Genomic DNA, 102,395 nt, shown 5'->3' with positions numbered 1-102,395 from the left:
TTTCCAACAAGTCAGTTCGTCAAATTCCTGCCCTGCTAGAGATGCCCCTGTCAACTGTAAGTGCTATTATTGTGAAGTGGTAGGCCACACAAGCTCCCAGAATGGGAATGCCGAGTGCTGAACCACGTAAAAATGGTCTGTCCTCGGTTGCAGCACTCACTGCCAAGTTCCAACGTCAGCACAAGAACTGTTCGTCAGGAGCTTCATGAAATGGGTTTCCATGGCTGAGTAGCCGCACACAAGCCTAAGATCCCCATTCGCGATGCCAAACATCGGCTGGAGTGGTGCAAAGCTCACCGCCATTGAACTCTGGAGAAATGGAAACACATTCTCTGGAGTGATGAATTACACTCACCATCTGGCAGTCCAAAAGAAAAATCTGGGTTTAGCGGATGCCAGGAGAATGCTACTTGTCTGAATGCATAGTGCCAACTGTAAATTTTGGTGGAGGAGGAATAATGCTCTTTAACTCATTTTCATAGTTCGGGTTAGGCCCCTTAATTCCAGTGAAGGGAAATCTTAACGCTACAGCTTACAATGACATTCTAGATGATTCTGTACTTCCAGCTTTGTGTCAACAGTTTGAGGAAGGCCCTTTTCAGCATAACAATTCACGAAGTGAGGTGCATACAGAAATAGTTTGTCGAGATTGGTGTGGAAGAAATTGACTGGCCTGCACAGAGTCCTGACCTCAACCCCATCGAACACCTTTGGGATCAATTGGAACGCAGACTGTGAGCCAGGCCTAATTGCCCAGATCAGTGCCCTACCTCCACTAGTGCTCTTGTGGCTGAATGGAAGCAAGTCCCCACAGAAATGTTACGACATTTAGTGGAAAGCCTTACCAGAAGAGTGGAGGCTGTTATAGCAGCAAAGGGGGGACCAACTCCATATTAATGCCCATGCTTTTGGAATGAGATGTTTGACGAGCAGGTGTCCACATACTTTTGGTCATGTAGTGTATATACTGACCAGATCATATGCATTATGTCAAACGTTGATTGCAGCCTAATGGGTAGCAGGTAGCCTACTGGGCGGCAGGTAGCCTACTGGGCGGCAGGTAGCCTACTGGGCGGCAGGTAGCCTACTGGGCGGCAGGTAGCCTACTGGGCGGCAGGTAGCCTACTGGGCGGCAGGTAGCCTACTGGGCGGCAGGTAGCCTACTGGGCGGCAGGTAGCCTACTGGGCGGCAGGTAGCCTACTGGTTTGAGCTTTGCGCCAGCAACCAAAAGGTTGCAAAATCAAATCCCTGAGCTGACAAGGTAAACATCTGTTGTTCTGCCCCTGAACAAGGCAATTAACCCACTGTTTCTAGGCCATCATTGTAAATAAGAATTTGACTTGCCTAGTTAAATAAAAAATAAATATACTGTAAAAACAGTGATTGGGTAAACTGTGCCTGTACTTTGCACTCCAGAACACCTGGTGGCGCCGTGGCGATGACAATTTGGTTGTTGTCGACTGTCAGACACCACAGTAAGAGGTTCTGCTTTCAGGAAGTTGCAGCAGAAACAATTATGTGGCTAACGTTGTCTTTGTCTAAATACTTATTGTGATGGATTAACTCAATTATTTACTTTGTGGGCAATGCATGAACATTCCCACATTTTAAAATATGGCTAATATTGCAAGGACCGGAGACATTATCCATTTAAACGTTGGAGGAAAAAGGTGAGGACTGGGATTACTTTGAATAGCTAGCTAAATTACCGCCAGCAAGCTATTGTTGGTGGGTGGATGCTAACTAACGTTATCTATCTAAAAGTTGCTGGCTGGCTAGCTAGCTAACTAGATAGCCAGCATGTAACATTGTCCTAAGTTAGCAAACTAACTATTCATAGTTAAATATTTTTCCAGCTTAACGATCTCTCTGACAGTAACGTTAGCTACTGACTTCACAGTGCGGCTGGAACGTGCAACTCTAGCTAGCTAAGGTAATGTTCGCTTGCTAACTTCTTAATGGTTTTGAACATGATCAAACTATGCTCATTTGAGTGTTCGTGTTGTTTCAGGTTCAGCACCTCCAAACAGACATTGGCATGGGTCCCAGACTCCTTTTTCTCAAGGTAGGTAGCTATTTATTTTGAGACATAGGCCAATTACTTTATTAAAGTCACAAGTGTCTTCATAATGACTCACTCCAACTCATTCATTACCTGGACATAGTAATGGCATATGGTCATTTGCTGTAGACCTTACTTAAGTGATGCTAACTAGTGAGTTGTGTTGTCTCTGCCAGTCTTTTAAGTGGGAGGATCTCAACCTTGAAGGATGAAACTGGAGCGGTAAGTTGTCATAGATGGGCTATGTGTATATATAAAACTATTTGATAGTGGCAACCACTTAGGCCTACATATAACACATTTGTAATGTACTGCTGAACTGTATCTCCCACAGATCTTCATAGATCGGGACCCATCTCTCTTTACTCCCATACTGAACTTCCTGCGCACCAAAGAGTTGTTTCCCAGGTGCTGATTCCTCTGGTTACATTCCTTTACATTTAATAAGTCAAATATATAGTCAGCCTTGATGGTAAGTTGTTTTCCCAAGTTAGATTTCTTAACCTTTCTTTTTAGGTCCATAAATGTGCACCTGCTCATGCATGAAGCGGAGTTCTATGGAATCACGCCATTGGGTAAGAAAATGGCCAGCAGCTAGTCAAATACAGCTGTGAATGAGAGGCTGTCTTTCTTTCTTTGTGTGGGTGTGTCAGTGTCTCCACCTTGGTTACTTTTTTTCTCTTCCTCAGTGCGTAAGCTGCAGCTTTGTGACGAGCTGGACCGATCCTCCTGTGGAAACGTGCTCTTCAATGGCTATCTCCCACCTCCAGGTAGGCTGATCTACTCTAGATTTGACTTCACTTCAAGGGCAGGCAAAGTGTGTGTGTTAGGTTTGATTTCCTGATCATCTCCTCCTCTGGACCAGTGTACCCGGCGAAGCGGCGGAACCGTCATAGTGTGGCGGGGTCTCAGTATATGGGTGGGCGTGCCTTGCCCATGGAGAGCGCTCCAGTGAGACGCAGCAACACTATGCCACCCAACCTGGGCAACGCGGGCATACTGGGTAAAGCAACGGTGGAGGAGAGGATAAGTGGTGGTAAGGCCTCGGACTCACATACACATTTAACATGCCCATTTTTAACATACACATTTAACATGCCCATTTTTAACATGCCCATTTAACATACTCATTTAACATACTCATTTAACATACTCATTTAACATGCTCATTTCACATGCTCATTTCACATGCCCATTTCACATGCCCATTTCACATGCCCATTTAACATACTCATTTAACATACTCATTTAACATGCCCATTTAACATGCCCATTTAACATACTCATTTAACATGCCCATTTAACATACTCATTTAACATGCCCATTTAACATACTCATTTAACATGCCCATTTAACATACTCATTTAACATGCCCATTTAACATACTCATTTAACATGCACATTTAACATACTCATTTAACATGCACATTTAACATACTCATTTAACATGCACATTTTTACAAGCCTTTTGCTACACGCCGCAATAACATCTGTTAAATATGTGTGTGACTTGTAAAATTTGATGTTGAAAATGTGCAGCAAAATGCTTATGTGGTAGTTCCCTCGACAGTGCAGTACAACCAATATCAATAATAACAATGAAAGAGTCAAGTAAAAAATAACAAGTAATAGAAGAGGTAGATTCCATTTGTCACATGCATTCTATCGCTTTTCCGTTAAAACGCTAAGAAAAAATCATACAATTCCACGTAAATTCACAATGCAGAATAATGGTCCTATTACGTATTTATCACCGCTAGAGCAAGGCAATGTAGTTTTATCTACCGCAGTCATATACCCTTGAAAGCGCCTCGGCTACGGCATGTTTGTTTGTCTGGGTACACTACGACTTTTTAAATGCCGACACGAAACGTTCTCTGGAGATAGTTTTCGAAGCACCGCTGAATGGGTATTTTACTTGTCTGTAAAGGAATGCCGCTTCTGAAGCGGGACTAACGTCCATCACTCGACAGCTGTCAATCAAATAATCTCGAGCTGCCTGCGCACACACCACTCTCTTAAAAAAAATAACTTTAAAGTTGGTTAAATACCGTGACTTACCAAGCCATTTAGTAAAAAGAAAACCCATCTTCCTGTAGGAATCTGCTCCTAAGATTCAGTATTTTTGGAATGGAGGAGATAATTATTAGGCTACATTAATTCAGGCTATCGTTCATTTAGACCGTATGCAGGCCATATAAAGTTTAAATCTGCAGCTGGTAAAAGTTTGAGTAGCCAATAGCCTACTAAATGAATACAAGCAATTTTTGCAGCCTATTCAATTCTGGGAAATGTTTATTTAAGTTTCAATTAAACTAGTTGGTTATCTAACCCATATTGAATGTCAGGGTATTTTGTTATGTTGGCTATAGGCTTTAATTTGGAAATTGGAAGTCTCTTTTTCAAAGCAATTTGAGTTGTCAAGTGTTGCTTTGAAAATAAGAAGATAGGACTGTCATTCTTAATTCATGGCATGGTTTCATTTTATCCAAATGTTGAATAGAGATGCAGACAAACTCATTCATGCAGGGAATGGGGAATGGCCTAATTGTCGATTACTCTGGAGTTATAAAAACAATCAAATAAATTGATCGAGTCAAGGATCAGCTCTCTTAATAATTCTATGTGGGTGAAAAATCTGTCCTGATGTGTAAGGGGTTGGATGTGTGGGGAGTCGGTGCAAACCAACGCAGATAGTCTCAAGGTGCAGGTCTGTGCACGGAGACAGCTAGGGTTTAGAGTGAACCGTCGGTGGTCCCTGTAATGAAAAGTAAACGCTCTAACCTGGTGCCATTTTATTTGTTAAGGGAATATTATCAAAAAAGGAGGGTTCACATTCCTCCACACCTGTTCCTCTTTCCCTTCCGACACAGCTCAGCTTGCAGACCCAGGCATGGTCCGCATCATCTGTGGCCACCACAACTGGATCGCTGTGGCTTATGCCCAGTTTGTTGTTTGTTACCGGTAAGGACACGGGACTTCCGTGTACGATATCACAGTGTCCTATGAATCAGTCATTTTTGGGGGGGGTAAGGACAGTCGAGGGTGTTAAACTGCGCCGTCCTCGTCCATCAGAGTGAAGGAGTCTACGGGCTGGCAGCAGGTGTTCACCAGCCCCCGCCTGGACTGGGTGATTGACGGGGTGGCGCTCAACGCCAAGGTGATGGGCGGCTCCCTGGGAGACAACGACAAGATGGTGGCCGTTGCCTCGGGCACAGAGATCATCCTCTGGACTATCTGTCCCGACGGCAACGGCAACGAGATAGGTCAGTCTGCAAACGGATGAACTCGCAACTCTAAAAGTAAAGCGCCGGTGTTTAAAACCAATATTATAGCTATGATGTAGTTTTTAACTCACTCAGGATGTTTGTTGACTTTAGTATTTTAAGAGACCACTTTTCTAGGTAGTTGTGGGTAATGCTAATAGGTCTCCATTGTACCTGCTTCCCTCCAGGTGTGTTCAGTCTGAATGTCCCCGTGGAGGCTCTCTTCTTCGTGGCGAACCAGCTGATTGCCACCAGCCACACAGGGAAAGTGGGAGTATGGAATGCGGTGACCAAACATTGGCAGGTGAAGTTGTGTCCAAACATTCTGTAAGAATGTCACGTTACCAGAACACATCACATTATGTGTAGTAATAATGTATGTGGTCCTTGCAACGCCAGGATTGTGGGTTCGATTCCCGGGGCCACCCATGTGTAAAATGTTGCGTTGGCTAAATGCGTTATATTATATGTGTATTGTACATCAGTTGTTCATGTTTTCCTTTTGTCTTTCCGTTCTCAGAATCAAGATGTGGTTCCCATTAATAGCTATGATACTGCCGGTTCCTTCCTAATTCTTGGCTGTAACAATGGGTCCATATATTATATAGGTAAGGGAAGTCATCTTTTTTACCTATGATGCAATAATGGAAAACTATTCAAATAGTTTTTCCGTATAGAAGAATGCAGTCACAAGTTGTGTTTGTAGTATATGAATACACTTGTAAAGTATAGACTTCTCATTGACGTGATCTTGGCAACAGATGTTCAGAAGTTTCCATTGAGAATGAAGGACAATGACCTCCTAGTGACAGAGTTGTACCGCGACCCCACGGAGGACGCCATCACTGCTCTCAGTGTCTACCTCACGCCCAAAACAAGTATGTCTGCCTGTTTTCGATTTTGAACTTTTGAAATTAATAGATTTTCCTGTGTTTTAATTATTATTTTTAAGGATTAACAAGTATCAATTAGTCAATCGTGGTTATTGGAAATTCAATCTTAATAGATGCATGGTGCTAAACAATCATTTTCTGAAAAACTTGTTTGCCAGTTATGGTCAGCAATGGTCATTTTATAGGCAGTATAATTGTATAGACAGCTGGCAGATTTTGAATGATTCCTGGTGGCATTTCGCTAACTCTTTGCCTGACCTTTAAACTGATCTTTAACCTAACCTCACTTCCCTAACATGAACCCTAACTTAAATCAATTTCGATCCTAATGCCTCACCTTAACCTTTTTGGGTCTGTCGGCTGACTATCCACTTCCATTTCTTGATATGCACGGTACATAACACAGCATGCGTTGAGGCTAAAATGGTGTATGGGATAAAAGTCCCCAATGTGTCGTCAGGCGACAGCGGCAACTGGATCGAGATCGCCTATGGGACCAGCTCGGGCACGGTGCGGGTCATAGTGCAGCACCCGGAGACCGTGGGCTCTGGGCCCCAGCTCTTCCAGACCTTCTCAGTCCACCGCAGCCCCGTCACCAAGATCATGCTCTCTGAGAAACACCTCATATCAGGTGAGAATGGTTGGCCGGGAGCCTCCACCTTCTAGGGTTGATTGTTCATTTTTCGGCGTATTCTACCGTCTCCGCTAATGAAGCACATTCATTAATTTAGCTACATTTCTCATTAGGATCGATCGATTGATGTTTGGATGTCGGCTGACACAGCAATTACGTTAAACATTGACGCTGCTGACAAAGCAGCAAGATGGGCCCGTCATGCAGATGTTTGGCCTAACCCTGTTGTGTCGTGTTGTCAGTGTGTGCAGACAACAACCACGTGCGGACCTGGACGGTGACTCGCTTCAGGGGCATGATCTCCACCCAGCCAGGCTCCACCCCCCTCACCTCCTTCAAGATCCTCTCCCTGGAGGAAATCGACGGCCACGGGGGCTGTGCTGCCGGCACTGAGATAGGTGAGCAGACAGGTGTCAAAAGTGGACAGTGGTTTTAAATGTTAAATAAGAAGTGAACATTTCAGAGATGCAATGGGGAAAGGACTGCAATGGTCCGTACCGAGCGTCGCTCCTCTCTAACAGGTCCGTATGGCGAGCGAGACGACCAGCAGGTGTTTATCCAGAGGGTCGTCCCCGACACAGACAGACTCTACGTGCGCCTCTCGTCCAACGGGAAGAGGGTGTGCGAGGTGCGCTCTGTGGACGGCACCTCCATCACCTCCTTCATGGTGCACGAGTGCGAGGGGTCCAGTCGCATCGGCTCACGTCCCCGCCGCTACCTCTTCAGTGGCCACGCCAACGGTAGCATCCAGATGTGGGACCTGACCACCGCCATGGAGATCGCAGGGAAAGTGGACATCAGGGGTAAAGACGACCCGCGTGGCTTTTTGTGTTATTGTTGCTTTTTGTTAAGTGATGTGTCATAGACATTGGGTTCTCTGTCTGGTTGTCCCTCAGCGCTGGGCGGCCCCACAGAGGAGGAGCTCCTGGAGCTGTTGGACCAGTGTGACCTGGCTCTGACCCGTACGCCCGACATGAGTCCTGCTGCCTCCTTCACCCACTCCTCCACCCCCCGAGCCTCCACCTCCAGGTACACCAGCCACCATTGGCACCTGCTACATGTCCCCATACAGCTTCATATGTTAACTCACTTTTTGCAAGATTACATCATATTCGGGGCATAAAATGAACACCCGCCACCCACCAAATGCGGGTGGATTTCGGTATTGGCAGATAAGAACGTCTACTTCACCAGCCATGTTGGGGGGTGGTCAGTTGGCATGGCTCTACAATGTGAGAATTACATTTGCGTCTGTGAATAAAAAAATAGTCAAGTATGAGCATGTGTGTGCGAGTTGCGATTTGTAGCAGGAAAAAGTTGCTGTTTTCAAAGTACAGTATTTCTGCTGTTTAGTTTCATGGCTATTAATCGCACAAAGAAATAGGAATCCTACACTCCACCTCACGCAGCAACAGCTTCACGCACTGTGAGTGAATCGCTGATAGATTAATTCTTGGAGGCGCTGGCACAAGCATAAAAGTTGGTCTAATTTACTCAAGTTAGCAAAGTGAGACTGTCCTCGTGTTCACATTGTTTTCTTCACAAGCGCAGTTGTTTTTCAGTGTTAGCTAAAATCTGCTGCTTCAACTGATAGTGAAGAGACGCTGTCGTCGCTCTGTCCTACTAGTCACATCCCAAAACTTACAGACACACGTGACATGACTCCAGTAGCCCGTTACCATGGTAACCTTCCACCCTTAAAGGGGCAGCTGAACATTTTGTCTCATCTGATATTTTGGTTCAAATAAAAAATGAAATGAAATTGAGCAATATACCACATTAGTTCTTACTAATACATTACAAAGCATATTTCTTTTGTTTTAATTATTGGCAAAAAATAATTTTGGCTGGTAAAAGAAATTCTGTGGGCTGGTAGATTTTTTTCTTTTCATTTACATGCCAATGATCTTCTCTCTGCAGTTTGCAGTCCCAGCTGAGTGAGAGCTCCAGGGAGCGTGGGACCAGAGGAGGTGTGAGCAACTCGGGACCCTTCTCTGGTAGCCTGCCCCGTCAGGCTCCTCCGGTGCCCCTCACCAAACCCCGGGATATGAATCTCTCCATGGTGGGGTTGGGCCTCCAGCCCCACCATTCGGGTCTGAGCCAGGCTTCTCTCGGCAGCAGTGGCAGCCCCCGGCCCAGCCGCACCGCCCTCCAGGACAGAGACCGGGATGGTGGCATGGGGTCTCTGCGCAGGGGCAGCTTCGTGGAACGTTGTCAGGAGCTTGCCAAGGTCTCGGACTCTGCAGGAGGGGCTGAGGTGGGCACGCGGCGCAGCCTGGCCGCATGCTCAGAGTTGGAGGCTAGACTGGGCCTACGGACCCCCGCCTCTTTCTCCATCCCCCCTGCAGCCTCTCCCGCCTCGTCTTTATCTTCATCACTGCGTCGGCCACAGCCCACCTCACCCAGCCCTGCCCCTGCTACAATCGTTAGTCCAACCCGCTCCCAGACCCCCGTGTCACCTCGTCGAGCTGACACCTCCCCTACTACAGAAGCCCCGCCCCCTGAGGCTGCAGCAGCCACCCCAGAGAGCTCCTCCCCTGTGCCCCCCACCAGTCCTAAACCCCCTATGAATGAGACCAGCTTCTGACTGGCTCTGTGATGTATGAGTGAGTGGACTAACAAAGGATGCGTTTTGTGTTCCTGAGCATGTGCGCTTTAGTGACGACACACATTGTAATATATATGGACTTTTCCTTGTTTAGCATCAAGGATCCATATCAAATGTCATTCCTCTGTTTTCAAAAAGGCCAGCTGTGATTCGTATACAATATATCCAAATGGTCAATGTATTGGTGATACAAATTATAACTCCAACCATGTATGAATGTGTTCTGTTGCATTTGGTAGAGCAGTGCATTTTATTCAAATACGCTGAACAAAAATATTAATGCTACATGTAACAATTTCAGAGATTTTACTGAGTTACAGTTCATATAAGGAAATCAGTCATTTAAAATAAATTCATTAGGCCCTAATCTATAGATTTTACATGGGAATACAGATATGCATCTGTTGGTTACAGATACCTTAAAAGAAAGGTAGGGTTGTGGATCAGAAAACCAGTCAGTATCTGGTGTGACCAACATTTTTCTTGTGCAGCACAACTTCGCATAGTTGATCAGGCTGTTGATTGTGGCCTGTGGACTGTTGTTCCACTCCTCTTCAATGGCTGTGGGGAGGAGTTGGTGTTTGCTGGGAACCTGCATCTGGACCAGGCCCAGTGCAGAGCGGCCGGACTCTCTGACCTCTACACCACCCTGAGACAGCTGACCACCAAGTACCAGCAGATTGGCAGGAACTGGAACACGCTGTCGTACACATCGATCCAGAGCATCCCAAACATGCTCAATGAGTGACATGTCTGGTGAGTATGCAGGCCATGGAAGAACTGGGACATTTTCAGCTTCCAGGAATTGTGTACAGATCCTTGCGACGTGAGGCTGTGTATTATCATGCTGAAACATGAGATGTCAGAATAGCACGACAATGGGCCTCAGGTTCTCGTCACTGTATCGTTGTGCATCAGTGTAGGCTGGTGGGAGGAAGACAGGCTCATTGTAATGGCTGGAATGGAATAAATCGGACCGTATCAAATATATGGAAACACATGTTTGACTCATTTCTATTCATTCCATTTGAGCCATTACAATGAGCCTGTCCTCCTATAGCTCCTCCCACTGTGCATTCGAATTGCCATCGATAAAATGCAGTTGTGTTCGTTGTCTGTAGCTTCTGCCTGCCCATACCATAACCCCACCTCCACCATGGGGCACAACGTTGACATCAGCAAACTACTCGCCCACACGACACCATATATGCTGTCAGCCATAGTTGAGACCGGGATTAATCTGTGAAGAGCACACTTCTCCATAGTTCCAGTGGTCATCAAAGGTGAGCATTTTCTCACTGAAGTCGGTTACGATGCCAAACTGCAGTCAGGTCAAGACCCTGGTGAGGATGATGAGCACGCAGATGAGCTTCCATTAGACGGTTTCTGATAGTTTATGCGGAAATGTAATTATTTGGCTGTGCAAACCATAAACCGCCTCCAACGTCGTTTCAGAGAATTTGGCAGTACGTCTAACTGGCCTCACAACGTGTAACCATGCTAGCCCATGCCTCCACATCTTGGTCCTTCAACTGCGGGATTGTCTGGGACCAGCCACCCGGACAGCTGATGAAACTGGATTTGCACAACCAAATAATAATTCCACACAAACTATCAACCGTCTCAGGGAAGCTCATCTGTGTGCTCTTCGTCCTCACCGGGGTCTTGACCTGACTGCAGTTCGGCATTGTAACCGACTTCAGTGAGAAAATGCTCACCTCTGGTAGAGAAATGAGCGTTCAATTCTCTGGTGGACGTTCCTGCTGTCAGCATGACGATTGCACGCTCCATTAAAATTCGAGACGTCTGTGGCATTGTGTTGTGACACATCTGCACATTGTAAAGTGGCCTTTTCTATTCCCCAGCACAAGGTGCACCTGTGTAATGATCATGCTGTTTAATCAGCTTGTTGATACACCTGTCAGGTGGCAGGAATGTCATGGATATTTGAATTAAAAGGGAATTTTTCAACCTCATTCTTCAGCACCAAACCAGAGTCTACGTATGTATCTATGGTTAAAAATATTTTTAAAATGCTTCTGACATGACAGTGTAGGATTAAAGGGAAAAAACCTGCGATTTTCAAAACTTGCAGCGAGTTTCTAGCCCAAGGGAGAGTATTTCCTTGCTCCCCACAGTGAACCTCAGTGTTTGAAAATCACTGTTTTTAAAATGTTTAAACTTTTGATGATTTGGTTGAAAAGTGGGGAAGTTGCCCTTTAAGAGAAATGTAAAGACCTGTACTAGTCTTTACCCAACACTGGGTTGCACCATCACGGGCTTGGAGGCTGAAGTGATGTATAGGCCCACACCTTCTAAACTTTTCTGATATCCTCTACAGATTTCTTTCAGTCTTCTTGTTTTGCACTACTGTTGGCTCTCTGTAGCTTAAATGAATCAACAAGCCTACTGTACACGCAGTATCAACAGTGGTGACTGTTGAAGAGGAAACGATGGAGAATCTATAGATCAATGGTAACTTTTATCGTTCATGTTTCGTTACATCTGACCGACTGACCATTCTTTTTCAAGTCGTCTTCCAGATCACGACCCAGTGCCTCACGTACCTGTGTTTTTCTATCTTCCCCAATGGGTTAGGAATTGTACGAAACCAAAGGTAGTCATTTAACCCAATATCCCATGTTTTTGTACATTTCATTTAGATCCTATTTTCTGACTATATAAAAAAAGAAACCATATTGAATGGAAATGTAAAACATTCAATGTTATGTCTCTGTACAAAGTATATCTGTCTGTCCATTAACTAACAATAAAAGTAATAATTTTGTTCAAAAGTGGGATTGCTTTATCAGCAGCAAAATGTTACCCAAGGATGCTGAGTGCATTTCATATACAGTATCCTCCAGTTAGTCACACCTCTAGCTTTTATGGCTGTACTTTTCTAATCTGGTCTTCATTAATCGAATACAACTAACTAATTACAGTGAGCCTACTTTTTGGCTCAACATGAAACGCAATGTTCACACTGCAATGTCTGTCACACTCTATAAACGCATTTAATTCCAAAAGCATTTTATTCAAAAGCATACGTGCTAGTATGAAAGCAGTTCATGTCTTTGTACAGCGATCATGTAATAAATAAATACATAAATAAAATACAAAATGTCGTCGCACCTTCTTAGTACAGTATGGTAAGGCAGGGAAGTCAGAAGAATGTGCTGTTTGTAATGATAGCAGTACTAATAGTTTGGTTCAGCCTGGCTAACTGCCTGGAGGCATTTGGCTATGTGGTCTCTAGCTACCAGAATGCATCGTCAATAACCGTAGAGCTATTATGTTTTCACATGAGTAACGTCCTTTCATATTGACTGAATATCATGGCTTGAAAATCGCCATGATATAAGAAAACATTTGTACATACTCTCCTCTGAAAAAGTACCTAAAAAAATATGCTATACTTGGGACTATTCAGTCTTTATTGCTGAAGCGTTATAGATTGCACGATAGCAAGTTTACAGTGAATGCAGTCGCCGCTAATGCGGGAACATTGCCTTTAAATTTCAATCACACTTTAACGTTGAACTTCCGCGACACGGATTGAATAGAGCCCTTGACTTATAAGTCAGTCTTGTTCCATGACACCATGGCTTGTCATAAAACTGCGAACCACCAAGCCCTGAACTTCTGACCCCTCAACAATGGGGCACCTGGTTAAGGTTTGTGGGGGCCAATGGGAGGTTAGGTGTAGTAGAACAGTCATATTTTGGCATCCAGCATCTCCAGGAAGAGTTTGTGCATGGGCACGCGGCCCTCCAGGTGGAGTCTACAGAAGGTGTCCACGGCACGGTTGGCAGTCTGCCGGAGCAGGGGAAGGGTCATGAGAAGCTTGCCTGCCCGGTGGAGCTCTGCTGTGTGCTGGGAGCTCTCGTACTCCTGCAGGGCCTCATGGAGTCCGTCCTGGAACCGCTGCACTGCCTCCACACTCTCCAGGTTCTCTGCATCTGAGCGGGGAGAGACAAGGTCAAGCGAGGCCTGTGGGTGTTTGGGTGTGGGTGGAATCGGGTGTTAAACCTCCCCTTGTTTCGGCATGACAGCATGTCAGATCCCATTGTCCACCTCATTTGTTTCTCCATCGAGGGCTAATGGACGGGCCAAGGTTAAGTTGCATGCGGCCAACCCTCATTTTTCCTGAAAGGACTGTAAATGTAAAAACAAATGCTCCCTCCTCTGATCCTTCTAGCCACCTCAGGCGGTGTGACTGCCCCGGTGTGTCTGGCTAACGCAGCCAGACTCGCCAAATGGATTTCTGAATTCCTGTGATAATTTGCGGGGCAGATGGATTTATTGATTAGGGCTGAGGGCAGAAGCAGCCTTCTCACTGTCGGATATTGATCAGTTTTCACTTGCTGGGGTCTGGGGAACAACAGCGGGGAGGGGAGGGGTGAGAGAAGTGGGTGTTGGAGAACAGATTTGGCAGAGACCTTAGACCTCCCCTCTCTCTGTCATGGGGGTCTGAAGAGTGCCAGTTTATACAGAAGTGATTGAATAACTATTATTCAACTAAAATGCATAGATAGTTGTCGCCACAAAAGTATGTAGTATAACATGAGTTCACAGAATGACCCCTAACAAACAAAATACAACGTTAGTCATATCAAATGTATTAATAGTAGTTAAAAATTGGAATTTAAGTGGAGGGCTGATACTGACTTGGGTAATGCTGTGAGAATGTCGTTGCTAAAATACGGGACCTGTGAGGGACGTTTGCCAATATGGGGGGCTAGCCACTCATTTATTCCCTGACAGCTAGCGGCTTTTCAAGTCATAGACCATCATTTAACAGGCTTGCCCTGCTAGGGGACCCTGAACCTGGAGAAAAAGTGTGTTCAAGGACACACCCCGAGGGACAGGCACTGTGGATCACACTTAGGGGCTTTATTCAGTCAATATCGCCGAAGCGTTAAAGATTGTGTGATAGAAATGTGAAGGTAATTGAGCCGACATATGCAGCGCTTACCGTGAATACAGTCTCAGCTAACGCGGGAACATTACCTTTACATTTCAATCACGCTGCAACGCTGAACTTCCACGATATGGATTGAATAGAGCCCTAACTCTCCCCACAGTCCTGAAGGAGTGGCTGTATGTCGGGCTGCCTGAGGACGGTGTAGTAGATTTAAAGCTGAATTTAACACAATTAATTATTGTACGCATTAGCCAGGCAGATTAGATAGTAGCATATATTGTTGGTAGTTCTGCCACTCTTATAATGCTTTCTAAGAGGGATTGTACAGTGGCTTGCAAAAGTATTCACCCCCCTTGGCACTTTTCTTATTTTGTTGCCTTACAACCTGGAATTCAAATAGATTTTTGGGGGAGTCTTGGAATCCCACAAACCCAACCTAATTGAGATGGTTTGGGATGAGTTGGACCGCAGAGTGAAGGAAAAGTAGCCAACAAGTGCTCAGCATATGTGGGAACTCCTTCAAGACAGTTGGAAAAGCATTCCAGGTGAAGCGGGTTGAGAGAATGCCAAGAGTGTGCAAAGCTGTCATCAGGGCAAAGGGTGGCTATTTGAAGAATCTCAAATATAAAATATATTTTGATTTGTTTAACACTTTTTTGGTTACTACATGATTCCATATGTGTTATTTCATAGTTTTGATGTCATCACTATTATTCTACAATGTAGAAAATAGTACAAATAATGAAAAACCCTTGAATGAGTAGGTGTTCTAAAACTTTTGTCTGGTAGTGTATGTCTCTTGAGTCTGCTCTGTCACAGCTGACAACACCAAACTACTGATAACAGATATCCAGTGCATGCCATGTAGTTAGTACCGGAGTTGGCGAGGGCCATAGCCTTGAGAGTGACCACCTCCTCTTGGCTCAGGTTCATCTGCTGGTACTTGGTGGTCAGCTGTCTCAGGGCGGTGTAGAGGTCAGAGAGTCCTGCCGCTCTGCACTGGGCCTGGTCCAGACGCAGGTTCCCAGCAAACACCAGCTCCTCCCCATAGCCCAAAGACTGAAACACCACTGACAAGACCAGTGTCTCCATCCAACCACTCTGCAGCAGGGCCATCTGGTCCACCAATGAAAGGGCAGAGAAGCCTGGAAGGGCAAATATGGATATGTAACACTCCATAGGTTCTCACAGTATAAAAAGTTTACCTTGTCCATTTGTACCAGTGTAAAATGGCATTGCATAGTATTTTTTATTTAACCTTTATTTAAGGGACTCATGCTTATTTAACAAGACATACAAGAGCAACAGAAGTGGGTACCTGGGATATGCTTTGCCCAGCCAATCATGACCAGGAGTTCCCTGTTTAGGAGGTCACACAGCGTCAGCAGGGCTTTAAGGTTGTCATCATTGGTTGAGTTGTCAGGCGTGGCACACAGGGGGGCTGGCTCTGTCAAGAGGAGCTGGGAGATCACTTTGTTTCCTGAAAGAGGTCAAACAGATATATAAGTAAAGTACTCTTATGTACTCCCGTTTGTGACTGACACGGCTCTTATTGGAGTGTGTGAGTGTTGCACGACAAAGGGTACACACCGTTGGACTTGACAGCGTGTGTGTCTGGGGCCTTTGTATAAAGAGAGAGGCCAGAGTCCCCCCTTCTCTTGTACTTCTGACGTCCTCCTCTGACTCGGTCCATGCGAACACCTGTAGTGACACAAACACGATTATCAGTGATCATCATGTTTCCTCATTGATTGATCCTCAATCCCCAAGTCAAGAACAGACAATGGAAGGTGCACAGTGATAATAGATAGAGGACCTCTATTCCACATCAGGTAACTGATGCAAATACACCTTATGGAACAGCGGGGACTGTGCAGAGAGAGAGAGAGAGAGAGAGAGAGAGAGAGAGAGAGAGAGAGAGAGAGAGAGAGAGAGAGAGAGAGAGAGAGAGAGAGAGAGAGAGAGAGAGAGAGAGAGAGAGAGAGAGAGAGAGAGAGAGAGAGAGAGAGAGAGAGAGAGAGAGAGAGAGAGAGAGAGAGAGAGAGAGAGAGAGAGAGAGAGAGAGAGAGAGAGAGAGAGAGAGAGAGAGAGAGAGAGAGAGAGAGAGAGAGAGAGAGAGAGAGAGAGAGAGAGAGAGAGAGAGAGAGAGAGAGAGAGAGAGAGAGAGAGAGAGAGAGAGAGAGAGAGAGAGAGAGAGAGAGAGAGAGAGAGAGAGAGAGAGAGAGAGAGAGAGAGAGAGAGAGAGAGAGACGCACGCACGCTAATGTTGCTGGACCCCAGGAAGAGTACAGTATCAGCTAATTGGGATCCTTAATAAATACAAATACAAAAAGAGGTTGAGTAATTTGAAACTCTACTTCAGGCTGTACGTGCTCTGTGGGCCTGTACGCTTAAGCATGTCCATTTATTGAGCCGAGTGATTCCATTGAGATGAGTTGGTCATCAAGTCTCACCTTCCTTCATCATGCCGGCACGCAGGCACTTCTGGAAGCGGCACGCTTGGCACGACTTCCTGCGACGCTTGGTGATCTCACACTCGTTCATCACAGGGCAGCTGTAGTCAATGTTACCTGGAAACACAGAAAGCACAGCTCTGTTTACACCCCCTGGATACTTGAGGTTACCAGTCAGCAAGGCCAATGTCGCAATAATGTCATCCAAAAGGTGATACTGCATTTTACAGTATCTTTCTTACAGTGCATTCTTGATGCTTAACTTTTCAGTCAGCCTAAAGGTGAAATTGTCATGCTGTAAAACAAAGTGTGTGTTTAGGGGGTGTGCCACCATGGCTTATCCTTGCCATCTGGTGGTTAACTGAGTTTCACTGTCTGTGGCACCATGAAAAAAGTCAATTGCCTCTGTGTTCGCTGGCACCCTGAGCTTTCACACAGCAATCAATAGAAGCCCAGACAAAATACAGATATTGATTGGTTATTTCACACTGAGCCTAACTCCCACCACAAGTGTTATAACGTTTGGCCTCACACAAGACAAAAAGGGATTTAATAGAGTATTGACTAATTTCTCCCACCCATCTATACCCAGACAAGCGGGTCTGGATCTGGGGGTGATCTAGGGGCCAAGGGCCCTCAATCAATGAGCTTCCCCCTAAACCCTCCCCTGTCCCAAGAGGCTCTGAGATTATTTTTTAACAGGAGAATTTTTAACAGGAGATTGGCACCTCTTCAGATTGCCTTTCACAAGAAATGTAAATATGTTGTGTGGTGTTTTTAGGCACAATAACACTTTATCTGCATGTTCACACTTTGACGGCCACTATTGCTAAAAGAAGCATTATGAAAATCCACTTTTGATAAATGAGAATAAAATAATTAGATAAAGTAATTTTCATTCAACTGTAAGCATACTTGAAATTAGGCACATAGTAAAATATTGTTGAAAATCCATTAATGCATCAGGCGTCACTAGATCAATATCATGCGTCAGTTATTTTGGAACACATGAGCAGAGAATAATCCTCTCTAGTTTCAGAGAGCAAAAATCCAATATTTCGGATTCTATTTAGAAATCAGATATCTATAGCAAGACGCATCATTCACCCACGTTTCGTCAAAATCGGACCAGTGCTGTCTGAGATAGGCCTGTCGCGTGTGACGAACGTACGAACGGACGGAGACAGATCCACAGATTTCATCGTGGGGGACAATAAATCATTTCTGGGGCCATCAACCAATATGGAGCACATTGAGTCTTCACACAAAAATCAATCCCATAGCTGAGTCTGCGGCTGACATAACTATTGGAAATCTGTGTATGCCGCAATCAGCCTCATTTGCGCTTCCCCCTCTAATAGATTATTGATTATTTTATTAATTAAAATCTAGCCAAGAACTTCGTCATGTCCTAAATGTATCACACGTGCACGCTCGCACACAGTGCACGCAACACACACCATCACAGACGGCTTGATTTGATGTTCTATCCGTTTTTTTGCAAAAACGTATACACTTTTGTTTACCTTGAATTGTCCTCTTGAAGAAAGCCTTGCATGCCTCACACGACGCTACTCCGTAGTGATATCCTGATGCAAAGTCGCCACAAACTAGGCACAGCCTTTTAGGTCCAGGGCGCAGAGACGATAGGTAGTCACATTTGAGGATGGAGTCAACGTGCGCCGAGAGCGCCAAACTGCGCTCCGACCAAAACTTAGCTGCGCCGCTAGTGTCCGGTGCTGCGCTGACAACGCTGCCGCTGCTGCTCGAACTCGGGGATTCCGGGTCCATCGAGTGACCCTGTGAAAATAAACTGTACCCACTGCTGTCCGAGCTTGGACTGAATGGCGTGGTGCTGTCCAGGGCGAAGGTAGGGCTGGGGGGATCCGTCTTGTTACATGTATCATCTGGTGAAGGAGCGTCGTCGGTGTTTGAGGAGACCAACAGGCTGATGGCACAATTGAAATGATCATGACAAAAATATAATCTCACTGAAATAATACCCCATTGTGGATTCTGTGAGCTGCTACAATAACAGTGTGGCATGCAGACCCCAGGATTGTCTGCCACCTCAAGGACCACCACCTCTATTCATGTTCCCAATGGAGAAAATCAACTTTTGCACTTATTCTACAGACACATAATAATAACTTTTTAAAAAACAACTAAATTAAGCCTTATCTAATGCTTTAATTAAAACAAACACAAATGAACAGCACACAAATGATGGCAATCAGATGAATGACCAATAAAAACGTATCTATGATAGGAATGGCAAAAAAATAACATAAATCTCAATGACTCTTACTGGTTGTGCTGGCTGAGAAAATGGACGTTTTCACTCAGGCAAAAACCCTTTAGATCCATATCAAGGAAGAACGTCTCAAGGAGATGTGTCAAGGTAGTAATAGTATTCTAGTATCCTGGTTTGGGAGCCAACGGTATAGAGATAGTGACAGAGGGAGGACTCTTGAGACAAGAGCCAAAGTTATTGCGGCAGGTTTATTTAGCTGAAGACCTGTGTCATTAGAAAGGGGCGGGGCCTGGCGGACTAATCATGGACAAGCACTGAACGTTTGTTGATGGTTTCATTCTCTTCTCACTTATGTTGTGTTTAGCATACATATTTACATATTACACACAAGCTAACGTTTATACATGATACACTCGTCAACGTATGAACAAGATTTGTTAAAATAGGATTTTCACTGTTCCCTCTTTGTGACAAAGTGTTATCAAAGTGAGGTGATAAGATGACACGTTATTGCTTATAACAGAACACCATGCACTATGTCTGTTGGTTTTGCTCAGTTGTCATTAAATGCATTTTACTAGTCATTTTTTCCATTGCTCGTCTGTGTTCCAGACTCCTCTCTCCCTCACCTCTGTCATTGTGGGACCAGCATTTCCCTCTTATGCTGTTTGGTGTAAACAGAGAAAGCACTCGGACCAGACTCACGGACACAGCATCCTCTTTGCTTCCAGGTATTTGTTGTTCCTCGCAGCAAAGTCTCACTTTTGAAAGTGAGAAATTGCATATTGGTAACAGTAGTATTCTAGTTCCTGAATCAAAAATGCATCACTATTACTGAAGTATGCTAATTAAGATTTCCCAGTCTCACATAGCCCCACATAGGCCTCTCTCTTTGAAGTGAGTTTGCATGGTTAACCTGTGAAAGTCAGGTAAAGTGAGCTAGAGCGAAAGTGAGAGGCAGGCAGGGGGAATTAGAACAGACTGGAAAACAAAGGGATAGAATTAGACTAGATAAAGGGAGTGGAGGGAGGGAGTGGAAAGAGAGAGGGGACTCTTACTTGGAACTTGTCAGTAGGTCAGGTACATGTACAGGACAGGGCTTACAGCTGGTGAGAGGGGAGGGGGTGATTAGGTAGGAGGGTTAGGGTGGCTGGAGGGTGAGGATTAGGAGCCATCCATTGCCAGTGCGTTGGCAGGGGTGCTGAAGCAGCACTTTTGGACAACCCGGATGTGTGAAAACCCTGTGAGGAGCTAGAATATCCAAATCTAGTCATCAGACACCCAAGCCCCGTTTATACCTGGTGTTAACATGGGTCCTTTGTCCGGATCTTGGCTGCATTCTGATTGTGCGCACATTTCCAGAAATGTGTCTACCCATGGTATTAATATGTTTCTGTTATCCTTCTACTGTGTCTGCATTGTGACCACATTTCCTGGTCCCTTTTATGCAAACTATTTCACAGCTATTCTTTCCAAATAATACGTATTTATTTATTGTAAGAAACATATTGATGTAATTATTCAATGGGCAAAATAATTATGATTTAAAATGTTTGTATGTCCAGATCTCTACACTTGTAAGATATTCAGACACACTGTGTGTCTGACTACCTCCGGAGGTGGGCAGGATGATCTGATCACAATCAGATCACAATGAGTCTTTTGATGGTCTACACCTGTCCAAAAATGTGGGCACAATCAGAATGTGGAAAAGATCAGGACAAAGAACTCAAGTTAGAGCGAGGCTTGGCTCAAGATACCCTCTTCACCTGAATTACAGGTATTAGCTGGATCCCAATAAGTGAGCCATTGCGGTCATCATCACTTTGAATTGTGTACACTGTTCCAAAATAGATGATCAAAAAAGAAAAATAATGGAACTTATAGAAAAAGACGAAGCAATATATTTGCATATTATTTAACCAATACACGATGAAATCATGTTTTTGTGGCTCTTCCAAACAAATATGATTTTGGCCAGTTTCCTGATATATTTACACATGTTAATCCACCATCTCCAAATGATTTGGGATGAAAGGTTCCCACAGTGGACTACTGATGCATTTTCTCTTTTGGCACACATTCCCTGCCCTCGTCATCCCCCAGCTGTGAAATGTATTACAGCGCAGCAGCTCACTGACCCGGTTCTGACCACATTAGGCCCCCAGTACAGGGAGATAGGATTACTGTCTAGTCTGACACTTCTCTTATTCCTCCTCAGCCCTAATCCAACAACGGCTGCATCAGCAAGATTCCCCCACCCCTCTCCCCACACGGACACACACAGAGAGAGAGACTCAGTTGACCCTGTTAACACAAACAGCACCATCAGTGCTCGTGGGTGAAATCAAATGATACTGTAGCTCCCTGGGAGTGTACTGAGGCCTGGGACCAGTTTTCATGCTCTGTCACAGTACAGGTCAATGGTACAGACAGGACTAAACTCTCTCTCCTTTTCTCTCTCTCTCTGTGTGATGGAGCCAGCGGAACAGGAGCCTACTGTTATCTCATCTGATCCCTGATTCCATATCATTACATTGTAACAGGCTTACATTGTAACACAACTGTAATACTACTAATGCCTGTTTATAAGGTACTCTTACTGCTTTAATGGTCATTTAATAGAGGCTCCATAGTGACTACGTGTTTTAAGGCTGAGTGAAATACACTGAGTGTACAAAACATTAAGAACACCTATTTCCATGACATAGATTGACCAGGTGAATCCAGTTGAACGCTATGATCCCTTATTGATGTCACTTGTTAAATCTCCATCAGTAAGAGTAGATGAAGGGGAGGAGACAGGTTAAATAAGGACTTTTAAGCCTCGAGACAATTGAGACATGGATCGTGTATGTGTGCCATTCAGAGGGTGAATGGGCAAGACAACACATTTAAGTGCCTTGAACGGGGTATGGTAGTAGGGGCCAGGGGCACCGGTTTGTGTCAAGAACTGCAACGCTGCTGGGTTTCCCCCCACTCAACAGTTTCCCGTGTGTATCAAGGATGGTCCACCACCCAAAGGACATCCAGCCAACTTCACACAACTGTGGGCATTGGAGTCAACATGGGCCAGCATCCCTGTGGAACGCTTTTGACACCTTGTAGAGTCCATGGTCCGACTAATTGAGGCTGAAGGGGGGTTCCTAATGTTTGGTATACTCAGTGTAATTGCAGTATACTCAGTGTAAATGTGGGCTATATTTGTAATAAACAACGGATAAACAACAAAATAACAGCAAATTTGGTTGTGGCTGGTCTTCCAGTCATTTGGGCCAGATTCAGGGTAGGTGATAAGGGGAGAGAGCAGACAGAAAAAGCAGATATTCCACTAGCACTTGCAATCCGCAAGATATAATTAAGTACGAAGTGAACCTCTTTAATCAGCTTTGTAGTGTGTGGTGGAGAAGGATTGGCCTATAAAATAGATTAGACATGGGATCCTTATAAACACTACTGGGAATTAGGGTTCGAGTAGCAGGTAAATGGATTAGAGGCCTAGCCACAGACCATGAGTGAGAGAGGTGGAAACTGCTGTTATGACAGTGCAAGATAGGGACAGTGATAATGATGCTAATCCAAATTAGCCTGGCTACCCACACTCCGGCTAAACGCTACTTCTCCGCAATGAGTCTGGATCTGAGTACCTCTGCGACCCTTCACCAAATGGGAACACATTCTGATTGGTCCAAAAACCAATAGGTTGAGACAAAGCTAGAACACATGCGGCGGTTTGAAAATGTGTCATTGGCATTTGATACTCTGATTGGTTAGAGACGATCCAATCGCTGATTGCTTTGTTTTCTACAACGCCCCTTGTGCCCCTCGTCACCACAAGGTATGTAGCGAACGACAAAACAGCGGAATAATTTAGTTTAAATCGTCAGGCTAAATCAAAATACTGTGTTATACCTACACCACTGAACCAGCTTCCAATATGTTACTACTTTATAACAACTACCTTGTAAAGTAAAAGTGTATATGATTCTGTCACAATGAATGAGATCCAAAAGCCACTTGGAATGGAAAGTGTGCAAATATATTTTCAAATCATTTTCATAGCAATAATGATACAAAAATCACTGACAAAACAATGAACAAATTCCAGAAACAAATTTTAAAAATGTACAAAGTTGTGAGTAAAAAGTACACAAGAGCTGCGTCATCCACAAATACAGTGCATAGTGTTATACATCTTTAGGTGCTGAAAGGTGGAAATGCTTTCGGGTTTGTTTCAGCTTGTAAACTACATCAGGAAGTAGGAACATTTACAGAGAAGGTTCTACTCACTGAAACAGATACCATTTGGTAAAAAAGTTCTCAATTGTAAATATGTACATGGTATTTTATCACGGATTGTGTTTTGATCACACAAACAACATTTCAAATTGTGAATACAAAGTCAACTATCTTATATCAGTTTTCAGGTACATTCGATTCTCATGAAAAAAAAAAAAAAAAATCCAATTTGGCTACAAAAGTCTAAAGAGATAAAATGTACAGACACGTCAGTGATGTGTAGCTTCCTCGTCCGCATATACATTTCTGTAAAATAATACAAGTTATCATTACATAAAGAGCTACTTAACTTTAAACAGCATAAATTAATACAAGAAGCAATCACAAAACCAAACACCGGCGGGGTTGTAAAATCAACAAATGGAGAGAATTACAAGTCACTGACATTTTAGAGTGACAGACATTTGGTTCAGCGATGTCGTGATGTTGCTGTGTTTTCTGTACATTCCAGCTAAAGAGAGTGTTCGTTAACAAAACATCCACAGACAGGGATTCTGTCTTAGACAAAGGCTCTGCTCGTCTGTAGCAGTAGCTTGTCATCTTTGTCTTAAGAGACTACACTGGCCCCATTCAATGGTTCCCGTCTGCCTCAGGGTCGAGGCACAGAACACGGTGTGTTGATCACGATTGAGCTCAAAGTGAGCCATCTCAATGGGCCGGATCCTACCTTTAGATACGTGTTCGTATCGTTAGGATTCTGCACAATGTACGTTAACCTCTTTTTCACCACTACGCATTTCAACATCAAAGGAAAGGTTTGGCGAATGGACATATTTATTTACCTGCTTTATAATAGCAGTCTCGAGTGTATGTGCTTGGTTGAGCTCATGTGTATATATAATGAGTTGTGTGTGCTTGTATAGAACTCAAACCGTATTAATATCAGAGTTCTTTGGACTCAAATCTCTCTCAGACACTGTGCGTCAGTTACGTCGGCGTTTTCTTCAGAGAACAACCCTCTTAGCTTTTCTCTCGGGTCAGAAAATGGACAGGTACTTTCGTGAGCCCCTGACCCGAGCCTGTGGAGGCCAGAGGGAACACTTCCCCAGTAGCAGATAGGACTGATGAGTGGGGGAAGACAATGTTCAAAGTAGTAGCTGTGTTATGCTGCCACACAGTGGTTGGGCCGGCGGGACATGACGTAGCCCTGGTGGCACACACAGCGATAGGAGCCGTCTGTGTCGATGCATCGGCCGTTCGCACACGCGTTGTCAGGATCCACACATTCATTGATGTCTGGGCATAAGAAGCAGAACAAAGACACAATTGAAAACACAAGCATGTGAATCAGTGAACGTCCAAATGTGTATACAGTGCATTCGGTAATTATTCAGACCCCTTCACTTTTCCAAATTTTGTTTTGTTACATACAGCCTTATTCTAAAATGGATTACATATATTTTTTTCTCCCCCTTGTCAATCTACACAAAATACCCCATAATGACAAAGCAAACACATTTATTATTATTTTTTTATTACATTTTTGCTTAAAAAATAGATAAATAAGGAAATATCACATTTACATAAGTATTCAGACCCTTTACTCAGTACTTGGTTGAAGCATCTTTGGCAGCGATGACAGCCTCGAGTCTACTTGGGTATGACGCTACAAGCTTGGCACACCTGTATTTTCAGAGTTTCTCCCATTCTTCTCTGCAGATCCTCTCAAGCTCTGTTAGGTTGGATGTTTGATTGGGTTCAAGTCCAGGCTCTGGCTGGGCCACTCAACATTCAGAGACTTGTCCCGTTGTCTTGGCTGTGTGCTTAGGGTCGTTGTCCTGTTGGAAGGTGAACCTTCGCCCCAGTCTGAGGTCCTGAGCACTCTGGAACATGTTTTCATCAAGCTTCTCTCTGTACTTTGCTCCGTTCATCTTTCCCTCGATCCTGACTAGTCGCACAGTTGCTGCCACTAAAAAACATCCCCACAGCATGATGCTGCATACACCATGCTTCACTGTAGGGATGGTATTGGCCAGGTGATGAGCGGTGCCTAGTTTCCTCCAGAAGTGACGCTTGGCATTCAGGTCAATGAGTTAAATCTCGGTTTCATCTGACCAGAGAATCTTATTTCTCATGTTCAGAGTCCTTTAGGTGCCTTTTGGCAAACTCCAAGCGGGCTGTCATGTGCCTTTAACTGAAGAGTGTCTTCCGTCTGGCCAGGCTACCATAAAGGCCTGATTGGTGGAGTGCTGCAGAGACGGTTGTCCTTCAGGAAAGGTCTTCCATCTCCACAGAGGAACTCTGGAGCTCTGTCAGTGACCATCGGTTTCTTGGTCACCTCTCTGCCCAAGGCCCTTCTCCCCTGATTGCTCAGTTTGGACGGGCGGCCAGCTCTAGGAAAAGTCTTAGTGGTTCCAAACTTCTTCCATTTAATAATAATGGAAGCTACTGTGTTCTTGGGGACCTTCAATGCAGCAGACATTTGTTGGTACCCTTCCCCAGATCTGTGCCTCACTCAATCCTGTCTCTTAGCTCTATAGACAATTCCTTCGACCTCAAGGCTTGGTTTTTGCTCTGACATGCAATGTCAACTGTGGGATCTTATATAGACAGGTGTGTGCCTTTCCAAATGATGTCCAATCAATTGAATTTACCACAGGTGGACTACAATCAAGTTGTAGAAACATCCCAAGGACAATGAATGGAAACAGGATGCACCTGAGCTCAATTTCAAGTCTCATAGTAAAGGGTCTGAATACTTATGTAAATAAGGTATTTCTGTTTTTCTTTTTAATAAATGTGGAAAAATGTCTAAAAACCTGTTTTTTTGCTTTGTCATTATGGGGTGTTGTGTGTAGATTGATGAGGAAAACATATAAATTAATCCATTTTACAATAAGGCTGTGATGTAACAAAATGTGGGAAAAGTGAAGGGGTCTGAATACTTTCTGAATGCACCGTATGTTCTGGTAGATGTGTAAAACGGTAAATATATACAAAATCTATGACATGTCTAGGTTCTCCATTGCACTGGTAAATCTAAAGATTTTACTGTAACATAAATGTCAATCTGAGAATAAGAGAATAGATTTAAAGGCATAAGGTTCGAAGGACAAGAGAAAGGCAGGGAGTTTTGCATATAGACAATTGCGAATAGTTGAAGGGTTTGTCTTGTGGATTGTGTGAGGAGGGATACCTACCTATGCAGGCCATGGAGGTCATGTCCAGCTCGTAGCCCTCGTAGCAGTCACACGTGTATCCCTCCGCCACCCGGATACACCTGCCATTCTCACAGCCGTGCAGTATCCCACAGTCCTCTGTGCTCAGGCCTGCATACGGCTCATATCGTCCTGGAGCGGGGAGAGGAGGAGGTGGTCAGAACTATGAACAGATAGCTAATCAAACACTCATTCTTTACAGGGCCTAGGTTAAGTTCACATCTTAAAATGAATTTGAAATATTTTGGGTAATGCAGTAGCATCGGCAAAATGACAGTAATGTCTTCCAGCAAGACTACTAATTTGACCTATTGAAAGCCCTAGGGGCTACAGTTACAACAGTAAATCCAGTAATGCACACTAAGAGAGGGCTTACTCTCATAGACTCTCCGTGGGCCACCACCACCACCTGGCCCCTGTCTGTCAGGGAACGGAGGGAAAGGGGGTCCCACACGCCAGGGTTCTGGCCCCTCCTCCTCCTCCTCACTGTAGGGGTCACTGTCCGAGAGGGGGGCCAGACTCAGAGGGAGGCCCTCTCGGATGGGGGGAGGGGGTCGCGCCCCAAAGGCAAGCTCAGAACGAGGGTCTGGGAGGGTCCGGAAATGGGGTCTCGGAGGAGCGTCAGGCGGGCCGTAGTCGTCCTCGTCATAGTACCGCTCAGGACTGGGAGGGAGAAATCCAACATGTTTGACGAGAACCTATGTTGCGTCTTACATGATGTATGTGAATGAGTGAGTGTGGTGAATAGGGCAGTGTGTTACATGTATCCTGAGGGCCGTCTGTATGGGCTCTCTGGGACGCTGAAGGTGCTGGGCGTTCTGCTTCTGAAGCCAGACCTGGTGCCTCCCGCTGGTGTGTAGTCGTCATAGTCAGGCTGGGGGTACTCAGGCCTGCGGGGGATGGGGTCTGGGAAGGAGTCCGGTCCATAGGGCACGCGATACCCCACTCCTCCTCCTCCCTCTCCTCCTCTGCCGGGTCCTGGCCCTGGGTCCGGCCCGTAGGGGTCAGGGAAGGGGGGAGGAAACTCTGGGGGCCCCAGGAAGACGTTACATCGAGCCTCATAGTCCTCTGACAGAGGGAGAGAAGGAAAAGAGGCGTAGACCAAAAATGACACTTTCCCCAAACTTTAAACATGCCCATAAACACTGTTTCGAAACACAGGGCACCATTTTGCTTCTACCTTATGACAAAAATGCTAACACAACAGATTGTTCAATGTAAATACTGATCCACATTCAGCGTGGCCGTAGTAGCGCATCAGTGAGTGTATGGTCAGTCCAGTAGTACCTGAGTCTCTGGCAGGACACAGAGCACAATGCAGTCCCCAGCCCTCTCCATACAGACAGCAGCACTCAGTGAAGGTGACCTGTCCACCCAGCAGGGGGCTCTGACACACCAGGTCTGCTGTGACAAACTGCCAGCAGAACGATAGGTTCTCATCTGGAGGCACGAGGGAGAGGACAGGAATGAAGGGGGAGATGGAAAAGAGAGACAGATAGATGAATAAAAAAGGAAGATGGAGAAAGAGAGGCAAAGGAAGATAGAGAAAAATGAGGGAACGATAGATGGGGAAAGGCAGAGAGAGAGAGAGATTAAAAACAGAGACAGTGAGAGAGACTTCACAGCTTGAGCTAATATGTGACATTTGAGTATTGTGGTCTCATGAGGTGAGAGTGATTGTGGACTCATGAGGTGAGAGTGATTGTGGACTCATGAGGTGAGAGTGATTGTGGACTCATGAGGTGAGAGTGATTGTGGACTCATGAGGTGAGAGTGATTGTGGACTCATGAGGTGAGAGTGATTGTGGACTCATGAGGTGAGAGTGATTGTGGTCTCATGAGGTGAGAGTGATTGTGGACTCATGAGGTGAGAGTGATTGTGGACTCATGAGGTGAGAGTGATTGTGGACTCATGAGGTGAGTGTGGGGACTCATGAGGTGGTGATTGGGGACTTGAGGGGACTCATGAGGTGAGAGTGATTGTGGACTCATGAGGTGAGAGTGATTGTGGACTCATGAGGTGAGAGTGATTGTGGACTCATGAGGTGAGAGTGATTGTGGACTCATGATTGTGGACTCATGAGGTGAGAGTGATTGTGGACTCATGAGGTGAGAGTGATTGTGGACTCATGAGGTGAGAGTGATTGTGGACTCATGAGGTGAGAGTGATTGTGGTCTCATGAGGTGAGAGTGATTGTGGTCTCATGAGGTGAGAGTGATTGTGGACTCATGAGGTGAGAGTGATTGTGGACTCATGAGGTGAGAGTGATTGTGGTCTCATGAGGTGAGAGTGATTGTGGTCTCATGAGGTGAGAGTGATTGTGGACTCATGAGGTGAGAGTGATTGTGGACTCATGAGGTGAGAGTGATTGGGGACTCCCATCTCCCAGTGTGTGTGGTCGTACCTACGGCGAGGTCAGTGGAATTGACACAGCTGCGCTGAGTGTCGTCCAACACAAGAGGAGGCTCGCAGGTACAGAAGTGTGAGCCTAATATGTTGACGCAGATTCCCCCTGGACAGCTGTCCTCCCCTGCCTCACACTCATCAACATCTATCAGGAGAGAGAGAGCGAGATTAGATTTTTAGGAACCTACTCATTATGTACATCCATTAAGTTCAATCACATGATTAAAGTCTAAGTCAAAACAGCCCAATATCACTGATAAAGAAAGGCCGCTAACCGATGCACTCCAGAAACACCTCGTCGTAGTAGTAGCCAATGGTGCAGTAGCAGGAGTAGCCAGGGATGTTGTTGACACATACACCACTCTTACACACCTCAGGGTGGAACAGCTTACACTCATCCACATCTGTGAGAGGAGAGAAAGGCCTGGATTATAGGTACAGGTCAAACATGAATACAAATCATGTGTGGCAAAATCAGCCATTATTGACAGCAACTCTGGAGAAATAAGAGTTTAAGTGCCTCGCTCAAGATATTTCAATTAGTCGGCTCAGGGACTTGAACTAGTAACCTTTCGGGTTACCGGTCCAATGCTCTAACCGCTAGGCTACCTGCCATGTGTGTATGTGAGACCGTCGTTACCTTTGTAGCTAAATGCACCTGGCCCGGTAACATATCCTCGTCCGCTGGGGCACAACGCCTGGTGCTCGGCTGAACAGCACCCACAGGAAACAACAACAAGACATATCAGAGAGGAACACTTCACGACATCAGGGATAGCTTTTTCTGAGTGGGTTGTCAGGTGGATGTGACTCCAGGAGTCTACCATAGACATACATATTGACTTTAGTCTTATACATAGACATACAGTATATACCCTAGAGGCCACAGGAGGCTGCGGAAATGCGCACATGAAAACCATGTGTTTGATGTATTTAATACCATTCCACTTGTTCCGCTCCAGCCATTACCACGAGACTGTTCTCCCCATTTACGGTGCCACCAACCTCCTGTGCTAGAGACATAGTCATACCATAGACATACTGTTGACATCAGTGTTGATCACTGGTCCCTACCTGTGCCTAGCGGAGGACAGGGGTTGTACTGGCAGCCCATGCCCCAGCCCTGGCCCACGGTGCAGCAGCACTCCTGCTGGGTGGTGTTGTGGGCCAGGACGCTGCACGAGCTCTGCTCCCCGGTGCTGTAGTAACACTCCCTGAACTCGCCAGGCCGGGCAGGGGGCAGCTGGGACGCATCGGGCCGACGCTGGGGACCGAGACCGGTGGTGGAGGAAGACGAAGAAGAGGAGGAGCCGCCAGGGTACGCCGGACGACCTGTGAGACACGTGGATGTGATGTTTGAGGTGTGTGTGGTTATGGCTGCGCTGCTGACCACCAAGACAGTACAGCGTTCCCTCATGAACAACAGGGGGCAGCAACGCCAAGGTGTTTGAATGGGCACTTGTTGCACAAACTGATGTTAAATGCCAATAAAACTGTGATGGCATTTGAAGCAGGGAAAGTGTTATTCCCATCAGGGAGTAGAAATGTATATTTTCGTACGGTAAAAAACAAGCGTATCTAGATAATCCTCGAAAAGCACAACAGTGTTGGACAGTGTACAGTACCTGGTCGGGGCGTGCTGAGGCACTGTCCTGAGCGCGTATCAAACTCTTCCCCCTCTCCTGGACACTCACACATGAAGGAGCCATCCACATTCTCACAGCGCGCCGTGCCACACACGCCCTGCATCGTCTCACACTCGTTTTCATCTAGAGAGAGATCGAGAGAAAGAGAGAGAGAGAGAAATATAGGGCGAAGACGTATAACCATGTAGACTAAATCAAGCAAAGACAATGACAGATGATAGGACAGCAGAATGGCAACGTTTGTACACTTATCAGAGACTCGTGCATCTGTGTTGAGACGTACCCACACATCCCTTCCCATCGCTGGTGGCTGTGTAGCCCTGGTCACACATGCACTGGTATGTTCCAATTAGGTTCTGGCAGAACGCATGCTCCCCGCATACGGTCTCATTGGCACACTCGTTGATATCTGTGAGCGAGAAGAAGAAACAGAAGTAGAGAGAGAGATGACATCCCTCCTATGTGAATCAGAAATATGGTCTCTAGCATGGTCACTGTCTTCATTACAGTTAGGACAAACTTGACTCAATTATTTAAAGGTATAAAGCAACAGCTTGGTGAAAACAACACAATGAGATACATCCCTAGATCTTTTTCATAATGTGTGTGTCGGTCTGTGTGTGTGTCGTAGATGCATATCTGGGCAAGGAAAGGCGAACGGCAGTCTTGTGACCGAGCATCTGCGCGGCGAAAGCCTCCAACCCAGACACATCAATCAATCAAACACAGCTGCCATGACGACCAACCCCTTACGGCCCGCCCTCAGCCTGGATCCCACATCTGTGTGCAACCTGCCAACCATTCCTACACAAACTATCATGGCTAAACTGTATGACAGTATAGCGAGGACGGCATTCAATCTCTACTGACTGAGTTCCTCTGGTCCTCTCAGTAGCATAATAAATCAAGTGGATTCAGAAATAAGAGAAATAAGAAATAATCAAACAAATACATTCTTATATGTGGACCAGACTTAGTGAAGGATGAAGTCGATGAGGATGATGAAGAGATGGAACTGACCAACGCACTCTCCGGTGCGGGTGACCCGGTAGCCCGGCTCACAGGAGGTGATACAGCGGTAGGAGCCAACGGTGTTCTCACAACGTTGTGACCGACACACTGCTCCCTCTGAGCACTCATCTACATCTGGGGGAGAGAGAGAGGGGGGATAACACACACACACACACTTCAGCATCCCCATAGGCTCGAAAGCTGTGCGTGTTACATAAAGGGACACGTAGTTGAGGTGTTGAGTTACCCAGACAGGCTGTCTTCTCTGGGTTGGTGGTGAATCCCACTTGGCACTGGCACTGGTAGGAGCCCTCTGTGTTGACACAGCGGCCATCCTGGCACGCCCCCGGGCCTGACCTGGCACACTCATCCACATCTGGACCCGCAATGACAACACGGCATTACATCACCACAGGCAACCCCGCTGTGCCTACCGCCAAGCTAAGCAATCCTTTATCATGACGTTGTGCCCATGTCGTTTCATTTGATGTCATTCACTGTGTGAGAGGCTATGAGCAATATCATCTGTGTAAAGTAGCCGATAACTGATTATAATTACGAGTGATTACCAGTATAGCCCTGCCAAGAGTTGTCAAAGTTAATGGGCAGTTTAAATTGCAGAGTAAACAACCATGTCGTGTCTATGTCATGAGTAGAGACATCTCCATTCTGCAGGTTTAAGAGTAGCCTACAGCAATGCCCGTGGTGTGTGCGAGATGGCGTAGAGGCCTCACCCAGGCAGGAGCCGCCGTCGCTGCTGGTGGTGTATCCCTGGGAGCACACGCAGCGGTAGGAGCCCTCTGTGTTCACACACTCTCCCCTGGGGAAGCAGTACTCCCCCTCTAGACACTCGTTGACATCTGTGAAGAGGCAAGACAAACAGCGTGACACAGAAAAGAGGCAGCGACCCGCAGCGTGGTATATACACATCATCACAGCACGTCACCGACATCACCGTCGTCGGTACTGACCTCGACACTGGCGTCCGAGGCCAGCGGTTCTGTAGCCTGGCTGACAGTCACAGCGGTAGGAGCCGTCCGTGTTCACGCACAGCCTCGCTGCACCACAGGTGTCAGGGCTCTGGCATTCATCCACATCTGAGGATGGGAGAGAGGGGGGGGGGGTGCTCATTGGTACTGGCACGCACACACACCACTGCTTCATGTATAGGTCTTTCTGTCCCCCCTAAAAAGGGGTTAAACAGCATTCAAGTGGTTTCTCTTAAATCAACACAGCACCAATTGATTCTGTCCCTTATGGATATAACCTTTTGACAGTGAGACCTTGCCAACGAGACATCCATCCATTCCCAAGTGTTACATCCATACCTAAGGTGTTTCTGATTTACACGCTATCCCCTTTGAAGTCTAAACATCTGTTGCAGACTCTACTGGTTCACGTCGACCCAGTCCAACAGACGTCTATTGAATACCTCTGAGTGATTCTCATATCACAGCAGAAACGGTACATTCATATGCATTTTTAATGTGGTCCCGTTTTTAATTTTAAATTTTAGGTAGAGGCAATGCACTCTGGTGGGATGGAGCACAGTGTCCTGAAATGATACTAAAGCTGATGATTTGTGTGTCCCACGGGACAAAAAAACTGCTTGGAAGTGAGTAAGAGGAGTAACCGAAGCCAGCAAGGGTGAAGTGAGGAGAGAAGACGAGAGGAATGCAGAGGAGAGTGCTGACTGCAGTGTGGAACTGGGCCTAGAGGGCCAACGGGTGGCCAACCCCCTTTGCTCACTCATTACCTACTGTCGGATGATGAAAAATTGCCCGGTCACATTTGCTCTGTGCAGTTTATATAAACAGCTGTTGAAACAGCTCGATTCTGCAGCAAACTTTACCATGGTGACTGTCTTAGTCAAGCTGCGTCACCGATAACGCCAACAGTGTTAGTGACGTGATTGTCTGATTCCACGAAGCAGTATGAATGGAACGCAATCTCAAGTGGAAGGCGTGTGTGACGTGTTTCCTTATTAGGCAGAAATCTGCCGCCGTTTACAAATCACCTCCTCCCCTTGGCTGTAAAAGAGCCACGGCCTTCCCTCCCAGAAACAAATGCAGCAGGCAAGTGTGAGAGCAGCAAAACACAGTGAAAAAAACCCACGTCGACTACATGGACAGAATGCCTCGATTTGACTTGACATACTGCCTAACAGGCAGCTAGTCTTACCTGTGCATAACCCATCTCGCATGCCGTGGCCCGCTTTGCAGGCGATACACTTGTAGGAGCCTTCAGAATTCACACACCGTTGCCCAGGACACTGTGAGGCGTCTTCACATTCATCCAGGTCTAAAATGAAGCAGGTGGAGGTCACACATCTAGCAGAGTGATATGGAGCACGAGTCATCATGTAAAAGTCAGACACATGCAGCCTCACCAATACAGATGCTGCCCTGCGGTTTGAACCCGGTGCGACAAACACACCGGTAGCTACCCGGAGTGTTTTCACAGCGACCGTTGGCACATAGGTTGGAGGTCTGGCGACACTCATCAATATCTGCGTGAAGGTGTTAACATCAGTATTGATACAATTATCAATATGGAATACACATGTGTGTGTTTGTCTCTCTGTGTGTGTGTGTGTGTGTGTGTGTGTGTGTGTGTGTGTGTGTGTGGTTGAGAAGGTTGTTCACCTGTACACTGTCCGTTTCCAGCCTCAAAGCCTGGGCTACAGGCCACACATATGAAGGAGCCCTCAGAGTTGATACACTCCCGACCAGGACACTGCAGAGCGTTCTCACACTCGTCAACATCTGAAACAACAATAACAAAAAATAACAAAATATATTTTTTTTAAAGACCTACGCTTACGGCTTATTGTGTAAGTGATCGGATCTACATGATTGAGTGTTGACAAAGGCCATGTTGTGTCCTACCTGTGCAGTGTCTGTTGACCAGCTCAAAGCCGGGCTTGCAGGACACACACTTGTATGAGCCCAGGGAGTTGACACACTCCTGGCCAGGGCACTGGGACGGGTCTGCACATTCATCCACGTCTGTACAGGTATCACCGTGTAGTCTGTAGCCAGTGAGACACGCACAGCTGTAGCTACCCTGGGTGTTCTCGCAGTGACCGGTGGTGCATGGGCTGGGGGTCTGACGACACTCATCTATATCTGTAGGAATGGAGAGGAGATTGCTGAAAAAGGTAATTGCCCATTTCAAATACACTCTAAATGGATGTACTAATGGATGGATGGATGGATGGATGAATAAAATAAAAAAATCACAGGCACACAGGTATACCTCAGAACACACAGAGGCAATGGGATTTTACCTGAGCAATGTCCATTGATCATTCTGAAGCCTGGCTTGCAGGACACACAGTTGTAAGAACCCTGAGAGTTGACACAGGCCTGACCAGGACACCTCAAAGGGTCCTCACACTCATCCACATCTGAAACAGATAAGAGCCAGAACATGAATAGACGGGCAGATTTTTATTTTCCGAAGATCGAAAGTTAATTTCGCTGACATGTTCAAAAAGAGGGAATGTAGGTAAATACACTGGGTGGAGTCGTCGCTGGTACCTGTGCAGGTCTTGCCTTGTAGTTTGTATCCTGTGTGGCAAACACACCTGTAGCTCCCAGGAGTGTTCTCACAATGACCATTGGTGCAAAGGCTGGGGGTCTGATGGCACTCGTCAACGTCTACAACAGGGGGCGACACAGACCGTTAGTGAAAGGTTATTATTTGGTGTTGTGTATGACTGCTTCAGGACAAGGGGTGTTACCTGAGCATTGTTCGTTGAGCAGGCCAAAGCCTGGCGGGCAAGACACACACTTGTATGATCCTGGAGAGTTGGCACAGGCCTGAACAGGACACCTCAAGGGGTCCTCACACTCATCCACATCTGGGGAAAGGGAGAACGATAGACTGGAAGTTTAATATGTCCAACTGACCAATAGTATAATTTCACAAACATCACACAATCGTTGGTGAGTGAAGATGGCAACATATACAGGACAGTACCTTCAGTAGTGAAATAATGTTGAATAGATGCAGAGATAGCTTCTTTACCTTTACATGCGTTTCCCTCTAGCGTGTACCCAGTGCGGCAGACACATTTGAAGCTACCAGGGCTATTCTCACAGCGGCCGTTGTTACAGGGGTTCGTAACCTGACGACAGTCATCAATATCTGTGCCACCCAAAACATGTTTGTCCGTTACTCAAAGACTTGACAGTTAACAGTTGTCTATTTTCCTCTAGAAGGACTACTGTACAGCTATCACAATCGACATACCATTCCTTATAACAATCCCAGTCATGAACATAATACTTATTGACTGCAGATGTTGAGGACGCGTCCCCTCAAACCTTGACACTTTGTCTGTTGGAAGTTGGCTCTGAAGCCCGCAGAACACACACACCTGTAGCCGCCTGGCTACACGAGGGACTCTCAGAGAACACTGACCAGAGTACCAGACCCCATTTCCTAACCCTTGACCTCCAAGTCAGGGGGATGCCAGAAGGTCTCTCTCTATACCTAACAATACAGAGTAGCTGTTGTCTGAATAAACGTCCAGCGCACAGCTGCCGTGGCCAGCGACTGTGTGTGTGTGTGTGTGTGTGTGTGTGTGAGTGGTGTGTACAGTGGGGCGGGGCTGTACCTATACAGCTGGTGCCCCGGGGTCCCGGCTGGTATCCAGAGGGGCAGCTGCACCTGTAGCCCCCGTCTGTGTTCTGGCAGCGGCCGCTGCCGCAGGGCGGGAGAGACGCCCTGCACTCGTCTATGTCTGAAAGGAAGGGGGAGTGAGTGGGGTTAGAGAGGTCAAGAGGAGCCTGACCAACCCTACAGGTTGTAATCCAGCAGCCCCTCAGGGGAGGGGATTGCAGTGAGATGCTTGTGGTACTGTAACCAGCCTGAAACGGACTCATCCATAATGACTAGCACATGTTCAATGACCGCACACTATAAATACAGCTGAGGCCCAGTGCAGCATCAGGAATAGCCAACATTGGGATGTGTATGTGTGTTTGATGCTTCCCAATAGTAGGTAAATAGTTCAACGAGCAACAGTGCCCTAAACAAAACGACATTCACCTTGACACTGATTCTGCTGAGCATTGAGTTGGTATCCCTCGTTACAGATGCAGGTATGTCTCCCTCCGGGCTGGTTCACACAACGGCCCTGTCCACACACCTGGGGCATGGTCTCACACACACCCCGCACTGGATGCCCAATCAGATGCACGTAGACACACACACACACACACACACACACACACACAGTTAGCTTGTCTGTCACTGTTTCAAAAACGACTCCAAAGTGTGATCTTAGTTGTCATCTCATCCGCCTGAGGTTGTGAGAGGGAAGAGGGGATGACACAGCCACAGCAAATGGTGTGAGGAGCTTCTGATTTCATCTGGCTGCCTGATCTCTGTTTACATTGGAGAGCTGAACAACGAAGCTCTGACAAACACTCATCCCATTCCACACTCTTTGGAAAAAAAGGGTTCCAAAAGGGTTCTTCGGCTGTCCCCATATGAGAACCCTTTTTAGTTCCCTCTATGGAAAGGGTTCTACATGGAACTCAAAAGAGTTTTACCCAGAACCAAAAAAAGGTCCTTTAAAAAGTTATCTTATGGGGACAACCCTTTAAAGTTCGAAATGGCACTTATTTCTTTCTAAGAGCGCAGCTCACATATTTCTCAGGGACCATTATGAGGATTTATAGTCTCAGAACTCAGTTGTTATGGGGCAGATTCAAGGCTGTGGGCATAACAGTGTTCAATTCCAGGTTACAGCACAAAACGGGCACCTCTCTCACAAGACAAATAGTTAGCAGCTCTTTGACGGCCCCTTCCTAGAGATTCAAACCTGCCAACATGTGATAAACTAACAGTCCGGTGGTGAGCAGTTGGCTAACATCAGGCAAACATTTTGCGGCACAAACAGAGCATTGTACCCATTAGTTTACTGCTTATCTCTTGAGCCAGAGTTCCTGTGTGAGGGTACTCCCTCTTTGAATCTCTCTTTGTATTGCAAAGAAGTGCATTAAAGAATGTAAAACGCTTTTTATCGACTGAGGTTTTGAAGTTGAGGTGTGTGTGTGTCAAATCAAATCCAAATCAAATTTGTATTGGTCACATACAATTGGTTAGCAGATGATACTGCGAGCGTAGTGAAATGCTTGTGCTTCTAGTTCCGACAGGGCAGCAATATCTAACATGTACTCTAACAATTACACAACAACTACCTAATACACACAAATCTAAGTAAAGGAATAAGAATATTTACATATAAATATATGGATGAGCAATGACAGAGCAGCATAGACAAGATGCAATAGATGTTATAAAATACAGTATATACATATGAGATGACTACCACCATGTAGCACTCACTTCCGTCATCATGAAGTGCTTTGAGAGACTAGTCAAGGACCATATCACCTCCACCCTACCTGACACCCTAGACCCACTCCAATTTGCTTACCGCCCAAATAGGTCCACAGACGATGCAATCTCAACCACACTGCACACTGCCCTAACCCATCTGGACAAGAGGAATACCTATGTGAGAATGCTGTTCATCGACTACAGCTCAGCATTCAACACCATAGTACCCTCCAAACTCGTCATCAAGCTCGAGACCCTGAGTCTCGACCCCGCCCTGTGCAACTGGGTACTGGACTTCCTGACGGGCCGCCCCAGGTGGTGAGGGTAGGCAACAACATCTCCTCCCCGCTGATCCTCAACACTGGGGCCCCACAAGGGTACGTTCTGAGCCCTCTCCTGTACTCCCTGTTCACCCCCTGTTCACCCACGCCTCCAACTCAATCATCAAGTTTGCGGACGACACAACAGTGGTAGGCTTGATTACCAATAACGACGAGACGGCCTACAGGGAGGAGGTGAGGGCCCTCGGAGTGTGGTGTCAGGAAAATAACCTCACACTCAACGTCAACAAAACTAAGGAGATGATTGTGGACTTCAGGAAACAGCAGAGGGAACACCCCCCTATCCACATCGATGGAACAGTAGTGGAGAGGGTAGCAAGTTTTAAGTTCCTCGGCATACACATCACAGACAAACTGAATTGGTCCATTCACACAGACAGCATTGTGAAGAAGGCGCAGCAGCGCCTCTTCAACCTCAGGAGGCTGAAGAAATTCGGCTTGTCACCAAAAGCACTCACAAACTTCTACATATGCACAATCGAGAGCATCCTGGCGGGCTGTATCACCGCCTGGTACGGCAACTGCTCCGCCCTCAACCGTAAGGCTCTCCAGAGGGTAGTGAGGTCTGCACAACGCATCACCGGGGGCAAACTACCTGCCCTCCAGGACACCTACATCACCCGATGTTACAGGAAGGCCATAAAGATCATCAAGGACATCAACCACCCGAGCCACTGCCTGTTCACCCCGCTATCATCCAGAAGGCGAGGTCAGTACAGGTGCATCAAAGCTGGGACTGAGAGACTGAAAAACAGCTTCTATCTCAAGGCCATCAGACTGTTAAACAGCCACCACTAACATTGAGTGGCCATTTCAGTTTGTCCGTAATATGTACGCTGAGGAACTTAAAACTTTCCACCTTCTCCAAAGCTGTCCCATCAATGTGGATAGGGGGGTGTTCCCTCTGCTGTCTCCTGAAATCCACGATCATCTCCTTTGTTTTGTTGACGTTGAAGTGGAGGTGTGTGTGAGCATGCGTGTGTGGGACAGCGTCGGCTAAGTACTCTAGTGGAGCCAGAAAAGGCCAGAGCCAGAAACACATCTGATGTCTTTGAAGGTGTATAAAACCGCCAGTAAAAATCGACGCTACCAGAGAATTCAACTCCATCTACCCATGATTCTTAAGCACTCATTATTCTGTTCCATTCTAAATGTGAACTCATGCTTTCAAGTGCTGTCACATAAAATGAGAGCAGAACAGACACAGGAAGACCAGTTGTCGACTTCAATGGAGAACTTTGGAGTCTGTACTGTGGAGTGAGAAAAGCTCAAACTATATGCTTCTTTGTTCTTGAGTCAGGTGTGGAGTACCATAGTTAAGAGTTCTAACAGGGAATGACATGGAGTTGGCAGTGTGAGAGGCCAGAAAGTTGAACCAGCGTTTATCTGCAGTTGACCTAGTCTTGGAGCCATTACTGTATCAAGAAAAAACACTTTGTGGCTGTGGTGTTGTGGTGTACGATTTACGGTACCTGGCCTGGGGATGGGTGGGCGGGGCGTGACCAGAGGTGGGAGGGGCTGGGCAGGTCTCACTGGAGATACTGGCCGTCGGTCAACTGGAAGCCATTGGGTCTGAGTGAGGGGCCGAGCTGGAGAAACCAAAACCGGACCTAAACATTTACTGAGAATGTCTAGACACATTAGAGCTTCCACTTGTTGAGAAAAGGCAGCTTGATAAGAATGGTTTTTCTCACAGCCTTCTGGACACAAACATCAAACTTTAAACGTTCTAATTCTGTCTCAATAGTTGATGTTGCTATGTGGAAATGACAAGAGTATATGAAGGGTTTGATTCCAAACCGCAATTTTTTTCTATGTGTATGAATTATGTCAGTGCTCATACTTTAAAAACATTTACTTTAAATGTGCTTTAGAATGTTTGTTTTTTTGGTTGCAAAATGCAAAATATCCGTATCGTTTCATACCAAAATGTGCTATATCCAGAGACGTGTTTAGAGAGTTAGATCCAGCGACGAGGAAACAATAATAGACTACAGGCTTCAAACATACGGAGGCCGCAAACAGCGCGCCTTGCAAATGAATCGAACGTCTTTCCTTGATTTATCCGAATGAAAAAAACCTGTAAAACCACCATACAATTGTTCCAAAAGTTGCTTAACATGTCCAAAAAGAAAACTCACATAGTACACACGACACTGTTCACCCTCTGAATACAAATGGACTATGATATTTGCACAATTTAGTTGAAACAAATAGATCATTTGTATATTTATTTATTTACGTATCAATACTTTATTACATGCAACTGTTTAAAACCCAATCTGGACACTTTGTCTATTGACGTTCTGTTGGTTGGGGCGGATATATAGCGCTTTGCCACAAAGCATGATCATTTGTCTCTCGAAAATAAAATGACCTTACAATGTATATATTTCTATATACTCTTTCATAAGATGTGGTTTTAATGAATGGCATTTTACAAACATTTCTGAATATTGATATATTGCGTTCTGGAATGAAACTCTTCATAATCACTGTACATTGAGGAATCTCCTTGAGGTTGCTAGGGGCTACTGTCTACTCACCGGTCACCACCCGGGTGGGTCCTGCTGTAACAGAGCTGGCTGGAATATGTGGTCTGCCCTGGGAGGACAGGGAGCCTCCACTGCTCCACTGCTCCACTGATGGCTGCTGGGGTCTGGTCTGAAGCGTGAGAGCGCCACCACCTGGCTGTTGGGGTCTGGTCGGAGTGGTGAGCAGAGTAGTGATACCTGGTTGTTGAGGCCTGGTTTGGGGAGTGAGAGAGCCTGAAGATTGTTGGTGACTATTTTGGGGAGTCTGTGCACCACCTCTGGCTGGTTGTTGTGGCCTGGTCTGTCCCGTGCTCTGGGATATGACAGGGGGACCTCCAGTCCCGTGCTGCTCCAGCAACCTCTGGTTGAACTGGATGACAGAGGCAGAGTAGTGGTAGCCAGGCCCTGCTGGGCAGATCTCCTTGAAAGCAACTTTCAGGAGCAAACAGAGAACGCCACAAGCAGGATTGAATTAGTTAGTATGTTTCATACCCATACATATACACACACACACACACACACACACACACACATTTTATATAGGAAAAAAAGAAACGTCCCTTTTCAGGACCCTGTCTTTCAAAGACAATTCGTAAGAATCCAAATAACTTCACAGATCTTCCTTGTAAAGGGTTTAAACACTGTTTCCCATGCTTTTTCAATTAACCATAAACAATTAATGAACATGCACCTGTGGAACGGTCACTAAGACACTAACAGCTTACAGACAGTCGACAATTAAGGTCACAGTTATGAAAACTTAGGACACTAAAGAGGCCTTTCTACTGACTCTGAAAAACACCAAAAGAAAGATGCCCAGCATGCTGCAAGGAGGCATGAGGACTGCAGATGTGTCCAGGGCAATAAATTGCAATGTCCGTACTGTGAGACGCCGAAGACAGTGCTACAGGGAGACAGGACGGACAGCTGATCGTCCTCGCAGTGGCAGACCACGTGTAACAACATCTGCACTGGATCAGTACATCCAAACATCACACCTGCGAGACAGGTGCAGGATGGCAACAACAACGGCTTGAGTTACACCAGAAACTCACAATCCCTCCATAAGTGCTCAGACTGTCCCCAATAGGCTGAGAGAGGCTGGACTGAGGGCTTGTAGGCCTGTTGTAAGGTAGGTCCTCACCAGACATCACCAGAAACAACATTGCCTATGGGCACAAACCTACCGTCGCTGGACCAGACAGGACTGGCAAAAAGTGCTCTTCACTGACGAGTTGCGGTTTTCTCTCACCAGGGGTGATGGTCAGATTCGCGTTTATCATCGATGGAATGAGCGTTACACTGAGGCCTGTACTCTGGAGCCGGATCGATTTGGGGGTGGAGGGTCCTTCATGGTCTGGGGCGGTGTGTCACAGCATCATCGGACTGAGCTTGTTGTCATTGCAGGCAATCTCAACGCTGTGCGTTACAGGAAAGACATCCTCCTCCCTCATGTGGTACCCTTCCTGCAGGCTCATCCTGACATGACCCTCCAGCATGGCAATGCCACCAGCCATACTGCTCCTTCTGTGTGTGATTTCCTGCAAGACTTGAATGTCAGTGCTCTGCCATGGCCAGCGAAGAGCCCGGATCTCAATCCCATTGAGCACGTCTGGGACCTGCTGGATCGGAGGGTGAGGGCTAAGGCCATTCCCCCCCAGAAATGTCCGGGAACTTGCAGGTACCTTGGTGGAAGAGTGGGGTAACATCTCACAGCAAGAACTGGCAAATCTGGTGCAGTCCATGAGGAGGAGATGCACTGCAGTTCTTTTTGCACCTGGTGGCCACACCAGAAACTGACTGCTACTTTTGATTTTGACCCATATACACTACCGTTCAAAAGTTTGGGGTCACTTAAACATTTCCTTGTTTTTGAAAGAAAAGCACATTTTTTGTCCATTAAAATAACATAAAATTGATCAGAAACACAGTGTAGACATTGTTAATATTGTAAATGACTATTGTAGCTATTGTCTGCCATTTGCAGATTTCAGAGGCCCATTATCAGCAACCATCACTCCTGTTGTTCCAATGGCACGTTGTGTTAGCTAATCCAAGTTTATCATTTTAAAAGGCCAATTGATCATTAGAAAACCCTTTTGCAATTATGTTAGCACAGCTGAAAACTGTTCTAATTAAAGAAGCAATAAAACTGGCCTTCTTTACACTAGTTGAGTATCTGGAGCATCAGCATTTGTGGGTTCGATTACAGGCTCAAAATGGCCAGAAACAAAGAACTTTCTTCTGAAACTCGTCAGTCTTGTCTTGTTCTGAGAAATGAAGGCTATTCTATGCGAGGAATTGCAAAGAAACTGAAGATCCTGTACAACGCTGTGTACGACTCCCTTCACAGAACAGCACTAACTGTCTCTAACCAGAATAGAAAGAGGAGTGGGAGGACCTAGTGCACAACTGAGCGAGAGGAGAAGTACATTAGTGTCTAGTTTGAGAAACCGACGCCTCACAAGTCCTCAACTGGAAGCTTCATTAAATAGTACCCGTAAAACACCAGTCTCAACGTCAACAGTGAAGAGGAGACTCCGGAATGCTGGCCTTCAAGGCAGAGTTGCAAAGAAAAAGCCACATCCCAGACTGGCCAATAAAAATAAAATATTAAGATGGGCAAAAAAACACAGACACTGGACAGAGAAAACCAGTCAGTATCTGGTGTGACCACCATTTGCCTCATACAGTGTGACACATCTCCTTTGCATAGAACTGTGGCCTGTGGAATGTTGTCCCACTCCTCTTCAATGGCTGTGTGAAATTGCTGTATATTGGAACACGCTGTCGTACACAACAATCCAGAGCATACCAATCATGCTCAATGGGTGACATGTCTGGTGAGTATGCAGGTCATGGAAGAACTGGGACATTTTCAGCTTCCAGCAACATGGGGCCGTGTATTATCATGCTGAAACATGAGGTGATGACAGCAGATGAATGGCACGACAATGGGCCTCAGGATCTCATCACGGTATCTCTCTGTATTTAAATTGCCATCGATAAAATGCAATTGTGTTTGTCATCCGTAGCTTATGCTTGCCCATACCATAACCCCACCGCCACCATGGGGCACTCTGTTCACAACGTTGACATCAGAAAACCGCTCGCCCACATGACACCATACACGTGGTCTGCAGTTGTGAGGCCTGTTGGACGTACTGACAAATTCCCTCGATCAACGTTGGAGGCGGCTTATGGTAAAGAAATGAACATTATATTATCTGGCAACACCTCTAGTGCACATTCCTGCAGTCAGCATACCAATTACACATCCCCTCAAAACTTGAGACATCTGTTGCATTGTGTTGTGTGAACTGCACATTTTAGAGAGGCCTTTTATAGCCCCCAAACACAAGGTGCACCTGTGTAATGATCATGCTATTTAATCAGCTTCTTGATATATCATACTGATAGGTGAGAATTGTCTGTTAATTGAATGATTAGAATATTCCGCCCTGAAACATATAATTGTATGGAATTGATTAGAATGTATGAAATCATAATCAATAAATGTGTAGTCCTAGTCAGAATTAGGGTAAAACAATATGTCTTTATGGTATTTTAAACACAGACTGTCTGAGCTTGGTGCCGACCTGACTAGCGATTTGGGAGAGAACAGGGAGTACGTCTCAAGGACAAAGTCACTATCTCTGTCGGCTGGGAAGTGAGACAGACAGTGTGTGCTTAGCAGGACATGTGTGTGCGTATGTTTGTGTGTACGTGTGTACGTATGTTTGTGTGTATGTGTGTGCGTATGTTTGTGTGTACGTGTGTATGTATGTGACTACGTGTGTGCGTATGTTTGTGTGTATGTGTGTGCGTATGTTTGTGTGTATGTGTGGGCGTGAGAAGCCAGTATAAAATTTATTGATTTGTATTCTTGACTTCAGAACGTTCCCGTGAATAAACATTTAACTGTGGTAGACTGGGCCTCTGTCTGTTTTCATTCGACCAGGATCTTACAAATTCTGGTTTGCAGACTGAGAGTAATATAATTCAATTGAGTGATGTACCTGGAGAACACAATTCTCCTATCACACACCTGTCAGGTAGATGGATTATCTTGGCAAAGGAGAGAACAGGTATGTAAACACATTTGTGCACAACATTTGAGAGAAATAAGCTTTTTGTGAGTATGGACATTTTCTGGCATGGGACGAACACTTTACATGTTGCGTTTGTATTTTTTGATCAATCTACATACTGTGACATAAGGCAGATGTTAACACTGGTCATTAGCTGCATTCTGATTATCCAATGCCGGTCCAGTATGATCTGGAGATTTGAATCAGAATAGGGACGCTCACCTGATCCAAAGTAAGGACACCTCTCACAGTTCTCGCCCCAGGCCTTGCCCACGCGGCTGCAGCAGCAGATCTGCTTGGTGATGTTCCTGAGGATGGGCACGGAGCAGCTACCACGGCCAGAGCCAGAGTTCAGGATACGATAGCACTGGTCCTTATCCTCCGAGATCACCCTATGGGCTGCAAGGAGGAAGACAGGGTGAGGACATGCCAATGGGAGAATGGTAGAGAGAAGATAGCGTTTATTATAGCCATACAGAAACAGCTTCATTTCCAAAAAGGCCTCAAGCAAAAGAATACACAAAACCCAACATGCAGGCTCAACACATGCTGATTGTTGATTGGCAATTTGTCTTGAAATATAACGATGGTGTACTCTTCGTCTATGCTTTTTGTGTCACAATTCTCTGGTGCTTGATCTTAGCTTAGAAAGCAGTAGGCATTCTGTTGCTTTAGTCGGGTTAAGAAACGCAGAACTATTCAACTGAAGACAGACAATGAGTTGCAGAAGTAACTGAAGTCAGAAGAAAATAAGAAATGTCGGAAATAAATCGCTGTTAAACCATCGATCCAGAGTGCAAGAAAACAGAAAAGCTCAAAGCATTCCCATGAACGGTTTGGCAACACATTATTTAAAGATGACCGCTCAGAGTCAACGACGCACACAAAACAGACAGCTTCCAGCAGTTAGAGCCAGGAGTTGGGGCGGACTGGATAGAGAGAGCCCACAGACAAGCAGATCCAAACTGCGTCAGATCCAAAGGCAACACACAGGGGTCACAGGGCCAACCAGCATTTCAGAAGCACTGACCATCGTAAAATGCGGGTTAGAATAAGCAGGCCAAGTGTCACAGAACTTCAGGCGCTGTAATGTCATGTTTATGATGTGCGTATAAATGTGTAATGTATGTTTTATGTATGACATAATACAGCACAGTTAATGTAAAGTATTACTGAATATTGTTCAATCTAAAAGCGTGTGTAATTTGAACTCATTTTTGGGATGAATAAAGATAATGGAAATATTTATTGCATGAGGTAGTCTACTATCCTACAGAGTGTTTCCACTATATTCATTTAGCTGCTAAATAGTTTCCGCCACTCCAAAAGATTGAAAATGATTTTCGGAACGACAACATTTTCAGTGTAAACTTAAAAAGTATGTAGAAATGATAATGGAGCTATATATAGTACCAGTCCAAAGTTTTTTTTGTTATTTTTAATATTTTCTACATCGTAGAATAATAGTGAAGACATCAAAACTATGAAATAACACATATGGAATCATGCAGTAACCAAAAAAGTGTTAAACAAATCAAAATATATTTGATATTTTTGTGATTCTTGCAAGTAGCCACCCTTTGCCTTGATGACAGCTTTGAACACTCTTGGCATTCTCTCAACCGGCTTCATGAGGTAGTCACCTGGAATGCATTTCAATTAACAGGTGCGTCTTGTTAAAATTTCCTTCTTAATGCGTTTGAGCCAATCAGTTGTGTTATGACAAGGAAGGGTTGGTATACAGAAGATAGCCCTATCTGGTAAAAGACCAAGTCCATAATATGTCAAGAACAGCTCAAATAAGCAAAGAGAAATTACAGTCTATCATTACTTTAAGTCAGGAAGGTCAGTCAATCCAGAATATTTCAAGAACTTTAAAAAAGTTTCTTCAAGTGCGGTCGCAAAATCCATGAAGCGCTATGGTGAAACTGGCTCTCATGAGGACCGCCAGAGGAAAGGAAGACCCACAGTTTCCTCTGCTGCAGAGGATAAGTTCATTCGTTACCAGCCTCAGAAATTGCAGCCCAAATAAATGCTTCACAGAGTTCAAGTAACAGACACATCTCAACATCAACTGTTCAGAGGAGACTGCGTGAGTCAGGCCTTCATGGTCAAATTGCTGCAAAGAAACCACTACTAAAGGTCACCAATTAGAAGAAGAAGAGACTTGCTTGGGCCAAGAAACACGAGCAATGGACATTAGACTGGTGGAAATCTGTCCTTTGATCTGATGAGTCCAAATTTGAGATTTTTGGTTCCAACCGTCTCGTCTTTGTGAGACGCAGAGTAGGTGAACGGATGATCTCTGCATGTGTGGTTCCCACCGTGAAGCATGAAGGAGGAGGTGTGGTGGTGCTTTGCTGGTGACACTGTCTGTGATTTATTTAGAATTCAGGGCACACTTAACCAGCATGGCTACCACAGCATTCTGCAGTGATACGCCATCCCATCTGCTTTGCACTTAGTGGGACTATCATTTGTTTTCAACAGGACAATGACCCAACACACCTCCAGGCTGTGTAAGGGCTATTTGACCAAGAAGGAGAGGGATGAGTGCTACATCAGATGACCTGGCCTCCAGAATCACAGAGTAAAGGTAAAACAGCCAACAAGTGCTCAGCATATGTGGGAACTCCTTCAAGACTGTTGGAAAAGCATTCCTCATGAAGCTGGTTGAGAGAACGCCAAGTGTGTGCAAAGCTGTCATCAAGGCAAAGGGCGGCTACTTTGAATAATCTAAAATATATTTCTTGAACACTTTTCTGGTTACTACATGATTCCATATGTGTCATTTCATAGTTTTGATGTCTTCACTATTATTCTACAATATAGAAAATAGTAAAAATAAAGAATAACTCCTGAATGAGTAGGTGTGTCCAAACGTCTGACTGGTACTGTATATATTTTTTTATAATATCATCTTTGAGAGGTAACAATCACCAAAATTAAAACTAGACGGCCGGGGAGGATCTAAAATACCCCAAAAATGTGAAGACATGGGGCCCCCATTGATTTTGTTTTAATGCTTGAGTCACTCAGATAGCATAAAACACGGCATAAGCCATGGCAAAATGTGTAGAATTGCAGGAAATTATCTTTAAAAACAGATTTTTTTTGTTTTACCTGGTCTCTTTACTCAACATGTTTTTGTATGTGAAGTTGTGTCTATAGTGTTTTGTACAGTTCACCTCCATAGCACCTCAGCCATGCGTTATTCCTGCTCATTCCAGACCCCGCGGCACAGCGAGCACAGTATTCCCTTCCTCTCCTTCAAGCGGAGCGCCCTGTAGGCTACTTACAGATACAGATCCCGTGAGAGGCGTCCAGTATGTATCCTTGCCTGCAGACACAACTGTAGCTCCCTCGAGTGTTCACACAGTTGCCGTTCTCACAGAAGCCTGGCTGCAAACACTCATTAACATCTAGGAAGGGAAACACCAGGGTCACATCCCTATTCCCTAACCCCATCCATCCATTCATAGGATCCACGGACAGGAAACTGTCATGTACCCTCTTCCTGAAGGCCGGGGCGATAATAGGGCTCCCCACTAATAATGAGAGCTGAACCTTGACTGACTGAGTGACAGACTGTGTACAGTACTTGCAGGGGAGGCCCTGGTCACAGAGGACATTCATATTCTGGGGATATTAACAGTGACTGACTTGAAACCCAATGAGGGTGGCTAGACATGACAAACATTTGTGCTTAGAGTTCATTCTCTGTGAATCAAATACATTTAGTAAAGTGTAGGTTTAGCTGAGAACTTGGAAGAACTAGCCCCAACCCTGAAATCATAGTCTTGGAAACACTAAAAAGTCTGGCGACATCCAACGGGAGTGTAAAAGAAAACCATAACATAAACATATCAGTGTTTATCCAACCCCGTCCTCATCAATATGGTAGCAGCTTTACGACAACGAGGTGTGACTCTCAGGGAGTTAGGGAGATTGAGTGAGTGATGCAACGGGGCCTGGTGTTGTCATTATATCTCATACAATCTGGCTCCATGCTTTTCCTGGAGAAATGCTTTTCCAGCAGTTAGGTTATACAACCGTCTGGCCTAACTTACACTGCCTCTGTTGGGTAATAGCAGTGAACTGAACTGTTGGGTAATAGCAGTGAACTGAACTGTTGGGTAATAGCAGTGAACTGAACTGTTGGGTAATAGCAGTGAACTGAACTGTTGGGTAATAGCAGTGAACTGAACTGTTGGGTAATAGCAGTGAACTGAACTGTTGGGTAATAGCAGTGAACTGAACTGTTGGGTAATAGCAGTGAACTGAACTGTTGGGTAATAGCAGTGAACTGAACTGTTGGGTAATAGCAGTGAACTGAACTGTTGGGTAATAGCAGTGAACTGAACTGTTGGGTAATAGCAGTGAACTGAACTGTTGGGTAATAGCAGTGAACTGAACTGTTGGGTAATAGCAGTGAACTGAACTGTTGGGTAATAGCAGTGAACTGAACTGTTGGGTAATAGCAGTGAACTGAACTGTTGGGTAATAGCAGTGAACTGAACTGTTGGGTAATAGCAGTGAACTGAACTGTTGAGTAATAGCAGTGAACTGAACTGTTGGGTAATAGCAGTGAACTGAACTGTTGAGAACAGTGAACTGAACTGTTGGGTAATAGCAGTGAACTGAACTGTTGGGTAATAGCAGTGAACTGAACTGTTGGGTAATAGCAGTGAACTGAACTGTTGGGTAATAGGAGTGAACTGAACTGTTGAGTAATAGCAGTGAACTGAACTGTTGGGTAATAGGAGTGAACTGAACTGTTGGGTAATAGGAGTGAACTGAACTGTTGGGTAATAGGAGTGAACTGAACTGTTGGGTAATAGGAGTGAACTGAACTGTTGGGTAATAGGAGTGAACTGAACTGTTGGGTAATAGGAGTGAACTGAACTCATCCCCAATTCACTGTAGACCTTCTTGCTACAAATAGACATTCAAAGGCAACGTTGCAAATATGGTTTGCATCATCACCGGTCAGCACCTAATCCATTGGAGTTACAACTGTATGTTAAATATCTCCATGTAGATGCAGGAATGAAAAAGTTCCTCCTGCCAAATAACAGTAATACGTCTATCCATTGAGGCATGTTAGTGAGGCTCCTTTATGTTACCGAAATTAACTTACAGATCAATGTGGTTTTTCACTCTCTATTTACTTCAGCTGCTAACTAATGTATAATCCCAGTAGCCCCAATCCTATTCTAAAGAATCACAGGTGATGTTTTTACAATATGCAATTAATGAACAGGTGGGTCAACTAGAACTACAGCACATGCATTTGATCATACGGATGAGTGGCATGGTGTCAAAGTGACCTGCCTTTGGGTATGTGCCCCTCTCAGATAAATAGCAGATTCACCATGAATGAGCGCAACCCCATTGGTATTTCCCATCTGAGTGCCATCCCATGTTTTTGAACGGGCCTGAATGATTCATAGCCAGCATGATAGCATTTGCTTGTTACCATCAGGGGAGATGAGTGCTCTGTTTTCTCCTATCCCTCTCATATCTTATCAGGCTTTACAGAGACGGATGAAGCGGCCCTTCCATAGCGGCAGATAATCAAGGCAGGGCTTGTGGTTTCAGAGTAGATCGCCTCAGATTATTCAGCGCTAGATCTCTGGGCCAAGTGACAAGACTGGGTTGAATGACGAGCTGCTTCAAAGAGCTTTGTGTGTGTGGGTGAGCTGAGTCTATATGGAATATGACAAGCGAAAGAGACAGCTGCTGACTTGATGAAGTGATATTGTACATTAATCCACTCGAAACATCACATGAAAATGAGAGGCGCCATATTACGAAGATGGACCATTGCAATGCTTCTCTTTTCCACACCTATTTGACCTGGTATTTGTTAAATACTGTCATATAAAACGTTTTGACATTTCAACACACATCTCTTCCGGTTAGTTCTCCTGTTTCCAGAGACAAAGAGATTAAAAGTGCCGAGATAGGATGTAAGTACACTTAGAATAAAAAGTGCTATTTAGAACCTAAAAGGGTTCTTCGGCTGTCCCCATAGGAGAACCCTTTGAAGAACCCTATTTGGTTCCAGGTAGAACCCTTTTGGTTCCAGGCAGAACCCCTTCCACAGAGGGTTCAACATGGATCCCAAAATATTTCTACCTGGAACCAAAAAGGTATGGGAACACCCGAAAAACCCTTTTGGAACCCGTTTTTCTAAGATTGTAGACGACCACCATTATTCTACAGATGGAACTCACCAACACACTGGGTGTCGTTGATCCTCTCAAATCCAGCCGGACAGCTCCCATCGACTCCATTTCCTGAAAAGGCAATTCACATAATGATGATTAAACAGCAATACTCGAGAGACCCTATGTGAGCTCTACTGATGTAAAGGGAAAGGGGATACCTAGTCATGTAGTGCCAATAGCTGTGTCTACAACCAGACTGATGGGTCAATCTTTTCTTGCCTTATGTTTCTCCTGCAGAGCCTGGATGAGATTTCAGATTATTTTAGTGCTCAATCTGTGTGTACTGTATATACAGTCCCTGATCCCACCATGGAAGACGAGCAGCATGTAGCACCAGAGAGAGAGAGCCGAGCGTATAGGAGCCATGGGATACACCGGAGCGTTCTAGGCCAATTAAACCAAGCGAAACAAATAAAGGGTTTTTACCATACGAGCATGACGACTCACCGTCAGTCTAGAGTGGAAAACCCCCTCAACTAACATTGGCGAACAATCCCATCTCCGGCGAGTTAGCTAGCTATGTTACTCCCAATTGTTTGCTGGACTGTTGGCAGCCTAAATCACACAATACTGGTCACCTGTCTGCTAACAATCTCCCTCCCAGCTGTCTCTCCTCTCACATCCAACAAAGCTCTATTCGGAGGACCTTTACAGGCTTGGGAGACAAGTGGGAAGTTGTGAAGTGACTTGAGGTCGCTGAGGAAAGATTCAAAGGACATTCCTCAAAGGAAATGGAAAGTTAAAAGTACTTAGTGCTTCAAACGACCATGATCCCTGGCCAGAGTTTTGGACAAGGCCTCCATTGTTCGGTATCAACCATTTATTTATGGGAATGTTTAGGGAAGTTGTTTGCAAGGAGGGAGACGTCGCAATTGATGAGGTTTTCATTGTAGTCTAAATCTAAATGAGGAAAACCATGATATTCTCCAGACTGTTGAACAGAGAGAAAAACAGCCCGGTGATTTATTTCTGTATTGATCAATGACCCGACATAATGCTATAGATTTCTTACTGGCTCCGGCTAAGCGTGGAGTTAATCTATTACATAATATGTCCATTACTGATAGCAACAATAATACTGTGGAATAGTATGAATTCCCTGTTAGTCTAACAGGAGCAGATACAAACAAGACCATGTTGATTTCTGGGCTTTGCTATCTAAAACAAGTAATTACAAGTAAGTACATTCTTTCACTGGCATGGCTGATTAGAGTTACCTAAAAAAGAATAATGACTGTCTGGGTTCCTGTTAAAATGATTAGCAGTGATGAAAGAAGTTGAAAACAGAACATTGGCTCACTACTTTTTGACATGATGTTGATATGGTCTAGGAGGCGAGAGGGTAACGCCAACTTATGGACAAATATGGCCAAGAGAAAAGTACATTCCAGTCAGGTTAGTCAGGTCTGGAGTAAAACACAACTATATGTGCTGTGTATATCTGGTTTATAATATGATACTACGGAAGTTCTTATTTCATTATCAGACAACAGAGCAAGGCCATCTGGTTTTAGGTTTCTAAAAGGAATTCCACTCCAATCTACAGCATCCCTGTCATTTGAAAAATGTGTCAATGTGAATAAAGTAGTGAAGGTGAGATTAACAAGAACAAGCTGGTAGGCTAGCCACTAGACTGTAGCATGGGACATACATTTTCGAAAAATGTATTTAAGTGTCACTCTGCAATAATACAAAATATAAACATGGTACAGGTGTCATGTACAATACATTCCAACAGCTATACACATGTATACATAAACAAAAAACAAAGTACATATGATCAGTGTAATACAGGTGTAACTAATTTGTTATTGTTGCACCTGGGATTGCTAATCAGCAGTGACCTCCCCATTTGTTTCTGGTATACAATGATTGGCTTTGAGAAAGGGGACAGAAGGTGGGGGGGGGGCATCTACGCAAGAAATGGGAGACAAAGGATGAACCCACTTGGTGATAGAAAGACTGAGAGGAGAGTACAAGCGTAGCGGAAGAGAAGAGGGACACGGACAAAAGAGCAAAGTCAGACAGGTGACTACTAGAGTGGGGGGGGGGCTTTTACCTGTGTTAGGGGGACATAGGACACACTCGTTGATGCCCCAGGCCAATCCAATCCCTCGACAGCAGGTGTCCTGACTCCTGAGTCCTGGGAGAGGTGAGCTGCACTGAGGGGGGTAGAGGAGAAGAAAAGAGCATTGGATTTAAACTGGCACAACCACAATGAGAGATGCCACCCATTTCTATTGGATTGCTTAAGACCTAGCTACATCACTTGATGCATATGACATATATACAGGTAACTGCCAAAATAAAGGAAACACCAACATAAAGTGTCTTAATAGGATGTTGGGCCACCATGAGGCACCGGAACAGCTTTAATGCACCTTCTAGCCATGGTAGCCAAAAATAATGGGCAACTGGGCCTGCCCAGCATTTTATACAGTGAGGTAAAAAAATATTTGATCCCCTGCTGATTTTGTACGTTTGCCCACTGACAAAGAAATGATCAGTCTATAATTTTAATGGTAGGTTATTTGAACAGTGAGAGACAGAATAACAACAAAAAAATCCATAAAAACGCATGTCAAAAATGTTATAAATTGATTTGCATTTTAATGAGGGAAATAAGTATTTGACCCCCTCTCAATCAGAAAGTTTACCTGTATAAAACACACCTGTCCACAGAAGCAATCAATCAATCAGATTCCAAACTCTCCACCATGGCCAAGAGCAAAGAGCTCTCCAAGGATGTCAGGGACAAGATTGTAGACCTACACAAGGCTGGAATGGGCTACAAGACCATAAACCCACCAAGCAGCTTGGTGAGAAGGTGACAATAGTTGGTGTGATTATTCGCAAATGGAAAAAACACAAAAGATCTGTCAATCTCCCTCAACCTGGGGCTCCATGCAAGATCTCACCTCGTGGAGTTGCAATGATTTTTATTTTATTTTTTATTTTACCTTTATTTAACCAGGCACGTCAGTTAAGAACAAATTCTTATTTTCAATGACGGCCTAGGAACAGTGGGTTAACTGCCTGTTCAGGGGCAGAACGACAGATTTGTACCTTGTCAGCTCGGAGGTTTGAACTCGCAACCTTCCGGTTACTAGTCCAACGCTCTAACCACTAGGCTACCCTGCCGCCCCCGATCATGAGAATGGTGAGGAATCAGCCCAGAACTACATGTGAGGATCTTGTCAAAGATCTCAAGGCAGCTGGGACCATAGTCACCAAGAAAACAATTGGTAACACACTACGACGTGAAGGACAGAAATCCTGCAGCGCCCCCAAGGTCCCCCTGCTCAAGAAAGCACATATACATGCCCGTCTGAAGTTTGCCAATGAACATCTGAATGATTCAGAGGACAACTGAGCAAAAGTGTTCTGGTCAGATGAGACCAAAATGGAGCTCTTTGGCATCAACTCAACTCGCCGTGTTTGGAGGAGGGGGAATGCTGCCTATGACCCCAAGAACACCATCCCCACCGTCAAACACGGAGGTGGCAACATTATGCTTTGGGGGTGTTTTTCTGCTAAGGGGACAGGACAACTTCACCGCATCAAAGGGACGATGGACGGGGCCATGTACCGTCAAATCTTGGGTGAGAACCTCCTTCCCTCAGCCAGGGCATTGAAAATGGGTCGTGGATGGGTATTCCAGCATGACAATGACCCAAAACACACGGTCAAGGCAACAAAGGAGTGGCTCAAGAAGAAGCACATTAAGGTGCTGGAGTAGCCTAGCCAGTCTCCAGACCTTAATCCCATAGAAAATCTGTGGAGGGAGCTGAAGGTTCGAATTGCCAAACAAAATCCCTCCTGAGATGTGTGCAAACCTGGTGGCCAACTACAAGAAACGACTGACCTCTGTGATTGCCAACAAGGGTTTTGCCACCAAGTACTAACTCATGTTTTGCAGATGGGTCAAATACTTATTTCCCTCATTAAAATGCTAATCAATTTATAACATTTTTGACGTGCGTTTTCTGGATTTTTTTGTTGTTATTCTGTCTCTCACTCACTCAACATTTCTTTGTCAGTGGGCAAACGTACAAAACCAGCAGGGGATCAAATACTTTTTTCCCTCACTGTACATGACCCTAAGCATGATGAGATGTTAATTCCACAACTGTGTGAAAGCACCTGCTTGTAATATAATTTGTTTCCCTCATTTACTCAAGTGTTTCCTTTATTTTGGCAGATATCTGTAGGTATCAATAGTAGAAGAAATTCCTCTGCGAAGTCTCACCTGGCCGTTGCGGACCTCCCTGAAGCAGTACTTGAACACAGAAGATTCTGGGTTGGTGAAGTTACCGTGGAGGGTCTGGGCCTGGACTCTGGGTTTAGGTGGTGTGGCTGCGGCCCTCTCCCCTGGCAGAACACTGGTGCTGGCACCCGAGAGGCCTGCTGACCAGGTGACCGTCTCCGACTGCTCCCTAACCGTGCCTGGCCCATAGCCCACCTTCAGCACCTGGTGGATCTTCACGCTGGCCTCTGGTGGGTGCTGCACCCGCACCTTCACCATGGATGAGCCAGATGCTGGGGGGAGAGAGAGGGAGGAGTGGGTGTTTAATAGATTTTTTATTTAAGCTTTATTTAACTAGGCAAGTCAGTTAAGAACAAATTCTTATTTACAATGACGGCCTACCCCGGTCAAACCCGGACGATGCTGGGCCAATTGTGCGCCGCCCTATAGGACTCCCAATCACGGTGGTTGTGATACAGCCTGGAATCGAACCAGGGTCTGTAGTGACGCCTCTAGCACTGAGATGCAGTGCCTTAGACCACTGTGCCCCTTGGGAGGGGGTTTAGGGGTTAGCTAGTGGGGGTTAGCATTAGCAAACATTGCTGACTCCACAAAGTCTCTGCACATAGCCAGACCTGACCCACTGTGCCTCCAGGGGTCAGAGGTCATCCTATGATGGACCTCTCACTTGAACGCTGTCCTGGTCGTTCACATTTACCACCCGCTGAATGATTGACTTTGCATTTTTGTGCTGACGGCCTAACTAAGAAAGTGGATATGAATGGGAGCTGCCATGTATGTGAGGTGCCTTTGGTGCGTGACACGGTCTTTGATGTGGTTGAAATTCAAAGGTAAATATTGAATGGTGGTCTTTAGTGTTTTATCTTGGCCAGGTCGCAGTTGTAAAATGAGAACTTGTTCTCAACTGGCCTACCTGTAATGAACTAAAAAATATAAAAATTAAATTTGTTAGGAAGCTAGTGTGAAGCCCTGTTACTACAGCAGATCGTAAGTGTGCATGGGGTATCCACGCCCCTGTATGTCTGAAAATGGAGTGGTTGTTCTCCTAAAACATGCAATTACTGCGAGTCATGATGGCAGCCTCATATCGGTTAGAGACTGGAGTGAAACGTTGTCACAACGTTTGCCCACAGTGTCGCTACCACACTGCCAAGAGGCCCAGACTGAGCGGAAGGCCCGACCCTGACTCACACCGCAACCTTTTCTTGGGCTTTATTTACAGAGTAAAAAGGCAAGGAGATAATCAGTTAACTCTAGGTGACTGAATGTCCCAGATCTGTTTATGCTAAAGGAACGGGTTGTGCACGATTTGTTCTAGGCTGAAAAAAACGAGAACGTGGAGAACAAGGCCCAGGACCTTGGGAGCCTTCGCTTCCTACCCATCCGTAATATCAGGCCCATAGCACCTGGTTTACTATTCGGGGCTTTACGCATCCGTTTACACGAGGGCCCTGGAGATATGCAGCCAACACAATGTTTCATTTACAGATGCAGTTTGGACTGTGTTTTCATTTGCCCCAAAACAATGAGAGTGCAAACGGGTCTTTTGCTCTATGATCGTGCTGTGGATTTTAGAAGGCTCAATTGGATCCAAACATGCCTCAGGCGTCAGTTCTCCGTGGTTAACAAGCAATCCCATTGTCTCACCCCTGCAGGGTATCCCCATAACCGTTCATAGACTAACTCTGAGGTCATTTGGAATTTACTCGCTGCTTGTCTACACCCCACTTGAGTTGTGACAAAATGTACTACGTAGGTTCTCATTCCCGTTTTTAATTGCCTGTTCACTACTTTACTGGCTGTGTCATACGGGCCAGTGTTGCAGTAATGGCCGACCTCGTCCTCACAACTGGTCCTAACAGCACAACAGAGGTCTCGTCCTTTGTCTGTTTTTCATGCTAAAAAATAAAGGTGACCTCACAAGGTTCACGCATGAAAGGTTAGCCGTTTAGCTGCAAGGAGATGAACTCAACATTCAAAAACTCCTCCTAGAGCGAATAAAGGAAATGACTGAATGATGTTCACCACAGGCTGCATAGCCCTAAGTGGTGGTACAATTGATGGTTGTCAAACTGTGGTTGTGATGCTAAATTGCATCACAAGTTGCCAAGGAAATAGAATGTAAGCGTCCTGGCTGCACTAGAACAAATATCAGTGTAGCAAAATTGCCATCAGAAAGAGGTATAGTATATTGCTGATATAAGTGGATTTGCAAGATGTGCATGGACAAAGACGTTTTATGATAAACACTACAGAATAGAGCCCCACAGTGTAGGTATCAAAATACCCATAATACCTAGCAATCAAACAGGGAAATGATTCCAATCGTTTTTCCACTATTAATTTGTTTTGTGAAGGCTTACCCTGGCGTGACGTTTGATAACCATGTAAATCTCTCTCGGACAAGGTGACATCAATATATTTGAAAATGCTAATTAGCATTAAAGTAGACATCATACAAGACTACAAAATCCCTGCAAGCTCCTCCACATCTTCTCCAGCTGACACCGTTGCTAGCAGGTATTGTGTCAATTTAAAACTTGCACAAGAGAGTTCACAGAATTGTCAATTTAAAGAAAAGTAACCAATTTATTCATCACTAAATTTAGCTAACATTAGATCATTAATAGTTCATCCAGAGATCCTTACCTTTGCCTCGATTCGTCAGTCTCGTCCAGATCATTATGGCATTTGTTGTTCTTCACGATAGCCACATTAGTAGCTAATTAGCCTTTCATTTTTGGGGGGGTAAAATACAGGTGAATATATTGATAAAAGTCACCTCGTCCTGGAGAGATTTACACAGTTATCAAAACATCACGCCAGGATAAGCCTACACTAAACACAGCCCTTATTTTAAGTGTTTCTAAAATCCCCTATGGGAAAAATGAATGGTAAAAAAAATGATTGGAACCATTTCCTTGTTGGACCGCTAGGCTTTATGGGTATTATGACTCATACTGTGGTACTATATTGGCAGGTCAGCTAAGTCTAAGACCCCCACTTCGACGTAGGCCTCCTCAGTGTGTAAGCCCTCAGATCTCCACTCCCAGTCCTGGAATCGAGCGTGGACTTTTAGAAGCAGCTCGTCAACATAACTGACCCTGACATTTCATTTGTTAGTATGAGCTCAGCATACTGTTTAGATTTCAATGTCATTAACTTTTGGTTGTGTTTCACCAGCCCCCCTTGGAGCGAAAACAAGTCACACTGATGTCATTGAGCTTTATAGAGCATGGATAAATACACATGTGCTCAGTGTCACATTCTTATGACAACATCTTCAAAGGCAGCAGCAGATTAATAACCATACCGTGTCCTGAAACAAGTGCCATCTGTAACTGCAGTGTAACTGTTAAAGCTTCAGATTTCACCGACTGCGTAGTTTGTTGCGATTGGCAAATATGATGACGTGCATTTTCCAGGGTCTCAATACCACCATGCAGGGAAATGTCAGTGTTGGGCTTTTCTTCATGTTGTACAAATATACTTCACCATCTAAGAGTGTACTGTATGTCAACTGATTCAAATTGGTCAGAAACATCTGGCTGTCATAACATCCAAAGATTCACATTTGGAAAGTCAGTGAGAGCAAGTATTCGTAAGTAGCCGAATCGGAGTGTTCTCAATGTGCATTGTAATGATGTCAAAACAATGGGAAATGAGTGATTGTGAATGTCTCAGAGACCTAGAGTAATTTCTGTCCGTGTATCAAGGCGTATTACCGATTGGCACCAATAGGTACAATTCAAGTGTTGAGCACTGGCCAAGGGAAAACAGTCATGTATAACTGTCATCTTTAGCGCAGCACACACGGTGCAGTTTGACAAGTAATTCATCTACAGGAAAGACACACTTTATGTAACTGTGTGGACGCGTGAACCTTAGGTGACCATTTTTGCACTTCCAAAGCCAAAACCACAGATGACCAAATGTCAGACGTAATCATCATTTGTCATGCATTATCAGGCAAATAATGAGGGTTAATTTGATCGTTTAAAAAAAAAAACGCTGTTTTCTTTCATTTCAGTATCAGTCCATCAATATGCAGAGAATTAGCTGTCGTGGTGCTCATTCTCATTTTTATCCCAGTCTTACTGTCAAGGAGAGGCTCCTTCACTAGAGATATTGGACTCTGCTTTGAAGATTTTTGTCTAATGTATATATTTACTCATCTCCATTCAAATCCCACCACTGCCACCAACGAGGCCGGGCCTTGTCACACTTACCACCGCTGGGCTGACTGTGGCTCTGCTGCTGGCTCTGCAGGGGGAGAATGTACTCCGACTGGGACAGCAGCTGCTGACTGGCCAGCACCGAGGGGCTGCGCGGAGGCTTCTCAATGTCATTGGTGGAGGGCGTGGCCACGGGGATGTGGCAGAACTTGCCGGTGAAGGTTGGCGGGCAGAGGCAGCGGTCCTTCTGGATGCAGACCCCTCCGTTCTGACACAACATGGGGCACAGGACTGGAGGAGAAACAGAGGGAGGGAGGGAGGGAGGGAAACAGAACGGCTCTGTAAACTCTGACCGCAGTGAGGGAGAAACATGGAGTCCAAGACATCAACAACCGAAATTGAACTCCGGCACTGAGAGAAACAATAACCATATTGTTTGATGTCCTGTAGTGATTTCCATGGTTCAGTTACCATTAGGGCCAAGAGTTCCTCCCTGTTGCCGTTCAAATGTAACAACACAAACTCACGATTCAGATGCCATTACAAAACAAAGGGTGGGGTCGAACACTTTTACGCCCACCTGGCCAACCAAGAAAACAAGGGGAAACATCCAACAAGTGTCCTTGTGACATGTACAATTGATAGACAGTTTGGACACACTGTAAACAATGTTTCCCCCGTTTTTATCACAATGAATGGAAAACAAGTGAAGACAAGCAGCACTCTGATGAAAACCATGCCTCTGCTTACTCTGTCCACCACCACATGCTTTCCATATCACATGGCTGTGCTGTATTAATGCTCATGATAATAATAATAATAACAACGTTGGAAAACTTGGCCCTGGCCCATGCCCAAGTCCATGGAAATTCATTGACCATGGCACTGCAGCTAGACAGAGAGAGAGAGAGAGAGAGAGAAAGAGAGAGATGCCTGGCAGTTAGCTGAACAGAATGATCTTTCCAGCATCTATAATCAGTCCATTATGCATCTCCTTGGCCAACTGTCTGTCCATCGTACACTGGGCCAGAAGGATCAACTCAACCTCGTAAGTAAACAATATCTGACGCAGTATGACAGAGGGAGGGAGGGGTGAGAGAGTGAAGGGGAGAGAAAGAGAGTGAGCAAGTGAGCGAGCGAGAGAGAGAGAAAGAGACAAATATGAATGCACTGATGAACCTACTTGTGTGACTTTCTACCCATATTGTCACTGGGTAGAACACAAACCTGCTCTCTCTTAAACCTCTACAGGATCGGTGGGTCCCCCACAGGACGGTTGAGCTAACGTGCGCTAATGTGATTAGCATGACGTTGTAAGTAACAAGAACATTTCCCAGGACATGTTTAATATAGGCAGAAAGCTTAAATTATTCTTAATCTAACTGCACTGTCCAATATACAGTAGCTATTACAGTGAAATAATACCATGCTAATGTTTGAGGAGAGTGCACAGTTTTGTACCTGAAAGTGTATAAAAAAAAACAATTAGGCACACTTGGGCAGACTTGATACAACATTTTGAACAGTAATGCAAAGGTTCATTGGATCAGTCTAAAACTTTGCACATGGACTGCACATGGACCAAAATCTAAACTGCACCTAGACTCCTAAGTCTTGATGATGGAGAAAAAAAATATAGAAAACGCATGTTTCTTTCTTTGTATTATCTTTTACCCGATCTAATGTGTTATATTATCCTACATTAATTTCACATTTCCACAAACTTCAAAGTGTTTTCTTTCAAATGGTATCAAGAATATGCATATCCTTGACTCAGCTTCAGAAAGTTAGATTTGAATATGTCATTTTAGGCCAAAATTGAAAAAAAAAAGTGTTAGATCCTTAAGAGTACACTCTTTGCGTTTGTGTTCTGTGGTAATTTACCACTCAAATGAGCCTGCAATCAAGACAGAGAGTTCAGCTAAAGCTGTTTCCTCTGAGGTGAACATCTCATCAGAGTGGTTTGGAGAGGATACTGTAAAACACAACTATTGGACTGTATGAGGTCCCGACAGTCACACTGATTATAGGCCTTCACCTTTCCCAGAGCCTTTTCGGAACCTGGAAAGACGACGGCAGCTGAAGGCTGTCCAAAGTACACACTGATCCATCATTTTGAGTGTTCTTCCTTTCCCTAGGGGTGGCACAGAATTGATTTTCCGTCTGAATACGAAGTCCTCTGGGCTCCAGTGAGCGTGTCAGCGTCGGGGTAACTACCGTACAGGTCTCTTTTCTCAGTTTCTGTCATGCTCTTGCCCATTATTCCAGAGGCCATGGCGAGGAACAGGAAAAAGGTTGGTGTTTTTGTCAGAAAAAGGCTTTTTACAAGAGGAATTTACAGTACAGTGGCTTAGGAGTTCTCTAGGTTCCTATCGCAGAGAACCTGTGTTCGGCTTCCGGGGCTAGAGCAGCAGCGTTCTGCTGTGTGGAGTAGGTTTCCGGTGGAGAAATCATGAGTTGAGCATATGCAGTGTATCAGTGTGTGTATTCCCCGCTGTGGCGTAGCCGTGGTGATGAGGTCATGTGCAGTATGCAAACTGAGAAGGTGACCTAATTGTTTGCTCCGAGTCGGATGTGTGCGTCCCTCCAGATGCAACGGACCATCCACCAGATTTTACACAGGGTGAGGAGAAATTAGGTATAGAGAGATCAAGAAAGACAGAGAGAGAGAGAGAGAGATCAAGAAAGACAGAAAGAGAGCGAAAGAGAGAGAGAAAGAGCGAGAGAGAGAGCGAGAGAGTGAAAGAAAGAGAAAGAGAGACGAAGAACAGACAAAACAAGACAGGCAGAGCGAGGGACAGAATGGGTAACGAGAGAGGCAGAAAGACAGAGTGAGAGAAAGACAGAAAGAGAGAGGGGAGGGTGCAGGTTGCCTGGCGACTCATCCTGAATTTAATTCCGCTGCTCTATCAATCGCTCCACCCATGAGTCTGAACCTACCATCCTAGATGTTGTTTGTGCTGATGTCAAAATGACGTGATTCCTGATTCATGTAGACCAGCTCTGGTCCAACCCATCGGTTTCTGGGACCAATCAGAACGGTTTGAATGTGTTCGCATTCGAGAAGTCGTTGGGGAGGAAGCAAACCTGATTCATTGTGGAGAAGAAATATTAGTGGCGTTTGGCCAGAGCAGTGTGGATGGGTAACCAGACAAAGGTGCAGGTGCCTCCCATGAAAAACAGTAATGTGAGCAGCTACCCAGTTCCTCTCAGGCCCTCCATGAGACCCACGACGTCAGCCCTCTCTTCTCAAAGAAGATCCCTACCCTTTCACTGCACTCATATCCATGCAATGCAGTACATCTCTCAGGCCAGTGTGGAACAACAGCTTTATCACACCATGTAGAGCTTAAGTTTTCACCAGAGGCTGTTTAATTGGTGTTTAGAGGCACATTACCTGTCTAAATGATGGTGGGACACCAGTGGAACCCCGTGAAATCACTTCCTGTCTCCCCAGGCTTTACAGCTAGGCCTTGGAGGATGCTGTATGTACTTCAAGGCTGACCTCCCTGGAAAGAATAATAAAGTGTGTGTGCGTGTGTGTGTGTGTGTGTGTGTGTGTGTGCAGGGAGATGTTTTGAGGCAACTCAAAGAAACATGCCATTTGGGCTCCCTATTTGTATGCATGAGAAGGAAGGTTCAGCTGGCCATAGTTTCCACATCCTGAACAGAGATGCTTAACCCATGATGTCCTCATGCACACCTGGCCTGTACCCTTAGCAAGTCAACCCCGAATACTCCTCAGTGTGGGCGAGGAAGATAAATACTCTTCAGCTTTCTGCTGTAATGTATCAGCTGAACGCAGAATTAATACCAGCAATGCAACTTGACTCAAACAAAGCAGTTGGCAATTTGGAACCAAATCAAAGTTTATTCATCATGCACAAAGGACACAGTGTAGTGTACATGGTACAATGAAAAGCTTACTTGCAACTTGACTCACTGTAGTGTTTCATCTAGTTTGCCTCAGTGCAGCTGGCAATCAGCATGAGATCACGAGGTCCAACTGCAACAATAAAACTAATCATAATGGCAGTTATCCCAAACCACCCCAGATCAACTTTGCCATAGCACCTCGCTTTGAATAGCTGGGCAGTTTGGTCTCTCTTTGAACGGTTAAATATGCACTGAGATATTCACAGAGATATTTTGGGCTCTGTTGGCCACTTCTGCCTGGCCAGGCATTTTTTTCACATTTCTGTGATAGAGGGCATCGACTGGGTCATAGCCAATAGGACCAGAGAGAGAGAGAGACTATACTGTAAGTATGGCAAGAGAAAACAATAGTGTAATTTACACACGTGTACAGTGGAGCACTGTCTACTGTCTGTCTAATTTAACATGCATGGTGCTAGAGGAGAATGAGACCATTGTTCCTGGTCTGTCTGTTTCATGCTACCCCACCTGACATGTTACCGGCCACTAACATGGTATGTGTGCATGGAGGGGGGGTGGGGGGGTGGTCTTGTTTGTACGTAAGTGTGACTTCGCGCTGACATCATTCAGTCTAGGAACAAGCCTATAAACCAGACATGTGGTAAGCGGACAAAAGGGGAGGTGACGTTCCCTGAGCCCGTTTATACAAGATATGGGGTATTACTCATTACTCAGGTGATGGGAAAACAAACAACTGGGTTGGCAGCTATTTAAAGCTTAGCAAGTCTGGGTTATTATGAATGAATGCAATGTTCAAAGTTGACTGTAGACATAGGCCTACATGTGGAAACATGCCTACAGCATGCACGACTCCGAGACCATCGTTAAGTTTGCCAATGACACAATGATAGTAGGCCAGATTGATCACCGACGACGAGACAGCCTATAGGGAGGTCAGAGGCCTGGCTATTGTGGTGCTGGGACAACAGCCTCTCCCTCAACATCAGCAAGTTAAAGGAGCTTATCGTGGACTACAGGAGATGGAGGGGCCGAACACGCCCTCATTCACATCGACTGGGCTGTAGTGGTGCGGGTCGAGAGCTTCAAGTTCCTCAGTGTCCACATCACAAAGGACCTATCATGGTCCAAACACACCAACACAGTTGTGAAGAGGGCACGACAACGACTCTTCCACCTCAGGAGGCTGAAAAGGTTTGGTATCGGCCCTCAGATCCTCAAAAAGTTCTACAGCTGCACCATTGAGAGCATCTTGACTGGCTGCATCACCGCTTGGCATGGTAACTGCTGGGCATCTGACCGCAAGGCGCTACAGAGGGTAGTGGGTACGGCCCATTACACCACTGGGGCCAAACTTCCTGCCATCCAGGACCTCTATACCAGGTGGTATCAGAGGAAGGCCCTAGAAATTGCCAAAGACTCCAGCCAAACAAGTCATAGACAGTTTTCTCTGCTACCACACGGCAAGCGGTACCGGCGCGCCAAGTCTGGGAACAAAAGGCTCCTGAACAGTTTCTACCCCCAAGTCATAAGACTGCTGAACAGTTAATCAAATGCCTACCCTGGCTATTTACATTAGCTAGGTTTCCATCCTATAGGCGACAGATTTGAATGATAATATTCTAAAATCCTCATTGAAAACAATATGCACATTTTTCCACCAGAGATGTGTTTCCATCAAATGTACTTTTTGCAGATAAACGGCTGTACGTGATGACGTAGTGCACGTAAAAATACATTTTGCGGTTAAATTCCCAAGTATTTAAAAAAAAAAAAAAGTTAAGAGTTTCTGTGCATTTTCAACTCTACTGATGGTTTTCTCACAAAGAATGCTGAGCGCTATCGGCACGCTGTTGGCTAGAGCGCACGTATAGCCTACATGATGAGATTATTATGGACAAAAGAACAAGATCATTTTTATTTGTCAAACGACAGCCAAGCGTCATCATCATGTCACAAGAATAAGAACCTCGATATTTACTGGAAAGGAGCATCAAGCTCATCACCGAGCACTTTCACCACCCTGTGAAGTTCATCCTCATTTATTTCATCCGTTGCCGGATAAATTGCATGCTTTCCCGACATAGTGGGAGGACCACACAATATGTCATTGTGTGACTCCAAGTTTACTTCGATGTTATATAATCTAGGTAATTCAAGAGCCATCTTCAAGGCAGTCATCTTAAGCATGACATCACATGGTCATCTTGTGCATTCATTCCCACCCCCTCTAAACCAGAGGTTGTTATATAAATGATGTGATGATGGCAACAAGCCAGCACCGTTCGGGTTTGGCCGGGATTGGCCGTCATTGTAAATAAGAATTTGTTCTTAACTGATTTTCCTAGTTAAATAAAGGTTAAATAAAATACAAATAAATAAATAGAAAATCCCAGCCCCTGTCCCCGCAGGAGGCCTTTTGCCTTTTTGTAGGCCGTCATTGTAAATAATAATTTGTTCTTAATTAACTGACTTACCTAGTTAAATAAAAAGTTAAACAAATCAATAAAAATAAAATATGCAACGGCCCTAGTCGTGTCCGTCCATAATTTCCAAACATTATGCAACTAACTCCTCTCATCTTAACTATCAAACATCTACAAGGCCCCCGTGTAGGGTTAAGGCACTCTGGCTCAGAACATAAAACTAAGGCTTGTTCAGAAACTATGAGGAAGTACAATCATTCTGGCCCAGCGTATCAAAACGCAGACAAAAACACACAATCTCTCGGATTAGTCAGACACGAGGCAGCCGTGGTCTGGTCACTGAAATGTAGTTTTATTACTGAACAAATGCAGCTAATCTCCACTTAATCCCAGGATGGATTTGGAGTCTTGTGTCGGTCTGTCTTAACGTCTCAGTCTAGGAGGCAGTGAGTGTGTAAAGAAGTTGCACCCACGAATTACAGAAGTGATTAGAGCAGGATTACAACAAACTGGGCAACAAGAGGAAGGGTGAATACATAAAGAGGCTAAGAGAGAGAGAGAGATGGTGGTGAAAGAGCAAGAGAGAGATGGTGAGAGAGAGAGATGGTGAGAGAGGGATGGTGAGAGAGAGAGATAAAGAGATAAAGAGAGATAGTGAGAGAGAAGGGGGAGGGGCGGTAAAGATACCACTTTATTTCCCCCCCTTGTATTTTCTTTCTGCCACGGAGCGTGAATATAACCCTGCATGTGGTTTAAGACCTCATAATATATCTCCTCTGTGCACCTGCATGTTGAGGGCAGTGATATACAGTAGGAGACTGGGCTTGGGGTTAAGTGTGAGAGCAGTGATATACAGTAGGAGACTGGGCTTGTGCGTCTTCTTGACACTCAGCAACAACAAACAGAGAATCGGCTGAATCCAGCTGGCCTGCAAAACTCTTCATCTCATGTCTTCTCTGGCTTGCCCAGAGTCTCAATGTGGGTCGCTAGAGGCACACTTCACTAACTTCCGTCAAAATGACTTGAAGGGAAAGTCTGATATGGAATGTATACTGAACTAAAATATAAACACAACAGGTAAAGTGTTGGTCCCATGAAATAAAAGATCTCAGAAATGTTCCATACACACAAAAAGGTGATTTCTCTCAAATTTGGTGAACAAATTTGTTTACATCCCTATTAGTGAGCATTTCTCCTTTGCCAAGATAATCCATCCGCCTGACACGTGTGGCATATCAAGAAGCTGATTAAAACAGCGTGAACATTACACAGGGGCACCTTGTGCTGGGGAGAATAGAAGGCCACTCTAAAATGTGCAGTTGTGTCACACAACAATATCACATCCAATTTTGATGGAGCATGCAATTGGCATGCTGACTGCAGGAGTGTCCACCAGAACTTTTGTCAGAGAATTGAATGTTCATTTCTCTACCATGAGCAGCCTCCAACGTCATTTTAGAGAATTTGGCAGTACGTCCAACCGGCCTCACAACCTCAGACCAAGTGTAGCCACGCCAGCCCAGGACCGCCACATCCGGCTTCTTCACCTGCGGCTCGTCTGAGACCAGCCACTTGGATAGCTATGGGCAGGCATAAGCTACAGACAACGAACACAATTGCATTTTAACGATGGCAATTTGAATGCACAGAGATACCGTGACAAGATCCTGAGGCCCATTATCGTACCATTCATCATGACAATGCACAGTCCCATGTCGCAAGAATCTGTACACAATTCCTGGAAGCTGAGAATGTCTCAGTTCTTCCATGGCCTGCATACTCACCAGACATGTCACCCATTGGGCATGTTTGGGATGCTCTGGATTGACATGTACGACAGCATGTTCCAGTTCCCACCAATATCCAGCAACTTCGCACAGCTATTGAATAGGAGTGGGACAACATTCCACAGGCCACAATCAACTGCCTGATCAACTCTATGCAAAAGAGATGTGTCGCGCTGCATTAGGAAAATGGTGGTCACACCAAATACTGACTGTTTTTTTTGGTCCACGCCCCTACCTTTTTTAAGGTATCTGTGACCAACAGTTGCATATCTGTTTTCCCAGTCATGTAAAATCTATAGATTAGGGCCTAATGAATTTATTTAAATTGACTGATTTCCATATATGAACTGGACCGCAGTCAAATCTTTCAATTGCTGCATGTTGCATTTATATATTTGCTCAGTGTAATTTCTATGGATATATGGACCATTCTCATTAAAGAAAACAAGTCATAATGTTTCATGGATGGTCTGAGACCAGATAGCGGATAGCTCTCTGTCTGTCTCGCCCATGCAGATGGCAACACTATTAATATGGCAACAGACAGAATACATGCAAAGAACATGCAAAGAACAAATGATTCACTGTCATAAGATCACACACAAACACACACAGTCTGAGAGGAGACAGAGATTCCCTGGCATGTAGAATGGATCCATCAAAGAGTACATTAATCCTGATGTTTGGTCATACATTCTTCAAGGTGCTGGAAGGGAGACAATCTTTCTGTTTTTGCCTATCCCCCCCCACACACACACACACACACACACGTCACTATTTGAGGTGGATCTCATGTAAGGATGGGCTCTGAGCCTTGGTAAATATACACTGTATGCACATGTCTGGATGGTCGCCTCTCAAGACGGTGTGAATACCTGTAAAGGAGGCCAGCAGAGCCAAGGGGCTACTCTCTCATCCCTCCAACCTGTCCACATTTAAGGTCTAACCCATACCATTCTCCCAAACCGGTCTCCACCACCGACCTAAAAACCACAGTGATGCTACAACCACACCTCCAGCTCATCAGTCCCAGTGGCTTACCCCTAATGTCAATCTGTCTGGACCCCAGGGTGGGAGGTCTCAGTGACTCCTCTGGCTACTTATGGCTAGGAGAGACTACAGTATACTGCACGCTTACAGAGAGAGATGGTAAACAGAGGTAAGAAATGAGATAACGTAAGAAACTTACAGACTCTGAAGCCCGGTCCCAGCGCAGCCCGGTCCCCCTGTTCACTGATGTAGAGGGCGGTCACATTGCCCTGCTCGCAGAAGTTGGTGCAGCGTCCCTGGGTGCAGCGCACCTTGCAGACGGTCGGCGTGAAGAGCACCTTGATGCGCTCAGCTCCTCTCCTTCCTACCCCTGCTGCCGTTCCTCCTCGGTGGCCGGCGGTCTGGTTTCTGGCTGGAAGGGGGAAGAAGACGAAGCAGAGGTAGAGCAGCGGTAGGAGCCTGAACTTGGGTCTGAGCTGGAGCATGGTGCCGTACGATTACTGCCGATGCATCCCACGGAGAAGAGGCACCACAGAGGTCCAGGAAGAAGAGCTGCCGCGTAACGGCAGGAAGAGGTGTGAGAGAAGGCCAGTGAACTCCACGCTTACTCTTACGCTTTGTTCAATCACACTCTCTCTTGCAACTGGCGCAGGACGAGGAGGGAAAGGAAGAAAGAGAGAGGAAAAAAATAACAGACCCAGTGCTTCCTTTCCTTTTTTTCCTAAACACACCAACCAAAGAAATGAAGAACCTTGACGAGAGAAGCACCCGCACAAGTGTGTTTTTTTTAAGCTTGCTTAGTGCCTGTCCACTTATTTGGAAGCAGTATAGCGAGAATGCTCTGGTCGAGCCTCCAAACACAATGTTTATAAGGGATCCAATCTATCACCCTGTACTGTTAACTCTCCACTGCAGCCCCTAACCATGTCTCTGTGCCCTGCCGTTATGCTGTAACTGTAATCTGTTTTGTTTCCCCCCCTTTTCCTTATACTCCCCACTCCCCCCTCTAGTTTCATAACATGGACCGTCCTGTCATCTGAGGAAGAGACCACAAGGAGGGCGGGGTGGGGGGGGTGAGGCAAGGTTTGAGTTTCAGGTCCTCGCTGGCATTGTAAACTGTGGTGGTGAGTCATCTCTCTCTCTCTCTCTGCTCATAAGGCAAGGGGGAAGAGGAGGGAAATTCTTTTCCTTTCGCTACGCATTTTCTGAGATGTCATTTCACAAGCCCCACAGGCTCTTCTGTGACTTACACAATGTGCATTAAACCTGTTGCCTTACCAAGCCAGCTCATGCCTGAGCAACGTGCCATCCACGTTGCATCCACGTTGCACTGGCTCACATCACTCTTACCGCTCTAAGCACTTGGACCTGTAGGCCATCTAGGATGAAATCACATCACTTTCACTACCTGAGAAAACTATAGGAGACAAATGTTAAAGAATCCTTTTATGGTCATTCATGAATATAAACCCCGGAATATAAACCCTGGAAAAAAAGGAGGTTGATGGAAACACCTCATTATTTAGCTAGGAAAGGAATGGTAAAGAATGGAAAATATAAAACCAATTGACAAAGAAATTCATTGTCATGTCAAAAAGTTATTAGCTAAAACTGTATGGTCGTTAGATTTACAAACATGACGTGTTCTTTATGTTCACTTATGATTAACCCCGAAACAAAGCTAAGCAGAAATTCCTTGTCGAGTTTGGAAGACCAACAGCTGCGTTGGACTGGGCTCAAACACAGGTGCCCCATTACAGACCATATCTCCAGTTTCACCAGTATTACTACATCAGTATAAAACCTGGAAGACCTGTGAGGACAGCGAGCGAGGCACGCGCCAGTCCACTTCACCAAGGCCCTAGGCCACATCAAAGGCTTGGTAAGGTTAAGTACTGAAAGAATTATGTTTGACTTGAAGCTTATACGGGTCATCAACAAATCTGGGAGAATGACGTAATATAGCTCATGGGAATGGACCAAACTAGATCCCAGAGAGAACTGGTAGCCTAGTGGTTAGAGGGTTGGGCCAGTAACTGAAAGGTTGCTGATTTGAATCCTTGAGATTGTGTCGACGTGACCTTGAGCAAGGCACTTTACCCTAATTGCTCCTGTATGTCGCTCTGGATAAGAGCATCTGCTATAAAACAAACTACAGGTACACTGGTACTGTGGTCATTCCTTATATGAAGTGTCTGAACCACCTGTGGAGGCACTGCACCACTGGTCTGATCCACACCTGTAGCTCAACGTGGTGCGTCATTCTGGGCCAGGACTTGGAGGCTGAGAGGTGGGATACACTGCCAGAAAGAGAGAGAGGGGGGAGGGCCTTGGTGTAGGCTAGGACACACAGTAAATTACCATGCTACCGCTGGGATGTGCCGTCTGGGTCTGGACTGTGGGTTCCTGTCTTGCTGGGGGAGGAGGAGGAGGTATTGGTGTCTGCTCAGGACAGGTGTTCACAATGTTTTATAGTACGGGTCAATGAGGTCACAGCAGATTGTTTTGCCTCCTTTTTGAGTGTTTTATTAGGGATATTAGCCAGTGGAAAAACTGTAGTCCAATTAGCATTCACTTATAACCTTTCAAATACTGCCATAGAAATGCTCCAAGGTTAGTATTTTCTAGCTATACAGTACCAGTCAAAAGTTTGGACACACCTACTCATTCAAGGGTTTTTCTTTATTTTTACTATTTTCTACATTGTAGAATAATAGTGGACATCAAAACTATGAAATTACACATATGGAATCAAGTAGTAAACAAAAAAAAGTGTTAAACAATTCAAAATATATTTTGGATTTTAGATTCTTCAAAGTAGCCACCTTTTGCCTTGATGACAGTTGCACAATCTTGGAATTCTCTCAACCAGCTTCACCTGGAATGCTTTTCCAACAGTCTTAAAGGAGTTTCAATATATGCTGAGCACTTGTTGGCTGCTTTTCCTTATCCCAAACCATCTCAATTGGGTTGAGGTCAGGTGATTGCGGAGGCTAAGTCATCTGATGCAGCACTCAACCACTCTCAACCATTCTTGATCAAATAGCCCTTACACAGCCTGGAGGTGTGTTTTGGGTCATTGTCCAAACCAGATGGGATGGCGTTTCGCAGCAGAATGCTATGGTAGCCATGCTGGTTAAGTGTGCCTTGAATTCTAAATAAAACACTGACAGTGTTACCAGCAAAGCACCCACACACGATCACACCTCCTCATCCATGATTCACGATGGTAACCACACATGCAGAGATCATCCATTCACCTAGTCTGTCTCTCACAAAGACATGGCGGTTGGAACCAAAAATCTCACATTTGGACTGAACAGACCAAAGGACAGATTTCCACCGGTCTAATGTTAATTGCTCGTGTTTCTTGGCACAAGCAAGTCTCTTCTTCTTCTAATTGGTGACTTTTAGTACTGTTTTTTTTTTTTGCAGCAATTTGACCATGAAGGCCTGATTCACACAGTCTCCTCTGAACAGTTGATGTTGAGATGTGTCTGTTACTTGAACTCTGTGAAGCATTTATTTGGGCTGCAATTTCTGAGGCTGGTAACTCTAATGAACATATCCTCTGCAGCAGAGGTAACTCTGGGTCTTCCTTTCCTGTGGCGGTCCTCATGAGAGACAGTTTCATCTTAGCGATTGATGTTTTTTGCGACATTCAAAGTTCTTTACATTTTCCGGATTGACTGACCTTCATGTCTTAAAAGTAATAATGGACTGTCATTTCTCTTTGCTTATTTGTGCTGTTCTTGCCATAATATGTGTACATTTTTTAAATGTTTTATTTCACCTTTATTTAACCAGGTAGGCTAGTTGAGAACAAGTTCTCATTTACAACTGCGACCTGGCCAAGATAAAGCATAGCCGTGTGAACAGACAACAACACAGAGTTACACATGGAGTAAACAATAAACAAGTCAATAACACAGTAGAAAAAGAAAGAAAAAAAGAGTCTATATACATTGTGTGCAAAAGGCATGAGGAGGTAGGCGAATAATTACAATTTAGCAGATTAACACTGGAGTGGTAAATGGTCAGATGGTCATGTGCAGGTAGAGATGCTGGTGTGCAAAAGAGCAGAGAAGTAAATAAATAAAAACAGTATGGGGATGAGGTAGGTAAATTGGGTGGGCTATTTACCGATGGACTATGTACAGCTGCAGCGATTGGTTAGCTGCTCAGATGGTGAGGGAGATAAAAGTCTCCAACTTCAACAATTTTTGCAATTCGTTCCAGTCACAGGCAGCAGAGAACTGGAAGGAAAGGTGGCCAAATGAGGTGTTGGCTTTAGGGATGATCAGTGAGATACACCTGCTGGAGCGCGTGCTACGGGTGGGTGTTGCCATCATGACCAGTGAACTGAGAGAAGGCGGAGCTTTACCTAGCATGGACTTGAAGATGACCTGTACCCAAAGGACATCCAGCCAACTTGGCACAACTGTGGGAAGCATTGGAGTCAACATGAGCCAGCATCTCTGTGGAACGCTTTCAACACCTTGTAGAGTCCATGCCCTGACGAATAGAGGCTGCTCTGAGAGAAAAAGGGGGTGCAACTAAATATTAGGAAGGTGTTCTTAATGTTTGGTGTACTCAGTGTCCGTCAGCCACAATACAAATGGGGACATACTAAACATCTGAGTGTGCACTAGCTGGTGCTTGGTTACAATGTTGACCGCCATTAGAACGTTTTAATTCACCTTCTCTGCAGGCCGCATGTCTTAACTCCGTATCCGTCTCTCTCACTCTCCCTCTCACCCGTACACACACATACAAATCAAAATCAAATCAAATTTTATTTGTCACATACACATGGTTAGCAGATGTTAATGCGAGTGTAGCGAAATGCTTGTGCTTCTAGTTCCGACAATGCAGTAATAACGAACAAGTAATCTAACTAACAATTCCAAAAAAACTACTGTCTTATACACAGTGTAAGGGGATAAAGAATATGTACATAAGGATATATGAATGAGTGATGGTACAGAGCAGCATAGGCAAGATACAGTAGATGATATCGAGTACAGTATATACATATGAGATGAGTATGTAAACCAAGTGGCATAGTTAAAGTGGCTAGTGATACATGTATTACATAAGGATGCAGTCGATGATATAGAGTACAGTATATACGTATGCATATGAGATGAATAATGTAGGGTAAGTAACATTATATAAGGTAGCATTGTTTAAAGTGGCTAGTGATATATTTACATCATTTCCCATCAATTCCCATTATTAAAGTGGCTGGAGTTGAGTCAGTGTCATTGACAGTGTGTTGGCAGCAGCCACTCAATGTTAGTGGTGGCTGTTTAACAGTCTGATGGCCTTGAGATAGAAGCTGTTTTTCAGTCTCTCGGTCCCAGCTTTGATGCACCTGTTCTGACCTCGCCTTCTGGATGACAGCGGGGTGAACAGGCAGTGGCTCGGGTGGTTGATGTCCTTGATGATCTTTATGGCCTTCCTGTAGCATCGGGTGGTGTAGGTGTCCTGGAGGGCAGGTAGTTTGCCCCCGGTGATGCGTTGTGCAGACCTCACTACCCTCTGGAGAGCCTTACGGTTGAGGGCGGTGCAGTTGCCGTACCAGGCGGTGATACAGCCCGCCAGGATGCTCTCGATTGTGCATCTGTAGAAGTTTGTGAGTGCTTTTGGTGACAAGCCGAATTTCTTCAGCCTCCTGAGGTTGAAGAGGCGCTGCTGCGCCTTCTTCACGATGCTGTCTGTGTGAGTGGACCAATTCAGTTTCTGCGATGTGTATGCCGAGGAACTTAAAACTTGCTACCCTCTCCACTACTGTTCCATCGATGTGGATGGGGGTGTTCCCTCTGCTGTTTCCTGAAGTCCACAATCATCTCCTTAGTTTTGTTGACGTTGAGTGTGAGGTTATTTTCCTGACACCACACTCCGAGGGCCCTCACCTCCTCCCTGTAGGCCGTCTCGTCGTTGTTGGTAATCAAGCCTACCACTGTTGTGTCGTCCGCAAACTTGATGATTGAGTTGGAGGCGTGCGTGGCCACGCAGTCGTGGGTGAACAGGGAGTACAGGAGAGGGCTCAGAACGCACCCTTGTGGGGCCCCAGTGTTGAGGATCAGCGGGGAGGAGATGTTGTTGCCTACCCTCACCACCTGGGGGCGGCCCGTCAGGAAGTCCAGTACCCAGTTGCACAGGGCGGGGTCGAGACCCAGGGTCTCGAGCTTGATGACGAGCTTGGAGGGTACTATGGTGTTGAATGCCGAGCTGTAGTCGATGAACAGCATTCTCACATAGGTATTCCTCTTGTCCAGATGGGTTAGGGCAGTGTGCAGTGTGGTTGAGATTGCATCGTCTGTGGACCTATTTGGGCGATAAGCAAATTGGAGTGGGTCTAGGGTGTCAGGTAGGGTGGAGGTGATATGGTCCTTGACTAGTCTCTCAAAGCACTTCATGATGACGGATGTGAGTGCTACGGGGCGGTAGTCGTTTAGCTCAGTTACCTTAGCTTTCTTGGGAACAGGAACAATGGTGGCCCTCTTGAAGCATGTGGGAACAGCAGACTGGTATAGGGATTGATTGAATATGTCCATAAACACACCAGCCAGCTGGTCTGCGCATGCTCTGAGGGCGCGGCTGGGGATGCCGTCTGGGCCTGCAGCCTTGCGAGGGTTAACACGTTTAAATGTCTTACTCACCTCGGCTGCAGTGAAGGAGAGACCGCATGTTTTCGTTGCAGGCCGTGTCAGTGGCACTGTATTGTCCTCAAAGCGTGCAAAAAAGTTATTTAGTCTGCCTGGGAGCAAGACATCCTGGTCCGTGACTGGGCTGGATTTCTTCCTGTAGTCCGTGATTGACTGTAGACCCTGCCACATGCCTCTTGTGTCTGAGCCGTTGAATTGAGATTCTACTTTGTCTCTGTACTGGCGCTTAGCTTGTTTGATAGCCTTGCGGAGGGAATAGCTGCACTGTTTGTATTCAGTCATGTTACCAGACACCTTGCCCTGATTAAAAGCAGTGGTTCGCGCTTTCAGTTTCACACGAATGCTGCCATCAATCCACGGTTTCTGGTTAGGGAATGTTTTAATCGTTGCTATGGGAACGACATCTTCAACGCACGTTCTAATGAACTCGCACACCGAATCAGCGTATTCGTCAATGTTGTTGTCTGACGCAATACGAAACATCTCCCAGTCCACGTGATGGAAGCAGTCTTGGAGTGTGGAGTCAGCTTGGTCGGACCAGCGTTGGACAGACCTCAGCGTGGGAGCTTCTTGTTTTAGTTTCTGTCTGTAGGCAGGGATCAACAAAATGGAGTCGTGGTCAGCTTTTCCGAAAGGGGGCGGGGCAGGGCCTTATATGCGTCGCGGAAGTTAGAGTAACAATGATCCAGGGTCTTTCCACCCCTGGTTGCGCAATCGATATGCTGATAAAATTTAGGGAGTCTTGTTTTCAGATTAGCCTTGTTAAAATCCCCAGCTACAATGAATGCAGCCTCCGGATAAATCGTTTCCAGTTTGCAGAGTTAAATAAAGTTCGTTCAGAGCCATCGATGTGTCTGCTTGGGGGATATATACGGCTGTGATTATAATCGAAGAGAATTCTCTTGGTAGATAATGCGGTCTACATTTGATTGTGAGGAATTCTAAATCAGGTGAACAGAAGGATTTGAGTTCCTGTATGTTTCTTTCATCACACCATGTCACGTTGGCCATAAGGCATACGCCCCCGCCCCTCTTCTTACCAGAAAGATGTTTGTTTCTGTCGGCGCGATGTGTGGAGAAACCCGCTGGCTGCACCGCTTCGGATAGCGTCTCTCCAGTGAGCCATGTTTCCGTGAAGCAGAGAACGTTACAGTCTCTGATGTCCCTCTGGAATGCTACCCTTGCTCGGATTTCATCAACCTTGTTGTCAAGAGACTGGACATTGGCAAGAAGAATGCTAGGGAGTGGTGCACGGTGTGCCCGTCTCCGGAGTCTGACCAGAAGACCGCTTCGCTTCCCTCTTTTTCTGAGTCGTTTTTTTGGGTCGCTGCATGGAATCCACTCCGTTGTCCTGTTTGTAAGGCAGAACACAGGATCCGCGTCGCGAAAAACATATTCTTGGTCGTACTGATGGTGAGTTGACGCTGATCTTATATTCAGTAGTTCTTCTCGACTGTATGTAATGAAACCTAAGATGACCTGGGTTACTAGTGTAAGAAATAACACGTAAAAAAACAAAAAACTGCATAGTTTCCTAGGAACGAGAAGCGAGGCGGCCATCTCTGTCGGCGCCGGAAGTACAACCCCACACATACGCATAGACGGACGTTCATACTTCGTAGCTTTAAAGTTTGAGCTTGTTGCCTCATGTAGCCTGCTGTGTGCAGTGTTTGTGTGTAACACGATGTAGGTGAGGGAAGAGCAGAGGCGGGTGGCTCTGCAGGTTGTTCAAGGAGAGGTTTGTGGTGTACGTCTCCCACAGCTGTGAGCTAGGAGGGTGTTGTTCACCATTCACTAGCCGAACCTCCTCACAACCCTTATTTGCCATCCTTGGGGGTCTGGCGACGAATATGGACTTGGTCTTTTACCAAATAGGGCTATCTTCTGTATACCAACCCTATCTTGCCACAACTGATTGTCTCAAATGCATTAAGAAGGTTAAGAAATTACACAAATTATCTTTTTACAAGACACACCTGTTAATTGAAATTCATTCCAGGTGACTATCTCATGAAGCTGGTCAAGAGAATGCCAAGAGTGTGCTAAGCTGTCATCAAGGCAAAGGGTGGCTACTTTGAAGAATCTCAAATCTCAAATCTATTTTGCTTCGTTTAACACTTTTTTGGTTACTACATGATTCCATAAGTGTTATTTCATAGTTTTGATGTCTTCACTATTATTCTACAATGTATAAAATAGTAAAAATAAAGAAAAACCCTTGAATGAATAGGTGTCCAAACTTTTGTCTGGTACTGTAGCAAAAAGCTGTTAAATAGCCAGTAAATTGTACGAATCCGAACGCAACGTTTCACCGTGCAGGACGTTTAGTGCAGCCCGAGTCTCTGTCTCAGTGCACTCAATCGCTCTGCCAGTTGTCCAGACCAGTCCAGTCCTACTCACACACGCACACACACACACACACACACACATCCACATTTTCTACAGATAGGACTATTATTCCAATTACGAAACAGGAAGCTCTGCTCCATGTACAACAGAATGCCCCTCCACGCATGGAAGCAACAGCTACCAAAATACTATCAATCAGTCTAGTGGCTGTGTAAAGGATCAAGAATGGAACTGAAGTGTTATACTGAAGTGTGTGTGTGTGTGTGTGGTTTATCTTCATGGAGGTTTGATTTTATTAGGATTTATTTTAGTCCTCTTTTGGACTAATCTTCCAAGAGTCCTTAAACATTAAAGCACGATCACATTTTCACATATAAACACACGGTTACAAACAAATAATACACTGACATATTGACCAGATAAATACTAGTCTAAATACTAATACTAGTCTAAAAAGATAGATTGATTCTTCACCTACCATAGTCCAGTACAACTTTCCTATGTATTATATTTAAATACTTTTAAAGTATTGTTTGAAGTTATATATTGAAAGATTTCTGGTTTGCTCAGATAAATGATTCCATTTCTTTAATTTTTAGGTCGAGTGTGTATACGTCTGCGTGAACGATGGTGGCCTTTGGCAATGGCTTTCGAAGTTGGTCCTGGAGGGCCTTTATGTTTGCAGGGTTTTTCTCCAGCCTTGTTTTAAATCAGGTTCAAGGCGAAACAGCAGATCAACATTATGAAGAGATTGGACGATTGGAAAAAGCTGCCCACATTACACAGCAGACTTTGGCCTATGACCCTTAAACGGGGTGTGCTAATTCTTTGTTAGTTTTAAAATTAAGTTTCTTTAGTGAGATTACCAAGTGTGATTGACAGGTGCGAAAACTGAAATGACAGGGAGGACTAAACGTGTCATTGTAAATAAGAATTTGTTCTTTAACTAACTTGCCTAGTTAAATAAAGGTGACTCAAAAAAAATAAAAAATAATATCACTTCATTGGTCTATGGCCCGGTCAAATCTTAGCCTATAGGGGATTGCAAAGGGAGGGGGAATGAATTCTCTCTTGTGCTTACAATGGCTTTGTTCATACACAGCAACTGTTCATCCACAATGCTCCTGCTTGCCACTCAAGAGAAGAGGGGTGGGGGGCGAGGGGTACTAAAGCTATTAAACCGATGGAGGAATTTAGAGAAGGACCTCTTACACAAATACAAAAAAACTCAAAGTGCCTGGGTACTTAAAGAGGTCAGAGGATACAAAAGACCAGGACCCTGAGCTCTTGTGGAATGACAGATTACTCAAAATGTTCAAGGCACTGTCTCATTTCTGGAAAATAATGTGAAAAAAATGCTAAACCTGACCCTTACTCCTCTGACTTGGAAACTTGGATTAAAGCTTTACAGCAGACATTTAAATTGGGTTTTGAGGGGAAAATCAAGCATTATATAGAGTGATACTCTCTCTTTCCATGTGAGACAACATGCTCTGTTCGAGTGACGGCCACATTGGATATTAAAAGAGAGTAGGGCGTAGTAGTGGTATATAGACACAACTGTACAATACTTAGAATGGGCCTTACACTGTTAAAAGCAAACCAGGCTGCTGAGAGAAATATAGTGCTCTTGCTTGTGGTGTTGGGTAAGTGCAACTAATGTGCTATTTTGCTATGAGATCATGTCTTGAATAGCACTGATTGACCATTACACTAACCTACAAATCAGTAGTGTAAATTTGTCAGAGCTTAGTGTCGCATCAAAAAATGAATACCACACCAGACAACTCGAAGTACATTCAGAACATAAACTAAAGCATGGTTCTCCATATTATGGCAGGCAAACTAATGCCAGTTGCAAACAGGTCATTTTCATTTTCCACCAACCCCAGGTCATTTTCATTTTCCTATTAGATTTCAGTACTATGTAGTTCAAATCTGAGCTAAAGGGACTGGAACATCTCATAGGTCATTGGTGCCACAGACGATGTGGAAGATTGTGTCTGCCCTCGTGAATAATATGCCAGTTTCACCCTTCAGATTAGGTTGGTCCCCATCCACCACCACAGAAGGCCATTTCAACATGCCATGAGGTCATAGGGACAGGAGATTTGGGGGATCCCATTAGTTAAACATGGTCTATCATCTGGGCCATTACTGTACCTATGCCAGTGGGTCAAGGAAAACAATGGCAGCAATTGGTCACAATGGGTTATCAGGGTCCGTACTGGTCTGAAACTCGCATCTACTCACCGATAACCTTATCCCATTCCCTAAGTGTAAACAACTAGGAAATGGGCTCAATCATTCAAATAACATCAGGGTGTTTTGTTTATGATGTGGTAAGTTTTCATGGAAAATCCCATGCTATGTTCATAGGTGTACCAACACGATATCCATTCTAAAACGCATGACTTTGTCACCACCAGTCCACTGGGAGCAAAGCATTCCATATCAACACCCTGTTAATCACAACAAGCAGGAACCTGACAGAATATGATAACTGATCATTATCATATTACTCATCACAACAACCTACGTTATCAGCACATAGTGTCGTCAAAGTAAGAGAGGCTGGGGGTCTAAGTGAAGGGCCTGTCTGTACTCACCTGCAGGTGGGCTCATGTGGATGGTGTACTGGCCCTTCTGGGTGTGGAAGCTCTTGACACTGGTGGTCCGGGTGTCCTGTAGGTCTGACGGTGAGGCTGATTGAAGCTTCTTCCGCTCTGTCTCGATGTGTTTCATCAGGATGGAGGTCATCTTGTCGCCTCGACCCCCACGGGCCAATGCCTTCTTTAGCAGCACTGACTGAGCCTCCTGCAGACTGAACAGGGGACACAACAGATAGTCAACAGACTGGGCCTCCTTCAGACTGGACAGGAGACAGAACAGACAGTCAACAGACTGGACAGGAGACAGAACAGACAGTCAGCAAGCAGAAGGGCCTACTTCAGATTGGACAGGAGACAGAACAGACAGTCAGCAGACTGGACCTACTTCAGACTGGACACGGGAGACTACAGAGAACGTCAACAAGTATGGTAACTAAGAGTGTGTGCTGTGCGTCTGTTACTACTGACAGAAATGTATTACAATAGATTGGCAGCCTGCTAAAATCCCTGGCCTAAAGATTTACTCACTGTATTATTACATGGGGGTACATCAGATACACTATTGTAGTGTATTAAGCAAGCAACAATAGCCTGTTCATTCAATTAGATACTTATTTGATCCGCATCAACTCTCCTACAGCATCTGCCAAGAAATGAAAGAAATCCCATGAGATGTTCATCCATGTTATTTTAAAAAAACAATTTTTATACACAGTTATCAGTTTGATGGGGCAGACACACTGACTAAACCGAGGACTTACATCCCGGGATTTACGGTATTACCGGTTTAGTACACAAGGGACAATAGTGAATTGTAGGACAATAGTGAAGGAATCACAACTATGAAATAACTCAGCAAAAAAATGACCGCCATCTCACTGTCAACTGTGTTTATTTTCTGCAAACTTAACATGTGTAAATATTTGTAGGAACATACCAAGATTCAACAACTGAGACATAAACTGAACAAGTTCCACAGACATGTGAATAACAGAAATGGAAGATCTGTGAAGTTATTTTGATTTTTATGAATGATCTTTGAAAGACAAGGTCCTGAAAAAGGGATTTCTTTTTTTGCTGAGTTTAGTAACATAAAAAGTGGTAAACCAACCAATCAAAACACATTTTATAAATGAGATACTTCAAAGCAGCCACCCTTTACCTTGATGACAGCTTTGCACACTCTTGGAATTCTCTCAACCAACTTCACCTGGAATGCTTTTCCAACAGTCTTGAAAGAGTTCCAACTCATCCCAAACCATTTCAATTGGGTTGAGGTCGGGTGATTGTGCAGGCCAGGTCATCTGAAGCAGCACTCCATCACTCTCCGTGAACTCTGTGGTAGCCATGCTGGTTAAGTGTGTCTTGAATGCTAAATAAATCACAGACAGTGTCACCAGCAAATCACCATCACACCTCCACCTCTATGCTTCGCGGTGGGAACCACACATGCGGAAATCATTCCGTTTACCTACTCTGTGCCTCACAGAGGATTCAGCAGACCAAAGGACATATTTCCACTGGCCTAATGTCCATTGCTCGTGTTTTTTGGCCCCTGATTCACACAGTCTCCTCTGAACAGTTGATGTTGAGATGTGTTACTTGAACTCTGTGAAGCATTTATTTGGGCTGCAATTTCAGAGGCTGGTAACTCTAATGAACATATCCTCTGCAGCAGAGGTAACTCTGGGTCTTCCTTTCCTGTGGTGGTCCTCATGAGAGTCAGTTTCATCATAGCGCTTGATGGTTTTTGCGACTGCACTTGAAGTTTAAAAGTTCTTGAAATGTTCCAGATTGACTGACCTTCATGTCTAAAGTAATGATGGACTGTCATTTCTCTTTGCTTATTTGAGCTGTTCTTGCCATAATATGGACTTTGCCTTTTACCAAATAGGGCCATCTTCTGTATACCAACCCTACCTTGTCACAACACAACTGTTTGGTTCAAAAGCATTAAGAAGGAAAGAAATTACACAAATTAACTTTTAACAAGGCACACCTGTTAATTGAAATGCATTCCATGTGACTACCTCATGAAGCTGGTTGAGAGAATGCCAAGAGTGTGCAAAGCTGTCAAGGCAAAGGATGGCTACTTTGAAGAATCTCAAATATAAAATATATTTTGATTTGTTTAACACTTTTTTGGTTACTACATGATTCCATGTGTTATTTCATAGTTTTGATGTCACTATTAATACACATTGTAGAAAAAAGTAAAAAATAAAGAAAAACCCTGGAATGAGTAGGTGTATCCAAATCGACTGGTACTGAATATAGGAAGGAGCTACCAAAAGTCATTTTTGGTGACTTTGGTAATTTATAAGTAAATGTGAACGAGAGACATTGTGCTAATGAACAAGGTTTTGATGCATGCTTGTCTGAAAGAACAACACTGGAGCAGCATGTGTACAAACTGTGTCTGTGTGGAGTATGGAGTCAGTAGGTGTCATGGATTCCCCCAGGACTGCTGCTCATTCCGTTCACCAGCTCCGGAGGTCTACGTTACCAGCCTTCTAGGCGTCACTGAACTGGATTCATTACCACCAACGCCGGACTGTCTTGTCTCATAACACACACCCGGTTCCCATTTCCTCTGATTAGTATGTGTACAGTGGGGCAAAAAGGTATTTAGTCAGCCACCAATTGTGCAAGTTCTCCCACTTAAAAAGATGAGAGGCCTGTAATTTTCATCATAGGTACACTTCAACTATGACAGACAAAATGAGAAAAAAAATCCAGAAAATCACATTGTAGGATTTTTAATGAATTTATTTGCAAATGGGAGAACTTAACTTTAGTGGGAGAACTTGCAAAATTGGTGTCTGACTAAATACTTTTTTGCCCGACTGTATCTATATCCACAGTGAAACGAGTCCTATATCGACATAACCTTTAAACCACCATAAAATAACAGACTAATAACAAAATAACAGGTAGGAAAATGATGTGGATATATTGAAGCAACATCTCAAGACATCAGTCAGGAAGTTAAAGCTTGGTTGCAAATGGGTCTTCCAAATGGACAATGACCCCAAGCATACTTCCAAAGTTATGGCAAAATGGCTTAAGGACAACAATATCAAGGTATTGGAGTGTCCATCACAAAGCCCTGACCTCAATCATATAGAACATTTGTGGGCAGAACTGAAAAAGCGTGTGCGAGCAAGGAGGCCTACAAACCTGACTCAGTTATACCAGCTCTGTCAGCAGGAATGGTCCAAAATTCACCCAACTTATTGTGGGAAGCTTGTGGAAGGCTACCGGAAACGTTTGACCCAACCAAGTTAAACAATTTAAAGGCAATGCTACCAAATACTAATTGAGTGTATGTAAACTTCTGACTCACTGGGAATGTAATGAAAGAAATAAAAGCTGAAATAAATCATTCCCTCTACTATTATTCTGACAGTTCACATTCTTAAAAGAAAGTGGTGATCCTAACTGACCTAAAACAGAGAATTCTTACACGGCAGAAAGCTAACACTATAGGATGCCCCGTCTCCTTATTAATTCAGCCACTTACTTAGCTAACTAGCAAGCTAAACCAAATAGACAGCTGGTTCAACTGTTCTGGGGAACTACGGTCAGCCTCAATGTAAAATAATGTGACAGGTGAAATGAAGAGTGCGATCTGCTTTACCTCCTAACGTATTGAACAAGTTGTCTGCAGGTATTTACTTAAAAATTAGATACAAATATGACAATTTATTGAAAAACTTCAAAGACAAAAAATTGACAGGATGGAAAAATCATCCCGTGGCTATTTCCAAATACCCCGGTATACAATATATATGGTATACGGCCCAAGACTACTCACTACTATCTCAAGTGCTGACCCTTGAAAAACATTGTTTTTGTAAAATTAAGCCTTGTTTGACAAACTCCAGTGAACCAATAGATTATACGTCCCTTGTGGAAATACAAATAAAAAACTAAGTGAATCACTAACATGCTGAACAAACCACTTGCGTTGCACGTGCGAGTGTTGCAAAATCAATTTACACATGTTATTCAATCATTTCCTCTAAGCTGCTTGTGGGAGTCTACGTAGCCACGCGCTAAAATACAATTTGAATGTTTCATGTGTGTTTTGACCTGTCCCCAAATGAATATAGTTGGTTCACAGTTGGTTTTGGTATTTTAACCTGCGTGTCATGAACCTCTCTGGTGAAGATAGACAAAATCAACTGTGCGCGAAAGGAGCCAGTTTGGTCAGCCATGTAAGAATCTCTCGTAGTAGAGACACTTGACCGTTGAAGTTGGAAATGTTTTGGTGATAGCATCATTTCGATATTCCCCAGCTGAACATGTAGCCCTGACCTGCACTTGACCGACCATAACTTGTGTGTGTTTGTGTGTGGGGGGGGGGGACAGAACTTGAAACAAACATCCAACATCAAACAGCTGCAGCGGAGGTGCATAGTGAGAGTATGGATAAAGCCAGTGTTCTTCATTACAGGGAGGAGTGTGGTGAATGAAAACCAAACAAATGGTAGGCCAGTTCATTCAAGCCTGGGAAATCATAATTGGGGTGACAGACCTCAGTCTGTTACAGGCTCCACCATACCAAGTTAATACATTCTCCTCCCATGTTTACTTAATAAAGATATCCACCAAATCCCTATGTTTTGATACGATCACTGTTTACTTAACACACCACTCATGTCTTGCGCAATGCCGTCCCCAGGTTACAGCACTTTTTTTTTTTTGACAGCTCGCAGTTCGGCATCAATTCAGATGCCTATAACATTCTGTGGAATTCTGAGAGAGTGCACTGTGCCTGTAGACAGGGTGATCTTACACAGAGTCCATCTGTGTCCGAGCCACGAGTACAGCACTGCATGGGCCTGTTAGGAGTATTCACCTACACTACATTATGCATTTACCTTCTGTTGAGTACCACGGACCTGGTGAATCAGTGACCCAAGATATTTACTTAGTTACAGTTTAGCATTAGCATCGTTGAGTGAAAAACAATGAGAATCGTTGGAGTAGGAACCCTTTAAGAGTGTTCCAAAAAGCTTGCCTAAATCAACTCAGAGTAACTTGAAACCAAGTTGGAGCAACGTGCCACCATAAGAGGTTTAAAAGCTTTGGACAGTGAATTTGTTTACCTAAAAACATTGTGAAACTATTTGGACACGTCGCTAAAAGTCAATCTAATAACCTGATCCAAGGGTGTTGTTGCTGGGCAGAATCATTAAGAGACCAGAGAATAGAGATAAGGAGAAGTCAAACTATGCAGAGGCATTGGGGTCATACTCTAAGAAGAAATAGGGTTTATGTCTAACTGTCTCGGGACCAGACTAAACCTAGATGAGTGTGCGAGTGTCCGTGTGTGATGACAGGGAGCCGGCCTGGTGGTCTGAGGCATTTAACTTGACTTAGACTGGACAGCAAACAGAGCAGAGATAGATGGTCAATGGACAGTGGTTGTACCTATTCCATCAATCTGACCGACAGCAGCACAGTGTAGGAGATTACATGTAATCCTGTAGAATGGCCATAGTAATGCATACATACTGTACATTATCAGACTGCTTTGGTTCACAGTAAACACAAACGTGCTTCCCATTCCATGGTTCGAGTCAAAGCAGTGTACTAATGCCCCCACATGGTCTGCGTCCCAAAATGGCTCCCTATGTAGTGCACTACTTTTGACCAGGGGCCATAGGGCTATGGTCAAAGATAGTGCACTACACAGGGAATAGGGTGTCATTTGGGACACAGTCACAGAGACGTGATTAGTTTAAATCCAACATACTGTGGTGTTGAAGCCTGCCGAGATCAAACTGTTTACATGGATGAGGAAGCAGGGTTAGTGAAATGTGAACTCAGGAATGAGACGAGGAGCAGAGCCAAAGACGAGAGAAAACGCTCCGTCCTTTCCAAGACACATTAAATCACTGCTGGGCTTAACTTCTCCACTGTGTTTTTTTCGTCTCCAGAAGACATGGTTTTATTGTACGCAGACACAAGGTTCAAATGAAACAACGCTCCCTTAAATCTTTTTGAAAGACTGCTTTGTTTGTAGTGATGCATGTGACATAGGGTGGTGATGCTCTAGCTTTGGTTTGCCACAACAATAGAATACACAAAATCAAGTAGTAGTCACAAAGACATGTATTATGTTGTAAATTTCAACAGACCGTGTAAAAATGTTTTTTTTTAAAGAAAAAAACTATGTTGAGGTCGTCACTGCAACAACATACAATTTCACCATCAACATCATCAGAAACGATTACGGTGATTTAGTCCAAATTCCCACAGAGCTGGACGCCTCAGGCCCTCCAGTGGATCTCTCTTTTGCAGACAGTGTTTTTGCTGCGTTTGTGAATGAGTAGCAGTGGCTGCTGGGGGTTGTAAAGGGAAACTCTGTTGTCTTCATTAGTCCTCATTGGAGACAGCCTGTACGCAGCTAAGGGAAATGTTCCTCAACTAAAGGAAACAGCTAGACTGTAAGTGACTGGCTTCAGTAGAGTTAGTGTTAATGCTATAAAGTTCTCCCTTGCACTACATGTCTTGCAGGGTATGCTGAATCACTACACGAGGCAGTATGGTGTATACATTAAATAACTAACATTGCAGTATGGTATACAATAAATAACATGATGATTTTTTTGGTATTTTTAACCAAATTTCAACAACGCAACAAGACGACTTGAAGAGAATAACATGAATAACTATTGAAGCCTTTCTTAAACTATGGGTTCGCGACCCAAAAGGGTGCATGTTTTTATGAGCATGGTCCCAGGAAAACAGAATGTCTTATTTGGGTGAAAAAGGTGAAGAACCCTTGAACTATTATATGAATGATAAACATTAAAAGTTTCCAACAGCAGTCGTCCACCAACAACTTTCACATTTTGGCAAAAGACTTACGGAGACTAAAAGCTTTCTTTTTCATTTCAGAGCATAAATATACAGTATATTATTTTCACAGGTAATCCTCTCGCATGACTTCAAGGGCTGTTTGGTCTCTTTACATGACTCACTCTGACCATTGTCTGCATAATTAACGGTTTTGAAAATAAAATCCTAGGACCCCTTGTAAAAACCACATCTCTTTACACACGCACATACACACACACTGGCTCCATTTGCAGTACAGTATTAGTTCCACTATTATTTACAGTAGATTTTATTTGGAGAACAGTTCCACCTGCTGACTATCCTAGGTAACTTCACTCCACAGTCAATTTTAATAGAAGCTTTCTTTCACATTCCACAAATTTAAGGGTTACCTCTTTATCAGTTGAGGCCGAAAAATATTGTCATAAGTCTTATATTTTATACTGTACTCTATCTTTACCCCTAGGCTGGCACTGAGCTAACCCTTTCTACCATTTGGCAAGGTGCCCTGATCCCAACACCTGCACTGCATCAGCTGGACCAAACTAAGCGCTACAGACACTGACTCTGCACCTGTGGCCCACATGCTGGACTAACCCAGGCCTTTGACTGGAGACTGGCACATCAAAGCCAGCAAACTGAGAGGAGGAAGAGGAAATGGAGGAGTAGAGAAGGGACTAAATGGCACAAGCTGGTGATGCAGTAAATCAAGGCAGTGCACAGTAAACAGAAGTCAAAAACTCACGTAAGAGGTTTCCAGCGCACAGTGCTGACTGGTGTCCCCTCTGTCCTCCATGCAGCTGTGGTCTCAGTGGGCACTGGGGTGGTGTTGGGGATGACGGTGGTTGGTGAGAGGGTGGTGGTGGTGCTGACCATGGGGCTGGTGGGGCGCAGGAAGGCCCAGGGTAGGCCTACGAGGCCATAGGTCACGCTTGCAAACTCACAGCGTGCCCCGTAGAAGCCCGTTCGGCATTCACAGATGTTGGGCTGCCTGCACACGGCTCCGTTGTGGCAACGTGGAAGGCATCTTGCTTCAAGTAGGGGGAGAGAGAGGAGAAGGTTCATAAAACCAGAACAGTGGACTGTGGTTGAGAGGGCTAAGATGCTAGAGCAGAAAAACCGTAAGAGGATAACTGCTTCGACCACTTTGTGCGGCACATTTTACTATCTCAATAAAAACTCAGTAGGACAAACAGCTTAATGTGGACTGTAACTTAAACAAGAAAAACAGCCAATGGTGGAACGGTCAAGATTTCACTCCCCTGAAATGAACTAAGGAATGAAAAAAAGAGGAGAGGAGGGCGAGAGCCATGGTCCTGGATACAGGGAGGGGGTATTCATGCATACACGATGCAGGCCCCCCCACCCCCGGTCCCAGGCTCTTGGTTTCTCCCATCATCCCTGGCTGGGCGCCATTGTGCCCGGGTCGAACCCCCTGGAGGGCTCCACTAATGGCCCATTGGACACAGACAACAACAGCGTATCCCAAACCCAGCAGCTTACCACAAATCTCCTGACCGCCTCCATGAATATCAACAGCGATGGGCACCGCTTACTGACATTTTTTTCAGGGGTTGTGCACGGAAACCCTTTTTATCCGTGGCTTTTTCGCACGAAGGCTAGCACAATGTGACCAACCAGAAGTGAGGCTCAAAGTGCACAGTGGACTGAATCTAACGAAGGGCTCTATTCAATCAGATTGGCTTCAGGCGACATCCACATAGCGGCTGTTTTGGTGGTGCTGGACGTGGAACTGCGTAAGGGCTGCCAAAAGCACGAGCGGCGTTATACATAATGCGGACATTGTCATTGGCTGTACTGAGTCACATTACAGTTTTGTTTTCAATTGCTGACAAGCATCGGTCAATACTGAAGCCACTTTTTCCAAAACTCTTCATACAGTCTGCATTATCAACATGCATCTTGGCCAAACAGTTAATCTCACCTCCAAAACTCACTCAGACCACCAAAACACTTCATACATGTCTCAGAATAAGCTCGTTCGACCAGAACACTGGCAACAATTCTCACTCAGAAAGCGTACATTATCACTCATAACACACTGACCTAAAAAACACTAACAACAGGGAGCATTACATAAATGATGAACTCTTTGAAGTTTGAATGATTTTTCACATAAATCAGCATTTCATTATAGAATAAGAATAACACCTTTTCACTTTATTGATTGTACTAAAATATATGTGTAACAAGAATGAATAATACATGCAGCAATTTGCTTCAATAACCTTTATTTTTTTCTATATCTTTGCATGTAGTAATTTACTTGTGAAAAACAAAAGGTTGAAACAAAAAACTCCTGAAATTCCAGGGCTGCAATAATAATTACAACACCAAAAAACATAATCAACATGTGTAGTATAATCACTCATACTGTAGAGTACTGTGAGGGTTCTAGTTCTCATCAACATGTATAGTATAATCACTCATACTGTAGAGTACTGTGAGGGTTCTAGTTCTCATCAACATGTGTAGTATAATCACTCATATTGTAGAGTACTGTGAGGGTTCTAGTTCTCATCAACATGTATAGTATAATCACTCATACTGTACAGTACTGTGAGGGTTCTAGTTCTCATCAACATGTGTAGTATAATCACTCATATTGTAGAGTACTGTGAGGGTTCTAGTTCTCATCAACATGTGTAGTATAATCACTCATACTTCTCAGTACTGTGAGGTTCTAGTTCTCATCCACATGTATAGTATAATCACTCATACTGTAGAGTACTGTGAGGGTTCTAGTTCTCATCAACATGTGTAGTATAATCACTCATATTGTAGAGTACTGTGAGGGTTCTAGTTCTCATCAACATGTATAGTATAATCACTCATACTGTAGAGTACTGTGAGGGTTCTAGTTCTCATCAACATGTGTAGTATAATCACTCATATTGTAGAGTACTGTGAGGGTTCTAGTTCTCATCAACATGTGTAGTATAATCACTCATATTGTAGAGTACTGTGAGGGTTCTAGTTCTCATCAACATGTGTAGTATAATCACTCATATTGTAGAGTACTGTGAGGGTTCTAGTTCTCATCAACATGTGTAGTATAATCACTCATATTGTAGAGTACTGTGAGGGTTCTAGTTCTCATCAACATGTGTAGTATAATTACTCATACTGTCCAGTACTGTGAGGGTTCTAGTTCTCATCAACATGTGTAGTATAATCACTCATACTTCTCAGTACTGTGAGGTTCTAGTTCTCATCCACATGTATAGTATAATCACTCATACTGTAGAGTACTGTGAGGGTTCTAGTTCTCCCTCTCTCCTGCATTTGGCCACAAGTTCTCATCAACATCACATCTTATGTCTTCTCTGGCGATGCATCTTGGAAAGTATCTTCTGGAAAGTCTAATTCAACCGTGCCACTCTACTTTCTCCACCAACCGGTCTTCCTTGATCCATGTTTCCAAACTAAATCATTCCGAAGCCATCCTCTTTTGTCTGTTTGTTAAAGAGACTAAAAACAGGACACTTGGGTCGGCTTTCAGCTGAAATTGCAATCAGCTGTGTTTGGAATGATTAAATATTCTGCTAAAATGTTCTATATGTTTCAATCTGGTTACAGCAGAAATGCAATACATTTGCCATCATTCTGTTTTGAATGTGTTTTTAACAGTTTTGGAAACAATGTGTTTGTATTTGAAAACATGTGCTGCAAATATATAGTTTTTTAGGTGGTGGAGTATGAATGAGAACAGAGTTCATGGATTTTGGAGAATGTGATCATTGAATGCATTTTGTGTGAAAGCAATGAGAAATGATTCACAGTTTGGTCCACATACACTTCTGTTTTTCTGACTATGTGAAGAGTTTTGACATTGTGACTTCAGTTTTGACCAATACATGTTAGCAATTGAAAAAAACGAAGAGAAATCCCATGCAGCACTGCTTACAAATGTGAACACTGGAATGTGAGAATGAATCTACACCTCGATTAGGATTATAGAAATCCTCAATATTTTGTTTAATGATTTTCAATTTGAGGGTCATATTTCGATATAGCCTACACTTTCTCATTCTGAACTTCTAACACCAGTGGGACAGGTGTGGTTTCATGACAAAGATCAGAAGAGCAGCTGCTCACCGATTTGACAGCTCCAACGCAGTTCCACCGCCAACAACACCAAAACATTGGCTATGTGGGTGTCGGCCATCGCCGGTTAACGCTTGATCTGATTGAATCTAGGCCTAAATCTGCTTCCACTTCAGAGTCGCCTTTTCAGTGTGGCTTTTATATTTGATCAATACACCTTAGAGGGGGAAAGGAAGTATGGGAGTATATTTGTGTGTGTGCATGCCTGCGTGTGTGTGCCTCTGTGGGTGCATGCATGAATGTGTGTGAGTGAGTGTGAGTTTCGCAGTGAGTTTGTGCTTCTTGACCATGTGCAGAGCCGTGCTATGCAGGAATGCTGAGCCAGGTTGTTTTGACATGACACTGGCCCTTTAAATCCTCTGGGTCAAGGGGTTGGATCAAGTAAAGGTGTCCAATCCCTGTCGACAAGGTTTATGGAGGTGTGGATTATAATGATTACACCACAGAGATGTGTTGGGAGACAGACATGAATAGGAGCTCTTCCTTTCTTAAAAGGTCCCGACCTCTTCTCTGTGTACAGCATGGTGTGTAGACAAAGTAGTGCTCGCATTGTGTGTAGACAAAGTGCCTCAGAGTTACATTGCTGATCTCGAATCAGTTATGCCTTTTAGATCATAATTAATATGATTATATGGGCGGGGGGGTATGATCCTAGATTATCACTCCTACTCTGAGACAATTTAAGAATATGGGCCCAGGCCTGTCAAGGGTTTAGCAAAAGGCCTGCTAGTCCAGGGTCAAGTCCAAGTTAGGCCATCATCACAGACCACTATGGCTGTGTTTGCACAGTCAGCCCAATTCTGATCTTTTTCCCATTAATTGGCCTTTTCAAATCATATCATTTTCAGAGCTTATCTGATTGGTCAAAAGACCAATTAGTGAAAAAAGGTCCGAATTGGGCTGCCTGTGTAAATGCAGCCTACGACAGACTCTTCAAGACCAGAGGTGCTCAACACTATCAACACATGACATATTCACTTTCATAACATATCGAAACATATCGATACCGGACGCTTTTTGCTACACACTGCAAGTCGAAAGGTGTCCTATCTTAATTTGATCAATCTGTTGTTGCAGAGAATTTTCCGGCGTAGCTGGAAATGCAAATTGTAGTGTGGTCGAGGTTTAAAAAGGTCAAATTAAGATAGTATATCTGTAAACTGTGTAGGTCTTGACCGGAATTCACATTTGCCATCCACACCCCCATCATAATCAGAAAATGATGATACAATGAAATCATACGTTCTCCAGATGTCTGGCTGAGTGAAATGGGAGGAAACACAGGTTGGACTGGGTTCTGCTGATGTTGGATGTGACATTACAACTTCCAGCTGGGTGGAGAGAACATTCCATTGTCCTATAGAGCCTGATTGATGCTCGCTCACTCCTTATTAAACCAACTACTGACAGCTTGCCATCTATATACAGTACAGTACTGGGAATAGATCAATCACAAGTACCATGATAGAGAGTTTTGTTATGTCATGTCCTCCAAAAATCTGAGGGGGCATAAAGTACGTGAAGATGGCTGGGGGGGTGGTCCGGAGGGGGGCTAGGCCTGAAACAGCTTTTTCCTGCAATCTAGAGCCATAATCATTAGGTTTAATTCTATGTAAATACAAATATGTATTTTTCTGCATATCTAAGCTTACCTCTTGAGCTGTCTGTATCCTCCTGACTGGTGGCTATTTTTTTATTTATTAAAGAAACTAGTATACTTATCTGCTCAAATCTGGGTCAAATAATAAAAGGAATGGCAGTCTTATTCAGAATATTTAGTTATTGCTCGCTTTTCTAAAGTCTACCAACCTTGCCAGCAGGCATGCCAGCTAAGATAGAGTAGCTAGCTTGTTTATAACTCACTTGATTGATAGCCTGAAATGGTAGCTAGTTATGAAGTTGGAACCTATCTGGGCTACCTTAACCCAACTTCATAAAATTGTTGGTGGTTAGTAGTATTACAGAGTTATTATATATATTTTGTTAACAGGACAAATCTGAGGGGGCACGTGCCCCTGTGCACCCTATGGGCAAGAAAACTCTGGTTGTCGTGGTGATATAAGGACAACCATCCCCTACTGTATAAGGTGGCTCCTTGCAACAAAAAATATTTATGCATGATATTCCATTATACGGTATGACGAGATCTTTATATAATATTTCCCCAACAATGTGGAACAACATTACACGTTATGGAAGGGCTGACAGTCCTGCTATGCTTGGAGAAAGGTCAGTGAACATGAGAATCTTACGTTTGGTGCATTTCTGAGTCTTGGGTGAAACGGTCCATCCGTGGCAGCACCTGTTTCCACATACGTTAGTCCTGCAGAGAGCAAGGGAGACAGACAGACAGACGACATATTAAAGATAGCAGAGTTTATAGGATCAGATCACTGCAGCAGTCAGGTGCAGATTGTGACCAGAAATTGGCCCTGGCATTTCTAACACACCGGACCATTTTTTTCCTTAAGGCCCCCACACGGGACCATTTTTTCCTTAAGGCCCCCACACTGGACCATTTTTTTCCTTAAGGCCCCCACACTGGACCATTTTTTTCCTTAAGGCCCCCACACTGGACCATTTTTTTCCTTAAGGCCCCCACACTGGACCATTTGTCCCCTCGAGGCCAGCACAACAGCCCATTTGTTCCTTGAGGCCAACATTATTAGCCAGATAACGATAATTTTGTGCAAAAAAATCCAAGTTAGACAGGCCCACAAAGCTAAAAATAGATCAGCCCATCTGGCATTTGCCCGAAATGCCAATGGCAATCCGCCCCTGGCAGCAGTTATGACAGTACATAGTTTAGGCTGTCATAAGTTAAGGTTACGCTTAAAGACAGGAACCCCACACACAGAAATCACAGACACTACTGCTTTATAACACAGTTCAAGTTAATTTGATCACAAAAGGATCTAAACATGGTCCTATTTTCACAACTTCCTGGATATTCATAAAAAACTACTTGGGGCCCCCAGAAATGTACTGTTGCTTCAGTGTGAAACAGTTAATACCTCCTTGTCTTTACACTTGCCTTTGGACGTAATAGATTCAGTTTGTTTAAAAGGGGAGCTATGAATATGAATGAGGGGCCATGGTGTGGTTGCCCTGGGTGAGAAGGGCCTCTGTCTGTCCTGTGCACAATGCATGACAGATATTGTGTTCCCACACTGGTCTGGCCGTATCTGTCTGTCTCTGGGCCAGCCACTTGCCCCCTCTGCTCCACAGATTGGGTAAACAAAACCGGATTAAGGGTCCTCTGCAGAGTCTCGTTTCTGGGGCACCCGCCTGTTTATCCAGGGGGCTTCTGGGAGAAGAGGCAATTAGCACGCCAACACAAGCCACGGTGACGACGCCCTCTTCAAAGTGACAGCTCAGCGTGACCCGCGCCACCGAGCTCCCCTTATACCTCCTTTGTGGGATTTGCTGATTAGTTACAGTTTTCTGGCTTTATTGTGTGTTTGCAAATAGTGGGCCAGGAGCCTCTTCCAAAAGGGTCTGACTGGGGGTCTGCAAAGTAGCAGAGGCAGGGCCCCTATTCAAACCCAGCAGTGAACTCACCCAGAGGAAGGTGAGCTTGTCTGGAGACTGAATGACTTTTGAACCCAACCCCAGGCCAAGGTGGAGGCTAATTCAGCAGATGTCACTGCCAAAACAGACTGTCAGACCATTGATGCGCCGGAATTACAACTATATCAACGCTAAATTGCGGATCTTTCAGTTTGGACACAATCCTGAAGACATTTTGTAAAGGTTTTTTTAAATTGACCAGCAACATCCAATCGATCTCAACAAAAGATGTGCAAACTTCCTAACCAAACCCAAACCCAAACAGGACTGTGACAGGCATATCATTGTTCTCTCAGACTGACAGTTTCCTTCAGTGCAGGTCTTGAGAACTGAACACCACCCGGGCTCTGCAAACTATGAAGACGGTTTTTAGATAGGAGCTAGTGGATGTGTGAACATTTGCACATGGCCTCATTCAACAGAGAGGGCATGGGTCACATGACGGAGGTCCTATATGACTAGGCACAGGGGAAGGGGTCAGCTGGCGATGGGATGAGTGCCGTTCATTCGGTGCGGCCAGCGCCTCTTCCTCCCTCGCGACCTGACAGCTGAATGCAGAGACCACTGAGACAAGGTGGAGGGGTTGCTTTCACCCCAAATAGGGAGTTGTCAGCAGCGGTGGTTGTGGAATGGAAAATTACTGGATGTTTTTTTGTCTCTAGTCGAGTCTTAACGCGGTGCTGACACTGCTCTAATACAGTAGAATAATCCCCAGCCCCTGTGTTTACAGAACTAAGTGGGACCTGTCATCTGGGTGGAGGAGCCACCCCATTAAGAGCCTGCATACTCACACTGCTCCCATCCACTGCCATAGGCTATCCATCTTTCTATCTTCAACCTTTTCTTCTGTAGACTGAGCACCGATTCTGAAGTGCCTGACTCTTAGACTTGGTCTTTCTATCCTCTCATCTTTGAGGACTTATTCAAAAAGGCTCAGACTGAATGCCGATTCTTTAGTTCTAGGGTCTCTCTACTCTGGAACAGGACTAATGTTCTGGAACACGAGAGACTCCAAGAGCTTCTGCATTGCGGCATGTGTTGCGTTAGGGCCTATAGCCTGCCGTACAGTACAAGCACATAATGCTGCAATGTTTCAGAGGAGCTCTGTGGCTGTGAATAAAAAGGCTCACACAAAGAGAGCCTTAGTTACACACAGTCACACTCTATAGGCTCACTGCAGCTCCGCCAAGTCAATTCATGCTCTTGTTCTAGCAGAGTTCAGGGATTTGTCCCACTTCCCTCCACTTCACCCCCGTGAGAAGATCAATAATATATTTTACCCTCTTAAATGACGTGGGGTGCTAAAGATCCTCATCAAAGAGGCTTTGAAGCGATGCCAGTTTCCGGGGAAGGTCGGTCCCTCACCTAAGCCCGGGTTGAACTGCTGAACCGCCACCCCAGGGCAGAGTAGAACCATGACAGTGTTTATTTTGGACATTTAGCCAGGCTCCTTCTGTGCATTGGGGCTAAGTAGAGCAGAGTGGGACTGTCATGGCCCCCAAAGAGAAATGGCCTGTTGGTGCTAAGTTAGTTGTGTGTACTAGTTGATCTCAATTAGTGAAATGTTTTTTCACTGACTGAAAACATATGAGTTGAGGCATCCAAATAAAGCAGTCTGGAAAATGGGAAGTAATGATTAATCCTGTTAATTGCTTAGAGAGCTTGTATCCTGTTTTACGCTCATGGTATGAGCAGAAGTACTGTAATGTACTAATGCAATGGGATAATCAAAATTCCTACCCTAGCTTTAAGGATCAACATTTCCTCTGCAGGTCAGGGGAATACTTCACCGGATGATGTGTTGAGTCTCTAATCTGGCCAGTTCAGAAAGTGGCAAACTCCATGAACTTTGCTGTGCATGAAGTGCCATTTCCCAGTCCTGTGTGATTTGACTTTGGGTCCATTTATCACTTGTTGTCATGCACTTTCATCAAAAGGTGCAGTCAAGTCACATATAACTTACATCGATAACTCTTATGTCAAATAGAAGAATTTCTCACAATCCAAGAGGGACTTGTGCAAACATACATACCTGTGTACATTTTTAGGATGGAATGACATTGGATTGTGGTCTACCATTTTGATGGATAATTGAAACAGATCACTTGAAGGAGGCTACCCATCTGAAAGAAATGTACTTTATAAGCACAAGTTATTGTTTTCTAGTAGCCTGACTTTCCAGAGGACAATAATTCGCAAGCCATTAGACAAAATAATAAACCCCCAAATGTGTACCGTCTTAATCAAAATGTTTATGAAACTATCAAACGACAAAAGGACACTGAAACATGGTCTGATTCTCTATACTATAGGCTACGTTATGTAGGCTATTGTAAAACACCTGCTTTTGACTGTCGGGCTCCGGAGTTGTAATCTACATTTATTACTGGCTACTCACCCATTTAACTGAAGTGTGACATTAGTTGCGTATTTCCAGTATTTCTTTCCATTAAAATGGTCCTGTTTCTGTTTTAATTTGGGTTTTGAAGTCGTCGTCATTCTCCACTGAGTCTGATAAACTTGATCATTCACGGTTGCGTGTTGGTACCTGCCCGCCGTTCGCCTCTGCATCTCGTGCCCTTTACGGGCTGAACGCCTCACTAGTGTCCCACATTTCGAAAATGTAAGATATACAAGAAATGTCACTCCAAGAACGAAAATGTTAGCATATCTCCTGCTTGACATCTTTAGAAGTATCTTCTGCGTTACAAATCGACCCTATAAATATTCCAAGTGCAACGGAATACCAGGAAATTGGTATTCAATAGGTGAGCCAAAACAAAACAATCATATACAATTTGAGCACATGTCTTAGTTTGGCCTATTTTTGCAAATGCAGTTAATAGGCTAGATCATTTACTTTTCAAATAGAAAATAAACTCGACTCTTCAGACTCCACTATTAGTTCTTGCATTATTCGGAGCCTACCCCATTAGAAAATGGTAAAGTCGGTTTAAAGTTCGCCTTAAAAACTTTGAGCCAATGGGATAGGAGTTCTAAAATATAAGGACAGCACAGCCAATCAGATATGTGTAGGACCAGCGCATAGACATGGAAATAGAGGGGTGACCACCACAGCCTACAGCAGAGTCTGCCCTGTGTCGAGGTTGCCAGCATCCTCGAGGACGTTTAACAATAATACAATTTGCAACAGCACACTCAAATAGTTTCAATAAGATTCAATAAGCAATTGATTTATTCATTTTAGTCATTTAGCAGACTTACAGGAACAATTAGGGTTAAATCAAATAAAGTGTTATTGGTAGCATACACATATTTTGCAGATGTTATCGCAGGTGCAGCGAAATGCTCGTGTTTCTGCAAAAATGCAGTAAAACCTAACAATACACACAGTGTCTGGAACATAAACAGATATGTTTGTGATGGTGTGTATATACATTATGGACAGTAAATTAATAGATCATGTGTGTATAGAAGTACATAGGATGAGCCTTGACTGGAATACAGTACTGTAATATTTGTATGAAGTAGGTAAAACGGTATGTAATCATTATGTGCCTTGCTCAAGAGCACATCAACAGATTTTTCACCTAGTCGGCTCAGCGATTCAAACCAGGAACCTTATGGTTTCTGCTCCAATATTCTTAACCACTATGCTACCTGCCACCCCATCATATGTTTTCTTTCTCAGTGGACCTTTATGATTTGCAACATGTATGCTATCATGCCTTGCAGTGATTACACATTAGAATGCATAACCTCTCCCTGTGCGTGTACTTTGCGTTCTGTCCTCTCCCTGTGTGTATACTTTGCGTGTGGATAAATAATCAATCTATGCTATTAAGGGCAGCAGTTTTCTGTCATGATGCATGGTGCACTGGAATGTAAACATACACAAACACCACCACCAAAAGGTTGAGCGCTGTCCCATTGATTCCAAGGATGCCTTATACCTCCTGGAAAAGGATGAGTTAATGAGAAGTTAAGGAAACCAAGTGTTGTTTTAGGTAAGATGTTTGACAGATCTCCATATTTGACTATGAAAGTTCATGGTTATAACAGTTCAATCTTTGCTCAGGCTGAGACAGATCGGTTGTATCTGAAATGTATTGAAAACCCCCCGAAGCAGAAGCATGTCTTCCACCATTGACTTTGTGCTATTGAATTTTAAATAGGACAACAATTTGCGAATGTACAGAGGTGAAGGGTATTGAAAAAGCCACTAGATGGCAGTAATGGTACAGATATGCAAAGTAATTGTGGCAAAGGACAGTTTCTGATTGTATAATTTTTCATGTTTGGTAAAGGTTCTGTTTCACCAGTAATGGCAAGCGAGACAGTAATCTGAAATACTTAAGTAATAAGATGACTGACATGTAAAATTGAATGACTCAACTGTCTTTGTTTTAGCCTAGTGTATGTTTTTTACGGAGTCGATATATTGCATTTTGCATGATGCAAATCTTAGCGTCATGATGATGTGGCAAGTGACACTTCGCTTCTTGAAAATTCTACATCTTGACAACTTGATTGCTGACATGCAAAACATTTTGGGAATGTATGAACAGTGGACTAATTCATATTTGAGTGGGTTTTTTCATTAACGTGAAACTGGGATGTAAATTAACGCCTAGGTACCAGAGAAATGACAATGATAAATACATCTTGCAGGGGGATAATTGAATATAGGATAAATGCCCATGAAACTATTCCGCATGGGGACATTCACGTTGCGGAGCAGTCAGAGACCGTCTCAACCCAGCCCTCAATCACATGGCCTCTCATAGTTTCCCTCTAGGTCTTGTTCAGATGCTTCGAGACTGGCTTAAAGTGTGAGTAAACATTTTAGGTATTGTAGAAAAGTCCAAATACACTGAGTGTATAAAACAGTAGGAACACCTGCTCTTTCCATGACAGAATGACCAGGTGAATCCAGATGAAAGCTATGATCCCTTATTGATGTCATTTGTTAAATCCACTTCAATCAGTGTAGAGGAAGGGGAGGAGACCGGTTAAAGAAGGAATTTTAATCCTTGAGACATGGATTGTGCATGTGTGCCATTCAGATGTTGAATGGTCAAGACAAAAGATTTAAGTGCCATTGAACGGGGTATGGTAGTAGTTTAAAAAAAAATCTGACACAGCGGTTGCATTAAGGAGAGGTATATCTATAATTGCCTTACATCTACATGTATGATGAGTATTTCTGTTGAATCGATGTGGCTAGGCAGAATCACTGGATGTTTTTGGAACTAGTGAACATAACACGCCAATGTAAACTCACATTTTTTTAAATATAAATATGAACTTTATCAAACAAAACATACATGTATTGTGTAACATGAAGTCCTATGAGTGTCATCTGATGAAGATCATCAAAGGTTAGTGATTAATTTGATCTCTTTGTGCTTTTTGTTACTCCTATCTTTGACTGGAAAAATGGCTGTTTATTCTGTGGCTTGGTGGTGACCTAACATAATCGTTTGTGGTGCTTTCGCTATAAAGCATATTTGAAATCAGACACTGGGGTGGGATTAACAACAAGATTACCTTTAAAACGGTATAAGATACATGTATGTTTGAGGAATTTTAATTATGAGATTTCTGTTGTTTTGAATTTGGCGCCCTGCACCTTCACTGGCTGTTGTCATATCAATCCCGTTAACGGGTTTGCAGCCATAAGAAGTTTTTAAGAACAAATTCTTATTTACAATGACGGCCTACCCCGGCCAAATCCTAATCCAGACGACATTGGGCCAATTGTGCGCCGCCCTATGGCACTCCCAATCACAGCCGGTTGTGATACAGCCTGGAATCGGACCAGGGTCTGTAGTGACACCTCTAGCACTGAGATGCAGTGCCTTAGACCGCTGCGACACTCAGGAGTGGGAAGCATTAGAGTCAACATGGGTCAGCATCCCTATGGAACGCTTTCGACACCTTGTAGTCCAAGCCCCGTTGAATTGAGGCTGTTCTGAGGGCAAAAGGAGTGCAAATAAGGTGTTCCTAATGTTTTGTACACTCAGGTTAGATAGGGAGGACCTCAGCCTGGCACACTATGGAGATAAAGTTTTTGCAGCATTAGAAACCTAAGACCCGGGCCTAAGTCTAAGCTTATCCCAGTTATCCCAGTATCCCAGTTCCCATTTGATGTGACATGTGACGGACATTGGACTAAATTAGGAAATTGGAGAGGAAGAACCTCTAATTTCATGGTTGCCACCATCAGCCACAATCCCATGCATGGTGTATATAGCTCCCATGGGGGTGGATTAGTGTTAGCTAGGGGAACTGAAGAGCTGTATCCACTGGCCAGGGGAATGAGAGAAGGGTCATTATCGAACCTCTAATGTAACTCTGATTATCTTAGACTCCAACTATAATCATCATCACCCAAACACACCCATCTCTCGATATTAACCTGAGCAATCAAAGCTAGCTTCATTATCTTTGTCAGGGCTGTTTTATGCCTGGGAGATTCCACGGCCTGCCAAGTGCTCTGCCTGTAAGACTCCACATTCCCTGGGGCCGTGGAAATGTACTAATGAAGACAGTGGTGGAAATAGTGAATTACCCTGGGATATCCTACTGAATGGAACTTATATCGTTGCAGGCTCCATCTTTCAATGGCTAACAATCAGTGGAGCAAAGCAGGCCTTTGATCTGATTGATAAGATGGAGGACAATGGGCCATATGATAGGATAGGCATCAGTACTAGCATTTCAGTGGCACATTGACATTTCTTTGTGTAATCATACCATTAAGTCAATTACATTCACATTACGTTTCACTTCTCCCATGACTGAAGAAGGCCCCTGCAACAACGATATATTTTATTGGCCATCTTGGACCAATGAGATCTCTATGACTCCAGATCCAGCTAGCTGTATGAACTATGGTAAAGAGGGAGGGAGGGAGTTGAACCGCAAGCAAATTTACGTAGCATGGAGTTCCATGAGTCTCTACGGTGTACACACACCCACTCCACTATTGGTATGCACAGAGGCATCTTTCTCTGTTCTGTTCCACGTGAGTGCCTTACTTAGTTTAGCCTTTCTTTCCTTTCTATTCCCGTAGAAATAGGGATTTTTGTAGTTGCAAGCTGGGAGAACTGAGCAGCATTGTGCTCGAGGAGAGTTCCAATGTGCAACAGGCTTGATAGGGGTAATGATGCAGATGGTAATTGTGAATGAGTGAGTTTGAGATTGTGTATGCGGCATGTAGTGTCTGATCGCATACATCATATGGTTGTGTACAGGTCATGGTGTGGGTGTGTGTTGGGATGTGGGTGGTAGCCTCAAGCCACACAAACCCTAGGAAGTTCTTTTCTACTCTGGCTTTTCATAAAACATTATCTTATTGATGTAATTTATGCTGGAACTTGAGCTAAGTGATCAAAAGGGGATGTGCACTAATGTATTGTCAAATTCTGTGGAAAGTGTGCTACTTTGAGGTCTTGTTACCTCTAACATTAATATGATACATTGCATTCGGAAAGTATTCAGACCCCTTGACTTTTTCCACATTTTGTTA

At 44.5% G+C, this 102,395-nt stretch overlaps 3 protein-coding genes across 7 annotated transcripts; 1 reads left to right on the top strand and 2 right to left on the bottom strand.

The window, feature by feature from the left end:
* The first annotated feature begins 1,456 nt into the window (after positions 1-1,456).
* LOC112265116 (SH3KBP1-binding protein 1) lies at positions 1,457-9,574 on the top strand. 4 transcript variants are annotated; one of them, XM_042295897.1, is made up of 18 exons: positions 1,458-1,671; positions 1,902-1,934; positions 2,013-2,066; positions 2,240-2,285; positions 2,398-2,471; positions 2,580-2,638; positions 2,753-2,833; positions 2,929-3,099; positions 4,938-5,028; positions 5,140-5,330; positions 5,519-5,634; positions 5,851-5,938; positions 6,092-6,208; positions 6,666-6,854; positions 7,100-7,255; positions 7,379-7,660; positions 7,754-7,886; positions 8,778-9,574. In XM_042295897.1, exons 6-18 carry the CDS (start codon positions 2,602-2,604, stop codon positions 9,442-9,444), a joined length of 2,319 nt encoding a protein of 772 aa, XP_042151831.1. In that variant the 5' UTR covers positions 1,458-1,671; positions 1,902-1,934; positions 2,013-2,066; positions 2,240-2,285; positions 2,398-2,471; positions 2,580-2,601; the 3' UTR covers positions 9,445-9,574. The 4 variants fall into 4 exon arrangements, with proteins under 4 accessions (XP_024297932.1, XP_042151831.1, XP_042151832.1 ...); XM_042295898.1 differs by having other exon boundaries at positions 1,858-1,934; XM_024442164.2 differs by lacking the exon at positions 1,902-1,934 and having other exon boundaries at positions 1,457-1,671.
* Positions 9,575-12,526: 2,952 nt separating this feature from the next.
* LOC112265115 (estrogen-related receptor gamma) lies at positions 12,527-19,333 on the bottom strand. The gene is made up of 7 exons (XM_024442163.2): positions 19,154-19,333; positions 18,372-18,793; positions 16,846-16,962; positions 15,983-16,093; positions 15,711-15,872; positions 15,268-15,537; positions 12,527-13,427 (listed from the first exon to the last, which is right to left on the bottom strand). Exons 1-7 carry the CDS (start codon positions 19,210-19,212, stop codon positions 13,183-13,185), a joined length of 1,386 nt encoding a protein of 461 aa, XP_024297931.1. The 5' UTR covers positions 19,213-19,333; the 3' UTR covers positions 12,527-13,182.
* A 3,783-nt stretch (positions 19,334-23,116) lies between these two features.
* LOC112265114 (latent-transforming growth factor beta-binding protein 4) lies at positions 23,117-97,805 on the bottom strand. 2 transcript variants are annotated; one of them, XM_024442161.2, is made up of 38 exons: positions 97,299-97,805; positions 93,583-93,653; positions 87,948-88,233; positions 80,348-80,562; positions 68,915-69,127; positions 59,673-59,909; positions 55,426-55,715; positions 53,236-53,338; positions 51,183-51,245; positions 48,243-48,365; positions 45,166-45,342; positions 40,865-41,284; positions 39,791-39,907; positions 36,679-36,807; positions 36,245-36,370; positions 35,653-35,772; positions 35,366-35,485; positions 35,163-35,282; positions 34,910-35,029; positions 34,509-34,748; positions 34,266-34,385; positions 34,010-34,129; positions 33,802-33,921; positions 32,592-32,717; positions 32,355-32,480; positions 31,868-31,996; positions 31,630-31,755; positions 30,893-31,018; positions 30,589-30,732; positions 30,038-30,295; positions 29,604-29,672; positions 29,239-29,367; positions 28,962-29,108; positions 27,844-27,996; positions 27,318-27,624; positions 26,933-27,219; positions 26,539-26,688; positions 23,117-24,634 (listed from the first exon to the last, which is right to left on the bottom strand). In XM_024442161.2, exons 1-38 carry the CDS (start codon positions 97,583-97,585, stop codon positions 24,501-24,503), a joined length of 6,348 nt encoding a protein of 2,115 aa, XP_024297929.1. In that variant the 5' UTR covers positions 97,586-97,805; the 3' UTR covers positions 23,117-24,500. The 2 variants fall into 2 exon arrangements, with proteins under 2 accessions (XP_024297929.1, XP_024297930.1); XM_024442162.2 differs by lacking the exon at positions 48,243-48,365.
* Positions 97,806-102,395: the final 4,590 nt, after the last annotated feature.

Source organism: Oncorhynchus tshawytscha, linkage group LG13 (genome assembly GCF_018296145.1).
Source record: "Oncorhynchus tshawytscha isolate Ot180627B linkage group LG13, Otsh_v2.0, whole genome shotgun sequence".
Classification (NCBI taxonomy): domain Eukaryota; kingdom Metazoa; phylum Chordata; class Actinopteri; order Salmoniformes; family Salmonidae; genus Oncorhynchus; species Oncorhynchus tshawytscha.
The sequence above is the reverse complement of the archived record's forward strand: the minus strand, read 5'-3'. Positions and strand labels throughout refer to the sequence as shown.

What these genes read in the sequence shown, in the direction of transcription:
- LOC112265116 (XM_024442164.2), top strand. Translation starts at nt 1,616, where the DNA reads ATGGCTAATATTGCAAGGACCGGAGACATTATCCATTTAAACGTTGGA. An exon ending in CTATGGAATCACGCCATTGG is followed by an intron (nt 2,639 to 2,752) that starts GTAAGAAAATGG and finishes TCTCTTCCTCAG; the next exon opens with TGCGTAAGCTGCAGCTTTGT. An exon ending in GGAGGAGAGGATAAGTGGTG is followed by an intron (nt 3,100 to 4,937) that starts GTAAGGCCTCGG and finishes CTTCCGACACAG; the next exon opens with CTCAGCTTGCAGACCCAGGC.
- LOC112265115 (XM_024442163.2), bottom strand. Translation starts at nt 19,212, where the DNA reads ATGGATCTAAAGGGTTTTTGCCTGAGTGAAAACGTCCATTTTCTCAGC. An exon ending in TTTCTCAGCCAGCACAACCA is followed by an intron (nt 18,794 to 19,153) that starts GTAAGAGTCATT and finishes TTGTGCCATCAG; the next exon opens with CCTGTTGGTCTCCTCAAACA. An exon ending in TATGGCCCTCGCCAACTCCG is followed by an intron (nt 13,428 to 15,267) that starts GTACTAACTACA and finishes CTCCCCGCTCAG; the next exon opens with ATGCAGAGAACCTGGAGAGT.
- LOC112265114 (XM_024442161.2), bottom strand. Translation starts at nt 97,585, where the DNA reads ATGTCAAGCAGGAGATATGCTAACATTTTCGTTCTTGGAGTGACATTT. An exon ending in CCACATGAGCCCACCTGCAG is followed by an intron (nt 69,128 to 80,347) that starts GTGAGTACAGAC and finishes TCCCCCTTCCAG; the next exon opens with CCAGAAACCAGACCGCCGGC. An exon ending in GCAGGGCAGCATCTGTATTG is followed by an intron (nt 33,922 to 34,009) that starts GTGAGGCTGCAT and finishes GCTTCATTTTAG; the next exon opens with ACCTGGATGAATGTGAAGAC.